This window comes from Homo sapiens, chromosome 18 (assembly GCF_000001405.40).
Source record: "Homo sapiens chromosome 18, GRCh38.p14 Primary Assembly".
Taxonomy (NCBI): domain Eukaryota; kingdom Metazoa; phylum Chordata; class Mammalia; order Primates; family Hominidae; genus Homo; species Homo sapiens.
The window spans coordinates 30,281,120-30,425,298 of NC_000018.10; the positions used below are offsets into that span (position 1 = coordinate 30,281,120).

Genomic DNA, 144,179 nt, shown 5'->3' on the forward strand with positions numbered 1-144,179 from the left:
TTGAGTCATTAAGCCGGTAATGGAAGATATATTTGTTAAGGTTTGAAATTGCATACATCTTACTCCTCCCATTATGACGTATAGAAAATATTATTTCCATATCTAAGTTCTGAAATGTCCCTATTCAACTTGCATTTTGTGTGTTCTCAACTGATTTTCTAATATCCTCCCTTTCACCCACAGGCCAGCTTACGTTATAAATCCAAAGCTAGTGAAAACACAATTAGAGAAGACCATGTGAAGTGTGAAGAGCTTAATGTTTTAGGGCAATTGAGCAAGATTTATTCAGTAAATCAGAAATGTGTTTTCACTGCAAGTGAGTGTTTTATGGTGTTTCGCTTTTGACAGTCCGTTGTGGAACAAGATTGAGAAAAATTTAAGCTGGGTTTTGTAATTTATATGAGGATTGATGGATATTTTGTTTCCTCAACACTGATTAATCTGTGAAATGGAACTTACTTCAAATACACTGCAGAGTTGCTATTAAAAAGAATATATTATCCAAATTCAGGCCACAAGACTATATTACAGGATGGAATGTGTTTCAACAAATTACTGCTGACACTTTGAATAACTAGAGCCCAGGAGAAAGCCATACAGAAAATGATATTTTAGTAAGGCTTCCAGGGAGTCAATCACCAGTTTTCAGTCAAGAACATAATCGCTTGTTCTCTCTTTATTCTGAATTGCTAACCGCAAGAACTGTGTCTCATTAATTGATGACGATCTTTGAGATTATCTATACTTGTAATGTCTCTAAGCTATTTCAGCTGGAAAACTTAGGAGACTATGTTGTTAAAAACATTAAAAGAAAACAAAATCTCAGCTAGAAAAAGGAAAATAATGTATCAATTGTTATTAGCTTGCAAATGAAGTAATTACTTTCAATTTCTTGTATTAATCAGTTGTTTTAAAAGAATACATACATTATAAATTATAAATGTTGATTACTGAGAAGTAATTTAAATATTAATTAATAAGTAAATGCTGCAAAATACAGTACATAAACTTAATTTTTTAAGAGAGGTAATTGGTATTTAATTATTATATATACAAGTAAAGGATTATCAGGGATTTTAGGTAAATATATAACAAAGAATTCGATCAATTCTTATTTTTAAACATATTATTATTATATACAAGTACTAGTTTATTTTTGTTTGAGTAAGACAATTATGTCAATAAACAGAAGATATCAGTCTACCAGAAGATAACTGCCTATCAGAGGCATGTATTTGAAAACTTCCAGATGATAAAGTACCCTTTATGATGGAAAAAATAATTCCATTTTTACTCATGAAATTAAAAGGAGTTATAGCACAAAATATTTCATACTCATGACTCAAGAATTCTGCCCAAATTTATAAATTATTCTTGTAATATCCAATCAGAAAAGAACAGGGAAGACTGTAGAAAGAAAAAATCTACAAAGCTACAGCACTTACTCCAGCATTCACTCTACAATGTGCTTTTTCTCTAGTGCCATCTATTAAGTTTATTCTCCCCAAATATTGATTAAATGATTGCATTGTGTGCACACATGTGTGTATGTACTGAACGTTTCCAGGATAATTAAATGGACTAGTCTATGCATTTTCTTTCTAGATTTTAAGTGTTACAAATTATTGTAGTATTTCCTTGAATGCAGAAAAAACATGTATGTTTACTCAACTGACCTTTTCTTCCTGAAGAAAACACTTGTGTTAAAACTATATACTGCAAGTAATTGTATACTTTCTTGGAATTAGTTTTAACCTTTTACTGAGTTTTCATAGTATAAAAATGGAACATAAAATACTCATAGACCTGGAAGTTTCCATGTATCTCTCAATAAAAGTGATGAGAATTCAGGAGTGGAAACTAAAGTGTCTTGCTAAAACACACAGTAGGGTAATTTATTTTCATCACAGTTAATGCTATTTTCCTAAGTTTAATTACCTAGCATATCTAAAGAAATGCATTCTAAGCACTGACTTAAAAATTAGGAATACCAGATTCTAATATGGCCATGGTTTCTAACAAGCTGTGTATATAACAGCTTGGTAAATCATCATACCTTATGATCTTTAGTTTCCTTATCTGTAAATGTTGAAAAGGACTAGATTATTTTGCAAGTCACTTCTAGTGATATATTTCATTGATGAACATCAACAAACTTCCCTACATGGTCCACTTCCCAACGTCCTCCATTCCCCTAATTTGGCATAATCTGAATAAACTCATTTACTCCTCAGAATAATTCTCTGAGAATGGCATTGCTATCCTCATTTCACCAGTGAGAAAACTGAAGTTCAGAAAGGATAATAGGCTTGTTGAAATTCAAACAGATGGTAAATGGTGGAACTATTCATAACAATGAAAAACAAGACTGTCAGTGGGAAAGTGGGTTTTTAAGAACACAAAAATGCACGGGTGAATCATTACTATTACCATTTTAATATTGTTTAGTGGTTATTTTCTATGTAAATTCCATAGATAGATAGGTAGATAGATAGATAGATAGATAGATGATAGATAGATGATAGATATATATATATAGATAGATGATAGATGATAGATAGATAGATAGATAGATAGATAGATAGATAGATGATAGATAATAGATAGATGATTAGCCAGGCCTCTCCAGGGAAACAGAACCAATAGAATATATATATATAATTAGCTAATTCAATTATGGTGGCTGAGAAGTTCTTCCATCTGCTGTCTGTAATCTGAAGAACCCGGAAAGGAGGTGGTAATATAATTATGTTTGTATCTGATTCTGAGGGTCTGACAACCAGAGTAGAAGACCAGGGTGGTTAGGGGTGGGCAGTGCTTGTGTAAGTCTCAGAGCTGGAATGCCCTAAAACTAGGAAGTCCAATATCTGAGGACAGGAGAAAATGGAAGTCCCAGTTTAAGAAAATAGAGCAAATTTGCCTTTCCTCTACCTAATTGTTATATTGATCCCTCAGTGGATTGGATGATGTTCACCCACATTGATGAGGTCAATATTCTTTATTCAGTTTACCAATTTTAATGTTAATTTCTTCCAGAAACACCCTCACAGACATACCAGAGATAATGTTTACCACCTATCTGGGCATCCCTTAGTCCAGTCATTGACACATAATATTAACTATCAGATAGGTAGATAGATAGATAGATAGATAGATAGATAGATAGATAGATAGATAGACAGATCAACTTATAGCATTATATACACAAATAAAAATGTACAAGATAAGCTTGAACAAACACACTGTGTAAGTTCAGGAAATTCATCACTGACAAACATTAAAATGATAAAATATACACCTGTGACAATAATAATTCAACAAAACATTAACAATAAATTCAGTGAAGTTAAATAAAATGTTCTTGGGTTATTTGACATATCGTTGGGTTATTGGATCATTGGTGAAATTGATCAAAATGGACTGTGGTTGAAATAGATTCATTGTGGGTTTTCAGGAACTGAAATCAGGATAGGCCAACTCTTCTGGATATATGGGCTTTGCTGTTTCATCTCAGAATTTCTCAGTATTTAAATTATTTCTGTCATTTAATGGATTTTTTCACTTAGCAGTAGAATCTCATTACACTTAATTGCAACTAACCTGAATTTTTACCTTTTAAAATAGACTTTTCTCTTTATCCCATATTAATCTTCTCTAAATTTCCATTTCATTTGCAATTCTCTTTTTGGTCACCAAGAATCTCCAAAATGAAGTCCAGTTCATTATATGCCTCATTATCAATATTACCATAGAGCTATTATTGTAATTTACTCCAATGACTTTTGATGCCTTCAATTCAATCTTATTCTGAAGAAGCCTGGAAGTGCTAAAGCCAGATGACTTGGATCATTTTCAAAGCACAGACTAATTTTATTCCGATAGACAGTAAATCTCAGGGCCCTCCAGGAAAAATAGCAATCAACCAGGAAAGTTTTTTTTTTTCCTCTTCCTCTTGTTTTCTCCTTAGAGATAGAAGAATTTGTTTAAATTTTATATTTGTTTGTTTATTTGATCAGTGTTTTTGTTTCTTTTGGTTTTGCTTTTGTTTTTGCATTGAACCTAATGGAGATTAAAGGTCAAGAGTGTCCTGAAGGTTTACTCCAAATTACTCAGCTGTGTACTTTTAGTGTAAGTTTCTATACAACCTTATTTATTTCTATTCTTAGTCTTTTTAAGTTTTAATAATTTTACAATAAATTATTAAAGACAAGCCAAATACTTTAAATACCTTCAATATAATTTGAAGAATACAGTAGAGTGATTTCACTGGCAGAAATTACAATAGTAAACTTCAATAGAAAGTTGAGTTCTTTTAACTACTCATATCAACATGTTGCTGATCTCAAGGGAATACAGAAAAAATCACTTTTATAAAACTATATTTTTGATGGTACTAAATATTGTGTTAATGCCTCTTTTTTAAAAAACTGAAAATGTAAATCATTGTTTCAATTACCCAGTTTTCATAGTTGTGCTACCTTATATAATATAAATTAGATTTTCAAACTGTTTAGAATTCAATACTGATGATATTAATTAAAATAAAAAATTATTATATTAAAAAATAAAAGAACATTCTTCTGCATAATTTTTCTCCAATTAGACTCAACATTTTCATAAGAGAATTATTTACTCATTGGCATTTTACACTTGTATGATTTTAAAAACGGAAAGCCCTAAAGTATTTTGTATTGTAAATTTTGAATCCTAAAGAAAACATTAAAATGCGTTCAAGACAACCTCAGTGTTTTATTTTATTTATTTATTTATTTATTTATTTATTTATTTATTTATTTATTTATTTTAACAGAGTCTTGCTTTGTCACGCAGGCTGGAGTCCAACGGCATGGTCTCTCACTGCATCCTCTTTCTCCCAGGTTCAAGCGATTTTCCTGCCTCATCCTCCGGAGCAGCTGGGACTACAGGTGTGTGCCACTTAATTTTAACTTAATTCCATTTTTTGCCTCCCCATCAGACTGCAATTTTTTTAATATTATAATGATAATTTATGTACTTCAAACTGTGCATTATATATACTAGCCAATAAGACCTTAACATTACCCTCAGGCTGACTAAACTTTAGACAGGCTTAATTCTGACTATGAGTTCCTGAATCTTATTTTCTTTAGAAAACTTTCAATTTAGGCAACGAAAGTCAAAATTGACAAATGGGATCTAATTAAACTGAAGAGCTTCTACACAGCAGAAGAAACTATCATCGGAGTGAACAGGCAACCTACAGAATGGGAGAAAGTTTTTGCAATCTATGCATCTGACAAAGGGATAATATCCAGAATCTATAAGGAACTTAAACAAATTTACAAGAAAAAAAAACAAACAGCCCCAACAAAAAGTGGGCGAAGGATAGGAACAGACACTTCTGAAAAGAAGACATTTGTGTGACCAACAAACATAAGAAAAAAAGCTCATCATAACTGGCCATTAGAGAAATGCAAAACAAAACCACAATGAGATACCATCTCACACCAGTTAGAATGGCAGTCATTAAAATGTCAGGAAACAACAGATGCTGGAGAGGATGTGGAAAAAAGGGAACACTCTTACACTGTTGGTTTGAGTGTAAATTAGTTCAACCATTGTGGAAGACAGTGTGGCAATTCCTCAAGGATCTAGAACCAGAAATACCATCTGACCTGGCAATGCCATTGCTAGGTATATACCCAAAGGACTATAAACCATTTTACTATAAAGACAAACGCACATATATGTTTATTGCAGCACTATTTACAACAGCAAAGTCTTGGAGCTAACCCAAATGCCCATCAATGATAGACTGGATAAAGAAAATGTGGCACATATACACCATGGAAATACTGTTCAGCCATAAAAAAGGATGAGTTCATGTCCTTTGCAGGGACATGGATGAACCTGGAAACCATCATTCTCAGCAAACTGACACAGGAACAGAAAACCAAACACAGTATGTTCTCATTTCATATGTGTGAGTGAACAATGAGAACACATGGTTACAGGGAGGGGAACATCACACACCGGGGCCTGTCAGGGAGTGAGGGGCTAGCGGAGGGATAGCATTAGGAGAAATACCTAATGTAGATGATGAGTTGATGGGTGCAGCAAACCACTATGGAACGTGTATACCTATGTAACAAACCTGCACATTCTGCACATGTATCCCAGAACTTAAAGTATAATAATAATTTAGAAAAGACAGCTAGCTGTAGGTTAAACACTGGCTGTGTGAGGCCAGGCAAATGTTTTTGAAATAAAACATTTTCCTAGGCCTTGAGAAAAAAATAAAAGAAAACTTCCTATTTAAATTCTTTCTCTGCCTCTTCGAGATATAAATATTCTACACCCAGAAATCTTTCTCAAGGACCTGGGAGTGATCCCTTTGAAATGTAATGATTGAAAAAGATAGGATCCATATCTCCCAGTTTCTGTGGGAAAGCAGGAGTTTAATTTTTGATAAGCACCAATTACCAAATACTGATAGCCTGCCTGCATTGACCTGGCCTCCCCTACTGTCCTCCAATACTTTTCCATTAGCTCACCCCATAGTTTTAAAATCCTTCTGCCTTTTGTTTCAGTAGAGTTCAATTTCTCCTCACTATTGCAATAGTCTTGACCCCTATTTTAATAGTCTTGAATAAAATCTTCCTTGCTGTTTTCATAAGTGTCCAGTGCAATTTTCATTTTACAGCCCAATGATAAATTGATTAAACTGAAAGTTTTACTCCATGTTCATGGTGTATTAAAAAGATACAGCATATCCTAAATCATATTTTCTCATTTATGTATATCAATGTATTCATGAATCATGTATATCCACGTATTCATAAACATGAATACATTCATATTCATTAGAAAAAGTAACATTTTGATTAAAAATCTTGGGAGCCAAAGCTCAAGAAATTTCTGATTAAATCAGAGCCCCAAGATGTGTACACAGCTTTCTTCACAGTTTTCCTCTGTTGCCTCTTATGTATTTGGTAAACCACATAAGGTTTTACCAGGAAAATATTTTTTGTATTAAAATCATATACAAAATGCTCTCTGTACTCCTACAATCTTGCTTTTTAAAAAAGATTCTGTTTATTTCAGATTTGCTGTTATAGCAGAACACGTTTCTGGTGTGTTTTACACTTTACATTTTTACTTCACAACAGGGAACAGCTTATTAGTGGGTGGCAGAACTGGGATCCAGACGTGACTGCGCCAATATGTATACACCCAAGTTAACTTCAGCTCTTTTTCAGGCTGGAATACGCTGGATAAAATAACTTGGAAGACACATACACTATGAAATAAATGAAGAAGCGTTTGAGAAAACAGTATACGTTGCCAGTTTACCTGGGCCTTGTTTTCATCTCTTTTGCTGTCTTGTTACATAACATGTTTCTTAGTCTTCCTTGTTGTAATAATAATGATGATTATTAGTATTCCTTCCATATTCTGAGAAATATGAATAGTAATATTTCCTCCTTCCTCAAATACTGTAGATTAATGTTACTTCAAAGCAATGTTTAGGAATTGCATATGAAAATAAATAATATCATAATATCTTTGTAGCTTGGGTTAAATCTATGCAACATCAAATCATCAAACAGATTGGTTAGGTATAAAGATAAACTTTTTTGTCTAAATAACGTAACTGGCCAATATTTCAAAATGTCCCTTTAAAAAGTGTACTAAAATATCCGTGGCCCATATTATGCAACAAATACTAAAAAATTCCAATTTACCATGACGTCATACCAGATATTAGAGTGAGAGTACCAAAACAAACCAAGAAAAAAACCAAAAACCCCTGAATGTTCCAATGATGCCTATATAATACAGGAGAAACAAACAAATACAAATGCTACGAAATAGTGAATTGTGAGAAAATGAGTAAGAGTCAGGTGAAGAATTGGGAGAAGAGCTTTCATATAGAACAAGCAGTATTTATAAAAAATCAGAAACAAAAATAGGTCATAGGACAGTTTAGTAGTTCCCAAAGACAGGGCTTTTCAAACTGGATCAGCAGGATGAACATTACCTGGGAACTTGTTAAAAATGCAAATTGTTGAGAACCCCCTACTGACCTACTGAATTAGAAACACTTGAAGTGGGGCCGGCACTCTGATTACCCTGGTGAGCATCATTCATGCAAACGTTTAAGAACCTCTAATATAGACTTTGCATGTGCTTGGACCAAAGTCATTTGGGTGAAAAGAAGGGGAATTGCTTCAAGTTTCTTAGATGCTGCTAGACACTGATAAAATTTCTCTGGCACTGGTGCATTTCCTCTCTTTTAACCCTTATAACTTCCCCTCAATTTGAATGCTTAGAGACTGAGGAGTGCAATTATATTTATATTAAGGTGAAGAGTTTATAGTGAGGTATTAAACTTTAAGTTATACATTTTAAATTATAAAACAAATAAGCAAACAAATTTAACCCAAAATGTACAAAGTTTTTGGATAGCAAATATTTCTAAAACACACTGAAAAAGGAAGTGCAGATTTGTTTCTAAAAGCATTTCAATGGAAAAAAGTACAAATGCTTGCAATGATTTTCAGTTTAGTACAATAAAAGTTAATTTTGATTGTTTTGAAATTGACTTGCATTAAAATCTTAAATCACTTGGAGCCCAGCCTTGCTGTGGAATTTACTCTTAATATGACATCCCAACAAAGAGAAAAATGGGTGTGGTAAAAAGAAGAAGAGCAGTATGCTTTTTACAGCTGTTGTATGTTAAGAGATGCTGTGCAGAAAGTATGGCTCTGGAGAAAGAGAATATATTTGAATAGAATTGTAGTTTTGTGCACGATGAGTTCATGTTAAAGCATTTATCTTTAGCTCTTGTCTGCAAATGTTCTCTTCACTGCATAGGTCTAAACACAAGGCTATCTTAACAGTAACTGCCTTTATTTCTTTCAAGGTTTTAATAGAAAATATTTCACTCTTTGCCTGCTTTAGCTTTTTCTAATTCTAATGTATGATATTCTATTTAAAATTATTCCTATCAGATTGCTTATTTATATGCACCAAAACTGCAATCCTTCTGGCTGTGAAACATACAGAAGAAACTTTAAATATAATTAAGATAGCAGCAGAGGAACATGGAAGAGAGGAACATAGGTTTATAAAATATATTGTGCAAAAGAGCTTACTGCACTTATAAGAAATGAGAGAGCTTTATAGGGGATGATCACACAGCCTTGAAGAATGCATTAGTAATAACAGATAACAAGGATGAGAAGATATTTGAGGAAATAACAGCAAGTGCAACATCATGGAGATGAGAGAGAAAATGGTATCAGGACAAAAAGCAGTTCGGTAAGTACAGCATAAAGTCAAGAAAGCAACTCTTGGGAAATGTTTGCAAAGTCAAACTAGGGAAATATTGAAGGAACATGTCTACAATGCTATCGAGCTTACATGTAGACTTCAAGTGAGGGAAATAATAGTGGAAATAGTGTGAAGGATAAATTAAAAGTAGGATTTGCAATCTGGGATATAGTTAACCACCTGAGAGATGCTTGCTATTTGTAGTAGGGATAGAGAATAGAGAATACCTTAAAAGAGTAATATTTTTAGAATATAAATTTTTAGAATATTTTTAGAATATAATTGTAACTTTAATTTGATTTGTTAGGTTGGCAGCATAAAGAATAACATACAGGATGATTGTCAGGTTTTTATCTTGGATGAGTGGTGGTTACACTTATTGATGGAAATACAGGTTTTTCCTATGGGTTAGTGTTAGGTTCTATTTGAGCTATAGCAAGAATGAGATTTTAGGAGAACTTTCAAGTGAAAATGTTGAGTTCTGCAGGTTTTATAAGTCTAAGCTGGTCATAATAATTCTGGAGTTATCAGTGTATAAGTTAAAATGATGCACGTGGAAACAATAGTCTAGGAAAACCATGTGCAACAGGAAGGTTAAAAACAGAATTTTGAAGACCACAATAGGGAATAGAAATTATTGGTATCATAGTGATTTTAGTTGCAGGAAAGCCACATTTCAAGAAAGACTATTCTGCTTTTATTCTTTTATTTTAAAACCATCGTATAAATGAATAAGTGACCTTCCAGAAGAATTAGGTAAACCAAATTTGCAAAGCTTTCTGAAATCTTCAGTCAGTTCAAATGTATGGAAATGGAGGACATCCAAATATTGCATGCAACTATAAAACTCACGTCTATCAAAAAGAAGACAAAGTTTTCCACTCTTACCTTTCAGCAATATGCCTGCTTGTCAGAATTCAGGACTAATCCTAATGCACCTAAGGTGCATTATCTGTGTTCACATTAAGTATCTAACTTAATTCTTTTTAATAAAATATAACTAAGATTATGTTTTCCTCAACAAACTTCCCTTTACATCTTATGTTTGTGTGTCACCCAAAATGCTGCTGATAGATGTGAATGAGGAACATTTTGCTATTTTATTCTTGATTATATTTTCTGGAAATCTATTTTATCAATTTGTGACTTAATAAATAAAAACATAGGTATATTAATGTCATTCTTTTCTATCCCATTGTTTAAAACTTTGTTTTATGTGTATAGTTCCCTTTCTACATCCTCTCTTGAATATTTAGTTTAAGCTTCTTTGTCAACACTAATAATAAAACTGTTGAAATGATGATTTTGCCATTGCCCATATGTTTTAATCTACATTGTTTAGTTTCCTTCCCCCTAAAATGTATTATTTACTGTTTTACTATAGTATTAAGAATATTCTACTTTGATTAATGCCAATAGTTTGCAATGCTGAATGGGAAGTTTATTATGAAAGATAATTATAGTTACTAACTTAAAATATTTTATATGTTTTAAATTATTGAGAATATCATTCTGGCTTTAAATATAAAGGGAAATTATATAAATAACCCATTGAAATTATAAGTGCAGATGTAAAAATGTGAGCGAAGTATAAAGATTTCTATATGAGTTGTTTCTATTATGTTGATAAGATTGACCAAATCCTCTGTGTTTTATAATTTATGTATTCTTGTATAGGGTGAACTAATGATAATTTGCTAAAATGTGCCAATAAGATTACAAATCTGTTTGTTCTGAAATAGCTAACAATTGTTTTAATTGCATATATATGTTAACTTGGTACATAAAGTTCAAAATCGTCTTGTATTCACAATTGAGTATTTTTTTCTTGCTATTATCTTTGCCTAATAATAATATTGCTATCTTTTTCTTAACTGGTTGCAGGTTTCCACAATATGTATCTAGATTTAAATTAGTCAGTCTCATTTTATTTTTGTCTAATTCTGTAGGAGCAGATAGTGACACAATTTTTATTTTGATACAGTCTCAAAAATTAGCTTTCTATAAACAGAATTCATATCATAACAAAAATGTTACTGCTATCTACATTTGGTCTCCATTTTGTGAACTTTTCTGTTGTAACATTAGTTCTGAGGTGATTTGGAATATAAGTATTCAGTTTTTAAACCAACAAGACTTTAGCTAAAAATGTATTCTACAAGTTATTTGTAGAAATATATTTATCTGGCCGGGCGCGGTGGCTCACGCCTGTAATCCCAGCACTTTGGGAGGCCGAGGCGGGCGGATCACGAGGTCAGGAGATCGAGACCATCCCGGCTAAAACGGTGAAACCCCGTCTCTACTAAAAATACAAAAAATTAGCCGGGCGTAGTGGGGGGCGCCTGTAGTCCCAGCTACTTGGGAGGCTGAGGCAGGAGAATGGCGTGAACCCGGGAGGCGGAGCTTGCAGTGAGCCGAGATTGCGCCACTGCACTCCAGCCTGGGCGACAGAGCGAGACTCCGTCTCAAAAAAAAAAAAAAAAAAAAAAAAAAAAAAAAAGAAATATATTTATCTAATTATAAATACGAAAAGAATAAAATTTGACTATTCTTTGTTGAAGACATAAAAATGTATTTTTATTTTATTTTTAAATTACTATATTTTCATTTTATTTTCCAATTTAAAATAATAATTAAATCTCTAGCAATTATTTAGTATCAGAAATTATCCTAAAAATAAAGTATATTTATTTACCTGTTTTTACCTTATTTTGTTGGCTTAGCTGTTCACTATCCCCTTTTGATGTGACTTTTCAAATCTTAAAAATTTACATTAATTTGTCAAACATTTTGTTGCATTTGAGTGAGTTTAAAAATATCTCGATAATATATTTTATCAAAATTTGAAAATTTGAGAATTACTTTGGTTATCTTAAAAAGTATGCTAAAACTGGCTACATTCTTAAATGATAATCTTGATATTATTCTAGGATTGTCTGCCTCTTTTTTCTCTTTGTGTTGTTTTTGCTGTTGTTTTAATGATTGATTTCATATTTTCTCCTCCTTTTTTCTCTGCTAAGTTTACTTATTTTTATCTAGACAATTGTCATTAATATATCTGAAATATGACTTGAAGGCAAAGATATTTGTTCAGCTCAGAACATTTCTTATATACATTTTATTTTGTATCTGTGCCACTGTTTTTTTCTGGTTGCAGGAATAAATAACTTCCATATGTTGAATCTCTGTAATCCTTCCTCCGTACATTTTTTGGTCTTTTCATCATATTCCGTACTTTATAGAATTTTGCTTATTCTCGTTTGTCATCTATATCACTAGGTTTATGTGCTGTGATGCCAACTCTTCCCTACTAGGATTTTGTTTTTTGTTGCTAAGAAAAACAACTTTAAAAAAACCCTAAATACAGAAAATATACTTACATCAAATATATAATTTAAGGAATTTTCACACTAAACACAAGGCACTTATGGGCAGATTTTAATTTTGCTATTTCCTTTTAAATTTCTTGCAGTGCTTTTTTGAATACCAGTCAGCAACTGATGTACTTTATTCTGTGCATTTTCCTATCTTCTCTCCCACCCACACCAATACACATTGGGGATTATATCTCTTAGTGCTAATTGTTTATTGCTTGTGTTATGTCCTATGAAATATAAGAATATTTTCTGAGTGGATCATCAAGGAAGGAAATTCGTGGCCTGGATCTCATATTTTCTTATCATCCTGAATTTTTATAATTTATAATACTCATCACATTTGTATTTATTCTTTTAATGTTTTCTCAAACAGATGCTCAGCTCCATAAAGATAAATAGGAACACTTTATAATTTACCACTGTATTTCCAGTGTCTTTCACAATGCCTTAAATATAGTAGGTACTCAACCAGTACTTGCTGAATATAAGAACAATTAAATAATTGGGGGAAAAAGTGAATCAATAAAAAAGTTAAAGGAGTACTTCCCTGATGACAATAAGTGTCAATCATTTTTCTGGAGGTTTCAGTGTCTAAATTACCCCCTTAGGACATAATAGTGTGTGAATAGAGTACTACTTACTTACATTCTGGCTAAGCATGCCTATCCATTTCAAAATGTAGAGCAAGTTGTATTTCTAGACAAGCTCCATTGTTACGGCACAAAGAAAAAGAATTTTGCCAAATCCTAGCATACATTTAACTACTATCATTTTAGTATGCTGCCTTTTTTACTTTACTCAAGTGTTTCCATAAGATTTGGCAAACACAGAGCAAAAAGACTTTAAGAATTTAGAGTCTGCAATCATATTAATAAAGAAGAATCACTTGCATTTCACAGGGAAAAGATATTTTATGAAAGTTGTTTTGTTTGCATGAAGTAGCCATTTAATGAAGAGAGTTTTCTTCTAATTTTGTAGAGTTTCTCTTTTCTCTACTAAGATATTTTCCCTGAGCCTTTAAACCATAAAAATAAATATTTCAGTCAAGTGTAGAACAATAAAAGAGATGGATTTTCTCATTCTTTCCAATGATATCTGAAGTTAAAAGACACAAAGAGATACGTGTGAAACACTTGGCTCAGTTACTGGTTACAGCAGTGAATCAGCAGCTCAGAAATGATGTGAGAATTTAAGGCTCATTGTTAGTGCAATTCAGATAGTTTCCCTCCACGTTGATTGCAGAAACATTTTTGGGATCAACCTGTCCCCTACTGACATATAACTTAACTTCCAATTTAGTTTTTATTTTTTCTAACTGAATGGATATATTCACAGATCTTACACTTAAATTTTAGCTGAACATAGCTTTAACTTTTGCTTTTGAATTATAACTACACTAACTAGGTTTGGATATTTTTTCTATGATCTATCATTAAAAATACTAAAATCTTTTAAAAGTGGTATATAAGCTTTATAAGTGGATTTAATTTTAAATATTTTCAAATCCTTTAACTACATGATATGCACATTTTGCATCCCCAACATTTGGTAATTTCTTTATTATTATTATACTTTAAGTTCTGAGATACATGTGCAGAACATGCAGGTTTGTTACATATGTATACACGTGCCATAGTGGTTTGCTGCACACATCAACCCGTCATCTACATTAGGTATTTCTCCTAATGCTATCCCTCCCTAGTCCCCACTCCCAGGCAGACCCCAGTGTGTGATGTTCCTCTCCCAGTGTCCATGTGTTCTCTTTGTTCAACTCCCACTTATGAGTGAGAACACGAAGTGTTTGGTTTCCTGTTCTTGTATTAGTTTGCTGAGAATGATAGCTTTCCACTTCATCCATGTCCCTATAATGGACATTAACTCATCCTTTTTATGGCTGCATAGTATTCCATGGTATATATGTGCCACATTTTCCTTATCCAGTCTATTATTGATGGGCATTTGGGTTAGTTTCAAGTCTTTGCTATTGTAAACAGTGCTGCAATAAACATATGTGTGCATGTGTCTTTAGAGTAGAATGATTTATAATCCTTTGGGTATATACCCAGTAATGGCATTGCTGGGTCAAATGGTATTTCTGGTTCTAGATCCTTGAAGAATTGCCACACTATTTTCCACAATGGTTAAACTAATTTACACTTTCACCAACAGTGTAAAAGTATTCCCATTTTTCCACATCCTCTCCAGCATTTGTTGTTTCCTGACTTTTTAATGATCACCATTCTAACTGCCATGAGATGGTATCTCATTGTGGTTTTGATTTGCATTTTTCTAATGGTGAGTGATGATGAGCCTTTTTTCTTATGTTAGCTGGCCACATAAATATCTTCTTCTGAGAAGTGTATGTTCATATCCTTCACCCACTTTATGATGGGGTTGTTTGTTTTGTTTTGTAAATGTGTTTAAGTTCTTTGTAGATTCTGGATATTAACCCTTTGTCAGATGGATAGCTTGCAAAATTTTTCTCCCATTCTGTAGGTTGCCTGTTCACTCTGATTTGATAGTTTTTTGTTGTTGTTGTTTTGTTTGTTTGTTTTTTTGCTGTGCAGAGGCTCTTTAGTTTAATAAGATCCCATTTGTCAATTTTGGCTTTTGTTGTCATGCTTTTGGTGTTTTAGTCATGAAGTCGTTGCCCATGCCTATGTCCTGAATGGTATTACGTAGGTTTACTTCCAGAGTTTTAATTGTTTTAGGTCTTACATTTAAGACTTTAATCCATCTTGAGTTAATTTTTATATAAGGTGTAAGGAAGGGATCCAGTTTTAGTTTTCTGCGTATGACTAGCCAGTTTTCCCAACACCATTTTAGTAAATAGGGAGTCCTTTCCCTATTGCTTGTTTTTGTTAGGTGTGTCAAAGACCACATGGTTGCAGATGTGTGGCGTTATTTCTGAGGCATCTGTTCTGTTCCATTGGTCTATGTATCTGTTTTGGTGCCAGTACCATGCTGTTTCGGTTACTGTAGCCTTGTAGTAGAGTTTGAAGTCAGGTAGCGTGATGACTTCAGCTTTGTTCTTTTTGCTTAGGATTACCTTGGCTCTACGGGCTCTTTTCTGGTTCCATATGAAATTTAAAGTAGTTTTTTCTAATTCTGTGAAGAAAGTCAGTGGTAACTTGATGGGGATAACATTGAATCTATAAATTACTTTGTGTAGTATGGCCATTTTCATGATATTGATTTTCCCTATCCATGAGCATGGAATGTTTATCCCTTTGTTTGTGTCCTCTCTTATTTCCTTGAGCAGTGGTTTGCAGTTGTCCTTGAATAGTTCCTTCACGTCCCTTGTAAATTGTATTCCTAGGTATTTTATTCTCTTTGTAGCAATTGTGAATGAGTCCCCTCATGGTTTGGCTCTCTGTTTGTCTATAATTAGTGTATAAGAATGCTTGTGATTTTTGCACATTGATTTTGAATCCTGAGACTTTGCTGAAGTTGCTTATGGAGGTTTTGGGCTGAGATAATGGAGTATTCTAAATACACAATAATGTCATCTGCAAACAGAGACAATTTGACTTCCTCTTTTCCTATTTGAATACCCTTTATTTCTTTCTCTTTACTGATTGTCCTGGCCAGAACTTCCAATACTATCTTGAATACGAATGGTGAGAGAGGGCATCCTTGTCTTGTGCCAGTTTTGAAAGCCCATTTTGCCCATTCAGTATGATATTGGCTGTGGGTTTGTCATAAATAGTTGTTATTATTTTGGGATATGTTCCATCAATGCCTAGTTTTTTGAGAGGTTTTAGCATGATGGGGTGTTGAATTTTATCGAAGGCCTTTTCTGCATCTATTGAGATAACCATTTGGTTTTTGTCATTGGTTCTGTTTATGTGATGGATTACATTTATTGATTTGCATATGTTGAACCAGCCTTGAATCCCACGGATAAAGCCTACTTGATTATGGTGGATAAGCTTTTTGATATGCTGGTGGATTTGGTTTGCCAGTATTTTATTGAGGATTTTTGCATCAATGTTCATCAGGGACATTGGCATGAATTTTTCATTTTTTTGTCTGCCAGGTTTTCATATCAAGATAATACTGGCTTCTAAATTCCCACAGGAGAAAGTGGGAAAGATCTAAAATCGACACTCTAACATCGCAATTAAAAGAACTAGAGAAGCAAGAGCAAACAAATTCAAAAGCTAGCAGAAGACAACAAATAACTAAGATTGGAGCTGAACTGAAGGAGATGGAGACATGAAAAACCCTTAAAAAAATCAATGAATCCAGGAGCTGTTTTTTTTTTAAAGATTAACAAACTAGATAGACCACTAGCCAGACCAATGAAGAAGAAAAGAGAGAATAATCAAATAGACACAATAAAAAATGATAAAGGGCATATCACCACTGATCCCACAGAAATACACACTACCATCAGAGAATACTGTAAACACTTCTATGCAAATAAACTAGAAAATCTATAAGAAATGGACACATTCCTGAACACATAAACCCTTCCAAGACTAAACCAGGAAGAAGTCAAATCCCTGAATAGACTAATAACAAGTTCTGTAATTGAGGCAGTAATTAATAGCCTACCAACCAAAAAAGCCCAGCACCAGAAGGATTCACAGCCAAATTCTACCAGAGGTACAAAGAGGAGCTGGTACCATTCCTTCTGAATCTATTTCAAACAATAGAAAAAGAGGGGATCCTCCCTAACTCATTTTATGAGGCCAGCATTATCCTGATATCAAAACCTGGCAGAGACACATTTGGTTCTTTTAAGCAATAGATTAGCCTCAGTTTTAGTATGGTACCTCTCTCAGAATCAAAAGACTGGACCATCATAAAAATCACACTCTCCCTTAACTCACTATTTTTAAGATTAATCACATTCACATGTATTTTTTTGACTATTTCTAAGGGAGACTGTGTTTTATTCACTGCTGTACTGCAAATGTTTTCTTTCCCTTCCCATGAATATTTCTGGAAATCTCCTGTGTTTATTTACTTAATTTGCTTTGTTTTATAGTTTACAAAAGGGCCATTGTAATATGGTATGAAGTTTGTATTCTTCAATAAAACTTAAATCACTAGTTATTCTCTAATACTATAATTGTCAATGATAATGTCTTCTGTGTAAACCTGGCAATTTTCACTTAATTGCTTCCATGTTTATAAAAGACATAAAAGATGATTAACATCTGGTCTACTGTGGAACAGGCCTTGGAAATTACTTAAATAACTTTCCGTTGATACCTTGGGCCATAATCACTAATGGCTTATATAACTTGCAAATGATTCAAATCATTTTATTCCACAAATATTTAGCAAAATAGTAGCAAAAATATGACTTGGCTTAAAACCGTCACTTATTTATTGAGGGCATTGCATAACTTAAGCTAATTATGATTGTTAGTTTTAGATAAATGCATTAGTAGGCTTCCCTTTGGCTCTTGAAATGAATGTTTCTCAAATCAACTTGCCATAGAAAACTTTAAATGATCCTATTTTAAAATACCAGATACAAAATATACTTTAATCAGATGCAAAGGTCATTTCTATTTTCTCTAGATTTATCTTATTTATACTGAAAGATGGAATGGTATGATGTAACATGGCCACCAATCATCAATGAGATAAAATTTAACTCAAAAACATTCACTTAATTTTAGAGGCATTTGTGAAAATACTGTAACAGTGAACTTTTGAAATTTAAAGGAATGATTCTAATTAAATCAGTGACTTTGCCACGTATCAGAAACACCTAGTTAAAGTTGCACTTTTTGCGTTGATAGGATGCTCAGCTATTAGGTGTCACAGTATTAATGCTAAAAGCTGATCTGAAGCAGGGAGATTAGGGATTGCCAAAGTGGTATAAATCAGTTAAGAGTGTTGCCTGCAGGTCGTATTTGTTTCTTTTTATTTTATATTACTTTTCTGTACAGTCAAAGGATAAGTAATTTTTGTTGATGTGAAAATACATTGTTTATTCCTAGTAGCCCCACTATATTTTATTTAATAGCCTTAAAAATTTTCGAAATCACTGCCTTACTTTGTTCCTACCAAAGAAAATGTAATTTAATAAACCAACTTTTGTTATATTTAAAGCATATAATGATGATTGTTCTAAGGGGAGTTGCATTTTAACTGTTGACGCCAAGGCCAAGATAATTATTTGCCTTAAATAATAACTACAATGGAAGAATTATAGGCATATTTAAAATAGAAAAGGTGTTTAATAATTGTGATTTTAAACATTTAAAAATTAGAAAAAGCATTTGGAAGAAAATTAAATATTCCTATAATTTCGTTAACCAGAGATATACCCTGGTGTTATTTTGGAATATTTTCTTGTATTTATATACTGATGATTCTTGAGCATACATAATTTTACTTTTTGTTATTTTATTGAGAAAAGAGTGAAAATTAATACATAAATGTTTTCCTTCTGTTAAGGGTTCCTGTCTAAGACTCCCTAAGCACTGATAGACTGCCACTAAACACTCATCCACCAGGAGGAATAGAAATTTTGAAGCAATTAAACCTTTAAGTTTCAAATTTCTGCCCAAGATATAAGACAGTGTATTAATCCCTCTTTTCCCGCAATATCTTCATCTTAACTTCTCTTTGCTTCCCCTTCCACAACCTTAACCTTCAATGCTCTCGAACCTTCAAAATCATTCCTTTGCATTGTGTTCTCTGTAACAACAGCAACAAAAACAGCAGCTCTGGCATCTTTCAGTTCTGAACAAGAGGTCGTAAATGGTAGGTGTTTCTTGCCTAGAACAATGCAACCTTGAAGGATTCAGAAATGCAAGTTGTATATTCTCTGGGTTGGGAATTGAGATGAAGAGTTTGCTAAATCTCAAATGCCACTTTTACTATCTTATGTTCCAGTGTGGCTCAGGCTTTCTGGATATTTATGAATTGGTGCCACTAAATATCCAGGTCTCCATTCTTACTGGGCCCTAAATTCTGCTCAGCAATCCATCTTCATTTTCCTGCACATTCTTCTGTCAGAAAGAAAATATTTCATTATTTTTCTACTTTCCTCAAACCTTAGATTTCATTTTCTCTCCTCTTGTGCTCATAAGATACCTTACTTCCATCCTTAGACAGTACCAAATAGAAATAACTTTTATGTTTTGATGTGAAACGTAGGAACTTAACATAAACAAAGTCTTTCTCCCTTCTCTCTTTTCTTAACCAGTGGAAAATGTTGGCTCTGTTTGCATTCAGATTTCCTTCACTTCCACTATTGTATACAGTATTGATTATTGTGTATGCTGTTGATTATTATCCTTTCTTCCTTTCTATTGGTGTGTTCTCATGACCTTCAAATACCTTCAAGTTATTTTTTAATTGAAAAAATATTGCTTTATTGTAATGTTTCTGTTACCATGTTCCCCATTTCTCTGTTAAAACAAGCACCACTGTCTCCATATCTTTACTTCACTAATTTCCTATTAATGCTTCAACTTGAAACAATCTGACTTCTGCCTGTAGTATTCCACTGAAACATCCGTAAGTTATCCAGTAACTTTCCTATTGAGGAGTCCCGTCATTTATTCTTAGCTTACTTGACTTCTCCATACTTTTTGGCACTTTTTTTTTTCTTGAATCCATCTGCTTGTCCTCTCTTACTCTGCAAACTCCTGACATTTTTTTTCTGTCCCTATAGTCACTACTTCTCAGATATTCTGTATGGATATCTTCTTATTTAACATATTTTCCAAGAACACATCTTCCACTAATTTTTTTCCTCAATACTCTTTGTCCCTCGGTGATATGCTAAGACTAACCAATATCAGCTAACATGCCAGATCTCCTAGAGACTCATACTCTTCCATGAGAATGGACAGGAGCTGAAGTCTACAACAGGAGCTAGATGTCTCAGAGGCTCTTCAAACTCAGCCTCTTTACAACTGGATTCCCTGTCTCTTACATAAAACCAATTTTTCTTTCTATGCTGCCTACTTAATCCTGAAAATTATTCTTGACTCCAGCACAACGAGTCAAGAAATCTTGTAGAGTCTAATTCTAACATGGCATGGCTGCATTCACTTGTCTCCACCTCTGTAGCTACTAGTATGGTTCAAGTATACGTTTTTTTCTTCCCTATACCAACAATCTGCTAACTCATAACTTTTGCCATCAGTCTTGCTTTCTTCCAAGCCATCTACCACACTCTAATAAGCCTGATACTTCAAAAACACTAATCTACTTGCCTGAGTAGCAAACTTAAATCCTTTCAAAAAATTTTACTCGCTCATAGAATAAATTCCTTAACATGCATGATCATGCTTTGTCTTACCTCTCCAACTTCATTTCTCACAAGCTCTTTTTGCACACAGAAACACAATGTGTGTACACACACACACACACCATAGATTTCCTTCAAATATTACTGAATTCCAATTTCCACTTAATCCTTGTTTAACTGGTGTCATCATTCTATTTACCTGTAGGATTTTGCATAATCTGTTCTCTCATATCAATACTATTCTCTACTTTAACCCCTCCCTTTCTAACTGTTGGTCATCATTCTTATCTGTGTCAGTCAGAACTAAAATATGTTGCAATAAATCTTAAAGTCCTATAGCAACAACAATTTATTTAGGTGATTTATATACAAACTATTTAAGACATCACTGTCACTCACTTTCAATGACTCAAGCAAGACATACAGCTATTTCTAAACTCAAGGGAGAGTAAGGATTGGAGTGAGGAAGTACAATACTACCAAATACAAAGAAGGAAGATAATTAGATTATTTGTGAAAAGTATCCAAAAAGAAAACACAGAAAACTTATGAGCAGTCCTAAGGATATGCATATAGTTTCAACTTCAATAGCATTTCATCAGAAAGTTGCCAACATAACCCCCCAGCAGGTCCTAGATAGGTGCCTGTCTGAGTACTTCCATATTAAAAGTTCTTCATCATGTAATTTATGGAAATGCATTGTATGCATTGTAGTTTTGTAGTTTTGAAAAATTGTTTTAGAGACAAGATCCCACTCTGTTATTCAGGCTGGAAAGCAGTGGAACAATCATAGCTTACTGTTGCCTCAAACTCCTCAGCTCAAGCAATTTACCCACCGCAACCTCCCCAAATAGCTGTGACTGCAGGCATGCACCACCACACCTGGCTAATTTTTTTTTTTTTTTTTTCTCAAACTCTTGGCCTCAAGCAGTCTTCCTACCGTGGCTTTCCAAAGTCCGGAAACACAGGTGTGAGTGATTCCTTCTGGCCTGAAATTTCTTCATTATTTATTTGCATCTACTACTAGACTATAAGTTTTGAAAGGCAAGCCCTTTGTCAGTCACATTATTTTAACACTTAGCAAAGGAGTTGGCACATGTAGGATACCCCAAAATATTTATTGCTGCAAAATAATTGCTAACATATACTATTTTAAATTATCACAAAAATGGGAAGTATAATATAAAAGTTTACATTGGTCTTTAACTCAATGGATTGTGATAAGCCATTAAACAAAACACAAAATACAGACTTGTAATGTGCAATTAAGACCATTAAAGACTTTTAAATTTTGTATTATAAAACTTTAGCTAAAAGTCAGATAGCTCTCAAACGAGCCATAAAAATAATTGAAGGACTGTAAGTTTGGGAAAATGTTTTCTAAACTATAACTAACAGAGTTGTATTTCTTGTTAATACCATTATAAAATAATACACTTTGGAGATTGCCTTATATTGCATTTTCACATCTATGTATCTGAATTGATATTTAATGGTAGAACTCATTAGGGATTTGGATGCATGACCTCAATAATACAAACAATAATGTTTGGCTCTTGTTCTATCTGGAAACACTTATACTGGCTAATTATTGCTGGAAAAAATAGCAACTTTGCATCAATTATATTTTATAAAGATAATTGAGTTTTGTAACTATTCTCTAAAATTTTAAATAACAATTTAAAATGGGTCCATTGGATAAATTTATTTAAAAACTGAGATGTATATCATATGGTTACCAACCTGCCAGACCATCAAGTGTCTAAAATTTAGCAATTTTCAAAGTGTCATTTGGGACATCTTAAGTTTGAGTGAGACAATTTAATGGGTGTGTCAACTACTGATGAATCTACATTATCTATACTTACATACGATAATATTAGCAAAAGCAATGTATCTGGACCACAAGCACTTGGTTCTCTAGAGAAATGCCTTTATCAACAAAAGGTAATGTTATGTACAATTCTATGTAGAACAATAGCAATTTTGAATCTTGATATTTTTTGCAGGCATTGGAAGTTTAGGAAATCAATTTATTCTTTTTAAGCTCTTTTTCCTGTAAAATTGATATTATAATAGTTAAAGTATTTTATATCATAAATAGAATTTATTTACAACATGTCTATCATTCATGTAATCACAATTTTTATTATTAGTCATAGATAATTAATACCCATATCACTAAACAGATTTTTGTCACACCTCCCTAAAGCAAAGATAATGCCCAAAATATCACTCCATTACTGAGAAAGGCATGGTTGGAGGACATGGCTAAGGAATACAGGAAGAATGTGTTTCCTAATAGTAAACCACCTAATTTCCTAGGCTGACTCATTGACAGTATGGATTGGGCAGTCCTCTACTCACCCCTCTCTGCATACTAGGGTGACTGAGGACCTGGAAGAACATTTGCATCCAGAGCCAATGCCCCGGAAGGCAAGAGCTCATGGTCTGAGCATAAGATGAAGTGCTGTTCTATTATACCTTCATGAACCCATTATATCTTGCAGAGCCCACACATAAATGGTGACCCAGTAACTGAAACAAAGACAGTTGAAATAATCAGAAATTACCTAAATGGTTTCATGAGAAGTGTCCATTATAGCCCAGATGAAAGTTGGTGTTAATTTTCTGTTTATGATTCAAAAATTACATTGAATCTCATTAACTGTTAAGATGCTTTTTGGCTTTATTGAATTTTATAGAGTATAAATTAAAAATTACTTGTTTATCTGTTGAAAAACACACAATGAAATGGCCCTATGTATGTTAGTTTCTGGAACTGATGGAGCTCTTTTCCTTTAAGAAACTAGAATATAATTGAGAAGACAATGCGTACCTATTTATGTATATTTTAATTTGGTAGTGTTATTTTTCCAAAATAAGAGCTTCGATATTTTTTCTTTAGTCATCAAGTTGACAAGATTCTTGACTTCTTGTGTCTAGTTCTTATATGTTAAGTTTTTCTTTCCTAAACCCAGAGCCATATGGAATTTTCCCCCTCCTGATTCAAAAAAGCAAACCTATTAACTCAGATAATTAAAATACAGTAAAAAAGTAATCAAGTCACATAAAACAGAGAGCTGAATATGAGGAGTGGGTTAAATCCCGCCAGAGTTCCACTGAAACCAGAAAAGGTCAGTGTCCCCTTCCACAACATATTTCAGTATAGAATTTTTGAAATTCTTATTTCTATTCCAGTTTGAGTAGTTTCTTCATTCTCCCTGAATCTCGCAATACAATTGAGTGAATGAAAACATTTTTAGTGGATGGGTTTTTTCACATGTCCAAGTCTTCAGTAGGGATTCTCTTCATAATTTCACAATATGCTCTGGGAAGCTAGTTCCTAGGAGTGAGAAGGTTTTTACTTTTCCACGGCGATCGTCAACAGCTTCACAGATGTGAGGACTCTGATTGACAGATGACTCTTCTTGTATTGACAGTGACTTCATGGCAGTAAATATGAGAGAAGAAGCCATAAATATGGACACCTGCATGGACAGCATTTACATTTCTTAGGTGACAGTGGACAAGCAGGCTTACAGACTATAGAACTAGCTGCTGGTCTTCTCTTTTGCCTCTTTTTCTAGGAAACAAAGAAAATTAAGATTCTCTCTCTCTCTCTCTCACCCACTCCATCTCTCCCATCTTACTCTGTTTTGTTCACCCTTCATGGATAGAAAAATATGTCAACATCTTCAAGCCTAGGAAACAGAACAACAACAACAAAAAAAAAAATGGACCGAACAAGGAAAGGAGAAGTAAAAGAAAAGAAAGAGTGGAAAGGCCTAAATGCATTATGGTGGGGTGACTGCTAGACGTTTTGATGAACTAGGTATTGTTGTCTTACCAAATTTTGCATTTCTTTGTATACTTGATTAAAGTCAAGATTGAACATGTCCATCCTAATTTAGACACATATTAATTTGGGAGAAAGTTTATTATATCTGGATTTTCATCTCTGCCATCCTCTCTGACAGGATGTGTGTAAAGTATATTTCCCAGCGTATTTCAGGAGTGGAATAACAATACGATCTCATCAGGTGTTTCTCACATTCCTAGAATATTTGAAAGCTGTAGCATGTAGCTAGTCCCCAAACTTTTACCCCTAAAATTAGTCGTTCTACCAGGTTTTAAAATATCCCACTTATGTGAATGTAAAGAAGATGTATGTTATTTAATCTGTTGGATGTTTTCTGCAATGTTAGATGACCGGTAAGCATATTTGTCAATCAAGACTGCACACTTAATCTTTTCCCTTGGCATATTAATATAATCTTCCTCTGAAACCAGAAAGTGTGAATGAAAAACAGTTTTGTTTGAGGGCCTTTTCTGCAATTTTCTCTCTAATACCTCAAAAACAAAAGCACAAGAAAAACACAAAAATGCTAATACTTTCTTACAAATATGTTGAAGATAGCATTTTTTGATAAAATTCACATTAGGACATATTATATTATTATTGAGAGTTTTATAAATTAACATGATTTTATGTATATACTTTGTGAAAAATTTACTACTAAATTATTTGTATGTATGTGTAGATGCATTTTTGGAAATCTGGTGCAAAATCAGAATAAAATATTTGCATAGAATGAATGTAAGTGTTTAGTATGCACTGTAAGCTTGCCTACCATGAATTACAGAGTAACTTGAAGGTAAAGTAATAAATATAGCTAGCTGTTGAATACTGAAAAAGACTTTCAACATGAATAGAGTCCATTTAAGCCAGGCATTACAAGTGAGAACGTTTGCATTAATTCACTTCTAGGATTATGAAATATAAGAACACAAGTCCAAATAGTTGAAAATGTCATAAACCAAAATGTGATGCTAAAACAGTAAGTTGTTTTAAGACTCAACTAGGAATGTCATTGACATTTTGTAGACAATCAATGATTTTTCCTTCCCAATTCAGACCCTCCTTTTTTATTGAAAAGATGAAAACAAATAGTCGAGCAGAAGATATAAGTAAAATCTTAATTTAACAAAGTAAAGATATCTTTGTATATAAATCTCCACTTTGGAAATAGAACATTTACAAATCTTTAAGAGCTTAAAACAAACCATACATCTTTATTTTAAGGAATATGATATGTAAAATCCTGGTCGATTACTTTAAAATATCGATAAATACCAAGTGTCTAAGCTATAGCTTAAGTAAACAAGGGAAGTAAGGACTTTGGCATTCTTAGCTCAAATACTTTTGACCTGTATGTACACATGATATCTTTTTAAAATTTTGTTTAGAAAATGCAATGTATGAAGAATCTATGTACTCTTTTCATACGATTGCATAGAGACTTCTAAATATTTCCCTCAGTTTTGCAAGTTAGCTATTATTATTATTCATTGTAACATATAAGAATATGAAACTAGTCTTTAAATAATTGACTTCTCTAAAAGAGGGAGTTGGCTTGCATCCAGATATCTATGATTGCAGGTCCTTATTTTTTTCCTTTTTTAAAAAAATTTATTTCTTCTTTTCTAAACTTGTTGGCACTGCTTATTTCCTCTCTCTCTCTCTCTCTCTCTTTTTTTTTTGGAGACAGTCTCACTTTGTGGCCCAGGCTGGAGTGCAGTGGTGTGATCTCTGCTAACCGTAACCTTCACCTCCCGGGTTAAAGCGATTCTCCTGCTTCAGAATCCAGAGTAGCCGGGATTAGAGGCACTCGCCACCATGCCCTGCTATTTTTTTTTTAAATATTTGTATTAGAGACGGGGTTTCACCAGGTTGACCAGGCTGGTTTCAAACTCCTGACCTCAAGTGATCCGCCCACTTTGGCCTCCCACAGTACTAGGATTACAGGCGTGAGCCACCGCGCCAGGCCAGGTCCTTATTATTTTTATTCTATCAACAGTGTGACTCTCTTTATTAAAAAGAGAACTAGCAAGAACATGAACAACAAAAGCAAAAACCCTGGAGAAAAAGGAAGAGGTGGGTAGAGTGGGTAAGGCAAAAATATCCAACTAGCAAAATAATGACTGAATGGAAAATATGAGTACAAGTTATGTAGATTGTAATGGTTCTATATTATTTTTATGTTTACAGTAATATCAAAGCAAGAATAATAAATGTGTAAAAATTTGATGTACATGTAATAAATGTTGATAGGACTTGCTATGTTAAAATAGTGAATATAACAAAAGATAATTTAATAGAAAGACCTAAATATTCTCGAAATGACCAAGCATTAAAAGTCTCAAAAATATCGGGAAATAGTTATATTTTGGAATAAAGTAAGGAATCTGTAAATTTTGCCCTTTGTAAAGATCTATCTATATATCATCTAACTATCTATCTATTTATCATCTATCTATCTGTCTATATCCCTGTTTGTTAAATGTCTAAGATAGAGTGAGGAAATGATAGAGCCAGGTTTAAATCTAAGAAGTCAGTTCTGAATCAGCTTCTTAAAGCAATCCATTGTACTACAGAGTGTAGGTATTTTCTGAAACTGCCAACAAGGTCCCTTCTCCACGCTCATAGGTCCCTTACTCCCAATATTCAGTTACTTTCTTATCTATGAAAATATAGGTACCTGCTTGTTTACATATAAACTATATCCCAGTTGTACACATTTTATACCCATGTTGCCTGTCAATGCACTTTGTTAAACAAACCATTACATATCTTCATAAAATAATTATGTAAATCTCTTAGAGGCAAAAGCAGAGGTCACTTTTTTTTCTCTCCTCCCCTCTGATGTTTAGAGAAACTCTGGCTTGTTCAGACATTCAAAATGTAGATTTAATTGTTAGACCTGTCCTGTCCTGCTGAAAGGTATAAAAGTTTAGTGATTGTCATGTAGATGGATCTACACACGTAAACTTTGACAAGAGCTGAGAGATGGCACAGCATAACAAATCATGTTTTGGCATTTTGCAGGCTAAATTGATGTTAACAACTACAGAAAAATAGTGTAGATGGCATGGCTTCAAAAAGCTGTTTTAAGATAGAATGGAGATAACATTCCAAATGGTTGCAATTTTTTAGACCTGATGTTAGAGTGAATAATACATTATTAACAGCAGTTAAATAATTTTCGAACACAGTAGAAAATTGTGGGGTTCTAAATTTGGAACAAGAGCCTACTAGTTCTAAATTGAACTTTTCTTTTTAAAAACATGAATTCAAAATAGTTCTTTGTTCTGTCATTCTAAATTATATCTGAAAAATTATATTTGAAAAAGTATTACTTTCAAAGGTAGAAATATGGCAGTTTTAATAAATGATTCCCATTCAGTTAGAATAACTAGTGTGTTTATTTGAAACTTTGAATATGTTAAACATTGAATGATTTGTAAAACTTGAAATTTTTAAATTAGCAATTCCAAGATTATTGTTAGAGAAGATTTAACATCTTAATGTGACAAGATAGGCACATTATATCCATTCAAGAAAATGAAACACAAGGTCTTGTAGACTATTACATCATGCATGTATATAATTCCAAGTTCCTGAAACTGAGGTTGCTGGTACTTTTTATTATTTTCTCCAATAGTAATTCATAAATTTCCTCTGGCTCAATCTAATTTACTAAGTGATAATAGTGACCTTGAATATTGCTTGAGATCTCTTGAGGCCTATTGTCCTCCTCTGCAAAATGGAATGCTGTTAAATTTAGTACCTACTTTTGAGAGTTGTTGTGGCTGAGATATTAAAAGTGTAAATGAAAATGTATCCTTCTTTACGTCGATTAAGATTCTTTGGTAAAAGATCAATCAACCCTCTCAAGAGGCCATTTTTCCTCCTAAAAGTGAAAACTGATTACAAGTTTTTGTTTATGACCCTTAACTTTTTCTTCTCCATTTATTACTGATTTTGCCCTCTTCTTGTGTGAGAAACCCAGAATTATTAGAGGAGGAAGTATCCTATATGTGACCACATGAAGTATATAAATTCCACATACAGTCCTGGCCTGATTTTCCTTAATTCCAGATCATTTTCTTTCATTAACAAGCTGCTAACTCAATTAGACTTTTCCTTACAATTAGGTAAGTAAATACAAATAAAGATATGTTTGTAAATTCTAAATCACTAGAAGTATTTTTAAAATCAACCAGTTCTCTATCAAAGCCTACCAAACATCTGTTAAATTCACCAACCACTAACTAAGCTCTTGTCTATAAAATAATATTTCTTTTGCCCATATCATGTGCCAGGTAAGTGCTTAAGTATATTTATCCCACTATTTCCTCACTTCTCAGAAAATGAAAACACAGAGAGGTAGGTCACATAAGTTTTAATAAAATAAGAAGCAGAGCCAATAATTGAACCCAGGCAATTTGTCTTTAAAATGCTATTGAGCACCCTTTTCTGTTATATATCTAATGATTTGTATCTCCATTTGAAATCAGCAGGAAACATCTAATGTTATTTCAAAAAAGACATAATTGTGAACCACAGAATGAATATTAACATGTTTATACATTTCTATATAATATTCTCATGTCTGAAAGACTTAAAGTTTTAGGAGTTTTCCAAACCTACGTAATGACATTTAACCAAAGAAAATGAGGATTTACCACAACTTCTTGGATCAACTTATACTATGAATCACATTTACTAAAGTGGAAAGCTTGAACATATTGGCATTTTTTTTCTCATTCAACAGATTTCTCTCAACCCCTTACATAAAAAACCATCTACCCACTAGATTAATTCTGTACATATCAATATTATAGAAATGTATCCTGTGGAATTTTCACAGACACCTACACATGCCAGGTTTAGAATTCCTCAAGGCTATATTTTTTATCTTCTGTATTTTCTATGAGAAAAATATGTTTCAACATCATAAAATATAATGTATTTGTTTATTTAACTGTATATATAATCAATGCATGTATTTATTATTCTCAAGAAAAGCAATTATTTTAATTATATAATATAGTCTTCAGATATTCAAAGTTGGTTTTAAAAAATATATTACTAAGATCCTTTTAACCAGTACACATAGGGGAAAATAAAAGTAATGTGAACACTCCAGAAGTTATTTCATTCCTGTGAAAAATTCTTCCGTATGTGCATGCGAAAGGATATTATAGATTTCTCCACAGAGTAACCACACAAGAAGAGAAAACAGAAGGGGCCAGTAAAAACAAACAAACAAAAAACTAAAATAATGATTAACAGAACAATTTATATAAAAAAGAACATATACCCATTAGTAGTTTAAATTTAAGTGAATTTAAGTTGTCCAGCATTTTCTAAAGGCCTCAAGATAACTTGATTAAAATTTACTCTTCTAGAATATATTCTAGAAGTTCAGGGATAATATAGCTTCAGGATTGGGATTTGTACCTCTTAAATTTTAAAACAAGCTGCTCCTAAAACAGCACACTGCCTACTTGAAATTATGCTAAACCATTAAGTTATTCTGGTACAAGAGAAAGAAGGTAACATGTTAAAATCTTGTCATTACTTCTTGTCACTTCTTGTCATTTTCTTAGGATGTATCCTATTCAAAACTAGTATGCTAAGTTTTAATTCTACCAACTCTTATATATGGAAAAAAATCAGCCTTGAATATATCTCAGCAATTGGTTCTCTCCAGTATTATATGTTTGTTTTCTTCTTTTCTTTTTCTTTTATTTTCCCTTATATGCTAAATAAAATTGTGCTACCTACAAAATTATATGTTTTATCTTGAAATACTAATATTTACCAAAAATGCCACTTGGCAGTTCGGTTTTAAACTTTTATTATTCCTAAAGATAAATATAATCATCCTAAGTATTGTAGTGTTAAGCTGCCTGGGTAGCTTCTAGATATAATTTTATACTTATTTAAAATTATAAGCTTCTGCATTTTCTCAATAGCAGGAGCAATGATACACCTGTAGATTTAGGTGAAACCCACCTGAATTAGTGATTGAAAATGCTTATTACTCTACTTTTCAGAAAGCTTTTTTAGAGTACTGAAGCCAAAACTAAAATTTTGTAGTTCAGCTCCCCAAACAATACAGTTATCTTACTCATTGTCCCTATATTTTATCACTTCTAAGCTGAAATGTTCTGAATTTGATATAAGAAAGTACTGCTAATTAGTATTTACAGAAACACTGAGGCAAAAAAAAGTATCATGTTTAATATATATGGTTGTCAATAAAAAATACGTTTTAAAAATAGTATTTTGTTTTAATAATATCTCATTTCCATCTAAGTAAAAACACATTGGATTTTTCCATAGGCACAGTTCTGAATCTAGTTACAAGAGGATCAAAAAAAATGGAAGCAACTAATTCAACCAATTTTAAAGCTTCCAAAATAAATACAAGAAATTCCAGTAGGATAATTTGCTTATTTCAGAAGGACCCCTATGATGAGGAACACTTGAACACCTGAATGAATAATAATAATAATAATAGTACATAAAATAAATGAGGTTTAGTTTGAGAAAAAAAGGAACAATTTTTACTATTGACAAGATTTGTGACTGAATCAATATAAGGAGGGAAGGAATAGCAAGTGGCAAGAATTACGTGCATACCTTTATCTTAGGTGACTTGGGATGTCACAGTAACACCAAATCAAAAATAAGAAAAATTATAGGGAAAAATTTATTAAGGGCAAAGATTACCAATACACTTTTTGCATGCTGTGTTTGATGTGCCAACATAAGACTATGATATAGCTACAAACATTTGGAAATGTAGTAGTTTAATTATTAGGAACATAGATATAATAGTAGAAGCAAACAAACAAACAAAAAAGATATGAGTAGAGTTTAATTCTTTTTTTTTTTTTTTTAGGAGATGGAATCTCACTCTGTCACCCAGGCTGGAGTGCAGTGGCTCAGTCTCAGCTCACTGCAACCTCCACCTCCTGGGTTCAAGCAATTCTCTTTTTTATTTTTATTTATTTATTTGAGACGGAGTCTCGCTGTATTGCCCAAGCTGGAGCGCAGTGGCGCGATCTAGGCTCACTGAGAGGTTCACGCCATTCTCCTGCCACAGCCTCTCGAGTATCTGGGACTACAGGCGCCCACCACCACACCCGGCTAATTTTCATATTTTTAGTAGAGACAGGGTTTCACCATATTGGTCAGGCTAGACTGGAACTCCTGACCTTATGTGATCCACCCACCTCAGCCTCCCAAAGTGCTGGGATTACAGGCTGAGCCACCGCATCCGGCCGAGTTTAATTCTTAACTCCCTTTGCAGTGTGTGACCTAGGGCAGATTCTTTAATCACTTTTGTCTGTAGTTTCCTCATCTGTAAAATATGAATACTGGCTGTAAAACCCTTAAGGAGTTGGTCTCTAACCTCAATGAGATAACCCACATCAAGTATATAAAGCACTTTGTACGATATTTGGAGATCGAACATAGTAAGTGTTTATTTAATAAGCTAACATGAGGAGTCTGAATTTGAAATATTCATTTCAGAAGCTTAGCATATAAATTGCAATCATAAGCATGAAGTTGGATAAAATGATCTAGGGAAAATGCATAGTATGAGAAGTAAAGGTTATTTTCCCCTTCATGGGTATTGTTTTCTTTTTTGTTCTTTCTTTTTTCAAAAAAATTGGTTTTTGCTTAATTCAGAAGTGAGTCAGTAAGACATTTAAAAGAATAGTTTTATGAATGTATATTGTGACTAACTTCCCCCAAATATTTGATACATTTAATTCACATCAAATATAATTTAAATCTTGGCCAAAAAACAGTTGAAATGTAAGTACATTTTGAACAATAAGAAAATTAGGAGTTACTGCATTATCAGGTGTTACTATAAAATGTAAAGTTTCAAAGAAATGAATTGATACTTACTTACAAAAGAATAGGCAGACCTATCAAAAGAAAGCCAGATATTCAGACCCTTTAATCAATGAGAAAGATGGTGCTAGGAAAATGAGTCAAACATTTGAATCAAAATCAAGTCCTTATAGCTATTTAAATACACATGTACACATACACTACTAACTTCTAGATGAGTTAAATAATATTTTAAGAATAAATAATAAAAGAATTAGAAGATGATACCAGTAGTCACCGTCTGTGTTGGCTTTGAGAGATCTCTTTTAATGAGAGATATTTCAAAGGAACTAACTATAAAGAAAGAGATTAGTAAGTATGACAACTTAAACATTTTAGAAACACCAATGACAAAATTGAAGTAGAAATATTATAAATGGATGACAGTATGTCAGTTTTATATATATATATATAACCTGTAACAGGCAATCAAAAATTTATGTACACAAATAACACAAACAGGCAATTTATGGAATAAAAACACTTTAGAAAAAATAGTAGAAAAAATGAAAACTTCATCAATATAATTTATTTCTCTTTGGCCAGAATATATGGTTTTTTAAAAGATGACCACATATATCCTTGTCAAAGGGTAGTGACAGTTGCACACTGCTACCCCAAAATGGTAAAAGACTTGATAGTCTTTGAGGGTCATTTGTGACACATTGTGTGAATTTTTAAAATGTCCTTCCAGCAATTAACATTTAAGAAATTCTCTTAAACAAATAATGCTTTATTCATATTCAAGTAATTATTTCACTCTAGTACGTTTGTGCGTGCATCCAATAGCAGGATTTGGTTATAGGTTTTATAGGGTAGGCTGTAGGTTATAGGTTAAGCTTTAGGTTTTTTTTGTTTGGTTTTTTTTTTTTTTTTTTTTTTTTTTTGAGACGGAGTCTCGCTCTGTCACCCAGGCTGGAGTGCAGTGGCGCGATCTCGGCTCACTACAAGCTCTGCCTCCCGCGTTCACGCTATTCTCCTACCTCAGCCTCCCGAGTAGCTGGGACTACAGGCGCCCGCCACCACGCCCGGCTAATGTTTTGCATTTTTAGTAGAGACAGGGTTTCACCGTGTTAGCCAGGATGGTCTGGATCTCCCGACCTCATGATCCACCCGCCTCGGCCTCCCAAAGTGCTGGGATTACAGGCGTGAGCCTCCGCGCCCGGCCAAGCTGTAGGTTTTATAAAGTATAATGGATGTCTAAATTGTCATTGTAATAATAAATTACCAGCCTAAATAAAGTTTTAGAAAAATTTAATAGCATTGAAAAATATTTATAATTGCTTAATGACAAAAGCAGTTGACAATATATTGTATATACTATTATGTTAATTTATAATGCATATTTTGAAAATGTGTGTATAAATTACACTTGTAGCTATTTCTTTATTTATAATTGTAAAAACTGCAGATATATATAGTTTTATATATATACACAAATGCATGTATGTATGTCTATGATGTATATATACACATTTTTCTATTATGATTTTCTTTGGGCAGTTAGATTATGGGTATAAAAAACTTATTTTTCTATTTTTTCAGAAAACCCATTCTTTCGGTAATCATGAAAATATAATAAAAACTTTAGACAAAAACCATACTTTAAAATCCTTTAACAGTTGTTATTTCTTGGCCACAGCCACTCTTCCAGAATTACATAGAAATTTAACACCTACTGGCCACGCACAGTGGCTCACATCTGTAATCCCAGCACTTTGCAAGGCCAAGGTGGGAGGATAGGTTGAGGCCACGCATTTGAAAGCAGCTTGGGCAGCATAGTGAGACTCTGTTTTTTTAAAAAATAATAAAGAAATATTAGCCCGGCATGGTGGTGACTGCCTGTAGTACCAGCTACTTGGTAGGCCAAGAAGGGAGGATCCATTGATTCCAGGACTTTGAGGCTGCAATGAGCTACGATCATGCTGCTACACTCCAGCCAGGATTACATAAAAAGATCCTGGATCAGGTTTTAAGTTTTGTTTATTGAGTAAAATCTGGATTATTAGAGACGGAAAAATTGATGTCAGTCCGATAATTATCTATAGGTTTTATATACATATTATATATATATATATATGATGAGAGGACATGTAAGGAGGAAAAAGATGATGGGGAAGGGTGATCTAGGAGAGCATTTTAGTGAGTTTGGCATGGAGTGAGATTTCTTGGGTCAACCATGTTGTTAATATTTTCAGTAAGAAAGATTGATGAAGAATGTTCTAAAAAAGGCTTTTAGAATGTACGTGAATACTACTCTTCTTTGGGATTTGACGGGAGTTCTAAGGAAGGTTAATAATTAGTTGGCTATTTAAATCATGTTTTAAAAATACAATCCTGGCTTTAGATAAGACTAGAAGAAAAATGAACACTGAACATTTTAGAAGTCTGGGGCATACTGTTGGCTGATGCTCCATACCTATTTTCCTTTCTTTCTTACAAAATTCTGCTATGGATCTAGTTAGTGTCCCACTCATCTGCTCCCCACCCAACCACCCCCAGCAAAATTGGGTGCATCTGAGGAAATTAACTTTACTGCCAGCTCTGCCAGCTCCATAGATGGAACCAATTGATTTAAAGATAAGCTCATTCCCAAGTGAATGACTTAGAAATGGATACGTAACCCATTCTCAGCCTAAAAGGTATCAATGAAAATGTACTGGATTTTCACGGAGAAAGTTTTATAGCTGCTAATAGAGACCAATGTAAAAAGTTGTGGTTCTTTCCTCTTCCTCTTTATTGTCAAGTCTTGTGAATTCTGAAATAAAGGTACTCATATGGCTACAAATCTGGGGATGAAGAGAGCACAGTAAATAACAGACAAGTAATTGAAAAGAATCAGGGATGTGGAGCACTCTCCTGGGTGCTCAATAACCAGCTTTAACATCAGTGGTACCTCTGCATTTCCTAAATATTTCTTTATTGTTAAATCAATATGAATGAAAGATTCTATTACTTGTAGCCAGAAGCTTCCTACTTGAATATAGTTTACATTTTGGAGGCTATAATTTGATGTCTTGAAGCTAAATTGCCACTGTTAGAATTAAAATCTAAAGGAATGTAATTTTACTGGACATGGTAAAATTTGGACTATTATTCAGCAACAATTCATTTTGCCCACCTCTCACCATAGAAGGGCTTGTTTGTTTGTTGTTGTTGTTGTGTGTGTGTGTGTGTTTAAGCTCATTGACTTGTTCTGCCACATAAGTGCTTGTTAAAGTCAAGGCCCCAGGAGACAGTGAACTTTTTTTTTATTTTAATTTTTATTTATTTATGTTTTTTGAGACGAAGTCTCGCTCTTGTGTCCCAGGCTGGACTGCAATGGCGGGATCCCGGCTCACTGCAACCTCCACCTCCCAGGTTCAGGCAATTCTCCTGCCTCAGCCTTCTGAGTAGCTGGGATTACAGGCCCCTGCCACCATGCCCTGCTAATTTTTGTATTTTTAGTAGAGACGGGGTTTCACCATGTTGGCCAGGCCGGTCTCAAACTCGTGACCTCAGGCGATCTGCCCACCTTGACCTCCCAAAGTGCTGGGATTACAGGCGTGAGCCACCACGCCCAAGACAGTGAACATTCTCTGTGCTTTCTAGGGCTTTTGCAATCACCATAGGAAGAAGATTCCACAGTAGCCTGTGATTCCAGAAGAATGAAAGACATGTGGAGCAGCTATGGACCAAGTTAACTAGAAGCCAACTTAGATTAGCCATTCTTCAGCCACAGACATGCAGGTGGGATATAAATGTGTATGCTGTGTGCTACTCAGTTTTGGAGTTGTTTGTTATAATGTATTAGTTTTTAGCTGACTGAGAGAACATCAATTATGTTGGTTTTAGAATAATACACAATTAAAAGACAATGACGGAAATCACTCTGAGATCAACACTATAATTGTGGAACTAGTGTGAAAAATGTGATTGGATGCATTTCTCTGAGAACCAAATATACCTCTTGGTTTCAGTTATTGAAAAAAGCCTAAAAAATCCATAGTGATATGAAGATTTAAAATAAATTTTAACATGTATACCTTGTTTCTTAAGAAACTAGTCTTTCTGGACAATGTGAACAATGATGTTAGACATTAAAATCTTGTAGGCTGGGCTCTTACTGTGCTATTTGAAATTTAAAATCTTTAGAATATGCTGTGGTTAAAAAGAACAAAAAATCCTGGAAAAATTTGGATATTTATTTTTCCATTGCCTGAAGAAATGGATGGAGAATCATGTTTAGAAATTGTTATGAAAATAAAATGATAACACACTTTGAAGGTAGAGAAAGGTCACCAGCTATGTGAGGCTCAATAGGCTGTGCCATTGATATTTTTTATGAACCCCAAACCACCAGAAATTCTAAATTCAGAGAGGATATACACACAGAGAGGATATACAGAAGGGCAAACTATTATTAAGTATATCAGTATGACTAAGATTCTTATGAAGGGTAGAAATACTCAGATTTAGTAACTCCTATAACCATTCCTCTTCCAGCACGTGGTTGGGTGCAGCTTGCAATCACAAATCAAAACGGAAGAGGAAGAGGACAACTGTATAAAGCAGCGTGATTTAAGTTGATCTGTGGGACAAAGAGTTAAGCCACAAATATTTGGGGAGAGAGGTAAGATAATTTTCTTGGTCAGATTTGTGAATGATTCGATAAGGATTGAAATGGAGATGAGGGGCCAGGCACAGTGACTCACACCTGTAACCCCAGCACTGTGGGAGGCTGAGGCAAGAGGATTATTTGAGCCCAGGAGTTCTAGACCAGCCTGAGCAGCATAGCAAGACCCTGTCTCTACAAAAAGTCTTTTTAAAAAATTTGGCCTGCCGGGGAGGCGCACTCCTGTAGTCCTACCTACACAAGATGCTAAGTAGGAGGGCTGCTTGAGCCCAGGGGTTTGAGGATGCATTGAGCTATGATACAGCACTGCACTCCAGCTTGTGTAACAGAGCTGGAATCTGTCATTAAAATTTTAAAAGTAATAAAAAATAAAAATTAAAAGAAACAGAAAGGAGCAGAAGACATTTTTCCTTAAATTCTAAGAACTATTACAAATTTACTCTCCTTGATATTTCAGTAAAATGTACATTGCTTTATATCATTTTTGATGCTGAACTGGTATTTTGGTGTTATTTTGATGAGTTAGATACACATAGATACGGGGCTTTATTGAAGTTACTTTTTTTGTTTGTTTGTTTTTTATTGAGATGGAGTCTCACTCTGTTGCCCAAGCTGGAGTGCAGTGGTGCAATCTCTACTCACTGCAACCTCCACCTCCCGGGTTCAAGCAATTCTCCTGCCTCAGCCTCCTGATTATGGTGTGCACCACCATGCCTGGCTAATTTTTGTATTTTTAATAAAGAATAGAGATTTCTAATGGGATTATAGGCGTGCACCACCACACCTGTCTATTTTTTGTATTTTTAATAGAGACGGGTTTCATCACATTGAAGTTACACATTTTTATATATGAAACTTTAATATTTTAAATAACAATATACAATTCAGTTAATAAAATGAGCTAAAATATTAGGGTGTTGAAGGCATAATTTCCTATATGTAACCAAGGTTATAATTAATTTGCAAAGGAGAAAACAGGAAATTTCCTTACTTTCCTTTCTAATCTAGTTCCTCTTCTGAACCAGATGCTGTCTTAAAACCTATACTTTTTCCTTTCTTCACTTATTTTACTCCTTATGTGTCCTCAACTTTCACATCCTTTAGACAGTAAAAATAGAAAGGTAAAATAGTTACAACTACAATTTATCTAAGATGTTTGTCATAGACATGTGGAGGAAAAGGCAAACTTAAAAATTATCATGTTGAAAATCTTGCAAGGAAAAAAATTAGAAATTAAATAACACATTGTACTTAATGGAAACCTTTCTCATAGTCATGACCTAGAAATGCTATAATGCCTGCTGTTTTTAAATGTTGAACTGGGAAGAAGTAAACAAAAAATATTCTCCTATAAACTGTTAAATTGTTTAAAAAATCTCTGAGATCCTCTGCTGTATATGTTAATATATAAAATGTATATAAATCACCATGTCAGAAATTAATGTTGCAAATAACAAGATAAAAGAGAATGATGTGGCACAGACAGAGCTCCGAAGCAAAAAGAGATTGTGAAGGAGAGGACAAAGATAATCAACAGAGAAAGCCAGCCATGCAGAGCAGTGAATCATCTTATCAGGATCCTCATCAATTCCTAGATCAAAAATACTGAACTTCTACTAGGTCTGATAAGAAAATGTGTATCAACCTGTTAAAACACACACACACAGGAACTAGGAATTTGAGAAACTCCATTTATTTATGGATGAAGCAAAAACACACTTACTTTGTTAATTAAACTAACTCGATTGCAGAATGGAATGAGAATCAACATCAGCATACTCTGTCGCATGCCTATTAGAGACAAAGATCTTTAGGTTTAAAAATGGGTTGGAAATATTTTTATTCCAGATCCCCCAAAAATGTTCTCTTTTTAAAAGCCATCTTCACTTGTTGTAAAATTCACAGAAACTCGTTTGATTTAGTTCTCACTCTACCTTAGGATCTTTTGTCCTCAATCCTAATAGTTTATCTCCTGAACTCTGGTCCATCTTACTTTTAAATGTTTGTAATGTTTGCTCCCAGGAATCTTAATCAGATTATCCAGAAATCCAGCCTAATCTCTTGCCCTGATCATTATCCATATGTGGCTTTTGTGGTAGAAATTCATCTAATCACTTTGACAAATAATTATCTTAGACATTAGCTTATTTAAAGTTTCCTTGCCATTATGTTAATCCATGCATAGTATTTCTAGGTAGAATTGGTGCTTATAAGAGAAAACAATTTTTAAAATGCCAGAGATGTCTTAACAGGTTATTGAAACTGAATTAGGTTGACACGGTGTGTTAGTCCATTTTGCATTGCTATAAAGAAATACTGAAAACTGGGTAATTTATTAAGAAAAGGGTTAGGTTCATGATTTTGCAGGCTATACAGGAAACATGGCACCAGAATCTGCTTCTGATGAGACTTCAGGAAGCTTCATCATGGTGGAAGGCAAAGGGGGAGCATGCATGTCACATGGGGAGAGAGAGAGAGAAAGAGAAGGGGGAGGTCCCAGACTCTTTTTATAAACAGATCTCCTCATAACTCATTACCATGGGGAGGGCACCAAGCCATTTATGAAGGATCTTCCCCGATGACCCAAACATTCCCCACCAGGCCCCACTTCCAACACTGGAAATCACCTTTCAACATGAAATATAGGGGACAATAATGATGTAGCATTTCATTCTATAAAAACACCAAGAATAATGAATTTTTTATTATTAAATTACAGAGTATCCTAAAATTGAAACTTAAGAAAAATTAAGGTGTAAAACACTGTAGATATCTTAGACATTGTTCTTCAAATTATATTTGTGTGTATTTACTTGGTATACATATGTAATGTTAATAGATTTTACACAAAGACACAAAACTAGATAAAGTATTCATTTGATTCTAATTATATATGGCTACTATAACAAAACAATAGCTATTTACAAAGCAGTGTTAACTATAACAATGTGTTGACTTGGATATCTCTCAGAGTCCATATAAAACTTGGCAATCAGCTTTGATTTGAATAGTCAATAGAATGTTGACATTTTAGAAATGTCTCATAAATCTATACTGTTTAACTTTTAGGTGCTCAGTTTCTTAAAGGTACCAATTGGTTGAAATGATAATTTCAATGACACATGCAATTAGTTTACTTTATTCTGTGTCCATACATTGAATTCTTAAGATTAGTCAAAGTTACGCACTAATCCATGACATAGCCATAAAGATAATAGGGCAAGACTGAAAACCCCTTGAGGGCAAGGACTATAATCTCATTCATGTATTTACTTCTCCATGTGCACGCAATGTCTAGAACAGGCAAATACTTGTTAAAGAGAGGTGAAGAAGTAAAATGTTCCTAACCATTCATGCATTTAACACATGTTTATATGACTAGAAACAAAAAAATCAAAGCTTGCTGATTTTGGTCAAGAAACCTTTTCTCATGAAGGAGTTCAAATATCCATGTCCATATTTAACCAATTTTTCAATTACCAGCTTGGTAATTTCAATAATGAATTGCAAAGCCAACATTATCAATAATGTAAAATATACACTTTTTAAAAATTAGTAAATTATACTACTTCTAAAGGCTATATTTTTAAACATTTTAAATAAAATTTGTTTTTAGGCCATAAATTGCAAAAGTATTCAATAGTATTCAATAATTTAAATTAAGAACCTAAAATTTTATATGCAGTGCATATTTTATTAGCAAATATTTAAAATGTAAACCTAAAAAAACCATTGCAAGGCATGTTGCAATATAAAATTTTAATAAATTCTCAGGGATACCAAGTTTTATTGAAACTTCTCCTATATGTGATGCATTTATTTGCTTAACTCAATAAGCATCACAATACCTAGGAATCTAATTCTTATTTTCATATGACACTATTCTTTCTGCAATGTAATTTGAGTTTTTTACTAAAACAGAAATATAGGTCAAAGTTTTAGGATATCTTCACATATTATGATTTTGAAAAAAGTATATTACAATATTACATTTTGAGGATAATAATTGGAAAAAAGTCTTAGAAACTAGCATACATGAAGGAAATTTACAGATAAAATTAATTTAATGCAATAAGGTATGTAAAAACTGTTTCATGACATTGATTCTTTCTGTAGCAATACAGAGGTCTTCGTGATCCAGGCTTGTTGGTGTCAGTTTGATCTTGGTTTTCCTGAGGCAATTTATGAGAGTGCTTCCACTTGCAAACTGTGAACAATTCATATTTCTGTCTCTATAAATCTTTGGAATAAGTTTCTCTATGTCTATTTTGGAGTTATCTTCTCTACTCATTCAATGATAATAGAAAATAATTAGCTTCCCTCAATACAATTATACCAAAGAACTAACACATTTTACACTTAGGAGGAAAAAATCAAAAGGAGTAAACTTTGAAAAAATGTAATAATTCACTAAAATTATATTTTTAGAAACATAAATAACACTCAGTTGTGGAAGTTGGTGATATAGTAAGATTTTTGCATATTACACAATCAGTTACTGCAGCTCAACATTTTCCAAGGCAATTCGATAAATTAAATGGTGTTGTTAGTCTGATGACCTGGGAACATTTAAAAATCTTTGCATACTACAGGTTTTGCTGTTACAGAGGGAAAATAATACCAGTAACAGAACTGATCACAGCAAAAGGCAATGGATGTTTTTAAATGTGCCACCAATTATTCAGAATATTTATATTTGCCACTTTTCAGTTTATAATGTCGTCTTTAAAAGGAAAAAAATATCCAAATCCATGATGTGTTTAGGTTAGTACAGCTCCACTGCTTATATGTATTAAAATGCTATCTAAAAAGGTTAGATACCAATCAGTATCCAACAGTACATATGATACAATTAAAGCATGTAAAACATTTAAGGAGCTATTATAGATTGCTTGGACAAATGTGTGCCTCCACAAATTCCAGACCATTAACAACTTGATCTGCCCTAGCTGCATCTGTAGCTACTTCTCCCCAAAGTGATGCTCTTAATTCTACCACCTTGAGTGACCAGTCACTTCCTAAGGAGACTAGGAACTCAACCTTGGTGGCTGCTGCTCTAGTCATATACCTTGACTTTCTGTCATCTCTTATCACTTCCAGATATTCAAACATCCCAACAACTTGGAGCAGCATGGGATTTCTAAAGAAGCTGACAAAGGAGAAAAGGCCCAAGAAAGCAACTCTGAATCAAAAAGCCATTAACTCTTTGAGAATGTCTTACTGGTCTTACTCTGACCAGTAAGAAAGAGTAGACAGAACAATAAAACTTTATCTTTTTTCCCTTATGTGCACTACTCTGGGACATTTTCTCTCAACTGCTTGTCCAGATATGTCCTGTGGCTCCCTATTAAGTGATGGCACCTGTTATACAGCTGCGTGTGAAGGAGTGGCCAGTAACACGTCACTTTGCATTACTTTCCATCCTCTGTTCTTCCTTTCCTTTTCCCTCACTTTTGCTGGCTGGGATTTTATCTCAAAATAAGATATTAGCTCTTAACCCTTGCCTAAGACTCTATTTTAGGATAGCATGGAATAAGATCGTGGATTATCTTTGAAATTATCCAGGCTATTTCTATTGAAAAAGACACTATTAAAATGACCATAGTAAGTAATGTATTAAGATGGGATTTTCTTTAGAAATGTTACCATAAATTCATATTTTGTTTTGATTTCCAAGTAGACTTACCAGTTTAACATAATGAAATTATCTAAATTAATTATGGCAAACACATTTTAAAAAGGTGAAATCTTGTGTGTGTGCATGCATGTGTATGCAAGTATACCATGTGTGTTAATTTGTTTTGTGTTACTACAAAGGAATACCTGAGACTGGGCAATTTACAAACAAATGAGGTTTATTTGGCTCATAGTTTTGCAGGCCATGTAGGCATGGTACCAGCATCTGCTTGGCTTCTGGTGAGGCCTCCAGTAGCTTATTCTCATGGTGGAGGGTAGACGGAGGTGGGGGGTCAGGGAGCAGGGCGGCAGCATGTCACATGGCATGAGAGAGCAAGAGAGAGTAGAGAGGTGCTACATACTTTTAAAAAACCAGGTTTCACGTGAACTCATTACCACTCATTCCTGTGGGGAGAGCACCAACCTATTCATGAGGGATCAGCCTGCATGACCCAATATTTCTCACTATAACTATGTAACATAATATCAATGAAAGAATATAAAAATATTTTATAAGCAGCAAAGAAAATAGTGGTTAAAAGTAGATTTTAATTTTAAGAATTCCCTGCATTACACACGTCGTACAACCAGAATGCAGTTCCACGCTATTTTAAATATGTGCCTAACTGAAAAAAATGTCTGCTAACTTCTAGTTTAGTCACAAAAATTTACTGTTCATCCATGTTTTCATTCATAATTTGACACTATACCATGCCATGAACTAATTTCCCAATATATATTCCAATCTTTGTTTTCAATTCATTGAGTTTTTGGTAGAATTGCAGACTTAATATTTGTATAAGTAAAATAACCAAATTTTGGAAAACATTTTTCTAGAGTTCTTAAGAGGATTTTTTTTCTTTTTAATAAACCCCAACAGAATATGACATTAAATTATTAGCCAAAAAATTCAGACATTTCAAATTTCAGAGGAAAACTAAATATAACTAATAAAAATACCAGATTTTAGGAAATTAAATTTAATTTAAAACTTTATTTTATAATTTGATTTGCAAAAATATATTGCTGATTCAAAGTTTTAATTGAGAATACTTGAAATATTGCTATTAACATGTATCATATAGGTAAATAAAATGCTTAATACGTTATCTTTTTATGTTAAGAAATATCTGGGGAAGAGATTTAAAATAAGTTGTTCATACAACACTGTCATTTGCCAACGTAAAGCTCTTTGTATTTTCTTTTATATATATTTTCTTACCTCCATTCCCCTCTGTTAAAGTTGAAAGGTACCACAGAGATCACGTATTTTAACAACCTCATTTTAAAGAAGAAGAATCAAAAGCATGAAGTCTAACTTGGTCAACATCACAGACCAGGTGACTGAATTTGGAAGTAAAACTCAGTCACCTGATCTGTGATCTGGTGCTCATTTCTTCCATAGGTGATGTTGAATAGTGTAGTGGTACAGTTTTCGAGCAGAAACATCTTTTTCTTGACATTTTACTGACAGTCATGTGTAGAAGAAGAATAATTTTTCTTCAAAACCCTGCCTCCCCAGTCATTGGTTCTTAGTTGGAAAGAACCCCGGTAACAAAAGACAGATTAAGAAGAGAAAAAAATTAGCATGTGTATTTTACATATACATGAATGACGTGCAGGAAATGAGTATTTCTCAAAGTAGTGGCTTTGAGTTCCAGTTTATATAGCATATTCAAGAAAGAACAGTAAATTTTTAGAGAATTGAGAAGACACAGTAAAAGAACTTTTAGTCTCTAGAGGATGCAACTTGTGGGAAGGCAAATAAATGGCAGGTAAAGACTATTAGGTGAAACTTGTTAAGGCAGGTGCCTCTGGTACCACCTCCAGAAGATATGTGTCTAAAGTTGTCTTTAGTGGTTAATCTCTGTTTTCCCTGTAAGTAGCAGGGAGGAGGGAATGCCAGGATCCCTTTTGTCTTTGAAAATCTACATTTTGCTTTTAGGCAAATAGAGGAGGTCAGAGAGCATTCCTGTATCTGCTGCTTTTTAATTGTCTTCAACTCAACAGTCCTTCATATCTTGAGGTGGCATATTCTGGTCTCTCACATATATAATTCTTTTGGCCCCAGATTTTTCATCTATAAAGTTAAGAAAGTTAAATTAGATAAAATACATTATCCTTTCAACTTTTTAAAGAGTGGCAAAAAAAATATCAAACTCTACTGTGTTTGCTTTTATTTATTTTTTATCTAAAATATTGAATCAATTCCAGTTTTGTGTAAAGGTAGTCCCCAAGTTATCCTATATAGTCACATTCTGTATTAACAAAATTTATTCCAATAGATCAGGCAAGAGTGGAACTATTTTCACTTTCCATGTCATAAGCACAAAATGTTCCTCAAAGTAAATTATCACTGATTTAGTGAATGATTAAAAAATATTTTTTATGAACCTCTTTATCTTCAGTCTCAGTCTGTGTATTAGGACACATTTGCATAAAAATCTGAAGAGTAAATCTTAATATTAACAGTTAATTGAATACTCATGATTAAAATTTTAATCCTAGAAAGTAATTAAATTTTCTTCTGTAATGATTTTTGATTGATTCTTTCTATAGCCACACTGAGAAAACGCTTAGATATTATTAAAGCTCTAAAAAAACAAGTGCATCTCCAGGAAGGCTGCCATTATTTTACTTATTGGCTATGCAGAGCCTAAAAACAATATATTGCCTTAATAACTTGTTTTGCTTTCCACATAACTGAAAAACATTTAAAATGTCTCTCCAACACTATGAAAAAAAAGAGATGGTATGATAGTTAATTTTATATGTCAAGTATTCTGGGATGTGGGTGCCCAGGTATTTGGTAAAACTCTATTCTGGGTATATCTGTGAGAATGCTTTGGACGAGATTAACATTTGAGTGGGTAGACTGAGTAAAGAAGATTGCCTTCCCTGAAGTGGGAGGTCTTCCTCCAATCAGTTCATGGCCTGAATAGAATAAAAAGGCTGGCCTTCCTTTGAGCAAGAAGGAACCCCTCCTGCCTAACTGCTTTGAGTTGGAACACTGGTATTTTCCTGCCTTTGGATTCCAGCTGAAATATTGGCTCTTCTTGGGTCCTGAGCCTCCAAACTTTCAGACTGGAACTTACACCACTCTCTCTCCTGGTTCTCAGGCCTTTGTTCTTGGTCTAGAACTACACCATTGGCTCTCTTGGGTCTCCAGCTTACCATCTGCAGATCTTGGGATTTCTCAGCCTCTGTAATCCAGCAAGCCAATGCTTTAAAGTAAATTTAGATAGATAGATAGATAGATGATAGAGATATATCCCACTGCTTTTAATTCTCTGAAGAATTCTGACTAGTACAGATGGTATGACTACCTCTTCCTGTGCTTATAAATCATGCTTATCTTTCCATAATGAGGAAAGCAAAAGAAGGCTTAATAAAACAACTGAAATATTTAAGGAAGAATGCTGATCACAATATTAGAAAAATCTGAAAAGTAAATGGAAAATTGAAAAGCAGAGTATTATTTAAAGAACAAAAGATTTAATGTCTGTATTGAGAGAACTAAAAATAATAATGCAAATAAAAACAATTAAGGAACAAGAAATGAAGGGAACATAAAGACCTCTCTACCTTTTCTATATGCACTGTGGAATGAGTACACATATAAGTCAAAGGACAGAGTAGTAGGAAGAGATTATTTAAAAGATGCTAACTGTATCTTCATCAGGAACATGTGTAAGATTTGCTTACTCCGAGATTTGGATATTGACAGGGACCTTGTAAATTTATAAAAATTTAAATTGTGGCTAACTGTAAATCAATTATGAATTGTTTTGTTTCAACGTATTGTTATTTGAAATAGCATATTTAGCATTACTTGTGGCTAGTGAATGACTATAAATGGACTCTTTATGGGAGCCTACATCTTCCCTGTTATTGTAACTTTATGACATCTCTTATGTCCTTATCTCCACATATATCAAAGAAACTGGAAATAAAATACCTTCTTTAATGAATTAGCCCAATAATTCTAAAAGGCATTAAAAATTATGAAGAAACAAAGCTGTATCCAAAGTCAAATAGTGAATTTTCCACAAATAGAAATCATGCCTGTTATTAAATGGTAATGATCAAAGAAATAACAATGACAGTATGGAATAATATAGCTTTTTAAAAAATAAGATTTGCCAGCAATAAAAACAAATTGGGAAGAAAATACCATCTTAAATGTTCAACATAAGAAGTGAATGTAGGAAAATATTTATTATTTTATGTAGAAAAAGATAATAGAAAATATGTAAAAACGCATTGCTCATCTTATCTAACGTCCCATTCATCACATAAGAGAGCATGAAGTAAAACTATGGGATTAGAAGAAAATGTGATGAAAATTAACATTTATTGAGCACATTTTCTGTAACAAGTGTTAATATATTTTACTCTTTTTAATCCTCCTGGCCATCACATAAGATATCCATATTTTTTAGATAAGCAAAGTTAGGCTGTATAGCTTCTCTCATCTCAATTCTTAAAAAAAGGGGGGGGGGTGTGTGCAGAGATGTATAAAAGTCAAGGTACTCCTTAACTTTAAATGTTAGTTTTTACCATGATGTCTATGAAAGCAAAATTGAATATTGTTTAGAAAAGTAACAAAAACTTTCCATTCATCAGAAAAATAAGCAAAATATCCATGAATTAAAGACTATTATTGATAACAAAACAAAAAATATTATTTAATCAAAATGCTTACAGGCGCGCGCACACACACACACACAAACAAGTCCTATAAAGATTGATAAATGAATTTTTCCAGTAAAGAACTGTAAATAGTGACATGTATTCAGGAAGCAGTCAATGTAATGAAAGATCTGAGAAAGTTGGTGTGGAATCATCAGGTTTACAAAATGTATGAGGTGAAGGTAGTGATATAGTTCAGGAGATGTATTTAGCAGTAAGTGGAATAGAGTCGTAAGGTCTATGACTTTGCAGTTTGGAATTTTGCTAAAGCACCTATTTGAATTACTCACACTGATGTGTTGAATGAGTCGCTTTGCCTTCTAAATTATTTCAGTAATGCATTTATAAAATCATTAAGAATCCAAAGGGGTCGCTCAGGAGCTTCATGTTTTACTGAATTTTATGAGAGAAATTACATTCTATAATGGTATCAGGGGTTTTAAAGATTCATGAAATTATCACTACAGGTCTCTTGAGGAGAATGTAAGTGGTCCAGTGTAAATGAAATGACACATCTTTGAACTGGGGCTCTGAACTCTTAGTTGACAGCAAGGAAATCAGGCCAGATTGGTTTCTCAAGATAGTGGCCTAACATTATACTTCAACAAAAAAGATCACTTAAGTGATGAACAATGAAAAACTATCAGGTAGGAGAAACAGGACCCATTATTTTAGCCTTCTAGAATATTGATATCTTTGCACTTTATACTGGGTACAATTTTGAATACTCCTCCTCACTAGAGAAACAGGAATTTCTGATATTCAGCAGAAACTTTCCTTACATTATCATCACTTAGCATTATGAGTTAGTATAGGTAATCTCATTGCTTACATTAATGTAAATAATTATACATTAATCCTCATGTCAATTCTATCCGGCAAGTATTCATTTTATTTATTTATTTACTTAACTTCTTAATAATTTAAAGGTAAAAAACCTGAGACTAAGAAAAGTGAAGTAAGTCAGACGTAGTGGCTCACGCCTGTAATCCCAGCACTCTGGTAAGCCGAGGTGGATGGATCGCTTGGGCTCAGGAGTTTGAGGCCAGCCTGGGCAACAAGGTGAAATCTTATCGGTATGAAAACAATAAATAAATAAATAAATAAATAAATAAATACATATTACAAAAATTAGCCAGGCATGGTGGCAGGCACCTGTAATCCCAGCTACTCTGGGGGCTGAGGTAGGAGGATCACTTAAGCCCAGGAGGTTGAGGCTACAGTGAGCCGTGTTTATACCACCACAGTCCAGCCTCGGTGATAGAGTGAGATAAAGAAAAAAAAAAGAAAGAAAGAGAAAGAAAGAAAGAAAAGTGAAATAATTTACTGAAAACTTACTTTGTTATGCAGTCAGCATATTATAATGGGCCATATCCAACAAAAAGGGGCCTCTTAAAGTATTGAAGGAGGATTGGTAACATGAATGATGTTATAAATCATGAAAGTTGAGGATAATTATAAACATAAAATCATTAAAAGCCATTGACTACTGATAGAGATAAATTTATTGTAAAATCATGTGTTTAAAAAAATATTCTAGAAAGTCAGGATGATCTATTAACTCCCAATGTGATACATAACTACATTAGAGATATTATTAGACAAAATTGTGGATAACAGTTATTTACAGGACAAGCCTCCTATTTTTTTGAAAGTGACACAAATAAAAACATGTATTTGAAGACAGGTTTTATTATCATTCGGAGATAGAATGTCACGTGCATGTGAAGGATTGGCAAACACTATTATGATAATCAGGAAATTTGATGACCTTAGTAGGTATAGAATAAAGAGATCCACTTTACATTGCAAAGTTTGTAAAAATACATTTCTTTCACCCCATAACCATTTGTTAGATTTCCTACTAAATGCTAAGTACCTGGCTAGGTGCTTAGACAAAAATGTTGAAGAAGATGCAGTACCTTCTCTCAGTTTCTTAATGTCTGTTGGGGAGTTAGACAAGTTGTAATGTGCTTTTAGTAGCATGGACCACATTCAGAAAAGGTAAGAAGGGCACAGAAATCAGTTTTGGATGGGCAATAATAATAATAATAATAATAATAATAATAATAATAATAAAAACTTCATAAAGAAGCTAATGTGTAAATTTTTACCTTCATCCATTAGTTAAACAAATATTGGTTGGGAGCCTAATATTCACCAGGGATGAGTCTAAGAACTGGAGATAAAACAGTGAACAACTGTTTTACACTGTTCATTTTTATTGCAAAATGCATATAAAGAGGAATAAGGTAATTAAAACTCTAAAATAGAAATTAGCAAAATGGATTTAAAAACATTGATAAAAAGTATAATAGACCAAATAGCTGGTTCTATGAGAAGACTGATTAGTTTGAAAAAGACTCCAGCAAGACTGACCAAAGGCTAAAAGGCGAGAAAGTAGAAAAATACAGAATCAATAAAAAAGGAGAAATATTTATAAAGACAGTATTACCAAAATAATACAAAAATATTAAGAATGTATAAATGCTGAAATTGTGAAAACCTAGGTAAAGTGGATACATTTCCACAAAAAATACTGCAATGAATCCTTGTTAATTTTGGCTATATAGCATGTGAACCTCCTTCCCTATGTTCAGTATAGCCCCTACCTGATTGCTCTAAAGACAAAAGTGCATGGAGAAATATTCTACTGATAAGGAAAGTCCAAAGGCAGGAAAGAATGAGCAGGAATATGTGGAGGCATAAATAGCATGACTGAGAATTGAATGAAAGTATAGCAGTGACAAATTATGAAGGGTATTATAAACTATTTTAATTTTTTTTATTTTTTTTCTGGCATCAACAGTCTTTAAAAGGTTTTCAGGAAAATTGGATCATCATGTTGATAATGATGATATTGATAATTTCTAACTTTTAAAAGTCATTTTTATGTACCAGAAATTGGGTATTAAGTGTCTTTTATTTATTTATTTATTTATTTATTTGAGAACAGGGTCTTGTTCTGTTGCCCAGGCTGTAGTATAGTGGTGTGATCACAGCTCACTGCAGCCAGGAACTCCAGGGCTCAAGTGATCCTCCTACCACAGCCTCCCAAGTAGCTGGGAGTACAGGCATGAGCCACTGTGCTTGGCCTGGTACTAAGTGCTTTGTGTGAACTATCTCAATTAACCCTCACAAGAACTCAATAAAATTGATAGAACAAGTATCTGAATTTTAAAGGTAAGGGAACACATGATCAAACTTGACAAGTTCATGCATTTAGATAATTTCAGAAAAGCATACCTTATAGAAAGATAATTTGAGCTTCACTGTGGAGAATAGCTTAGATTGGGACTGGATTGATGACACATAGTCAAGTTATGAGATATATTATAGTCAGAAGATGAAGGTGACCTTGAATAAGGTAACCACAGCATATATAAAAATAAAAAAGTAGATATCAACATATTTATACTTCAGAGGTGATAAGACTAAAAATTAAATTGGATAAATGTAAGGCAGAGAAAGAAATCAAGGGGAATTTCCAAGTATTGGCTTGCACAGAGTTGTATGCCTCTGATATTAAGAGTGCTGTGGAGGAACATAGTTAAGGTACTTATCACAAATTTGTTTATTATTTATATACTATTGTTATTATTTTTTGTAGAGACAGGGTCTAGCTCTTTCCCAGGCTGCAGTGCAGTGGCACAATTATATCTCTCTGCAACCTTGAACTCCTAGGCTCAAGTGATCCTACCACCTCAGTCTCCTGAGTAGCTGGGACAACAGGCATGTGCCACCATGCCTGGCTAATTTAATTTTTTATAGAAACCGTGTCTCACTATGTTGTCCAGGCTAGTCTTGAACTCCTGGCCTCTGGCCATCCTCCCACTTTGGCCTTAAAAGTGTTGGAATTACAGGCATGAGCCACCACATTTGGCCTCAAATTTGAAGTACGACTATGGCATTTATTACATGTATTCAGTAAGTATCTGGATTAAGCCCAGTTTAAGATATGTTTCGTTTTAATTGAAATTCTTGTTAAGAAGTTGAAAGTAACAAATCTGAACTTCAAAGAAAAGAATCAGAGATATCTGTGAGTCATCACTATTTTAATAAGTAATTGCTATGAGGAGAATAACTGACATTATTAAAGCAGAATGCATAACAAACAAGAGACCTTATATCGAACATCAGAGGAACTTAAACATTTACCTGTTATATGGAAGAAAAAAAAATAATACAATTGGTGATGGAGCACAAAGAAGAAAATCCAAACTGGATGATGCCATGGAAACCAAATAAGGGTAATTTTGGAGAGAAAGGCATTATGGGTAAATGTTATAGAGACTTGTATGGTGAGGAACTTTTAAAAATTGTCCATTGGATTTGACAAAAAGGTGACCTGTTTGTGATGTTCTTTAGAGTAATTGCTATGGAAAATGTCATGAGGAAACCTAAATTGTTATAGCTTGAAAGTGAAGGAGCAATGTGAATTTGGACACATCATGTAGAGATGATTCTTTCAAGAGGATTCAACATAAAAAAGAGAATAAGACAAGAGGAAAATAAGTGTTTTTGTTTGGAGATGTACTATCTTAAAGAAAGGACTTGACGATTAAATGCTGTTTGAAATGAACCAGTAGAAAGGGGATAGTCGAAGATACAAGATAATGGTGCAATTTGTCTGTGGCTCTCAAAGCATTAGAAATCAATGGAGTCCTGAGAAAAATTTAAAGTGTTCATCTTTGACAGAATGCAAGACATCTCTTTTATTGTGAGGCAAGATTATATGTGACACTGTGTGAAAATGTAAAGGCAGAGTGGCAGGTCACGTGCGAGTGTTCATTTGAAGGCTTGTGGTCTCTGTGAGCTATAAGGGAGGCTGGATTATTGCATGGAAAGAGGTAGGAGAGGTTAAAAGAATGTTGAAAATGTCTGAACTGGCTTTCTTGGTAATGATAATCTTTACTGGGGGAGACAGAATTGTAACAGGCTACCAATTTACAGATAAATCAATTTCTGATATGCCAGAGAATGTCTGGGAAACAGGTGGGAGAAGTCTGCTATAAGACTATTTTTAATAGGGGAAATCACCTTCTGAGACAAAAGTTATCCCAAGGGGGAAAAAGGGTTAATCATGATTATCTCACCTCAATAAAAGTAATTCAATACATTCCAGGAGAAAAGAGTAGTAATGCTGGGTAAAGCTTGGTTCATACATAATCTTACTGTTTTTGTTTGTTTTCTTGCTCAGTTTCTGTGGAACATACAGTTAAAACCTGCATGAAACAAATAACATATAAGTAAAAACTGAAAAAATAGTTTCATTTAAAATATTTGAAAGATATCTGGACACCAAAATCACAGAACTGATATCTCCCAATGAACATATAACACATACAAAGAAAAGAAAATTACTTCATCCACTGCCTATAAGAAGCTTCTGCACTTCAACCCTCCTAATTCTCAGTTGTAACAGGTATCCAATGGATACTCACTGAGTAGTGCACAGTAAGACTAGATTTAATAATAGGACAGGCTGAAAGATCAATAGATATTTGGGGAATGAACACTACAGGAGATGGCAAAATCTTTTGCTTGAAGGTGAGGTCAAAAGTCATGACACTGGAATTAGCACTTTTCCGTAACATTGTATTCACAGGAAAATTTGGAGAATACACATTTCCTAAAAATATATAGATGAATTAATTGAGATTCTGGACCATGAATTTTCAATCACCTTATCCACACTGTTTCTGTTTTGTTATGAGCAAGAAAGGCAACACAGATAGATGAATTCAGACATAGGTTTTCTGCTTGGGTAAGTTTTCAGGAAAATGAGATACCTCTGTAAAGTAGTTGGCTTTCTTTATTTCTTAGATACTGCCCAAGATCAAATTGTTAATGGTAAGGAGGCACCAGTGTTACCAGTGATGGGTCGGAACTGGCAGTCAGTCGCAGTGATCCATAGCAACTTTGCTTCTTGCCTCGTCAGAGGAAAGAACTCAGCCCAGGCAGAAGTAGATTTAAGGCAAAGGTAAAGGTTTATTGGAAAAACAAACAAACAAAAACAGCAGAGTACACTTGGAAGAGGGCCAAGCAGGAGACTAGAGAGGTCAAGTGCTCCATCCAGCCTTTAACTTGGGATTTTTATACATTGGCTGGTTTCGGGTTTTACCTTTCTCTTCCTTTGATCCCTATCTTGGGATGGGCTGTCTGAGTGTGCAGGGGCCGGCTAGCGCTCGGGAGGGGCTGCACGCCAGTGTGCTTACTGAACTTATGCACACGCTCTCTTGAGCATTTCCAGAGAAAGATTACATACTAGTCAAACTCGGCCATTTTCTCTTTTAGTGCACATTCTTGAGTGTTCTTGCCTGACTTTTAAGATTTTATCAGGGAGCTTTTACCTCCAAACCTCAGATGTTCCCTGTTGATCAGGCAGCTATCCTTCCTTGAGGATGGTTGTGACCACTTAGCAGGCCACCTGACAATGGCTTCTCACTGACAGTAGCCTGACATTCCTGGGGACTTACCCTGCCTGGCTCATTTCTATCTACCTACCCTAACATCAGGAGGTGGCTACAAATATGTCAGTGTAAATTTTTATCCCTGACAGGAAAATAAATGAGGTATCAATCCTACAGATGGTGGATCAGTATTATTTGGGTAAATAAGGCAGAGTTCATGAGAGTTATACCTGAACATTTCTCGCTTACCCCTAGCATATCTTAAAATCCTTGAACATACTCCAGACTGGGCGACAAGAGCAAGGCTCCATCTCAAAAAAAAGAAAAAATCCTTCAACATTAATTTTTTGAGTTAGGATTTTTGGTAAAAGAGAATTTATTTTATTCATCCCTTCATCACCTACATACCTACCATATTAATCAATGTATGATTTAAATTCAATGCTCTAAAAATAAATTATTAATTTAGACTAAAAAACATATTTATGAGTGATACCATACTTTACTTGTATAGCAAAATGGTTACTTTCAGGACACTTCTGAACCTCTTAACTCTAGAATAGACTTTGAGGTAGATAAAAAGAGCATTATGAATCACAAATGCTTGATAGTGTTAAACATATGAATATATGAAAATATTGTTTGCAAAGTTAAGAAATATAATGAATACATTATTATAGTCTATACTGTTTTATAAGCTATTTTATGTGTTTCTTCTGAGCTTTCAAACATTCAAGTACACATTTAAAATACAAATTCTTTTATATCCAATTCATTCTTTGGTAGTCACCAATGTGAAAATTGAAAAGAAGTCTTATTTTTAAAGGCATTTCAATAATGATTATATGCAAATAATGTGTATATGTTAACAACATTTACATATGTAAAATGTAATTATTTCCTTGTGTTAGATAATAATATGAGTTTTTTTTGCAAATTTATATATTTGGTTTGCTGCATTACCAAATAACTCATTGAATGCTTACTCTATTAGGGAATAAAGCAGAAAATAAAATCATAAGACTAAACTACCAATTTTCATTTTGAAAAATGAGCTAAGTCACATAAAACTGCCTTCCTCAAATTTTCTGTAAAATACAGAATGATCATTTAGTTTAAACAATACTAAATTACATAAGCATTCAAGTCATTTAAAAATAGTTCTACAATCTTTAAAATTCTAGAATAGCTGTTATCTGTGGATCCAAGATATGTGGTTCAGTGCTTCTTTTCAACCTGAGTGAAGAGAAAAAAATAAAAGATCTTGTGTGTATTACAAATATTGAAAAAACTATTAGTGATATCAACTTTTCTTATTCTTTGTCTATATACTAATCTTTATGAAGCATGTATATGTATATATATGCTACATGTGCTAATTTCTATTAATACATTCGAACCGTCACATAGTTCAATACTTCTGTGTGTTTTAAAAATACATATAAATTTCCATATTACCTTTCAGAAGGAGGACCATTTTTGTCTGCCTTCATCTGTATGATGGCATATATTTGCAGACCTGGTATTGATTTATATACTGAAAGTTTTATTTCTGTAAGATCTATATTTTTTGAAACTCCAAAATTGACACAGAGATAGTGTGGGCAGGGCAGTCAGTCTATACCCATTCTACCCATGTACTTGGGCTACTTTTGCTATACATTCTTTTCTTTTAACTAAGGATATTAACAGGGAACATTGACCTATAAATTTCTAACTCTCTTGGAGTTTCCTTTAGTATTTGATTCCTCTAGTATTTCTTCAAAACTAAGAAAGATAGATAAGAAGATGAGAGAGAGAGAGAGAGAGAATATTGCAAATAGACTCAGGAATTTCTCGGTTGTACAGAATTATTGGATCATAATAAGTAGTGACAGGGAGAAATGGAAAATGGGAATGGAAAGGAAGATTGGTTTAGAATAGATTATTTTAAGGAATTTTAAATAATAATAACCATCATCATCCTTAAAAATTTATCAAGTACATACTAAACACTCTTTAAAATACTGTAAATATAATCTCTCTATTATTACTCTAGCAAATTAAACATAAACTTTGGTTTTAATTGGATATTATCTTCCAAATTAAAAATTAAAAGACTTATATAATGTACTAAAGTTATACTTCCTGTAAACTGTGAATTTAGGGTCTGAATCTTAAATTCTAGTTACTAAGGTGATGTCTTAAGCATTCTGATATACTGCTTCTCTTGGTCCAAATAACCGTAATATTATCTTGCACTGTCTTTACTACTATTCCTTTTCTTTTATCCTCTTTCTACTCCCACTCCTCTTTCCTCTTTGAACACCTAAGTCCTGAAAACTTAAACTGAGAGCCAAAAGACAGTCCTTGAAATGTGATTATCAGAGGACTGAAGCTATCAGACCAAAGCTAATATTTAGCACAATATATGAAAAGGTATTTGTAACCTATTTATGTGTATCTATATCATATTTGAAACCTATCTCTAGACACCACCAAAGCACAATCTTGGATACATAGTTGTGTGAGTGATATGTACTTAGAAACAGATGCTCTATTAATACTGTGGTTTTCCTGATTTTAACCTAAAAGCCATATCCACTGCTATTTTTCTTTTTAAACTTTTTCATTTAGATAATATACAGAATCTATTTTCTATGTCTTTGTTCAGAGGCCATGCTTATTATTACCCCTAATTATTTCCCTGTGTGGCTTTAAATTGAAATTGCTTCTATAATTACTTTCCCCTGAAATTTCTATGGTAAGGTTTAGCAACTAAATGTGAATGCCTTCTAAATGAAGACATTTGATCAGGGCTGTAAGTTGATTTATTTATATCTAATCACCAAGCAGGTAAAAAGATTTCAGTTTTGCAAAGTTTAAACATTTCAAATAGCCCTGTCATCTCTTTTTATTCATTTATTCATGATTCAAAGAATCCTAACAAAGTCATTTGGGAATGTTTGATTCTGTGTGGTATGTTGTTACCATAGCGATTCTGTTGGTTTTAATAATTGATATAAAGTTTTAAATGAAGTGTTTAATTGTGTTTGCAGATAGTTTCCTGAGCCATAAATAGCTAACACTCAAAATCCTCTTTCATTATAATTGACATTAGGTAATCAACTTGTACATTTTCATTGAAATGAGGCACAGGCAGCACGGTGCCAGGAAGGTCATAACAACTCAAAAAAAACAAGAGAACATTTCAGGTCAATACAATTCACAGAGGGCAAATAGAAACTCTGCTTACTGCCTTACCATGGCTATGTATCTAATAATTATTTCCTTGAATTAGATTCAATTCAAAAGACAGCATGGATGTCTGCATACAATTCTAAGTATTCTTCCTACTTATAAAAGCAGGCTACGCTTACTGTTTCAATTGTTACTTTCAGGTCATAGATATGAAAATAAGGGTTGAAGGAACTCCAGTGCCATTTGTCAAATGGTATCCGAAAGAACGACTATTTCTTAAATAAATGAATACTGTACTTATGAAGTTCACTGTTCTCATTGTATTTACCCATGAAAGTTATTTGTCATGTACTGAATAATCTGAGATTTATAAAATATGTAATATTTTAACTTTAGCCTTTATTGCATGACTCAGTTTTCATAGAAGTCTGCCTATAGTTTTGGCAGACTGAAAAAGCTATGTACTTGAAAATGACCGGATTTTTATATTTAGGATTTTAATCATTTTACTAAAAACGAGTATATTACTTATCAAAATAGATGATATACGGAGGTAGTGCATTATCAGTCAATTTTAGAAACACTGATTATTTGATTTCATAATTGGAAATAAGAGAGAATTAAAATAATATGTTTGAGTAGGGAGAAACGGGTGACAACATGGGGCCAATGGTAAAATCAGGATGGTTTCCTCTTAAATTGTCAGTATTAATAAATGCAAATCTTTAAAATTCTATGTGTTTATGTAAAAGGCAAAGGCTGTGTTTCTAAAATACAACAAATATAACATTTTTATGTAAAATGATTATCTCTAATTTTATGAAAACTGTCTCCTAGAAAATGGGCTCAACTTGTAATAAGATGCTTTACTCTTTGAGGACAAACCCGTGAATACTCTAGAATGTCTGACTCTGGGACCATTGAAGCAATATGGATTCCTCATTTGTCTTGAATATGTATTTGGAGTATTCACCAATTACTATAGATATTGATGCTCCAAAGTATGTAAATATAACTAAGCAACTTATTTCCATATGGACATTTTTCAGAAATATATCTAACGTTATCACAAATTAAGATCCTTTAATCCATTTCCCATGTAGAAAAAAAAGTGCAGCTTGCTGCAAGTGGTTATTTAATTTGCGTAAACATGCTCTTTGAGGATGAAGCAAATGTGACTGATATTCAATATGAAAATAAAATAGTAAAATTGTTCTTGGAGTTATTTCTAGACAGAACTAACATCAAAATCGTCTGAATCATAAGAATTACCTATTTTGGAAAATTCAGATCCATCAAATGAAGTTTCGACCAACAACTGTTGTAGAATGATGTTAACATCATGCATAAGAAAGCTGTTTTCTAGGATTTGACATTTTCAGCCATCAAGAATCACTATATTTTATAAACGGTAACACCACTACTAAAAACAGAATGCTATAAATTGAATGATGTCTTTTGTTTCCAAAGTTGATATACTCGAGCAATGTGAAAATAATAATAAAATGAGATATTGTGTGGCAAAGTTATCTCAGGGTAAATGCTGCAGCCGCAAGTGCCGCCGGTGAGTATTCTCCGGGAAAAAGAGAAAACGGTTAAAAATCATTTGTGAATAGTAAATAGTAAGTCCTTTTTATTAGATATTAGAGAAAATGGTGAAGTTGTATATAACACACCCTTAATATTACTATGGCAGTCATTGCAGGTAGACTCATCAAATGCAGTCATAAAAGATGCGCAAATCCAAATTTACCAAATGCACGTCTGATCGGTTTTGAAATAGTATTCCTACATGGAAAATGATGTGTATTCCTAACATAATGAAACTAATTTTAGTAAACATAATAGAAAGCATAATAGAAAATAACAATAGGTTAGTCTTATATTTATTAAAATGCACGACTTTATGGTACACTACTATAAATAAAACTAAATTATAAACATGTCAGCAAGTTAGATGATTTATCTACTTAGAAAATGACCTTAGTTTCAATATTTAATTTTCAAAGGTATAGTTTGTACAAATCTGCCCAATTTATTTAAAAAGATTAGACATATTGAATATTCATGGTACATTACTAAATGGAGAAAGTAATTGATATTAGTTTGAGTAAAGTAAACTTTATATAGATAAACATCTTTATACAGTTTGTAATTAATCCATCTCTGGGAGTCACAATGAAATTCAGTTATTTATAATTCATTAATGGAAATGCATACTAGGAATATGTTTTTGTCATGGACTGTGGGCAAGATAAAAATTCTCTACAATAATCCAATAACTCTTAATGAATTGATTAAAAATGGTCTTATTAACATCTGATATATTGTATAATTTTGTAACAATTCTTAGTCTTCCTTTCTGTAAGAACTGAAGGTTACCATCATTTGCTATGAAAATTACCCTTTCCTTTGGGAAATACTTTAGCATTTGCATTGTTATCTAGGGCTGGACCACTTCTAAGACAAGTAAACAGAAAGGAGGTGATCAACCAATCAGAATATAAGTTGCAGTTACTGAAGTCACCCATTAAAACGTTTCTTCTTTGAAATTTATCCCTAGCAATTCAAATATTTTAACAATATTTATTGAGCAAAAGTGATTTTCAGGGAATTGAGATTCTAATGAGTCACAACCAATGACCATGGACCTCTTTTCATATGGTCCTTAATAGTGGGGATTTTTGCCTTTGAGAAGGCTGGTGCACAATTTATTTAGTCAAAATAGCAAATTAAGAATAGTTCCAGGCTCAATATAAGGTAACCTCTCCTTTCATGTAGAAAGAAGAATGTTAAACCTATTGAGTTCTTAACTGAGACCATTTCAACAATGTGGAGGTGGCATCATTTTGTGCATGTTTTTACTGTGATATACTAAGTAAAATAACACAAATAAATAAATGAAGTTGAATAGCAAATCTTAATTTTTCAACCACATATATATTTCTTCACTAGCTAAAAGTTTATTAGAATACTGAAGAGAAAATAACAAGCAATATTGCCATCCAATGGTGAAACTGTAACATTTAAGGCATATTAAATATAAAGATGGAGATATATGACAATATTTCAAAATAAGTAGAAATATTTATTTTGATTGCATTTTCTGGGAAATACAAAGGCAATGTTTAGAGTTATAAATACAGTAACTACTAATCTAAAGAAAGAAAGACACGAAGTTTGAGTTTTTACCTTTTTGAAGCACAAAACAGTAGAAGCTTTAGTTCATATTATTTAATTTTTAAAGTGTAACATAATGAAGGCTTCAAACTTATTTATATCATTATGTTGGTTCTTTGTTTTACATGATGGTTTGCAGATATTTTTCTTTCTTTGCCAATTAAGGATCTCTTTGAATATCATTTCCTCCTAAAAGACTTCGGAACTGATCTTTCTCTCTCCAAAGCCTCAAAACATTTTATGCCTGTATTGTTCTTCATTTCATTGTTTGATTTACCTTAGAATCATTGACATATTCATTGGTACACATCCTCAATTGGGAAAAGAAGTATTATGTTTTATTTATTTGTACAATATGTAACGATTAGTGCCTATCAGGTAAACAATAAATAATTGTTGAATACAGTGGAACTGCCTTAAACTCATGTCTGTGGATGTTTTAGTCTGTATATGCTACATAAATGATTTACTTTACTTGTGAGGTGGATTTCTCTCATTTGTGAAATTCAGAAAATTACCTCGAAATTTTTAAAATGTGGGCATCATTCCATGTTTGAGAGTGAGAGTAGCTAAAATAGCTAAATATCAGGTCGTTATAATGGAAAATCATAAAGTATTTGTATTTATAATGTATCCATTATAAATGCCTATTATATGTAACGTACTCAATAAATAGTATTTGGCAAAGTTGTACTGGTATCCATAATGGTAGTGATTATTTAGGTTGCTATTAGCCTGACACCCCAGACTTTTACATTTAGAATAAGAAATATATTTTTGATGATCCAGAATTTAACATATGCAGTAATTTGTATATATATTATTTGTTTTCATATTATTCATTTAACTATTCAAGAAATACATAAAGACCATCTAAAATAGATGTGCAAAACTTAGCTTCTCACTCTATTAGGTACTGGGAGTCAGGAATAAACAATATAGATTTACTCTCTGCCTCAATGAAATTAGCCTAGTGAGTAAATGGATATTGAATATACATAATTACAATTACAATAAGTGTTATAAACATGGTAGTTGTCTTAGAGTAGGCAGAGAGCTAGACATGAACAGGAGGAGGAGCCCCTAAGAAAAGACAGGTCTGGAAAATCTCACATCCCAGAGACCACCCAAAACATGGATGCAAGTTATGAGCAGAGAGGAAAGGAAATACCTATGCAGAGAGAAATGATTCCTAACATGCTCAGTCATTGTTCACTCTGCAGTTAATCTGTCAGAATGTAGTGAGCTACATGCTTATAAGGAGGGAAAGAGGGCAAAGGAGAAACTCCTAAGAGCCACGCAGGTGCAATAAATATAGATTTGACCACTATAGGACCTTCCTGGCATGGTGGTAATGAGTCATGCAGCCATTAGGTAGAATTTGTGTCCAACATTGGGCCCACGCATGCACACCAACCAATTCAGCATCATTATATATTTGAGAGCAAGAGGAAGTAAAATAGCTAAATATCAGGTTGTTATAGTGGAAAATTGTTAAGTGTTTGTACAGCACCTATTATTAATGTAAGAGAGGGTGTAATAAGCCCAGGGGGGAACTAGGTGGGGAAAAAGGCAGGGACTTAAGGCAGACGTGGTAAAACTAGACAAATGAAAAAGGTGGAGACTTATGACACAGGCAGCAGCTTCATGAAAAAAAAAATCCAACATCATAAAAACCCAGTGCAGAACTCTTGGGGCTGCTTCTGGCTCATTCTTTCAGCAGCCCACTGTCCCTTACCTTCCAGAGTGTACTGTCTCTTTAAATAAATATGGCTACTGCTCCGGCTACTGCTCCCAGTGGGGTCAGCCCTCTCTTGGAGTGTACCATTATCTTCTTATTAAACCTTTTGCTTACAGTACTAATTATTCTCTTGGCTGAATTCTTTCTGCAAGTATGACTAAGAACCAAGGACTCTGCATTTCCTCATAACAGTTGGATGGCAATAATGACAAGGTTTATCTAGGAGTGAGAAAGTCAGGGGATGCCATCTTGAAGAAGTGAAGCCCAAGGTTTAGTAGTAGTTAACTAGGTGACTGTGTTAGAGGGATGACAGAAAAGTTTCAGGGAGAAGTAACTACAGATAAAACCATTTGGAGGAGAAACAGAGAGCCTGGAACATTTGTGGGCTGAAAGAATTATTTGCTTAAGAGAGAGAATACAAAATTATTTGTAGAGCTTGGCTAAACCTTTTAAACTACGGTAAAGATTTTAGATTTAACTAAAAGTATAAAATTAATACATAAGTTTAGCTGAGTAGGAAGATTCAATAGCAGTTTACAAAATTTTTCAATATTCCTATATACAAAATTTGTATTTAGGTTAAGGAACCAAGGAGCCAAAACAATTATGAATCAGAGCAAAGGTGGAGAATTCACAAGACTCAATTTCAAAGCTTACTATAAAGCTATGACAGAGCAGGAGCACCAGTATTTCAGACAAACACCAGCTTTCGGACAAGTTCCAGCTTCTATCCTAGCCTCATGCATTTCAAGAAAATTACTTCTCTTTTAACAACAAGGAGCCAGAAAGAGCAGACAGTAGAACACAGATCAGACAGTTTGGACATGGGGAGCCGGCGGGGGAGTCTCTTGGGTAACTTCCACACTTCACCCTCATACATGGGCCCCAGTAAAAGTGGGCCTTAATAAGCACATTCCTTTATTAGGAAGGTGCACTTATATTCAGGTGCACTAAGTTAGGGAAACTAAAAGCAGACTCGGTGGGTATGCCTGCAGCTGTAGAAAGATGTATGGGAACAGACATACAACTCTCACTCCCAAATAAGCACAACAAAGAAACACAGAAGCAGTCCAAGCCTCTGATAAATTCTCCCACCCTAAATCCTTAAAAACTCTTAGTCCATAGGAGAGAGTGCCCCTGACCTAACTTGGCCAGAAGCCCCTCTCATGTTTATTCTCTAAAATAAACCTGTCTTTAACTGTCAAGCCACTTTTTCTGTCTCTTTCCTCTCTCTTTAATTCTTACAAGCTACAAAAATCTGGTAAAACAAGACTCCAAGTTTTGCTTGAGAGAAAACCCTATGCATACTCCACCATGGGGTTTAGGTCTACTGACCTCACTCTTGCTCCAGATACAAGGCTTTATAATTGTGTGTAAATTAATACACCCTGTCTCAAGTATGGTTATCCAAAAGCCAACCTTGAGCCAAGGTTTTATGTGTAAGTTATTTATGATGGTGCATGAACTGTCATGGGAGACTGTTAACAGAGTGAAGAAAGCAGCACTTCAAGAACTAGCTTAGGCAAAGTCTTGAAAATAGTAGCTTCAGCCTTTCCCTGTAGTTAGGCCTTACTGACGCAGGCTAGCTGGGCTTTCCTGTCCCCAACCCTAGTTATAGTTAGTTCATTCCTGTAAGAATTTTGCTGTGCATCTGACAGCTCCCTTGCTCTTTCTTTTGTGACTGAAGCTTAGAAGATATCAGGTTAATTCAAACATTTATGATGTTAAGTGGAGACATTTAAAAATTAAGTCAATAGAGTGAAAAGTAAAGCAAAGAAATAGAAAGAAACAGTCCTATAACCTTACTCTAACTCTGAATGCAGATTTGCCTGAGGCTAGATTCAACCTGGATGCTCCAGTTACTCAGTTTTATGAACCAATATATTCTTCTCCCACCTTCTGCTTTCTTTGTTTAAGGCATTTGAATTGGGTTTTTGGCTGTTTCACAAAAAAGTGAAAAGTAATACAGGGCCTCAGAAATTCATCCTAAAACAAACGATTCCAGAGAAGCATTTTGAAGGATATACAGGAGTGAATTGAGTAAATAGATCACTCTGACTTCCACTGGTTCCTGAGGTTATATTAAGGCACTGCAGAGAGTGAGGGGACATAAGAGGATCAGCCTCATCATGAAGTAGGGTATGAATTTTTGTTTATTTTATTTTGATAAGTTGGAAACAGAAATTTACTCAGAATAGCTTGCATATAACCATTTACCAATCTGCCAAAACTAATAGATATAAGTAATTTGTCAACGTAATTTATCAGAATTAAAATTCCTGGTATTTCTCCTTTGCAGTTCAATCCCCAACTCTCCTTCCTCAGAGACAAGCACTATCATAATTTGATGCCTATCTTTCCCATTCATGTTTTATAGATATCACACATTCACAAGGTAGGTGTGTGTATGTTAAAACCACATACATATACAGGAAATAAATTTGTTTTATATACCATATTTCAATCAATATTATATTTTAATAGATATAATTTAATTTAAATGCTATCAAATTCCATCAGCTGGCTACCCTCCAATTTCTTCACATTTAACAAATGTATCTTTTAAAATTTATTTTTTAAACTTTCTGTGTTTACTTAACTAGTTTTATTACTTGTATTCAGCATAATAGCTGAATTTAAAGTCTTTTTTCCTAATTAGAGAGGTATATCACACACACAAACACACACACACATACACACACACACATATATATAAACCATGTATATATACACATATATTTTATATATGTGTATATATACATATAAAACCATATATATTTTTTAAATATACATATAAAACCATGTATATATATATTTTATATATATATATACATGGTTTTATTTTTTTTTTTCTAGACTGGGTTTTGCTCTGTCACCCAGGCTGGAGTGCAGTGGTGTGATCATGGCTCACTGCAGGCTCGACCTCCCAGGCTCAAGCTATCCACTATCCTCTCACCTAAGCCTCCTGAGTAGCTAGGACTACAGGCAGATGCCTCCACATCTAGCTAATTTTTAAAAATTTTCTAGAGTCAAGATCTCACTTTGTTGTCCAGACTGGTCTAGAATATTAATTTTAGGAGTTATGTTAGGAGTTATTATTGACATTTTATTTTGGAATTTATATTTACTACACTCTACTTTTTTTTCTTTTTTCCTGACTTCTTTTTGAATGAGCAATTTTTCTTTTTCTTCATTTTCTTCTACCCAGTAACTTCCTATTTTCTATTTCTATCATTTTAGTAAATTATACATGTTTTAACATTTATATCTTATTGCTCCTCACTAAAAGATACATACTCTAGAACACAAACTATGATATGCATCTGTATTAGTCTTTGTTCATGCTGCTGATAAAGACATACTCAAGACTGGGAAGAAAAGAGGTTTAATAGACTTACAGTTCCAGATTGTCGGGGAGGCCTCACAACCATGGTGGAAGGCAAGGAGGAGCAAGTTGTATCTTACATGGATGGCGGCAGGCAAGAGAGAGCTTGTGCAAGGAAATTCCCATTTTAAAACCATCAGCTCTCATGAAACTAAGTCACTATCATGAAAACAGCTCAAGGAAAGACCCACCCCATAATTCAATCACCTCCTATGAGTTTCCTCCCATGACATGTGGGAATTGTGGGAGTTACAATTTAAGATGAGATTTGGGTGGGGACAAATCCAAACCATATCAACCACACTTTGACCCATCCCAAATTTCATGTCCTCACATATCAAAACTAATCATGTCTTCCCAACAGTCCCCCAGGGTCTTAACTCATTTCAGCATTAACTCAAAGGTCCACAGTCCAATGTATCATCTGAAATAAGGCAAGTCCCTTTCAGCTATGAGCCTGTAAAATCAAAAGCAAGTTAGTTACTTCCATGATACAACTTGGGTACAGGCATTAGGTAAATACAACGATTCTAAATGGGAGAAATTGGCCCCGACAAAGGGACTACAGGTCCCATGCAAGTCCAAAATCCAGCAGAGCAGTCAAATCTTAAAGCTCAAAAGTGATCTCCTTTGACTCCATGTCTCACATCCAGGTCATGCTGATGCAAGAGGTGGATTCCCATGGTCTTGGGAAACTCCACCCCTGTGGCTTTGCAGAATACAACCTTCCTCCAGGCTCCTTTCATGAGCTGGCATTGAGCGCCTGCTGCTTTTCCAGGCCCACAGTGCAAGATGTGGGCGGATCTACCTTTCTGGGGTCTGGGGGATGGTGGCCCTCTTCTCAAAGCTCCACTAGGTGGTGCCCCAGTGGGAATTTTGTGTGGGGGCACTGACCCCACATTTCCCTTCTGCACTGCCCTAGCAGAGGCTCTCTATGAGGACCCCACCCCTTCAGCAAACTTCTGCCTGAACATCTAGGCATTCCATACATCCTCTGAAATCTAGGCTGAGGTGCCCAAACCTCGATTCTTGACTTCTGTACACCTGCAGGCTCAACACCATGTGGAAGCTACTAAGGTCTGGGGCTTGCGCCTTCTGAAGCCACTGCCTGACCTGTACCTTGGCCCCTTTTAGTCATGGCTAGAGAAGCTGGGATGCAGGGCAGCAAGTTCCTAGACTGCACACAGCATGGGGACCCTGGGCCTGGCCCACAAAACCATTTTTTCCTCCTAGGCCTCTGGGTCTGTGATTGGAGGGGCTGCCATGAAGACCTCTGAATTGCCCTGAAGACATTTTTTCAATTGTCTTGGGGATTAACATCCAGCTCATCATTACTTATGCAAATTTCTGCAGCCAGTTTGAATTTCTTCAGAAAATGGGATTTTCTTTTCTATTGCATTGTCAGGCTGCAAATTTTCTTAACTTTTATGCTCTGCTTCCCTTATAAAACTGAATGTTTTTAACAGTACCCAAGTCACATCTTGAATGCTTTGCTACTTAGAAATTTCTTCTACCAGATATCCTAAATTATCTCTCTCAAGTTAAAGAATCCACAAATCTCTAGGGCAGGGGCAAAATGTCACCAATCTCTTTGTTAAAGCATAACAAGGGTCACCTTTGCTCCAGTTCCCAACAACTTTCTCATCTCCATCTGAGACCACCTTAACCTGGATGTCATTGTCCATATCATTGTCAGCATTTTGGTCAAAGCCATTCAAAAAGTCTCTAGGGAGTTCCAAACTCTCCCACATCTTCCTGTCTTCTTCTGAGCCCTCCAAACTATTCAAACTTCTGCCTATTACCCAGTTCCAAAGTCGCTTCCACATTTCTGGGTATCTTTTCAGCAAAGCCTCACTCTACTGGTACCAATTTACTGTATTAGTCTGTTTTCATGCTGCTGATAAAGATGTACTTCAGACTGGGAAGAACTTGATGTTTAATGGACTTACAGTTCCCCGTAGCTGAGGAAGCCTCACAATCATGGCAGAAGGCAAGGAGGAGCAAGTCACATCTTTCATGGATGGTGGTAGGCAAGAGAGAGCTTGTGCAGGGAAAGTCCCATTTTTAAAACCATCAGTTCTCATGAGAATCATTCACTATCACAAGAACAGTGCAGGAAAGTCCCACCCCCATAATCCAATCCCCTCCCATCGGGTTCCTTCCACTACACGTGAGAATTGTGGGAGTTACTATTCAAGATGAGATTTGGGTGGGGACACTGCAAAGCCATATCAGCATCTCAGGAGATTTCTTATTCTCTGAGGGCTAGAGGCATATTAAATATCCCTACCTACCAGAGCAGCACAGTGAGTATGTTTACATTTGGTTCAGAGAATGCATCAGAAACTCCTCTCTCTTATATTGACTTTTACATGAGGAACAGAGAACTAAATAGAAAAACTAATAGAAAAGCTAATACCTAATGAATATGTGTGTGTGTGTGTGTGTCTGTTTTTGTGTGTATGTCTATGTGTTCCATAAATGGATTTAGAATAGATTCTTACATATGGAGCTGCAGCGTCAAAGGAAATGTTTTAAAAGTGATAGAATGTCTAAAAGACCATTTATGCTTGAAAAACTGGACACGTTAGGAATACTCTGCCATATCATTCCTATCAACTCAGATTATTCTTACTACTAACTACACTCTGAAGCTCCACAAGGAGAAAAAATCCACCATTTGCTGCCTTATTTTCTATTCATACTTTCTTGTAATACAAGCAGACAGAATTGGATCCATAAATGAAGTTTATAGTGCCTGTGTGGGTACGACAAGGTAAAGGGAACATATCACAGACTTTAAAAACAGATCTTGTTTCAAGGATGATTATCACTCTCTTTCTCTACTTTTGGAAAAAGAAAAGTTCCCACTTGTTTGTTTTGTCTGAAATAATAAACTTATACGAAAACACATGTGTAAATGTTGAACTGTAAAATAAAAATGTAAGGTATAAAGGGGCTCTTTACCAGTGAAACAGCTGGTAGATTTCTAATATTGCTTGTAAGCTCTTTTCAACTTGTTCTTCCATTGAATGTTTGTGTGTGGAACAGTTACACATTCAATTATTAAGTATATGTGCGCAAAATAGTTACCATACATTAACTTGGCATCAATAAATGTGTGCTTTGATAAAAAAAATTAGGTTTTTCATTTCAGTCTCTCCTGCAACTGATGTTTATTGCTTAGTGGAAAAGCTGTGTCTCAGAAATGTATGGATTTCTTGGCTTTCCCAAGAGAAAAGAGAGGAGAAAGTCAGCAGGACATGAAAGTGTACTCTGGGATCAGATTTTCTTTGTGTGTCCACTAATTTATTTGTTTTTTAGGCATTTTATAAAACACTGAGAAGGCAATAGAGATTCTACTTCATCCAGGACAGAGAGAATAGGCCATAATTCTGGTGAAAGAAAATATTGAAAACTCCATCTTGGCCTGAAGTGTTAAATCAAGGAGTCTGGACCTGACTTGAAATAAGGTCAGAATGACAAGTTCAAAGGTATCTTAAGTGGGTGGATTAAGCTTTGCCTTTTAGTGAACATTCTTGGGGTGTTCAGTAACTAGGCGAGGCAGAAGTAGAGGTCATCATGAAAGTCCATAGGAAGATCACTCTATTCACTGCCTTTTTTGTGGTGTGCCAAAGTGTGAAGGAGGACAGAATTATCAGTTCTCCTAAGGAAGGACAAAACCACTCCATTGGAATCAGAAGACTGCTAAACCTTCATTTGAAATCATTGTGAGACTCTCTTTTAAATACATACTTTGTGTTATAATTTACTCAGTCAGCAAATATCTATGAAGTACCTACTATGTGCTGGGCACTGCTTTAAGTGCTTGGGATATAGCAGTTAAAAATGATAAAAGGCAGGCCAGGCACAGTGGCACATGGCTGTAATCTCTACACTTTGAGAGGATCACTTGACCCCAGGAGTTCAAGAACAGCCTGGGCAACAGAGTGAGGCCTCGTCTCTACAAAAAATTTTAAAAAAATAAATATTAAACATTTTAAAAATTTAAAAATAGTTGGATGTGGTGGCACACATTTGTAGTCCTACTTTGGAGGCCTGGGTGGGAAGATTACTTGAGCCCAGGAGTTCGAGGCTGCAGTGAGCTACGATCATGCCACTGTGCCAGAGTGCCAGGGTGACAGAGCAACACCTTATCTCTAAATAATAATAATAAATAATAACATTATTATTATTAACATAAAGGCACAAAGCCCTGCCTTCATAGAGCTGACACATAATCAGATAAGTCAGATAGTAAACAATGCTTTAACACAGCAGAGTATAACACAAAAACATAATGAATATGAAGTGCACATTATATGTTATAAGATGGCGCATGTAGTAAAGAAATACAGACTCCTATGAAGGTGAGGGGATGGATTGTGTCAGGGCAGGCCTCAGTGATTTGTGCAAAGACTTAAAGGATATAGGGAATGAGCCAAGGGAATGGTTGTAGAAAAAATATTTAAGGCAGTCTGAATGAACAAAATAAAAGGCCTACACAGCAGCAGGTTGGGTATATTCAATAACAAGAAGACCATGTGGGCTTGAAGTCACATGACTTGAAGGGACAAATCCTAGAAGATGTAGTCTTAGAAGTGACAGGGCCCAAATTGTATAAGGCTCCGTAGGCCTTTGGATGTACTTTGGCATTTGCTCTGAGTAAAATGGGGATTGTTGAAAGGTTTCAAGCATGTCTTTTAAATAATTAAAACTTCTTGCTATAAAATTACTAGGACATCTCCATTCCATTAATGCTTCAATAAGATCTTTAAAATTTACTTTGTCTTTTTAGGAATAGAATACACTCTAAGAGGCTTAAATCATTTTCTATTCTATGTCAGTTACTTCATCAGAAAAATTAAGTTATCCAGAGTTTCTGTCTTCTGAATGGTGGACTCTATTTCTACTTTTTAAAAATACTCCTCCCAACTTCTGTCTAAGAAAAATTTACATTTGAGGAGGGATTCTCTACTCTTAAATGAAGGGTCTATTAGAGGATTCTCAATAACACTAAATGGGTCTTTTTATAACTGAAATGGATTTATTTCTTTTAAACAATATAATGTTTAAGTCATTTTTTAAACAGATGCAAATTTATTTTCTATTAGTGTGCCATTTAGAATTTTATTGACAATAAGATACGAGGAAATATCACTGATAATCTTATTTATGACTTGGTAAAATCTCTAAGATTTTTTTATTCTCTCAATCTCCCAGCTCTGTTCTCAATTACTTTCTTTAGCTCATTATATAAAAACAAACAAACGAACAGAGGCAATGAGAATAAGTAAAAATCCATTGGCTATTTTTCTGTCACCCATTTTTTTTTTGGCATTTTCTTTATCTGCAAGTTTTTCATTAAAAATTATCAACCCAGTGATGGTAGGTAGATCCCCACTTTTGAATTAGGCATAGACACTGATACAACTTTACCCAAATATTACTCTAGTGTATTCAATATATTGAAACATGCTATTAATAATTATTGCCAACTTTTATGTAAATACTTTTTATGAACCCCCAAATTTGGCCTATCTTGCTTTCTATTTCAGATTAGCATAAGATACTCTTAACTAAGAACGTGTGAGGGCACATAGTCTCCTAGGAAAAACCAAAACGAACACATTGTGGACTCTTGGAAAGTGTTCATATCAATGATTTGTTTCTAACTTAATGTTAATGGCCGCAGCAGCCTGTCTGCAGTGGCCACTGCGAAGATGCTGCAGTAGGGAAGGTGTAGCCAGGACAGGTTCCTTGGAGACTGTGGGAGCCGGGAACAGGTGGGAACCCCGCCTCTTATCGAGTTGGTGAGGCAGGAGCCCCACACTCCTGGGCGCAGCTGTAGCTGACCAGCTGAGGCTCCAGACCCAGGCATTCCTGTGCTCTTGGGAGCCCGGGAAGCCCCTCTTCCCCCGCAGGCTTGGAAATGCCTGCTCTAGTTCCCTGGCCTCTGCCTGCTCTAGGGCAGAGCAAAGTTGTGTCCACGGCCGGGTGCTCTTGCAACCCAGTCGGGTGTGCGCGGCCTCGGGGCGACACTGACATGCCAGCCCCCGGTCACCATGGCCCCCTCCAGACTTTGGGTACTGACGAGCATGGGAGGGAGGCCAAGGCGAGGCTTAGGGAGGCTCAGTGCAGGCGCCCCTTGACACAAACAACCTGGGCCTGCGATGGATGGCATGTTGATGGCGGCAGGAGGCAGACAGGCTCCTGGGTGGAAATGGGCGGGTCCCCGGTGAAACCCCATCTTCAAGCCAGGGATGGCCTGAAGCCTGGGGTTCAAGCTGCCAGTTCTTGGTGGAGTCTGCGGCTCACAGTGAGAAGGTATGATGCTTCTTCTGGGCCTGCCCACAGTTGCCCACAAACCGATCAGCACGCACTTCTTTCCTTCTGAGCCCATAATAACCCAGAACTGATGTCAGGACTGACATCAGGACTACCAGCTGCAGGAAGGAGCTACCCACTGCAGGGGTCCTGAAAGCTGTTGTCACTCGACGAAGCTCCTCTCCTCCTTGTTTACCCTCCAGTTGTCCACATAGGAGATTCTTCCTGGATGTAGGACAAGATCTCGGGACCTGTCAAATGGTGGGACTGAAAGAGCTGTAACACAAACAGGGCTGAAACACATGCCCTGCCTTCGACCCTGCTCGCCACCTAGCAGTCAACCAGAAGAGAAGAGCTGTGGCCCCTCTGGGAGCCCAGAGAAGAAGAGAATTGTTGTGGCCCTTCCGGGATCCCAGACCTAGGGACTCCTTGAGTCAGGGCTGTGACAACCTCTTTGGGGCTCTGCAGTTCCTGGCATCTCCAAGCTTCCAGGCACCACTGTGTTCACTCATCCACAGGCGGATGCCCACAGTGGAAGCCATGTGCGCTATATCTGATTTAGCCACAGCTTCACAGGGAGTCAGCACCTGTGCCAGTGCCTGAAGCTGCCCACCCTGTCACAGCCAGCGTGTCTGGCTGTAAGCAGTGGCTGGACCCCACTCTTGCTCGCCCACACACCCTTCACCACTTCGCACCTGGCTCACCTTTGACAGGTGTGGGATCCAGGCCAGTAGTGTGAGCTGAGTGCAGCCTTCCTGGCCAAGTGTGTGGAATGAGTCCAGTGGACACGAGCAATACTCAGGCAGAAGGTGCCACCAGACACAGAAGTTTCTGGCTGGTGAAGCAACACCCTAAGCATCCTGTGACAATGCCACTGAGAAGACTTATGTATAAGCTGATCATGTCTCACATAAACCATGTAAATATGGTTCATGCTTATCAAAATAGAAGATGTAATTATGATTAATGATAGGAAAATACACATCTAAATAATTCTTACAGATTATATTTAGAAGCCTAGTTAAGGCATGCAAATTTGAAGTAAAATGTATTGATGAAATAATTGTTAAGTCTACCAACAACTTCCTAATAGACAGATTTCGGTTTAATCTAATAGCTAATGAAATAATATTTAAAATAGTTTGATCCTAGGTAATAACAACATAATGCTAATTTACTCCTATCTAAAAGTAGAACACATAGGTAATGAGATAGCTATATTACATGATAAAAAGGAGACTAGATTAATCTAGAAAAACCCAGTGTCCTGACTGCAGTTTAATGAGAGTTTAACTGATTGAATTTTCTTTAAGGATTATCAAATACATATGCCCCTTTTACACATACTCGTTTTTTCCTTTATAAAGTTATCTATATCTTTGTGTCATAATAAAATAATGTAAGGTGTTTTATTTTTATAGGATATTTTTTCTAACATGTCAGGAAAGTAGTTGTACAGTACAAAGAAAGGGTTAAGTTCCTAATAACATCAGAAAAAAATTACTTTGTAGCTTGATACCCAGGATTTCAGAGTCAATAAATTAAAATGTCACTCCAGCATTTGAAAAAATATATATGAATAATAAATACAATCTTCAAGAGTATCTCCTCCTGAAAAAACGAATAATGGTCATAACTTGTCAGTGTGTTAGAGAATAAAAGATTGCTACTAAAAGTGAACTCATTTTTCTTGCTTCTAAAAGAAATTATTTCTTAATGTTAGGGGGAAAAAACACTTCAAGCCTAAAGACAAGCCGTTTGAAACTACCCCATGGGAAGAAGAGAACTGCAAAGGTGTTCTCTGGATAGATTTTGATCTCTGCAAGGATATGAACTATAATGATCAGAGGGCATTCTAAAATGCTACAGAAATTGTTAAACCAAGGAATAACTCAACTGGACACCCTTTATCTTTTCAAGATTGAATGCCAGTGAGTAAGAGCTTCAGGCTACTAGAGCAATGATGGTTTTTTGAATTATAAAGATTTGATATTAAATAATTGGAGATTCTTGTCAGCATGTTGTTAAGCTAATTTTAAGTCCTTCAAGGCTTAGGAAATAGCCCATGTCTACATACAGCTCTACATGTTATGTTCTAATTAGCTAAGATCACATTTTTATCAATTGAATAAAGTCTATAATTCCATATTAAATAAAAACTATAATTCTTTAAAAAAGACAGCATGGTTTGTTTCCTAAATAAAATTCCGAATCTTGATGTAAATGTATACTTTTGTTGAATTTTTACAATTATTTATGTGTAAGTAACAGATACAATGTATTTTGTACAATTTAACTTTTTAAAATACTCTACACAGGAAATGCCAAAGATTTAATAAAACAGTTACGAATAATGTACAATACACTGAATGGTTAAGAAAATTAGATTTAATCGTCCTTTGTTTTTGTTTTCCATAGTATAAAATATACCATATATGGCCAGGTACGGTGGCTCACACCTGTAATCCCAGCACTTTGGGAGGCTGAGCTAGGCAGATCAGGAGATCAGGAATTCGAGTCCAGCCTGGCCAACATAATGAAACCCCGTCTCTACTAAAAATACAAAAATTAGTTGGATGTGATGGCAGGTGCCTGTAGTCTCAGGTACAGGCTGAGGCGGGAGAATCGCTTGAACTCGGGAGGCGGAGGTTGCAGTAAGCCGAGACCATGCCGCTGCACTCCAGCCAGGATAATAGAGTGATACTCCTTCTCAAAAAAAAAAAACCCACAAATTTTGCAAGTCTATGTTTTGTATTAATTCTCTTCACGTACCAAGATACTAAAGACATTCTAATAGCTACAGTTTTTTTTAGTTTTCTGTTCAAGGATTTAATATTTACTCATCATTATAATCTTTGTGATATTACATTTTTAGGAGGAATTATTGTTTCGAATAGGAATTATATAAATTGGCTTCCTACATTTTTAGTACAGCTAGTTAGATTTAGGATTATGGTTTATTTCTAACTTTCCCCACAAGTGATTGGAGCATCGTCACATAAGAATAGAAGTTAAAATTACACCACAATAAGTTCTATTTTAAAATTCAAATTTTAACTTTGTATTACTTAGATACCGTCATGTGTTGTTTAACAACAGGGATATGTTCTGAGAAATGTGTTGTTAGGCAATTTCATCATTGTGCAAACATCATAGGGTGTACTTACACCAACCTAGATGGTATAGGCTTCTACCCACCTGTAGGCTGTATGGTATAGCCTATTACCCTAGGCTATAAACCTGTATAGCATGTTACTGGGCTAAATACTCTAGGCAATTGTAACACAATTGTAAGTATTTGTGTATCGAAACATGTCTAAACATAGATAAGGTACAGTAACAACACAATATTATAATCTTATGGGACCACCATCATAAATAGTAGTCACTATTGATCAAAACATCATTACGTGGCGCATGAGTGTGTTTATGAACTCTCTAGCCTAATCATTACATTTTATTTTGATAATAATGAAGCTCTGCATAGTAAATGTAGTATATTTTTTTATTTATGGGTTGATAAGCATAGCCTTTTAGGCTTTGTGACTTTTCAACAGTACTTAAAAGTTTTACAAATAAATGTATCTGTAGAGGCAATTGGTAAAGATTAAGAATGTAGGCAAATTTGTGAAATATTATAAAGTCATACTTTGTAGTAAGTTTTGAAATTACCCTTCACTTTCCTTTCCTATTGCTGTCAACATAGTACAAATCTGTGTTATTCTTTCTACTACATTTCATTCTGTAAATTTTCACAGACTGATTTTCTTAACGCATTTTCTTGATGACTGTTCACTTATAAAACTTAACATAATTCCGCAATAGTAATGAAGCTAGGTTTGTATTCCTACCCCTAAATTTAAGAGTTTTTTTACTAGTCTATGCCAGCTCATTCTTTGATTGAAGCAACCTGACTTTCCATAAATGTCTCAGCAAAAATAATCTTTGAGTAAAGGTTGTTGTCTGTCCTGAGTGGAAGGCCCTGTCTTACCCTCCTCTGTTCAACAATTGATTATTCACAAAGAAATCTATCTCAAGCCCCACTTTTTGCCTAAAACCCTTTCTTCTAGTCCCAGCTGAAATTGAAGGTGCCAATTGCTAATCTCTAGTGCTGGCTAAAAACGTATATAATATTTCCAATAATAAATTTCAGTAAGCCTTTCCTAGTTGTCTATTTGCAATTCCAATATGCTGATTGACATATTAATTTTAAGATCTTGATTATAAATATCCCTAGGATAAAGGTTTCTATCTTCAAGACCTTGCAGGATAAAGGATTTACGGATATTGGCCAAAATCCTACAATGCCATATAGGCAGACTTCTGCATACTTCCCAGCTTCACCACTCATCATGTCTCTCCATCCCCTACATGCTGTTACGTCTGCCTGATATGCTCTTGTTCCTCATTGGGCTTGTTAAATTCTATTCAATGTATAGCTGTCAATCTAGGACCCTTTTAAAGGAAAGTCTTTTCTGAACAATTTGGCTATTTTGAATATCCTTCTACACTCTCATAAAACCTGGCATGTGAGGTTTGTGACTCTCAAAACACTAGGGATTTTACACATATATATGTAATTTATTGAATTTATATGTAATTATATAAATTTATATGCAATTATTGAAATTATATGTAATTTAGTATATGTATTTTACATATATATGTAAAATTGCATATAATGTATGTGTGGGTATGTGTGTGTATATATGTACATATACACACACATATGATTATATATAATATGATTATATATAATTATATATTATATATAAGGTTATATATGTGTATATAACCTTATGTACACTATATATATAATTGTGTGTTTGTCTTCCTTTTCCACTTAACGAGAAAACTTCAATAATCTGACATCTCAAAGTAAGAATAGTGCTTGGCACAGAGTAGACACTCAATAAATATTTTCACATTAAGTCTGGTTCAGATCACAGTACATAGAAGTGTGATAGTTACAATATCCTAAATAAAAAACTCCCACATAAGAGACATACATAGCTACTTGGTAGGTCACCAATTCTTTAGTTTTTTACTTCAATCCTCTTAAATGAAAGCATCACTAATAAAGGAGTAATCTGAAAAAGCCAACAACGGGAACAAAAGGTACTAGGTATAAATTCTAATTATATATCCAACATTATTTCCATTACACAGTAACATAGTTCTACCATGAGCTTAGATTTTCTCAACATAAAACTACTATAGCATCAACTATTTTGCTGTGAGAATAAAGTGTCTATGTTTGTATATATTATATACTTTTAACATATAGAGCATTATATAAAGCATATACTTGTAAACGTGTTTTTAAATGTAAAATGCTATTTAAATACATTAAAATTATTATTATATAGCATTATCCTCAATATCCATGAAAGTTTTAAGAACATCTTTCGGACTCAATAACCAAGAATGATGCCAAAAATTGACCTTCTTTAAAGCAAATTTTACTCTGTAGTAAAATGTGTTTTAGTGATTTTCTGATATGTTTGATATAAAATAGAAACTGATATGGCACCAGGCTGAACACTAGACACTAGAGATTTTTAAACCCCATTAGATTGCAATGTCATTGACAGCAGAGAGCAAGTATTTTATTCTCTTGTAATCCTCTACTGTTCATTGTATAGGACATGGTTTTGCATAGAGTGAATGTTCAATAACTCTTATTGTTGTGGTGACTGCTAGATAATGAGTCATGAAGAACAGCAAAATTAGAGTCAGAAAAAAACCCAGAGAGCTGTGGCAATCATGTGTGTTGCAATGAACATCAAGAGTCTAGCCAAAGAATAACAATGAGAGAATAAGGTTTGTGTACCTAGTAAAATGTTGCCATGTGGCTATTCAGGAAGACACAAACTGACCTAATCTGATGTAAATGTGAATTCAGGAATATAAAGTGGGAAATTCATGATCTGTTATTTTAAATTTCAAAGCAATAATCACAGCTAGAAGAAATAAAATTTCACTGGGTACCTTTGAAATTATACCTTCAAAAGACGTTGCTATCTTCTCCTTTGTGTTCACATGTTTCAAATAATATTTTTAGTGAGTTAAACAGAAATGCTTCTTGTAGGGAGGCTGATGCAGAAAGTATTTATACAGCCAAGTGAAAGCAGAATCCAGATGTATTAGGCTGGTGCAAACGTTAACTGCACCATGGCAAAAACCATTACATTTGCATCAACCAAATATTTTCCTTCAAGATCAAGCACAGCACTAGAGGTTTTGTATCTTCCAAATGCAAACAGTATTATTCATTTTAGTCTCATAGGCACTTCATGTTTATGCTTAATAGTAATGTCAACACTACTTGTGAAATGGGGTGATATATTGGAAAATATTAACGTGTTCTGAATAACACATCAATGAAGATGATCTTTAAAAACATTCATATATGTTTAAGCATTCCAGGGGCAGACAGCACTAAAGGAAGATCTAATTTTAAGCCATCCTTCCATCAGCCGAGGATTCAAGCAAGCAGCCATTTCCCACACAACCTGGTGGAGCAGCATGGTTGCAAAAAAGGAAGCCGTACACTTGAGATTCTCCCACTAGCCGGTCAGAGGAAACAAGATTAGATCTTAAATTCTACCATGAGGTAACTTGGACATAAAGGCCAAAGAGGAAAGCAGTGACCAAAGAACAGATATATGGGTGAAAAGGGTAGAAGAGACCAAGGAGCCACATGATCTCATAGCCCCACCTCAACCTGGTTCAGCAGAATGACATGTGGGGAGTGGATGTGAAAGAGCCCGGGGGGTGGGGAGTTACCAATTCTCTTATCTGACTCACCCTGGAAAAAACAGAGTAACTTAAAGAGAACATAATGATTGAAGCATTTTAAAGTGAACAGAAGAGAATAAAGTTATATTTTCCCACTACACAAAAGGTAGGGGCTCACAAGCATGACCCGAAAATTATGCCACAGCTTAAAGCTATTATAGTACTATTCACATCTGAATATCAGTTGCATTTGAATTCTTACTCTCGCTTTAAGCCTAAAATTAAATTGTTCCCCACAAAATAGAAAACACATCACTGTTCTGCACAAAGTAGAGAACGATTACTATACATGTGTTTCCTAGTTGACTGGCCTATGAAATAATAAAAAAGTTACCAGAAATATCTACATATTGTCTTGACATTTCAGAAAAAGGAAACAAAAGCAGAATAAGCAAAGCCAGAAAATTTCCACAACATTGATGACTGAATCACTTTTACAGATTCCTCTTACATATTGTTCGCTTTCTTCATATTGTAAAAGGGATGCATAATTATTATTTAAAAATTTGAAAAATAAAGAAAGCAGTACAAGTGAAATAAAAATTTCCAATTGCCACCTTAAATATATTTGTGTATTACTTTATAGTATTTATAATAAATATTTAGGATCTTATTGAATATGTAGTGTTATTAATTTTATGAACACATTTTATTTTAATTTTATTATTTTTATTATCTAAAATAATTGTAATTATTAAAAAGATCAATTAATATTTTAATCCTGTCTTTTTGTGCAGCAGAACTTATCTACTTTCATAATTTCAGCAGAATACATCTACTATTATATTCAGTGAGGACATTAGCTCCCAATAAAATAATTGCCCTAATTTAAATACTTTATTTTCATCCATACTTTCCTAAACAAGAAAATTGAGAAAGCATTAAGGTGCAAAATTCTGTGTGGTTCAACATTTTCATTTTGTTTTTCATCTTGTTTACCACCTATCCTACTCCTTCAATCCATTAACCACATCCTATTCAATTCTACACTTGACCACTTATTTTTGAATTAGAGGGTTAGTCAGCAGTATTCTCTATGTCATCACCTTTGACTCAAAATGTTTTTTTCCCTAAAATAGCAGTAAAATATTCTCTGTCCTACTGCTCAACCTAATGAAATAGACAAAACTGGACTCCTCAGTTTCCCAAGACTTATAAAAATATAAGGAGTCAGTTGAATCAGCGGTATTTTAGCATGGAAAGAGTTATCGATAATTATGACATTTGTTTAGGTATTCAGAGTCCCTTCTCATGCTTGTTAATGCTTCATTATATGTTCACTCATAATCTACCTTTGCATCAATTAATAATGTGTATCCTTTTCTACTTAATCATATTTCACACATTATACTGCATTAGAATCACATAACTTTGGAGCATTGCTTTTCATTTTTAATTAACTTAATCACTTATAATATCAAAATTCCCCACTGTTAAACTGAAAACTTTCCTGTAGTCCTTTCTCACATCATGACTGGTAATGTAACTAAGTGAGGGCATTTGAGCGTATTTGACAGGGAGAGATTTCTAGTTTACCATTATTTCTGATCCAGGATACCAAAAATATAACTGCTCTGTTTTAGCAGGCCTTAATATTTCTGTGTGAGGATTGTAAGACAGAACAAGCAGCTAATCTTGATAGTGGCAGAAGGCAGGCAGATCCTAGGCAGACAGGGGCCGGGTCCCCAGTGAAACCCTACCTTGAAGCCAAAGACAGTTGAAAGCCTGAAAGCCAACTGCAAGTCAAATCCACAGAGCAGACTGAGAACCTGTCTTCCCGTTTGGCACACTTTCCTCTGATTAATCCCCACCCTTCACCTATTTTACATATAGCCTATTCTTCCCTAGTTGGTTTTTCACACTGTTGTGCCCACCTTTGAGAGGTGCCTTTGTTCTAGTCTTTTCCCTATACTCACAAACCAATCAGCAAGCACTCCCCCATTCTGAGCCCTTACAATCCCTGGACCCAGCCACACTGGGAGAGAATCCACCCTGCGAGACCACCTTCACGTCTCCTCTCTGCTGAGAGCTGTTTTGTTGCCCAATAAAATTATTCTCCACCCTCCTCACTCTTCAATTGTCAGTGCGATCTCATTCTTCTTGGATGTGGAATGAGAACTTGGGACCAACTGAATGTGGGTACACCAAAAGCTGTAACAACTGTGGCCCTCTGCCTGCCACCAGTGGAGGGCAGCCACCCCATGCAATGAGAAGCAGCGGTGGGGTCCAGCCAGCCCTGGAGCCATGGGCCAGAATGAGGCAGAGGCTGGCAGAGCTGTTAACTTGTCACCGAAGGCAGGACTAAAAGAGCTAATTAGCACACTGTAATATCCCCTCTGGGGCTTCGGGATCATGGGGACCCCTGTCTGGGTGCCACCATGTTGCCTTGTCTAGAGGCTGGAGTCCACCACGGGAGTGGCTTGTGATATGCCTTGTCCAGCTGCAAGCCCCGTATAGAGCCTGATTCTGTGCCAATGCCTGAATGGCTGGCTGGACCCTGCACCTGCTCACTCACACACCCCCATCCACCAGGGGCTGAGTGCACAGTTGCTGCGGCCACAGCATCTGGGCCAGTGTGAAAGCCAGATATGGCTTAGTGAGCTGAGTGGACGGGACGCCTCCTGCAGCAGGCCCAGGACCAAGCAAGGGTCTAGGCAGGAACGTCACCAGCCGCAGAGGTCCTCAGGTGGCAAAGTGACTGAGAAAAATCCTGTGTCAATCTCTTGGCATTAAAATGAATTGTTGAGAGCTAATTCTGTGTTGTTTTATGCTACACATCTGCTGTGGTGTGGTCATATATGCCAAACTTTTAACTGTGCTTAATATACTTAGTGCCATTGTTTTTACATGCTTCTGCTTGGGCATGTGTTACCATCGTTAAAGTGTAACAACACTTTGTGGAATGTGGTTTCTAGTACAACACAGTTAGCAATCCCACTTGTAAAAAAAGCTGCAGAAAGATGTGGAAAATAAATATTAAAATTTCTGGTTATCATTCATTCACATTTTCCACTATGATTAATTCAAAAATGAATAAAGTAAACAAATATTGTTTAGAATCATTCAAGTTTACCTATTTTTCTCTATTTACAGAAATTCATTTTGTAGTTAGTAAACCAAAAATTTTAAAAACAATAATTTAGGCCAGGCACAGTGGCTCATGCCTGTAATCCCAGTACTTTGAGAGCTAAGGTGAGTGAATCACTTGAGGTCAGGAGTTTGAGACCAGCCTGGCCAACATGATGAAACCCCGTCTCTACTAAAAATACAAAAATTAGATGGAAGTGGTGGCGCTTGCCTGTACTCCCAGCTACTCAGAAGGCTGAGGCAGGAGAATCACTTGAACCCAGGAGGTGGAGGTTGCAGTGAACAGAGATCATGCCACTGCACTCCAGCCTGGGCTACAGAGCGAGACTCTGTCTCAAAAAAAAAAAAAAAAGAAAAAAGAAAAAAGAAAAAAAAATAGGCCGGGCGCGGTGGCTCATGCCTGCAATCCCAACACTTTGGGAGGCTGAGGAAGGTGGATCACCTGAGGTCAGGAGTTAGAGAACAGCCTCGTCGACATGGCGAAACCCTGTCTCTAATAAAAAAGTACAAAACTTAGCTGGGCGTCATGGCGCATGCCTGTAATCCCAGCTACTCAGGAGGCTGAGGCAGGAGAATCACTTGAACCCGGGAAGCGGAGGTTGCGGTGAGCCGAGATCACGCCACTGTACTCCAGCCTGGGTGACAGAGCAAGACTCCGTCTCAAATAAATAAATGAATAAACAAATAAATAATAAAGTAAAAATAATAAAAAAATTTAATATGGAATGTTGCAGGAAAGCCAGGATAATCAGTTAGTTTTCCACCTGATGACACAATGGGACACAGAAAACACATTATAATCACAACAACCTAAGAATCAAAAGCCCTCTGCCATGTTTTTTATTTCCACACACATTGTTCATTTAGAAAGTTAGAAATATTCAAGTAGTTCAAGGTAGTAGACTTTTTGAGCACTGCAAATTCTATCGAGATACGGCATTTATTGAATATTTACTATGGGCTAGGCACAGACCAACAATAAAATGACATGGAACTCTTAAGTTTCATTGCTATATAAAAGGAAAATTCCTACAGATTCTCATTCTTGTATTTGGGCAAGTGTTTATTTCTGTGATTGATCCTCAATTCAAAAAAATCTGGCATCTCTATTCAATTCGACTTCAATGAATTTAGTGTATTGAGCAAAAACTGTAAGAAAGTAATTATGCTGGCACTGCAAGAAATACAAAACAATTTACCTCTTCCCTATAAAAACACATTTTGAAGAATGTTACTAAAGTAATTATGTAATTAAGATAAATGGGAGCTCTTACTTTGGATAAAAACTGTATTTCTTAAAGAAATGGCTTTGAACTATATCCTGCAAAATGAAGAACCTTTTGACAGAGGACATATGGAAAATAGTATTCTTCATAAAGATTAAGCATGAAGCAACATGTGGTTTGATTAGATAGATATGAGCGAGAAAGAGAGAGAGAACGTGAGGAGAAAAATATATCTAAGGTTACAGGTCAATAAGGAGTTTACTTCAAGTCAGTGACAGGAATTGATATTTAATTAAGCAGAAAATATGTTACAGTGTGCTTTTGAGGATATTGATAATATTGTTAACATGGTAAGCATTATAATTTAGGAGTGTAGTGTGGCTTTCATACATCGTGACCATGATCTTCAGTAACAAATACATTTTACATTAAACTCTATTCACTTATATATTCCTATGAAAAACTATTTTGGGAAATATTGTCACTAGCACTCTGGTGTTTTCTCTTCTGTTCTTTTCCCTTTCTCTCCCATTTCATTACAAAAATGTTGGTTTGCCTTCACTACATTTATTTCATGCTGTATGTCTGTAGTGTGAAAAATACTGCTGTAGAAATATCAGTTACCAGTGGTACCTGCAAAAGATTAATTTACAAGGGTGTCAATAGGTAGGAGGACTGGTTATGAAATAACAAAGGTATGAATTAGATTGTGATGAGCTTTAATGCAATAAAGGAATTCATGAAATACAAGACAAAATACATTTAGCGGATATTTTTGACTAAGACACTAGTGATTATTGCTAATGAAAAGAAATAAAATTAGTTTGCCTATCTATTCTTTCAAGAAAACTCTGAAACCATGTTTTTTCTCTATCCTCACACAAATGTAACAATAATCACCAACACAGAAGATTCCCATGACCAAAAGTTTGGGGTTGTTTCCCCACAACGAGCAGCACACACTAACTGGGTGTCCTCCAATTCTGACAGTATCTATCCAAAGACAGTGTCAGATCTCACAAATTGAGGACTCTGTCCCCAGGACTGACTCCTTCTTCCCCTAAGTCACAAGTCCAGGCCTGTGGAAGTTCTGACTGACAAGAGTCAAGTTAGGGTTCCTATGATTTCCTTTTTGGGTTCAATTAATTTTCTAGAGTGGCTCACAGGACTCTGGGAAACATTTATTTACATTTATCCACTTATTATAAAGGATATGTTAAAGGATAAAAATAAGCAGCCAGATGGAAAGATACATAGGGCTATCTTTCCGGAACACAGGAGCTTCTGTTCATGTGGAGTTAGCATGTGCCATCCTCCTGGCATATGGATGAGCTCTTGTTCACTGTCCTGTTGACCTCCATGTGTTCAGCTCTCTGAAAGCTCCTCAAACTCAGTCCTCTTGGGTTTTTATGGAAGCTTCATGATGTCAGCATTCCTTTCCCCAGGGTACAGGGCAGAATGTTCTCTGGGGAGGGTCCTAACTTCCACAATCAGAAAGATAGAAGAAGATCACCTGTGCCTTGGGACAGGTGAAAGAGGGGAAGAGGGCAGAGAGACTCTGTTTCCTGAGGCCTGCTCCTGAGGCCTAACATACCCAAAGTTACAAGAAAAGATTGTAACAAGAGCTATGGGAGTCATAAGCCAGGAACTGTAGGAGAAACCCCACGTATATGCTATATTGTAATTGTATATCTCAGATACATACATATATATGTGTATATATATAAACATAAATATATGTATAGATACATATATGTGTATATATAAATATATAAATTTTACTTATATTAATTTGCTTACCTGTTATTTCATATATATGTGTATATATATATATATACGCACACACACATATATGTATGTATCAGATATGTGTATATATACATATGGGATATGTGCATATATATATGTGGGTATATGTATGTGTATATATACACATATATATGTATATATATCTCATAACACCACACCTGTGTATGTGTATGTCTGCCTTCCCTTCTCAATCTGTCCCCTCTCATCAGAACAGAAGTTTCACGGTGGCAGACACTTTACCATTATTCGAAGCTCTATCCCCATCACTAAAAATGTATCAGGGACATAATAACTGCTGAATTAGTATTTGTTGAACGAAGGAGACAACCAAGTAGGAAAACTAAAATCTTAAAATAGCAAACATTAACGGTCTAAAACTTCAAAGGCTTTCCATTCAACCAGCAAAGTATGTTATGTGTTTTGTCTCCTTTTTTGGTGCCTAAGTACAGTTCAAATATCTTTAATATTGCAGCAACTTAATTAAGGAGATTAAAGATGAAATTGAAATTGTATATCTCAGCAAGGATTTTAAGTTAACCCTGCAAATTTGTTTATGAGTTGCTTTACAAAAAACTCTGCATCCTATTTATTTCTTCATACTAAATAAAAGTTTACTAGCTTCCAGCTGTCATGAAAATATACTATGATATTTGAAAATTATAAACTGTCATATAATGAGATCATCAACCTCAGAACTCCACATGATAGTGCAGGTAATCAATAAATTGTTTTTAAAAAATTATATTTTATAAATTTTATTTATAAAGGGGCAGAAACAGTATTGTAATATTTTTCCCCCAAACCAAGCACAGTATCTGGCCCACAACAGTGGCTTAATAAATATTTTATGTTTGAAAAAAATCTTTTACTTGATTTTTTCTTATCAAACATATCATATATTTTGTAGAAGATTAAAAAATACAAATCAACAAGAAGAATAAAATGACTATCACTCTTCAATCAGAGATAACCACTAATACCTGTGTCTGTGTGTACACACAAACATACACACATATGCTTGTATATTTTAATTTCATTGATTTTTAAAAGCACAGAAGCATTATGACACATACTTTATACCCTTGTTTAAAGCCTCTTAACTTTATTAGCATTTTTTATTTCATGGGGCTATTATGGAGAACAAATGAGAAAAATCCATGTGTAGCATATAATACAGTGCCTTACACATAAAAAGAAATAGTGGAAGTAGTCAACAAATGTTAACTACTACTATTGAAATCATGCTGTTTTACAGTCTCTTTTATAGTCACTTAACAATGTATAATAAACATTTTTATGACATTAAACTTTATTCTACAATGTTATTTTAATAATTTTAGCATATTCCATTATATATAATTATATTTTCATGGGTCAATCCTGTTGAGATTTACATTATTTCCTATTCACTGTTAAATCCATGCTTCAATAAAGATTCTTATAAATATATCTTTGCATACATGTATGTTTGCTTATTTCCTTAAGATAGATTTTTAGAATTGTTTTATTTAAAAGATAATATGTACTATTTTAAAAAGCAAGTAGTATTATAAGGTTTTCACTACTACTGCTAATGATATATGGTAATAATAATTAGCATAATAATTGTGTCTGGTAATAATCAGTAATAGTATTAATATTAGTAATACATTTGTATTGTTATAAAATAATAAGCTTATATCCTTTCCTCCAATTCTCAGATGTTGTCCATAGGCAGTTATGTTCATATCCATCAGTAATATAATCTAAAGACATTTAAAAACATTTTTTACCAGAAATAAAATGACTTCCTAATTGGAAACTAAGAAATCTGTTCTTTTAACCACTTTTTATGTTGCCATTTTTAATAAAGCAATATTAGTGTTTACAATGTAATTTTTGTTCACAGTAAATCCATGTACTATATAAAGATGTATTTCTATCATAAATATCTTTTAATATTCTTTGGGGTTTAGTTGTACCTAATTACATTATTTTAGCTATCCATGGATGGATTGCCCACTACTTCCAAAGTCTTCAGCAGAACTGAAAACTTCCCTGAAAGCCTTTTGAATACTTCAGATATTTTCCATTTTAGTTTCTCCTCAGAAAAATATTTTCTGGAGTCTTTGTTCCTTGGTAATTCCCTTGTGCAGAGTTACATTTTGGAATTTATTTGCCTTTTTGGTGTGCTCCAAATTCCTAAATGCCATGTCTTACTCTTTTTCTGTTTTCTTTTTTTTTCTTTTCTTATTTTTTTACTTGTGGCTCATATTACCTAGTTGATTCCTATAGATGGTAAGCTTTTTTGAGACACTGCATGTCTGATTTTTGTATTCTTTATCACACTTTATTGATACTGTGGCTTGATACGTAATCAAACGTTAAAAATAAATTTGTTCTGAGAATGAAGGTGTTGCTTTATTGTCTTCTAGCTGTCACTAAAAATCACCATTCATTTTGATCTCTAGACATGAGTTCCCAATTTATCTTTCACTTTGAAAGCTGACCAAGAAGGCTTTAATGTTCCAGTCAGCTTGACTCAATTTTAGGCAGGTTTATTCCTGATTATAGACCTCTAATCTTCTTTTTCTTAGAGTATTTACTTCAGAAAAATTGCAATTTGCCTGGGCGCGATGGCTTACACCTGTAATCCCAGCACTTTGGGAGGCGGAAAGTGGGCAGATCACCTAAGGTCAGGAGTTTGAGACCAGCCTGATCAATACGGTGAAACCCCATCTCTACTAAAAATACAAAATTAGCCGTGCGTGGTGGTGCATGCCTGTAATCCCAGCTACTTGGGAGGCTGAGGCAGGAGAATCGCTTGAACCCGGGAGGCGGAGGTTGTGGTGAGTGAAAATCGCACCATTGCACTCCAGCCTGGGCAACAAGAGCAAAACTCTGTCTTAAAAAAAAAAATTGCAATTGTAAATTATTTCTCTGTTCATTTGTGATATAAATCTTCTAAAACTCAGAAATACCTTTTTCAAGAACATAGGTAGGAGCCATCCCTTTGACATTTAATTATGAAGGAGATAGCCCCTCTATCTTCCAGTCACAGTGGGAAGACAGGAGTTTAACTCATGAGTGTCAATTTACAAACAGAGATAGCCTAATCACAACCTAAACCCACTCCCACTAAGTCCTTCAGTTCATTTCCATTAGCTCATCCCATAATTAGAAATCCTTAGAGGCTGGGCATGGTGGCTCACGCCTGTAATCCCAGTACTTTGGGAGGCCGAGGCAGGAGGATTGCTTGAGCCCAGGAGTTTCAAACCAGCCTAGGTAACATGCTGAGACACCATCTCTACAAAAAAAAAAAAAAAAAAAAAAAAAAAAAAAAAAGCTGGGCATGGTGGCACACTGGCATACGCCTGTAGTCCTAGCTACCTGAAAGGCTGAGGTGAGAGGATCACTTGAACCCAGGAGGTCAAGGCTGCAGTGAACCATGATGGCACTCCTGCACCCCAGCCTGGGTGACAGAGCAAGACTCTGCTTCAAAAAAACTGAATGAATAAATGAATAAATAAAAGAAAAGAAAAAAAGCCTCTTTACATTTTGTTTCAGTGGAATTGAGGTCAGTCTCTCCCCTCCAGTTGCAATAGTCTTGACTCCTACTACAACTATCTTGAATAAAGTCTTTCTCGCAGATTTTAACAGGCGTCCAGTGCAACATTTCTTTGATAAAGCTTCCTAATATCCATTTTGTCCCTGGTGTTCCGAAATTTATTATAATGTGCCCGGGTGTAATCTCCGGGACCTTTCAATAGAAATTTTTATTTCCTCCAATTGTAGGAATTTTGATTTTTAAAGTCATTTATTTGAGAATCTGTTTCCCTCTGTTTTCTGTTGTTGTCTCTTTCTAAAGTTTGTATTATTAGCTCTTGAGTCTTCTAGCACAATTGTTTTTATTTTTTTTGTAGTTTTTGAAGTATTTTCATGGATTTGGCTTTTAGTTTTACTTTTTGGGAAAATCCCTCAATTTAAATTTCCAAATCTTTTAATGAATTTATTGAATGTATTGTTTCTATTGTTTTTCTTTCTTTCTTTTTTTTTTTTTTTTGAAAGGGAGTTTTGCTCTGTCACCCAGGCTGAAGTGCAGTAGCACAATCTCAGCTCACTGCAACCTCCGCCTCCCAGATTCAAGCTATTCTCCTGTCTCAGCCTCCTGAGTAGCTGGGATTACAGGGGCCCTCCACCATGCTGGGCTAACTTTTGCATTTTCAGTAGAGACGGGGTGTCACTGTGTTGGCCAGGCTGGTCTTGGACTCCTGACACCAAGTGATCCACCTGCCTCGGCCTCCCAAAGTGCCGGGATTACAGGCGTGAGCTACCCCTCCCGGCTTTTCTGTTAGTTTCCAAGATCACCTTCTTTTTCCTTGATTTTAATGTTTTAGACAACATTTTCTTTTCCTTTCAAGGCTGCAATATCTGATTCTCCTATTTGATTAACACTATCATAGTAGGTTAATATTGTGTTGCTGGTTGTAATCAGTTTTTCTTCTGAATCCTGCATTCTATATTTGATTTTCCCCTATATATTTATTAGTATCTATTTTTCCTAATAGAAGACTTCCTCAAATGTCTGATGGTCATTAAAAGTCACTTTTGTTTAAGAGTAAGACAAGTTGATTTGAAGGGCTATATGCATGTAATGGGGGGAGTATCAATTTTGCTGAACTTAATTGTAGTATAACTAGGTAGAAAATCCAGGAATTTAGCTGGAGGAGGCATTTAGTTCTGGTGGCCAGTCTCCCTAGTGAGAGGGGTAGGGGAAAGCTTTAATTATCTTCCCAGGGAACAATAGAATAACTATGCCTATATGTTACTCTGAGAAAAAAGTTGAAGGGTTGAACAAAGAGTGATGGGCCTTATTTTTAAAATACGTAAGCTATTAGTTAATTTGTCTGGTTTTAGTAGTAAAGTACCCCTCCATTGCCCTCATCTGCGAATTATGTCTCCTGGTGCTCAGATTTTGTATTTTAATCGCTTTATGTAACTGAATGCTGGTCCAGATGCTCACCACTTGCAGAGTTCAATTAACAAGAGTGAAGTCTGGGAGAAAGAAAGTGAATTTATTAACCAAAACTGGTAAAGGGGAAGCAGCCGATTCCTCTCCAAAGTAAGTGGTTGAAGTCCACTTTGTCTTCAGGCTCATGCCATTGCAATAATGGCCAGGTTAATTAGCCTCCTTGAAGTAATCTCTGGAACTTTGCAGCTGGGTCTCTAGACTTGGTCTGTCTGTCTAAAGAGTAGCCCCTGGAACTTCTAAGAGTACCCAGACTAGCATACGGTTAGATAAATGTGAAGGGAGTATACACAGTGAGAAAGGGAGAGATGTAGAGTCTATTTTAAGGCTAAGGGAAAACGCTTCTGCAGTTTGCCTCAAGGTTATATCTTGACACCCAAGAGAAACGAAAAAAAAAGTTTAAAATGCATTTTGAAGTTAAGCTGCTCTGTTACATTTAGAATAAACCTCCCAACTTCTGTTAGAATAAAAGAGAACAAGTGACCTAGATTTAAGTTGAGAGAAGATATCTTGTTATCTAATGTAAAGCTTTTAACCAGCTACTAGTTATTAACTCAGTTCCCCTCTTTTAGGGGTACATGTTACCTCAAATTCATGAAACTGCTCATAACTGGCAGAAATGAGGTTGGTTCTCACTGCCTTACTCCTCCACAGGCTTCTGCTTCCTTTAGTATTCTAGGCTTCTTTCCACTTGCCTACTTTTTGTTTTCTAAGATATTGACTGCTCTTCCAGATTTTCCCAGCTTCCCCTAATTTCTGTCTCACACAGACACTTCTCCTAATAAAATCCCTACAATGGAATCCCATCTTAGTGTCTGCCTCTTCAAGGAGGAAAAGTAACAATTTTATTGAGATATAATTTATACACCATACAATTCATCCATTTAAAGAGTGCGATTCAGTGGTACTTAGTATATTGACAGTTATGCAATCATCACCATTATCAGTTTTAGATCATTATAATCCCAAAAAGAAACCTGATACAATTTAGCTATCTTCTACCTTCATTCACTCAAGTAGAGGAAACCACTAATCTCTTTCTGTTTCTACAGATTTGCCAATATATAACTGGCTTCTGTTGCTTAAAATAGTTTTCCAAGTTCATCTATGTAGTAGTATCAGTACTCATTTCTTTTTTTTACTGAATAATATTCCATTGTATGAAATATATCTATTCATCAGTTTATCCATTCATCAGTTGATGGACATCTGGGGTGTTTCTAGCTTTTGGTTATTATGGTGTACAAGTTATTTTGTAGATATACGTTTCATTTCTTTATATAGATATATCTATGTATGTATTTATATACACACTACACACACACACACACACACATACACACACACACACACGTAAACATATGCCCCTAAGAGTAGAATTGCAGGGTCCAATAGTCCTTGTATGTTTAACTTTTCTCAGTAACTGTCAGACTGTTTTCCAAAGTGATTATACATCACATTACATTCCCACTAGCAGCATGTGGGGATATTTATTCTTCCATATCCGCTCCAACATTATTTATTATCTGTCTTTTTACTTATAGCCATACAAGTGGGTATAAAGTGCTATCTGATTGTGGTTTTCATTTGCCTTTTGCTAGTACCTAATGATGAGCGTTTTTATGTACTTATTAGATATTTGCATATTTTCTTGAGAGAAATGTCACTTAGATCTTTTGGTGATTTTTAAAAAGATCATTTTATTGGCTTTCTGAATTATTGAATTGTGAGAATCCTTCATATATTTGAGATACAACTCCCTTTTCAAATGTATGATTTGCAAAGATATTCTCTTATTGTGTGGGCTTTGGTCACGTTCTTAAGTGTCCATTGAAACACAATGTTTTAAATTTTGAATACATACCATTTATTTATTCTGCTTCTTTTGTTGCTTGTTCTTCTGGTATCATGCTTAAGAAACTATGGCCACATATAAGGTCATAAGGTTTTGCCTTTATAAGATGTTTTCTTCTAATAAATTGTATATTTTCACTCTTACATCTAGTTCTCTGAGTCATTTTGTGTTAACTTTTGTATACGGTAGAAGATATGGGTACAACTTCCTTTTTTTGCTGGCAGGTATATAGTTGTCTCAGCATCTTTGTTGAAAAGACTATTCTTTCTTCATCCAAATATATTGGCAATCTTGTTGAAAATCAATTTCCCATAAATGTGAGGGATAGTTTTGAACTCACAATTCTATTCCTTTGATTTGTGTCTACCTTTATGCCAGTGCCATGTCATATTGATTGCACTGGCTGTATAATAAGTTTGAAATCAGGAAGTGTGATTCCTATGACTTTGTTCTTTACAAAATTGTTTTGATTATTCAGTGTCCCATAAGTTTACATTTAAATTTTAGAATCAGCTTGTCATGTCTACAAAGAAGCCAGCTGGGATTTTCAGAATGATTTGTTTAATATATAGAACAATTCAAAGACTATTGTCATATTTACAGTAGTAAGTCTTTCAGCTCATAGAGAATGGTTTTTTATTTCTTTATATCCTTTTTAATTGCTTTCAACAATATATTGTTGTTTTCAGAGTATAAGTTTTGTACCTGTCTTGTGAATTTTATTCCTAAGTGTTTATTATTTTTGGTGCAATTGTAAGTGGAAAAAGTTTTTCTTATTTCATTTTTAGATTCTTCATTGAAAACGCATAGGAAAATAATTGATTACTATAAATTAAACATATCCTTCACTAATTCTGAACTTGTTTATTTTATTTTTTATTTTTAATTTTTTTTTTGAGATGGAGTCTTGCTCTGTCGCCCAGGCTGGAGTGCAGTGGCACAATCTCGGCTTACTGCAACCTCTGCCTCCTGGGTTCAAGCAATTATCCTGTCTCAGCCTCCCAAGTAGCTGGGATTACAGGCATGTGCCACCACACCCGGCTATTTTTTTGTATTTTTAGTTGAGACGGGGTTTCACCATGTTGGCCAGGGTGGTCTCAAACTCCTGATCATATGATCTACCCACCTTGGCCTCCAAAAGTGTTGGGATTACAGGCATGAGCCACCATACCCAGCCTGAACTTAATAGCTTTGATTTTTTAGTGGATTAAGATTTTCCATACATAAATTCATGTAGTCTGTAAATACAGATATTTTTACTTTTTAATTTCCAGTCCTGATAGCTTGTATTTCATTTGCTTGCCTAATTGTTCTGGCTAGAACCTAAGTATAGAATAGATGTGGTGAAAATATTCTTTTCTTATTCCTAATCTTAGGGGATATTAGAGTAAAACTAGCCTAATAGAATGAGTTGAGAAGCACTATCTTCTATTTTGTGGAAGACCATATGAAGAATTGCTATTAATTTTTGTTAAATGTTGGTAGAATCCACCAGTGAGATCATGAATGCCTGAGGAGTTTTTGTTTGTTTTCTACTAATTCAATCTCCTTACTGGATTTTCCATTTCTTCTTTAGTCAGTTTTAGTAGTTTTTGTCTTTACAGGAGTTTGTTCATTTTGGCTAAGTTGACTAATGTATTGGCACATAATTGTCATAGCATTACTTTATAATCTTTTTTAAACCTTTTCTGTAGGGCTGGTAGTGATGTCCTATCTTTCATTTCTAATTTTAGTAATTTGAATCCTTCTTTTTGTATTTTTTTGCTCAGTCTAGCTAAAGCTTTGTCGATTTTGTTGATCTTTACAAAGAATCTATTTTTGGTTTCATTTATATCTCTAATATTTTTCTATTTTACTAATTTTTGCCATATTTTAAGTTTTTTCTTTCTGTATTATGTTGGAATTCATTTGATCTCTTTTCTCACTGTCTTAAGGTGAAAAGATATTAATTTGAAATGTATATTTTTAATATAGTTATTTATAGACCTAAATTTTCCTCTAAGCATTGCTCTATTGTTATAAGTTTTACTATATTGTGCATTTATTCCCTTTTATCTCATTTTTTTCTAACTACTTGCATATTATTTCCTTTGATCTATTTTTCATTTAGGATTTTTTAACATTTCTACATATTTTTAAGTGTTCCAAAATTATTTCTGTTATTGCTTTCTGATTTCATTACATGTTAGTTAGAGAACAGACTATGTGATGTTTACGTATTTTAAACTTTCTGAGACTGTAGTATAGTATATAGTCTATCTAGGAGAATGTTTCATGTAATCTTGAGAAGATGTCTAGTCTGCTGTTGTTAGGTAGACTGTTCTATAGATACCTGTTGGGTCTAAATTGGTCTATAGTACTGTCCAAATCTTTTTTCCCTCCTTGTTCTTCTGTCTAATCATTCCACAAATATATGAGGTCTTCAGTCTTCTAACTATCATTATTGAATTATACAGTTTTCCTCTTACTTCTCCAAGTTTTGCTTCATGGATTTGGTCCTTACTTGTTGGATGCATATGTTTAAGCTTGTCATATTTTCCTGATGGGCTGACACTTTTATTATTATAAAATGTCCCTCTTTACTTCCAGTAACATTCTTTGTTCTAAAGTCTATTTTGTCTGATATGAGTATAACCACTTCAGTCTTATATTTTCTCTGTGACAACTTTTTTCTATCCTTTTAATTTTAATCTATTTATATATTTGAATCTAAAATATGTCTCCTGTAGAAAAATATATAACTGGGTTTTGTTTTTATATCCAGTCTAAAAATGCATACGTTTTTAATGGACTACTTAATCTATTCATATTTATTATTATTATTAACATAGTGGAGTCAGCACCTGCCATATTACATGGGTATTATTTATGTCTCATTTTTATTTGTTCTTCTATAACTTTTACACTGTTTCTTGTGAATTGTCACTGTTAATCTTATTGGTGTTTTAAGTAATGAGTCACTTTTATCTTAAGGCTCTCAAGATTTGTCTTTGGTTTTACACATTTTCACTATGGTATGTCTTTGTGTACATCTATTTATGTTATCCAGCGTGGAGTGTGATAAGACTCTTGGATGTGTAGATTAATGTTTTTTATTATATATGAGAAGTTTTCAGCCATTGTTTTTTCAAAAATCTTTTTGCTTCTTTATCTCTTTCCCATCTTTCTGTACTCCAGTTATGCATTTCTTTATGCACTTAAACTTGTCCCACATTTCTCTTAGGCACTGTTCATTTTTCTTCATCGTTTTTATTTTCTATTCTTTTGATTGCATGATCTCTATAAATGTTCAATTTACTAATATGTCCTCTTTCAATTCAGCTCCTCTAGTGTATTTTTTATTTCACTTGTTATACATTTAAACTTCAGAAATTCAATTTGATTCTTTTCAATAACTCCTATTGTTTAATGCTTTCCTGATGTGACATTGTCATCATAGTTTTGTCTTTTAGAATATTTTATTTTAGTATTTTGAGCATATTTAGTATTTAGTCACTCTCATAAGCAGCTTCCTTTACCTTTTATTTTTTTTCCTTATGTATAGGTCATATTTTTCTGTTTCTTTGCATTTCTTACAAATTTTTGTTGAAAACTAGAAATTTTAGATAATATAGTGTAGTAATTCCAGGTACTTCCTCCACCCTAAGCTTGTTATTGTTATGTGCATGTTTATATGTTTCGTGAAAGGCTAGATTATTTTAGTTAAGTCTATTTCTCCTCAGTGTGAAGACTCTGACGAATAGGACTCTACCTCTTTCCTTGACAACACATACAATTAAGCTCCATTAATTGCTGGCCCATTTAATTTTTTTTTCAAGTGTGCCCTCAGGCACAATTTACTCCACAGCCTGCTCTAATTAAATGTGGGCTCCTTTGTATAGATAGCATTTGAGATTTGAGTTTCCGGTTTGCTTTGACACCAGGAGGGCGCTCTTGAGCTGTCTCTTTCCTGATTCACTTAGGTAAACTAGCTGCCCGTGGTTTGGTATATCACAATAAAACTACCAGTCTCCTCTCATTTCTTTCCACCAAATTCTCTATTGTTATTGACAGTTGCCTTAATCTTGAACTTACTCCACACTGTATAATGAAGTGAATTTCTTTGAGAAGGGCTTCAGAGATCTTTGTTTTATTATATCTCTTTCCATTTGCACACACGAAGAAATCTGAATCAAGAGTCTGCAGCGGGGGCAGAGATAATAGCATGCTTCTCTCCGAGTGACACCCTTGTCATAGGAGTGACTGCTGAGACGGGTTCTGTAGCCTCTAGCCTTCTCAACTTGCCTCTCCCAGGATAGAACCTTCACACTACAAATGTGTCAGGATGATGGCAGTGAGTCTCTAGTATTAGTGCACTACACCAGAAATACAGCCCTCACTCCATCAGAGCGCAGAGCAATCCAATCCTTAATAAAGAAGTGAGGTAGGGAAGATTAGGCGTACGAATCCCAGCTAAAGAAGTTCAGTGAAGATAGAGTCTTGGAGCCAAAACTGGTTGTCAGAGAAGTTCCACGTCCCCTGATAAGGAGTCTGTCTTAGCATCCTGGGCATTCTAAGTCATTGACTAGGATTATGCCACGGGAAGCATGTTAGGTAAAATTAAAAGATTGTTTTCAGAGGGCAGTAACTGAGGTCCTTAGCATTATAGTTATTTGGAGTTCTATGAGGTACATTCTTTTAAATTCACGCACACATACAATCACACACAAAAACAATAACTTATAATCTTTTAAAGTTATGAAGATAATACATTCACACTTAAGTGTGATTATACCCCAAGGAGGCAATAAGAAATATAGAGGGAGATTTTGATGTTTTCTCTACTTTTGACATTTTATTTTGTGCATATATTTGAATTATATTTATATATTTTAAAAAAATCTCTGCATACACAACATCACTTATTAGACATAATTTGTTCACAAGAAAACATACACAAAAATTAACAATTACCATTGTTCTATTGTTTGTGACTTACTTAAAAATGTATTTAATCACTAATTTTCTATAAAGAACATATGTAATTTTTCTCATAATAAAATTAAATGTTTTAAATGATATATATTAATAAAGGTAATAATTGCCACTATAAATAAATCTTTTTTTCATTATGACTTTCTGGTGATCTATTCTCCTTGACAGATTTTCTTTCCTGTTTGGATGTATATCCCAAGCCATCCATTTTCAAGTATAACTATCTGTATAGCAGGACATGTAAAGTAACCAATAGTTAGCCAAATTAAGTGCTGCCTCTACACATGCCAGTGAGAATGTGAACCCTTGGAAGGATGAAACATGATTCCAATCATTTCCATAATTACTGCAGTACCTCATGCAATGCTTTGGTCATCTGTAGACACCAAATGTCTATATCATAAATACACTACTTAGAGAAATACATGGCCAACATTAAATTCAGAGCAGGAGCATAAATGAAATCATTGTACATTATGTGTTTCTTCCTTGTAGTGTACTTTTCTGCACATAACTTTGCAACCACATTCAAAAGAATGTCCAGAGAAGACATGCTTTGCTTGCAATTCTAAAACGCATAATAGCTCTGGGGCTGCTTAGAATTGAATTGCAGTGGAATGAACTGAAGAGAAACTTACAAAGTTTCCACTTCATATCCTGCTTAACTTCAGTTATTTTTCCCAAATGGTGGAGCAACTGTTTTGAAGAACTTCCAAATATTTTCTCCTGAGAGTGAGAAGTTCTTACACTTATAGTTAAAAGAAAATTGACTCAAATACTATCTTGAAAGGAAACAGATAAAAATAAACACCCACAGAGAAATGCACCAAGATGCTGAAGTAGCCTAAAGAGAGTTTATTAGTTTACATATTTAATCACATCATTCAACAGAAAAGAATGCTATTTAACTTGTATCACCAGTGGGCTTGGTATCTGAACCATGACAGCTCATATTCTTAATACCAAAATATTTATTAATTTACTATCATGCATTAAAGCTATTCTTTTATGAGTTAAAAATGATCTCATAAATCTTACAGTCTAAATAAATACAAACAAAACAGTTTCAAATTCTAATAAGTCCAGTGGAGAAAATAAAATATGATAATGTAGTAGAGATCTGGAGAGCTAATGTAGATTGGACAGTCAAAGAAAGTCACTTTGAGGAAGTGACGTTTAAGCTGAGATTGGAATAAAAGGGAGAAGCCTAGCTGGTAGTCTTTTTATGGTCTGAAAATGCAAAAGGGACCCAACAGCATGAGAGGTGTGTGTTTCTTGGGGGAGGGGTAAAGGAAAGGAGTATAAATAGATGGAGAGTATTAGAGTGGAAAAATGAAGAGCAACTGTGGAAAAAATAGGACTGCGTAATGGGATGGAATAGGGCAATAACCAAAAAGAATCAGTAAAAATCTGTGGACGAAGAGAGTCTAAGATACATATGCTTTTTTTCAGAGTTGCTTTTAAAATAATCATTTCAGTTGAAAACAAAGATCATAAAAAACAATAAAGTTTGAAAAACACAAAATATAAGTAACACTTCATAAGTAAACTGTGTATCTTTTTTTCATTTACCTATTTATGTTGAACATCTATGTGCTAAAAGTATTTAATTTTTCTCAAAACTTCAATAAAATGTTAAATTATAATAAAATTATAAAATTATAATTATCTACTCTAAAATGCTATATTTTAGAATTAGATGTCTACTTCCTTCAACAGACACAAATGTAGTTTTTTATAGTAAACTCAACGTAACTTATAACTGTTTATTTTTATTAGGTATACCCTAAACTTTCTGTAACAAAAAAATTTTGAAAAGATTATACTGATAATATTTATATTATCATTTGATGTCAAACTTATTTTCCAAAGTTAAAATTATGTCAACTTCTAGACCGTAAATGTATAGTACCACCAACTTCCCCCAAAAAAGACATAAGATGAAATAAAATAACAGCAGGGACTGAAAATCTCCTTTCTTTCCTTCCACTACTTTTACCCCTATTTATGTAAGTAGATGGTGTATTTTCCATACAACCAATCCACCATAGCACATTGCAAATCATCTTGTGAATTTTTAATAATATAATTTAAGTTTTCTAAGAGAAAATAATATTTTATTATTTCATTTGCCAATACATGATAATTACAATTGCTCATATTTAAGTATCGTCATAACAAGTAAAGCAGAATATGTAAATATGCCAATAAAACAATTTACTTTTTAATAAAATTCAGGTGTTTCACAAATATCCAAAGTTCATCAATTTTCTGAAAGTAAAGAGAAATTTTCTTCAATGGTACATTAATACCTGCTGGCACCACCATAGCATGAGTTTTTTCTTTCTTATGGAGAGTAGATGGGGTTAGTAAATTGGGATTATTCTTAGGCTAGTTATGCAAAGGTCTATCTGCCTTTTGTAAGGAATCCTTTTCCTATTATCAGTGAATTAGTTTATTCTCATGCTGCTATAAATAACTGCCTGAAACTAGGTAATTTACAGAGGAAAGAGGTTTAATTGACTCATAGTTCCACAGCACTGGGGAGGACTCAGGAAACTTACAATCACGGCAGAAGGGAAACAAATACGTCCTTCTCTTCTTTTCTATTGCATCATCAGGCTGCAAATTTTCCAAACTTTTGTGCTTTGCTTCCCTTTTAAACATAAGTTCCAATTCCAAACCATATATTTGTGAAAACAGAAAACTGGATGCTTTTAAGAGCACCCAAGTCACCTCTTGAGTGCTATGCTGCTTAGAAATTTCTTCCAACAGATACTCTAAATCATCTCTCAAGTTCAAACTTCCACAGATCTCTAGGGCAGGGACAAATTGCCACCAGTCTCTTTGGAAAAACATAGCAAGAGTCACTTTTATTCCAATTCCCAAAAAGTTCCTCATCTCCATCTGAGACCACCTCAGCCCGGACTTCACTGTCTATATCACTATGTTGGTCAAAGCCATTCAACAAGTCTCTAGGAAGTTCCAAACTTTCCCACATCTTCCTGTCTTTTGAGCCCTCCAAGTCTCTAGGAAGTTGAAAATATTCCCACATTTTCCTGTCTTCTTCTAAGCCCTTCAGACTGTTCCAATCCCCTCCCTGTTACCCAGTTCTAAAATCTCTTCCACATCCTTTGGTATCCTTATAGCAGCACACCACTCTCTGCAGTACCAATTTACTGTATTAGTTCATTCTCACTCTGCTAATAATGATTTACCTGAGACTGAGCAATTTTTAAAAGAAAGAGGTTTAATGGACCCACATTTGTGTATGGCTGGCGAGGCCTCAGGAAACTTACAATCGTGGTGGAAGGGGAAGCAAATATGTCCTTCTTCACATGATGGCAGGAAGGAGAAGTGCCAAGCAAAAGGGGAAAACCCTGATAAAGCCATCAGATCTCATGAGAATTCACTCACTATCACGAGAACCTCATGGAGGTAACCATCCCCATGATTCAATTACCTCCCACCGGGTCCTTCCCACAACACATGGGGATTATGGGAACTACAATTCAAGATGAGATTTGGATGGTGACACAGCCAAACCATATCAATCAGCATGAAGACTATATTATACAATGGCTAAGGTAACTTTGTTTAGGTTCTCTGCTTGATACCATATGTTGTACCTAAAGAGTCTATGCCACAATTAACTCTTTGAGAATTACTATTGATACATTATTCATGAATATCATTAATTTGTTAGATTAATTTTCCAAATTAAAGAGAATCTTGTTAATCAATGTTAGGACTGAGGAAGAAAAGAATTGTGACTGGATGTCAGAGGGACCATAGGATAGTAAAGTGCCTCTTAGAATGTATTATGGGAGCTTTGTTTTATTGTGTGCATGAAACCATCTGCCACCTTTATCTTTTTCCAAGTGTCATTATTTCACAGCATCTCAGGGCTCAGTTTGCCAAAATATTTGAAAACTCTCAATTTTAAGCAGAAGAACAAGTAATGAACGGTTTGAGAGAAACTAACACTTGGAAATGAAATAAGATAAAATAAATTTCATATTGTGATGTTTTATTGTTAGCAGAAGCTAAAAAATGGTTTTGCCTGGGAGTGATGAAGGGACCCTTTGGTTTTTGTTTGTTTGTCTTTTTGGTTTTTGGTTTTCTGTTTTTTCTTGGCAGCTAAGAGAGCAAATTATGCAATTAACTGAAAAGATAACAAACATCAAAGCATCTTTCATTTTTTTCTGCTAGAGATTGGTATAGTCAAGGTTTTCTCAAGCCACCAGTGAAATATTTGCTGCTCCAGTCAGATGTGAATCATTGCATTTTCTTACAGAAAAGCAGGGAGAATGAGGAAAAGAGTAAAACAAAAGTGAAAACAAAACAAAACAGAGTTCTGACAGATGCAACCTGCCAGTTCAACTCTGTAGAATCTAGTTCCAATCCTGGCTCATCATTTCTCTCGCCAAGGATCTCCAGCTCGGTAAACTGTAATTTATCTAATGCTTTGGGAATTTATAAATTGCTGTGATGCATATTATCTCAGATATAGCTTCTCACAAAATTAATTTTATGATGTGCTAGTATTAATTAGATTCCTCTATTTCTTCAAAATGGCAAATGTTACTACCTACTAAGGTGATATCCAAAGTATATCGACGTCCTAATCAAAATATAATATCTGCATTATGAACCCTAAACAGAGAATTCAACTTTAAACCATTTGCAGTCAATCTTTTTATACGTAATAGAAGGAAGGTAGGAAGGATACTGACAGATTAACTGTCCCTCAATTTATCATCATAGTAGAGTATTAAAACAGAGATCCAATAATAGTAAAAACAGTGATTCAAACTGGATCCAATCTGAGGGTTCAATCCTGGTACTGTGGTTGTTATATATTAGTGGATGCACACATAACACACAATAATGCAGCAGTTAGAAGCAACAGAGTAGCTGTTCACTTGGCAACATGGATAATATTGACAGTGATACTTCAAAATATATATGAAATCTTACCACCTACTAGATTCAAGCAGGCATCATTCCTGTGATGAGCTTTTAACTATGTTAACAAAACACCAGGGGTTTGGTCTAAGGTCCTGCTGCTTTCCACACAGAAAGCCAGTCACTGAGACAACAAGTAATGCCAAGGAAGAAGGCTTTAATTCGGTGCTGCAGCCAAGGAGATGGGAGCTCAGTTTCAAATACATCTCCCTGACTGACTAACACCAGGGATTTATATAGCAGGTTAGAAATGTAAGAATGTATTAAAAAACAGGACTTGCCGGGGGAAAGGAAGCAATCACGGTGAATGAGGGGTCCAGCATCTGATGTGGTGATCTGGTTTCAGTTCTTTGACACTTTTTTGTTCGTTTGTTTGTTGAGGCAGAGTCGTGCTCTGTCACCCAGGCTGGAGTGCAGGGGCCTGATCTCGGCTCACTTCAACCTCCGGTCACTCTGAATTCAAGCTGCAACCTCAATCACTCTGGGTTCAAGCGATTCTCATGCCTCAGCCTCCTGAGTAGCTGGGATTACAGGCATGCATCACCACACCCGGCTAATTTTTGTATTTTTAGTAGTGATGGGGTTTCACCATTTTGGCCAGGCTTGTCTTGAAATCCTAGCCTCAAGTGATCTCCCTACCTTGGCCTCCCAAAATGCTGGGATTACAGGCATGAGCCACCGTGCCCAACTGATACTTTTTGTGAGCGGCCTGAAGGTAATTTCCTGAGGAAGCAACTCAGTTAAAACAAATGTAAGGTTCAAACTTTAACAGCAGAAGGGTTCATTTCTATGTTCATCCCCAAACAATTGTCTATGGGACTCTTGAGTCAGTTTCAACTAGCCTTCTTCATTCTACCTTGCTCCTAAGAGTCTACTGTCACCACACCAGCCACCAGTGATCTTTATAAAAATGATAATGCTGAACTTCACCTGAGCCCTGCAGCACAGAAACACAGAGAGGTCTTAACTAATCACCCACATTTTTGTGTTCCAGGAAATAGCATACTGCAGAGCACCACCCTTCTTCACAGGACTCCACATAAGACTCATAGATGCCCTCCTTGTTACTCTTTGACAAAGACAGACACAGATCCCCTAAATTTTTATTCTTTGCTTCATTAATGATTATCTGAACTGTTTGTAAATCATGACCAATCTGGATAAAATATGTGTCTTGGCCAATTGGGGGACAATGGATAAGTTATATGTGGTGGATACACATATAACACGCAATGATGCAGCAGCTGGAAGCAACAGAGTAGCTGTTCACATGGCAAGAAAGGAAAATTCCCTTCTCCCAGACCTTTGGCTTTTTCTCCTCCTAATTCAATATTCTCCTTTCCCTTATTATGCTAATCTTTTCCAATAAAGTCTCTCCTATCTAAGTTGAGGTTTGTTTTAACTTGACAAATCATGCCTCAGATCACATTACTCCTCTCTTCAAATTCAACCATAGCTTTCATTCATTCAGAGTCAAACCAAAAGACATTATTATAGTCAACATATATACATTTTAAGCAGCGTGTATAGAAGGCTTCAGATTATCCAACTAGAAAAAGCGTAGATGTTTTCTTATTTATTTATTTTTTTTTTGTTTTCCATCTGAAATCCTATAACATGTTTGTGAATCCCTTATTTTGCTTATATTTCCTGGATCTTTTGAAATACTTCTATTTGTTCCTTATAACAGATTTCAACATTAAAGATTTAGTTAAATTTTTTTTTCTGATTTATTTATTTTTCTTCAAGGAAGACTCTGTGTACATTTTGATCAACTTTTCAAATGTTCACACATTCCTTGAACTTAAAGGCTTAAAGATTTCTAACTCATGATGTTTGTTTCTGAAGGTGTGATTTTAAACTTTACAAGTTGGTGTTTTTCATTATGTTGAAATAAATATTAATGGTAAGAACTAATTTTGTCAAGAAAAAAGAATGTCTTTGTTATCAAAGGCATTAATTAAAAAGTTTATTTTTTCAGAAAATTTTCCTGAAATTCACCCCAAAGAAGGGAGAAGGAAGAGTGCTTAAGGTCACGTGGGCCTTCAGATTTTTGTTAATAGTTTTCAGAGATAACATACTCCTATCAGTCTACGTGGAGAAACAGTTTGTTACTTTATCTTTTTTTCAATCAGGGAAATAGAGTAAAATTTTCAAAAAAAAATAGGACCTAAACTTTTTTTCAATCTAACAGTCACAAATTAGAAAAAAAAAAATCTTTTTGATGTCTGTGATCACAAGTAATCTAGATTTTACACATATGCTAATATTTAATGTAATGCACTATGCTCTTCCATTCACATAACTTTTATTCACATAATTAAGTTTATAGAAACTCTTGATGAAAAACAAAGCTGTAGTGGTGGAAATTGAGTATGGTGAATTCTTTGCTTTTTTTTTTTTCTTAGCCTGGCATAGGGGACAAAAAAATGCTACCAACATAAGTAGGTTATGTGTGGCAGCCCTCAGAAATAAATATATGCACGAGATGAGGTCTCTAGGTCACGGGATACTAGAATGGCTCAACTGGTAAAAGCATAGTACCACTTTCTTAAATATATTTTTTACCCGATTATTTCACTCACTTGCTTTTACAAAGTATTTTTTTCAGCTAAGGGAGTAGTAATTTTACAAACTGATCTGAATGGACATTCCATTTCAGACATGAGAAAGAAAAATGAATAATAAAAATCCAATAAATAGGACATATAGATAAAACAATATATGAAACTGGATCAGAAATTATTCTATCTATAATAGCAGATTAAATGTAGTGGAAGGCATTTAAAGGCATTAAAGGGGCATAGTCTAATGCCTAAACCTAAATAATTGAAAGGGCAATTTTTGAAAAAAGAGGATTACGCCATAAACCCCAGCCGCAACTCACACAGAAGCTGTTCAAATTACTCAGTAACATCTGAAATTCTTCTCCTAATTTCTCCTAATGTAAGCATACAAATGGGTAACCTTATGTTTTCCATTTAGGAATGAAAATAGTGGATATTTCATTTTTGGAGAAACAGATAACATTAGGGGAAAGAAACAACTTTACTAACGTTAGTAGGAAAGCAGTAAGGTTACCAGGAACACAGGTTACCTTGGAGGAATTCTCTTAAACCCAAGAGTCTCCTATGCTAGCATAAGATACACCCCCCCAAAAAAGTAAACTTGAGCTCACTGCATTTGACAGACTATGACAGGGGCCCAAGTCAAACAACTAAGATACCAATGCAGAAAGCTGATATTTCCCTCCCAAAATAGTAGGCAAAGGTGGTCAGAGGGAAAGAAATTGATTCCTAAATATGAAAAGAGTCAGGGAGTATTTATTTACCTGTACTTGTGATCTTTGAACCAGTCTGCATATTCCTAAGGATGTTCCAACAATTTTCAACAGACATACACCCACAGTTTTGAAGGAAGACTCAAATTCCCCAGGCACTCATTCATAATATAGTAATTCATAAAATGTACTGCCTTAGAAGAAGGCCTCCCACCAACAAAACATTATTACTTACCTTATGAAGCATTGTCCTGTGACATAAAATTATCCAGAGTATCAAAGTGATCATTGTAATTATGAATGCCAATCAAAAATTCATAAACTTAAATCTTCAAAATCTTCCCAAGCTCTTCCCAAGCTTTTGAAGATTTATACAAAAAATATAGTAAGATTAAAATGTATTATCAAAAATTATTTTATTGAGTTAAAGATGTTGGCTTTAAGTGAAAGAATAACATACAAAATTAAAAATCATTTAAGAAGGCTTGTTAAACAATTTTAAATGCACTTTCCTAGAATTGAGAAGCTGAATCTAATAGCTGGATAACATAATTCTGGCAAATTAAGTGGTTTCCAGTTTCTTGCTTTCCAAAAATTGAAGGAAGGAGACTTCTGAATTCACCAAGATGGAGTAGCCCCCGTCCTTCCAGGACCTCACAATTATAACTAAAAAATCTCTGGAAATAATACAACAAACAGGCCTAGGAAGACTCGGGAAGGTGGAAAGAAGGGGGCTGTCCAGAGTGCTTGGGATCTGTGTGTCTACACTGTGGAGAGGTCTGTGGGTTTCCGTATTGCCTCCCATATACTCTGGACAGAGCTCCACAGAAGCTTCCAGCCTGGAGCAACAAACAGGCACAGTCAATAAAACCTCTCAGGAAAGCTTGTTTCTCTAGCCAGGAAAAAGGAAAAGGAAAAGGAAAAGGATGGCCTAACAATAGAAAAACGTTTTAGTAATACTCAACTTACTCCATAAATGGAAAAAAAAATCACCACCGCAACTGCTATTACAGCAGGGCAGTGCAGAGAGTTGATTTTCCACCCCCACTGCATCCCACCCTACTGAGGGCAGAGGGGCTGAGCAGGGAACTGACCTTCCATCCTTCATCAAACAGAAGAAGCTGCTGCTCAGATTCTCATGCCAGGATAGTATCAGTGGAGTCCAGCAGCAGAGGCAACAAAATTTGATGAAATGGTACAAGGTGGAGCTAGTCACCAATATTCTTTACCCTTTTCCCTATGTCAGCCAGGGGCTGTGAGGATTTCAGCCTCCAGCTCCATTTGGCGTTAATAAGACTGAACAAAGAAGTATAAGTCAGGGCTAACATGTGCTGTGCTCCATGCTCTGCCACTTATGATGTCCATAAGGGCCAATAGGGAGCTCCACTTCCACCTCCACCTGGCATCAAACAGGCAGAGGTGGTGGTGGGAGGTCAAACTGGTTGGCACTTTGATTCTTCTTTCCCCTTCCCTGCTGTCAGCAGAACCCAGCAGGGAGCTGAGCTTCCTCCCGACCCTGCTGCAACAAATGACAATAAAACAACAAGATCCCCTCGTGCTAACCTTTGCTTGTTGTCAAGTGGGACCTTATCTTACACCCACCCTTGCAAGGAATTAGTTGCTGCAAATCTATTTCCAGCCTCTTCTGGGAAAGAGGGAGTGGCTGAATTTCCAGGACACTCTTTTGCAACAAGGCACTGTGAGTCAGTGATGTGAACATATATGCTCACCTAATTCTCATGCTATACTTCAAATTAGGAACTTTTTGCAAAAGAAAAGAATGGTAGAACACAGTCTCATAGTATGATATTCAAAATGTCCAGGATTAATGGAAAAAAATCACTGTTCATACCATAAAACAAGAACATTAGAACATAAATGAGAAAAGATGGTTGGCAAGCCAACACTCATACAGATAAGATATTGGAATTATCCCAGAAGGATATTAAAGGAGCCAAAGCAAAAATACTTCAAAAAGCAATTAAAAATTACCTGGAAACAAAGAAATTGAAGTAAAATCTAATCTGGCTGTCAGGTGATAAATCATTAAAGGCAATTCTTGATGATACATTATTATGATTTTTGGCACATAACTTGGCTTGAATTCAAATAATTAAGTTATACTTCTATAATAAAATTCCATCCAATCCTATCTATTTGTTAATGTGAACAAATTTTCTCAGTGCTTACACATTCAAAAGGAAAAAACAAGAATAGAATTGATGCTGAATCATTTCTCATTCATGCATTGAAAAATGTTCATCTTCAAATAATTCAACTAGTTAGGAGAAAAATACACCTCTTACATCTTATTAGGAGGTCTAATTCTGAAATTTTACGTTTAGTTATTACTCATAAAATTTTGTAACATATCCTATTGTTTTGATCGGTTGTATACTAATAAACACTATAATGAAAACTCAATTCAGAACAAATTTTAGGACATAGACCATGAAATGATTTCAATGTATAAACATATTGTTATAAAGAAGTTTGGTAGAGTAAAAAATAAACAAATTCAAGCATAAAATATATTACATTATAATAAAATTGTGTGGAAGAATTGAAATGGAAATTGGAGTTTAAAGAAACACTTTTCTAAAAGTTCTAATTGATAAAGATGAGTTATTTTTCTATTCTTAAATAATGTTGAATATCAAGAATGCTCAAACTCTTCAAAAAACTGAAGTACAAGGAATACTTCCAAATTCATTTTTTAAGGCCGGTATTACACTGATGTCAAAGCCAAACAAGGACATTACAAGAAAAGAAAATTACAGGCTAATATTCTTGATGAACATAGATGACAAAATGCTGTGATATCTAGATTCCAATGGATACATCTAAAGTGTACTGAAACAACTTTGTGTTAAAATTTCAAGATTTTATAATATTCCATGAACAATATTATTTAAACAACTTGTGGAAAATTTTAAAAATCAGAGAATGGATTTTAGGAGTATGTGGCGGTTGGTTTAATGATCACTGACTTTTACTTCATAAGGAAAGGTGAAGCTTAGAAATCCTTGCCGATAGGAAACATGGGCCCAATGGGAAAATAAAAGCAGAACATATGTAAATCTGTTTTATGGAAGAAATGAAGGGACAAGAGACACAGGAAGGGGAAAGAGGAAAAAAGGAGGAGGAAGAAAGATGGAAGAGAGGGAAATAAGGAGGAAATAAAATAATTGCAAACCATTTAAATAGTGCTAAAAAAGTGCCAAGTACTATTTCAGGATGTCACGTAGTCATCAACATAAGCCTGTGAGACATGGGCATTATAATCTTCATTTTAAAAATTAGAAACTGGGGCATCGAATGTATTTGCATGGCTTTAAGTTGTGGCACTTGTTTCAAACCCAGGCTATTTGACTCTAAAATCTGTGCTCTCAATCACTATTGGATGCACAGGGAATTCAGAAATGAAGAAAAAAAATAATAGAGATTATACACTAGCAGGTGAAATACTGAATGAACAAGTGAATGCAATGTATGGTTTTAGATAATGAAAAGTACAAGAAAGAAATATAAATTAGGATAATGTGTTAGAGAATGAATGACTGATGGAAGGAGTTATTTTTGATGGTGGAACAAAAAAAAACCTTATGATTTTGAACCTGAAGGAAGGAAGATAGCAAGCCTTGTGACAGTCTGCAGAATAACAAGAAAAACAGCGATTCTGAATATTTATAACCATTTCAAAACTTTAATGCACAGTACAGGAAAAGAAATCATATGATAGTTGTTCCATTTTTGGCTTCTACCTTGAGATCTTACCTTTCATTCCAAGCCTCTTACCAAGCTATTGCTTTTGAGAGAATACAACAATATCTCTAACATTTGGTGAACTCAATAGTCTCCATCTTATTATATTGATATTTACATGTCAGCAAAATATAAATATTGTAATATCTCTCATTTAACAGAAAAAGAAAGTAGAAATAAGAGAAACAGCTTCTCACTGAGGAATATTTAGAAAATTCCACCCTAAATTTAGAATTTCTGGTTTTATATTATTTTAAACATCTTAGTAATTAAACTTTGTGAAAATGAACAGCACAATATATCTAAAAGATAAAATAATTGAATTATGAGTCAGATTTAACATGTGATTATATGCTGTTTACTTTGGAAATTTTGTTTTTCTTGAGTTTCTATAATATTAAGCTATGTTTTAAAGACTAATTTATAAGTTTTGCTTGTAAAATAACCTTTGAACTCCAGGTCTTTTGGAAGCATATTTATTAATTTTCTTTGTAACAAAAACAGGAAAAACAAGTCAAAACACATTTATAGATATAACATCAATTTCTGTGAGCATACTGTTGATTAATAGAATAATTACATACAATTCATTCTTGGTTATCACTGAGACATAAATGATAATATAGCCTAATTAAAACTGACTTCACTATGTTTTATTAGAAAGAATTGAAGGGGTGGCATGTAAAATACCAATATTGAAAGCTTCCAAAAAATTAAGCAATTCACACTTATAAATTTATTTTTGCTTATCTGTCTTGTTTTCTTAGACATCTTTCCATCATCAATATGAATATTAACAACTAATACTTATTTACCTCTCAAATACCAATCTATACACTCATTACTTGTTAAATTATGTAATCCTCACATATGATTTGTTCAACATATAGGTTCATCAGAAATGAATAGCTTTTTTTGTCTACCCATGTTTGGAGAGTTGAAATATCCTATATGTTCCAGCAATATGGACAAGAGATAGAAATACTGGATAGAAGAGGGTGGTTCCCAGTAAAGGCCCCACCCTGGACCTGTGGTCCTAAATTGGGACAGGCATTCTTGTTTTCACACCTCAAATGTTGCCTTTTGGCCCACCACGCCCCATCTTGTACCCATATAAACCCGAAACTCCAGGCTCCAAAGGCAGACAAGGAGAGGAGGAGACAAGGAGACAAGCAGATGAACAGTGGAAGAGGGTAGCTCGAGAGAAAGAAAGAAGAGAGGGAACAACTGAATGCCAGAAGGGTTCAGTTGGGGGTGGGCGGAGGGGAGTTCAGCCTTTGGATGGCCTAACTCCAGGGGAAGATCATCTTCCCACTCCATCCGCCTTCTAGTTCCCCATCCGTCTGGCTGAGAGCCACCATCACCACTCAGTTAAAACCCCACATTCATCCTTCAAGCCCGTGTGTGACCAGATTCTTCTTCCAGTACTCTGGGAAAGAGCTTGAGGTACAGAAAGTTGTCACACTGGCACTCTGCCCTTATGAAAAGGTAGAGAGTCCATTGAGCTGGTTAACACTCAAACCATCTGTGGACAGCAAGGCTAAAAGAGCATTGTAGCACTGGGGCCACAGGTACCCACCCCTAGACACTAACGCAGGGCCAGAGCCCAAATCACCTGCCCTGGCTTGTGCACCTGCCCGTCTACAGGTGCCCCCCCCTCCCATCAGGGGTTGAGCAGTGGCAGCAACTGAACAGGTGAGCCACACCCCTGTTTCATGTCCTGCAAGGGGGGTCAGGGAACTCTCTCATTTCGTCAGGTTTGAGGCTCTCAAGGGAATAGGAAACATGCTATTCTCAAAGATCTGGACTCTTTGAGGGCAATATATCAAGCCTTCTCAAAGGAGCAGGGAATAGAAGTACATGATTAGCATAAGAGAGGGAGTATGCTATTTGTGAGGTAACTTGTCAGAGATTCAGAAAAGATGGGCATAGGTTTCCCAGGTGAGAAAACCTGGAAACACTTGCATGCTTTGCAATGGAGGAGGTCAACCCCAAGTTTGGAAAGGCCATCAACTATAGCAGTCTTAGCATTTCCTCCCCACTGCACCATTCCTCAAAGTTTCACATAGCTAGGCATACTTGTCCCTGTGAGTAATTTTGGAATTATTTTGATAAGAGTAGCCAATCGATATTTCTTTTCAGTGAGTTTCACGATTTTTAAACCTTAATTCTTTAGATGTTACTTCTTTTTCTTTAATCTTGTTTTTTTTCTTTCATGCCTTTATTTTTAAACATGTCTTTTAACTGCAATTACTTTTGCACCCATCTAATATATAGCCTAGAGCAAATCTGGCTGTGTTGACTTCATGACGTGACATAATTTTTTAATTTTGTTTTTGGTTTTTGTCCTATAGATTCATGTTAGATGTTGTCTTTCATTTAGAACATGGTGGTGAAGGGTTTTGATTTATTTATTATTTTTTCATGAGTTCTGATGTCATCAAAGTTACAGTTTATTTGGGACTTGGAAAAATGTCTTCAGAGTTACGAAGTCAATACTGACTCAGCTCTTTAGTTTGTAAAGGTGTGTCATCAAAGACCCTAGAAAGTATCTGGTCTTGGATTTGTTTGTTTAAAAAATCTTGTCTAACGAATCTTGATTTTTGCTTTCTTGAGGACACTTTTGGGTTTTGCCCAAATTCTTGTGGATGAATAGATTATCAGAAGGACAATTTCTGTGGAGAAAACATAGCATATTAAGCAATTGGGATTTATTTTCAAGTGCATCGGTCTTAAAATTTATCCAAAGTTTGCAGGAGAAAGGAAGAGATCGTGGTCTTTGAAAGGAAACTCAATATTGTAAAGATACAAATCCTTCTAAAATAACCCTACGAAACCATGAATCCAATTTGAGAAAATTATTAGTAAAAAATACAATTAAAATCAAGGAAAAGAAGAATGGAATGCCAAACTTGCCGTCATAGATTTGACTGCATCAAGATAGAAAAATTAAAGAAATGTGGCACGGAGACAAGACCAGATGAATGATGAGGTAATAATAGGAAGCCCTAATATACTATGTGTGTGTATGTGTGTAAAAGTGTATTATATGATACAGGTGGGAAAGTATAGACTACACAATAAAATCGTGTTGGAAAAATGTAATTCCTAAGGAGTATTTTTGTATTATATACCTACAGCACAGCAGAAACATAAATCCCAGAAATACTTTTAAGGTACAGACAAAATTAAAAGTTAATATTCATCTAACTTAGTGTGGAAGGAGGGAAGTTAGAAAATAAGAACTTCTAATAATATTATTAAAGATTAAAATTTTAAGAGAAAAAATAGATGGTTTTAAACACAAAGTTTATAATATGGAAAAACATTATCACACATACATTTCAAATATATATATACTAAACAGTAAATATTTTATTATGCTTACAAATATATTTATGTATCAGAATATAAGTATTTACATTTATCATTTAGTGAATTCTCATAACTCAATAACAAACCTTCTAAAATTAAAAAAGAGAAAGGAAGAAGTAATTTACAAAGAAATAATTCTGACAGTACATATTTTAAAGATTTACAACCTTATGATAATTTAAAAATTACAACAAAAGTAAAATACATTTTTTCATCCATCAGATTGACTGATTGTGTATATCTTTATATCTTTTTCTCCTTAGTGTCTCCTCAAAAGAATCCCCTGAATAGCTAGGCATTTAAAATACAAATGAAAAAAAATATATTATAAAATACAGATGGAGAGGTTTCACACAAAACTATTAATGAGAAATTCTGGAAAAAGGTCTGGAAATATGAATTTTAAATGAACATATTAATTACTTCTTATGATCAGGCAAGCTTGGAACTCGTGGCTTATATCCAAGGCAGTAAAGCACTAAACTGTTAGCAATCTTATTCTCTTTGTATTAAGATTGAATAAACTTATTTTTACTTATTATACTCGAGTTTTTTTTCCTCAAGGCTTTCCAATGAACATTTATTACTTTTAGAGTAAAAAATATAATAAGGCTACAATAAGCATAGGAGATAAAAATATAAATAAAAACAAAATGGAGTAAACAACAAATAAAATTTAAATAAGAAGAACTAGAAAATGGTTATATCAAATATTATATTCACAGTGATATTTTTAATATATTTTTAAAATCCCTTATAAACCAATAATGAAACAAACCAGTAAGCAATCGTACAAAGTAAACAGACCATTTATACGCATGCATTTAAAAGGGACCATATATATATATATATATACACACACACATATATAACATATATATATATATAACTTATATATAATGCAAACTGACTAATAACATAAAAAATAATGATTACAACAATGTGGTAACATTTTAAAACCATCAATTAGCAAATATCTGGAAAAATAATAATGCCCAGCACTGGCAAATATACTTTGGGACTGGTGTTGTTGTATACTCTGAAAAGCATGTGAATTTATCTAAACTTTATGAACTCTAGTAATATATATCAAAAGCTTTAACGATATGTTCCATCTGAATAACACCATTCTAAAGAAATAACCAGCCATGTAAACAAAAATTTATATATTCATTCGAAGGTGTATTACTTCAAATAAGGATGTCATCTAGGCTTCCCATAACAGGCTACTAAATATTCATAAATTAAAATGTTTGTAATGCAATTTTTAACACCATAGTGGGAGCTCCTTGAGAGTATCCTGCCTAGGAAAGATGAGTGGAGTTGGGAGCTGCCAGGGAAGTGAGGGCAGGAGAGGTTCTGGTACAAATATTTAAATAATTTTTTTCAAGAATGTTTAATGACCTAGAGAGATGCTGAGATTATAATGTTAATGGATAGAAATAGTCTACAAAATTGCACAAGGTAAGTCCCCATTTTTGAAATATATTTATGAAAATATTTCAGTAGTGATTTTTCTGCTGGAAGACAAAGTAATTTTAATACCTCTCTTTATAACTTCCTGAAATGCCTGAATTTTTAAATAATTAGGCATATGTTACTTATTTTTAAAAATATGCAATAATGAAACAGGAAAAAGTAGAAAGAGTAGAGTAATGACATTATAATTTTACCCTGACATAAAATATTACAATGCATTTTAGTATGTTTGTTACTGATGAAGCAATTTGTCAATGGAAATTCAACCTCAGAATTTTAATACCGATGTTATCACACTTGCTTAGGATGATTTGAATTCTGTAGTAAATCCAACTCCATTATGATAACTGCTCCAGCAAATTTCCATGTTGAGAGGTGGATTTCCTGTTGTGAAAAACAGGTGAATCCCAAATGTCTGATAAATGGTGACTTTCAAGAAGAGTTGAAGAAATAAAGTGGGGAAAAATAACTCTACAATGAAAAATGGCACCTATAATAGGAAAGTCACTATGGAAACAGATCACTGTTGGCAGCAACTTGAGTTTTCAATCATTCCAGATGTAGAAATTTTCTGTTAAATACTACTTTAATCACCATCACTTTTTCTGTGGTGATGGGTTTTATCAGGTTAAAATAAAGTGTTTTTATTCATTCACTCTTTTATCTTAATTTGCTAAGCATTATATATATGTAATGCAGTAAAATATTAGGAAATGAATATGATACAGGTCTTGTCCTATAGAAGATGCTGTAGAAGACGGTCATGACACATTATAAATATTATACAAATATCCCTGTAGTTCCTTACTCCAATATTTTCTCTATATTGTGTCCTTCACTGGACAGTAACAATTTTTAGAGATTTTGTTGTTGCTTGTCTTTGTAAGTCTATGACCAATATAAAAATATAGTAGGTTGTCAATACATTTTCAATGAATGAATAAAGATAGGAGAAAACACCTAACCATTTAAAGGGGTTCTAGGAAGCAGGCTACAATAGAAATACTTTCAATGATATTTGGGTTGAGGTCTTAATGCTAAATAACGGCATTAAGAAAGAACATTCTAGAAAAGTAGCAAGTGACAAGAAAGCTTCAAAATGTCCACAGCCAGGCTGAATCATGGTGAGGAACCTCTAAATGTCAGCTTAAATTAAAAACTCTGTAAGTATTTACAGTAGAACTAAACATTTTACAGTTTTTAAAAATTTACAGGTTACTACTCACCTGGTTGTGTTTGCTTTACTACTACTTTCATTTATATTACCATTTTACTGACTATATTATGTATAGGGAATATGAATGGTTTATATGTAAATGGCACTTTTATTAGCCATAGATATAATTTGCATTAACAAGTATCACTTTACTGATTTTAAAAAACCCATGCTATTGCATGACTTGAGTGATTTAAAAGTTAAATAAGTATGGCTTCTCTTCCTCCTTGTTTTGTCTAAAAAGGATAAACAATTCCATTTCACTTGGATGAATGAATGGTTAATATTCTTTTCTTTTTCCTTAAATTAAATCTGAGTTAGCCCTTATTTGCCTACATAAGTTAATATCTAATTTTAGTTATTTGAGAAGGTATCTCTTTATTAGAGGGCAGAGGTGAAAAGATGAGATGAGGCATTGCTTAGGAAGGTTTTTCTGTGCCTGTCAATTGTGATTTTCATTAGAATGTTCTTGTTGGTTCACTCTCAGAAACATGGTGGCAGCATGTTCACTCTTCCCCAAACTAAGCCATTGGAACTTTTCTAGTATTTCCAAGGGAGAGTTAACAGTTCATTTATGGTTATCAGCAAAACCATCATCTTTAGTGTCCCATCTATCTCCAGGGAGCTACAAATAAATGAGATATCAATGTCTGCCCTCATCCATTCTTCCAGTTACAGAGAAGCCTTGGAAAGTAGTCATTCTTCTATTATTATATATTTGCCAAATAAATAGCCACATTCCAAATACCAGGGGATGTGTTAATTTGCTCAAGCAATAAAACCACACCTGGTACAGCAGCTGCAGTTAAAGTCCCACCTAGTTAAGCTTACAATAACCCACTGACATTCTCCAAAATTAATCTGTCTTCTACACAGGCCAAATAGGAGAATTGAATGGGGATGTGGAAGGAATCACTACCCCTTTATCTTTTAAGTCCTTGATGTTGGCACTTATCTCCACAATTCTTCCAGAAACGTGGTATTGCTGTTGGTTGATTATTTTCCTAGGTAGAGGCAGTTCTAGTGGCTTACACTTGGCCTTTCTCACAATAATAACCTTACTCCAAGTATCAAAGAATTAATATGAGGATTCTGCCAGGTGCTGAATATTGTCTATTCTAATTGTGCATTGGAACTGGGGAAATAAGCACAAAATGGGTTCTGCGATCCACTGGGACCACTGTAAGAGGCTGACCTAAAACTCCATTGACCAGCTGACCCCCACAAGTCCCTACTCTGACTGGTAGATCACAGTGATATTTTGAGTCTTGCGGAATTAACATCAATACAGAGCCAATATCCAGCAGTCCCCAAGAGGTCCAACCGTTTCCTTTTCCTCAGTGCACCATTACCCTGGTAAAATACTGTAGGTCCCTCTGAGGAAGGTTAGGAAATGATTATCAGTATAAATGTTGGACAGCATAACAGGATCCTCCTTAAAAGAGACCCAGCCTTCCTTTCATTCAAGAAGTATTAGATCTATAAACCGGCTCAAGTTTGGGAATTGATTAAATGGCTATGACTATTTTATGATTCAGATTAGTCTTTTGTTCACTTTATCTATATTTCTGCTTGTACAAATCAAGTAGAGTGTGATAGACTTTGTATCTATTTCAGTTCTAGAAACACCATGATCAACTAGCCAATACTGGGGGTCTGTATAGGTCAGGCTATTCTTATTGCTGCTTTGAATCTACTGTCCATTATGGAATCCATGCCCACCTTGCCATTGGTAGTTGAGAACCACCACTTGGCCCCTCCCCATTGCTTTTAGGTTTTCCTATTCAGCAGCCACAGTACCCCACTGCAAGGTCTGGTCTCCACAGAATAGTGATGCCAGAGCTCACAAAAGATGCTGGGGCTCCCCTTACAAACTTATTTTCCACAGTTGTGGTGAAAGGTGTGTCTTCTAGACCTTCCCCAAATGTACGTAGGTCTCAAATGCAAAGCCACTCTAAGTCAAGTCCCCCTAAGGCTTCAAATCTTTCCTCTACGATAAACTAATACAGGCCTGGCATTTCTAATTCACTCACTGTGGGTTAGCTTTTGGTCCATGTTTTAGTTAACCAAACAAACTGTTAGAGCCCCTGCTAACTCCCTGAGCTGCCACATTAAATGCAGAATCCCTGCTTAGTAAGCCCATGTCAGTATATTCAGCCTGATCCAACTTTACATTTTTTCCACAATTATACCACATCCTTTATATTTATTCTCACATATATTGCCTAGAATTCTGTGGGTATAAATTAGAAAACTCAAGTAGGTCTTTTGAGGCATAGTGCATCACCTCATGGATCATACTTTGTACCTCATCTGTATGGGCCTATTGGAACATGAGCCTAGTTATAAGATTAGGAGCAAAGAAGGGAGGTGGGAGTTGGGTCTTGAGGAAACTCAGCATTGCCTTCAAATAAAACTTGCCAGCATGGAGGCCATTTCAGTTCCCTTAGGCAATGCAAAGTTAATTCTCTTAGACTGGGGTGGAAAGACCATTTTTACTAGGGATCATGAGGGTTCTTTTGCAAGGGGAAGAAAGCCCACTTCTACTAGCAAAGGAGATTCATTAGAATGTGGGAGCTCAATGTCCCCAGCTCCATCAGGGTCATTCGCCATTCCCCATTTCAACTTTTAGGATTCAATTTCTTTCCAATCAATGCCTTCACTTTAACAATAGATATCTTACAAGGCTGGAGATTCCATTTTCACTGCAATTCAACCAGTTGCTAGATGAGATCCTGAATTTAGTTTTCAGCAATCTCAGGCCTGTGGCTAAAGAGGATAAAGGTCTTTCACAGACAGACATGAAAGCTTTCAGGTCATTTATGTGGTACTTGAGCTAAGAATTTCAATCCCTGAGTTTATCTTTTTACCCCACGTTGTCCAAACATATTGAGAGCACCAAGCCAATCTCATTATACTCAGTTTGAAAAAAATGTTAGAAAGTATCATACACATGGTCACCTACATCTTTGCTTCTTATAAGTGTTTCATTAAGAGTATCCAATGGTGACATTCTGTGTATCTCTATTGCCAGGTCATTTTGTGGACTGTCAGTGCTTGCTTTCCTACTAGAAATAAGAGTTGTTAGTGGAAATAAAAGTCATTAGTGTCTTTAAATCTCATCCAGAAAACTCAAAACCAATGTTTAAAAATTGTCTTTTGTATTTTCCTATAGAGCCACTGCTGATATCACAATATTTATTAGTCAAGGTTTTCCAGAGCAACATAACCATTAATATATATGTATGTACTTGGAAAGAGAGAGAGAGAGAGAAAGATTGATTTAGTATAAGAAATTGGCTCATGTGATTATGGAAGCTGGCAAGACCAAAATCTGCAGGATGGGCTAGGGGTGTGAGAGGCCCAGGGAGAGAGCTCATACCCCAGTTCGAAGGCCCTCAGGCATAAGAGCTAGTGTTGCAGATGAAGTCTGAAGGCAGTCACCTGGGAAATATTCTCTCTTCCCAGAGGACAATGTTTTTTTCTTTTTGTCTATTACAGCCTTTTCAGCAGAATGGATGAGTCCCATCCACATTGTGGAAGGAAGTCTGCTTTACACTACTGATTAAAATGCTAATGTTAAAATCTACCAATTTAAGAGTTAGTCTAATCTGAAAACACTCTAGCAGAAGCACCTTTAACCAAATATCTGGACAGCCTGTGTCTGAGTCACATATGTCAATGTGAATGGGACACAGGGTGCCCAGATATTTTAAGGAAAACATTTTTTTTTTGTTTTTACTTAAAGGTTTACACATCTTTTTAAAAGAGGGTGTCCACATCTTTCAATTAAAAAAAAAAAAGAAATTATTCACTGAAGAGCTGTTACCTGTCCTGATAATCATTATTTTGAGCAAGTGGTTTAAACTCTTCTGTTGCAAAGAATCCCACAACTGAAGAAAACTTGAATCTTGGCTATTTTTCACAGAGGATACAAAAGGAGGGAAGGAACTGGTTGTGAATAGAAAAGGACTGAGATAACAATAATGCTGATAATAATTTCTTTGCTTTGAAAAATTTTTTACTTAATGGAATTCAACCATCTATAATTTAGTTTAACTTTATATGAATGAAACACACTTAATATACTTTTTAAATTTTGTTTCCTTCACTCCATATTATGTTTGTAAAAATCATCTTTTTTTGTTTGTTTTGTTCATTTTTTTTTTTATGAGACAGGGTCTCATTCTATTGCCTGGGCTGGAGTTCACTGGCATGATCACTGAGGCTCACTGCAGCTTCAACCTTCTGGCCTCAAGTGATTCTCCCACCTTGGGCTCCCAAAGTGCTGAGCTTACAAGTGTGAGCCATCACACCTGGCCCTATTCTTTTATTGTTCAGCCATAATCCATTGATTTTTATAGCATTCTTAATTTGCATTATTGGAACACAATCTTTATCCCTTCTACAGTTGATGGACCCTTGGATATTTCTAGTTTGAGATCTTGAGAACAATGCTGCTATGAACATTCTTTCCTATTTATCCTGGTGTTCTTGTGCACACATTCCATTACCGTCTACACTCACGTGCCACGTAATGATGTTTCAGTCAGTGATGAACCACATAGATGACAATGGTTTCATAAGATTTTAATGGAGCTAAAAACTCCTATTGCCTAATGGCATTGTAGTCATCATAACATTTTAGCATAACACATTACTTAAGTGCTTGTAAAATTTCTGTATGGCACATATAATTATGTACAATACATCATGCTTGATAATAATAACAAATGACTACTTTTCTGGTTTATGTGTTTATTATATCTTATCGTTACATTAGAGTGTACCCCTTCTACTTATTAAAAGAATTAACTGTAAAACAGCCTTAGGCAGGTCTTTCAGGAGGTATTCCAGACGACATTGCTATCGTTGAAGACGAGAGCTCCATGTGTGTTATTGCCCCTGAAAACCTTCCAGTGGGACAAGATGTGGAGGTGGAAGACAGGGATACTGATGATCCTGACCATATGTGCATCTATACTAAAGGGTATATTTGTGTCTTTGTTTAAAAAAATTAAAAAGTAAAACATAAAATTAAAAATTAAATAAATAATAAAGAAAATGTTATAGAGTAAGAATAAAAACCTACCTATTTTTGTACAGCTGTACAATTTGTTTTAAGCTAAGTATTACTTAAAAGAATCAAAAAGCTTAAAAAATTAAAAAGTTTATAAAGTAAAAAAGTTAAACTGTTAATTAATTATCAAAGAAAGAAAACTTTTATAAATGTAGTGGATGGAGCCTAAGCGTACAGTGTTTATAAAATCTACTGTAGAGTACGCTAATGTCTTAGGCCTTCCCATTCACTCACCATTCACTCATTGAGTCCCCTAGAGCAGCTTCTAGCCCTGCAAGCTTCATTTGTAAAGCTGTGCCATTTTTACCTTTTATACAGTGTTTTTACTGTATCTTTTATATGTTTAGATACATTAGATGAGCAACTACTTACCATTGTGTTACAATTGCCTCCGATATTCAGTACAGTCAAATGCAGCACAGGTTTATAACCTGGGAGCAGTAGGCTACACCATGAATACTAGGTATGTCGTGGGCTATACCGCCTAGGTTTGTGTAAGTACACTCTGATGTTTGCACAACCACAAAATTGCCTAATGACACATTTCTCAAAATCTGTCTTCATCATTCAGCAACACAGTCCTAATTAGGATTGAAATGGATGTTCCTGAGGTACCTGTATATCCAATTTTAGTAGATAATGATAAACTATTTTATAATGATATAGTATCCAATTATATTCTCACCAGCCCTGAGAGTTCCAGTTGCCAAAAATAGTGTAAAATATTACGTTTTGTCGCTTTGTTAGTATCCCCATCAGGCTTTATTTGTTCTCCCTTACTCCTAATGTGATTTGTCACTTGGCTTGTCTCTTTAGAGGTGTGTCTGGGCAAATTTTGCAAGTCTTTACCATTTTCTATTAGTCTGTTTTTTAATTCAGTTTAAGGAGTTCTTTGCATGTTCTAGAGTTAGCCCTTTAACTTTTTTCTCTGTCTTCCTTTTAAAAAAAATACTTTCTCTTAAGCTCTCTGCAGTTTCACTGACCTCTCTTTCGATATAAGACATTTTTATTTATTCTAGGAAGCTATTCTTACTTAAGCCATTCTTTAAATAGCATCTGTGATCTGTTTTGGAACCAGCTTTTATCTTTCAAATATTTTCTTTGTTCCATTCTTCTCCCTTCTCTTGATGAAATTCTATATTAAGCTTGTATTTGAGAATGTTTGCTTCCAGAAAAGACAGCAGACTAGGTTGAACCCATTAGCAAGTATCTCTTGCTTCTGCTCCATTTCACTAGTGGGTTTTCTACAGAATGCTGGTGTGAGTCACTAACCTTAAAGCTTATTTGCAGGAATTCCCTGGGCCTAGGATAAAAAACCTTCATCTGGTGGGGCGTGGTGTTTCACACCTATAATCCCAGCCTTTTGGGAGGTCAAGGCAGACGGATCACTTGAGGTCGAAAGTTTGAGACCAGCCTGACCAACATAGAGAAACCCCGTCTCTACTAAAAGTACAAAATTAGCCAGGCGTGGTGGCTCATGCCTACAGTCCCAGTTATGTGGGAGGCTGAGGCAGGAGAATCGCTTGAACCCGGGAGGTGGAGGTTGCAGTGAGCTGAGATCGCACCATTGCATTCCAGCATGGGCAACAAGAGTGAAACTCCATCTCAAAAAAAAAAAACAAAAAACAAAAACAACAACAACAACAACAACAAACTTTCATCTGAGGGAGATTTATGTTTGATTCTTCCATGCAACTATGCACCAAATCTATTGAGGGCAACCTGAAACCAAGTCTGGCCACAAACATCACAGGGTTGCAACATCGCTGGGACTTTGTTTTTATCTTTACTATTACATCTCTGGTCCATTTAATGCCAAAAGAAAAACAATTACACAAAACAAAACAATGCAAAACAAAATGAACAAACAACATACATGACTGGAAGCCCTTCTGCATAGACTGTTGCAGTCAAGGTGCATGTCGTCAGATGTATATCAGGTTCATACTTCTTATGAGTCTATAGGCCTTTGAGATCTTAACTCAATACAGAAAATATTTTTGTCAAACTCCCTCCTTGTGTTAGCATTTAACCTTCATTTCTCACCTTCTCAACCTGTGAAATACACACATATGCACCCAGACACACTGACATTTCCCTTTACCTGTAAATGGCCTCAGGCCAAAAGTGACATAGGTGCCTGGCGCTGTATTTACTTGACTAGATTTAGACCTATTCCAACACTGGGTCCCAGAGTTCTCCACAATCTTGTCAGCTCTTCGTTGTGATTAATTTGATATTTAATGAAAATATGTTTTTCTCAGCATTTGGTTTTCAGGGAAGGGATTAGTCTAAGTAACTCAACCTACCATTATTAAAAATATAATTCCATCATTTGTTTTTATATTTCATTTGGTGATACTAGGGCTATTTAATATATCTTTATAAAATAAATAATATCATTCAAATCAATGAATAAATAAGAGAGTGCATAGATATATAAGCCTTTAAAGTTAACTTTTCCCTAAATCTTGCCATTTCAATTATAGTTAAGAAATGGTATTTTAACAATATCAGTAAATACTTCCTACCCAAAGAGACGCTAGCGCTGAGTCATCTATCTGTTTTTTATTGAAACTCTTATTTGAGCAGAGCACTTTTGTTGAATTTCCAGTTTTTTCTTGTGCTTTTCCCCATTATCCACGTCTTCCACCAAGCCAATGTTAATGCTGGCTATTAAAGAGGTTCTTTCCCTCCTAAAGAATGTTCTGAATATTATCTGTGACCAAGGAATAACACAGTTGTTGGTCATTAGTGAAATAGAAGCAATAGGCTGGCTTGGCTTTTAGTGACAAATGAAGAATATTTTGTAGTTTGAATGATAAATGTTTTCTCAGCACTATTCCCCAAAAGGCAATTATTTTGTGATCATTACATGTGCAATACCTTTACCTGTTCTTCTATACCTTAACACAAGGTTCCCCTTCCTGTCACTATTTCATAAATTGGACTCCATACACCAATATTGGCATATAATACCATCACCATTATCATTGCATGCATATTTAAATGTTAAAGACTTATTGATTGGTTTTATGACTATCTGAAGGTTAAGAAAAGTTAGAGAAGCTCATTCCTACTAGAGTTTAATGTGACATATCTTCAAATATAATTAGTCTATATATTTATTTTGAGTAAAAAGCTGAATTTCTCAACTCATCTACAACCCGATAACATCCACAGATGCCCTTTGGGGACCATTAGCCACACTCAGTATATTTATGTTAATTGAATGAAGTGGATGTGTTTCAGAGTCTTCTACCAGTCATTTTGTTCTACTAGTGTATCACTTATTATAAGAAACAATCTCCGTATTGATCTCTTTAATGGAGATGTTTTATTGTTCAGGAGAAGGATGACTCTATAATTGAACCAGGGATGTGTCAATGATCTCTTTTTGTTTTCTCCTTCTGATGTGGCAATACTTTATTCCTCACTCTTTTTTTCAACAATATTTATTAGAAACAAGCATTCACATCCACATACAAACACATCCTTTGTTCAATGTTTAATGTCCCTCTGACATAGGGAGAGAAGCAAACCACTTAGCAATGTCCCCAAGTGATACACTGGTCTCAGGAAAACTCCCCTTGATTAAGGCATGGCAGTTTTTCTGTCCCATAATGGCTGGTGGCTATAAAGGAGACACACTGTATATGGAGCAGGGCAATAGAAAATAATTGGCTCTGGGCCAGCCAAAGCTGCTTCATGCCATCAGCCTCTTCACATTTAGATCCAAATTAAAATCTAATTTAGACGGAGTTTAAATTTAAAAAGCACACTTAATTCCTTCAATTTGCAGAACTATTCCATTCCATTAGGCAACTAATTTCTACCTGTCAGATTTGGAATGAAAGTGGTCTCTCTCAGGAGGAAACTTTTCACTTGTAGTAATTAGGTATGGGGAGTTTGTGATGATGCCTGTGCTTTGATAGCTGCTTGCGTTTAACTCTCCAAGCTTATGAACCCTTGGGTAAACTCAATTGAAGTGTCAGCTTCAATACTTGCCTGATACAGAAAGCTAAAATGAGGTTACATATTTCATAATTAAATAACACAACTACTTTAATTTTTATTAGAAAATCATAAAAGGTTACCTTATATAAAATCTAAGAGCATAAATTCCTTTGTTGACCTATTATTCTAAAAAGCTCCTGAAAAAAATTTTAAGAGGTCTTGATTACAATTAGATAAAAGCTGGGAGGGTGCAGGTATTCAACCTTATCAAAGTAATGACTAAAATTAGCAAGTGAGATGAACTGTAAGTGCTGTGTCAAGCTCCTCTTTTGATACTGTTCTTGACTTGTGCGAGGTGGGATGTTAATAGTGCAGAAGCCCTAGGCTGGTAGACAGAAGACTTGAGTCCCAAGCTCTGTGATTTACTTGCAGTGAAACCTTGGCTAAAATGTCTGACCTCACTTAGCTTCCTTATTCTATCAACAAACTTATTTTTCCTTCAAATTCAGCAGACAGAAAGTTAACATTTCATAAATATATATGGTTGAATGCTTCTTTCCTAAAAGCATTTACCATATTCAGTGATGAATATTAAAGTTCTCATTACTTTAAAGACACATTTTACCATAGGCAATTTTTATCCAAACCAAATTAACAACAAAATAAAAATTGTTCTCATCATTACTTAATCTTTATTAGAAAACATTTTCTTTTTTTCTTTATTTATTTAGTTATCCTGATGTAGGTGCAGGCATGATGTGAGAGATGTTAGAAATAGTCTGACGCCCTGGGGAATATTTTGAGGAGTTTAAATATCCACTTTTTCATTTACACAAAATATTATTTCAGAATGAAATTATGTTGAGTGATGTTCAAATTCAAGCTGGTCACAGTTTTAGATTAAATGTTTATTAAAATACAATTGGATGTGGGTTAAATTAACTTAAATAATTCATAATTTTTAAGACCAACACACTTAAATGATTTGGGGCAGGAGATAAAATTGTGAATTTAAGGGCCAGAAATATTTTCATATGATGCCTAAATGTTTATGTATTCCTAAAATCTAAATTAAATAGGTCTGACTGACCACAACAGAGTAGAAATAGGCTTTTCAAAATTTAAAATACAAAGGATTTTTCACACATAAACTGTGGTAGATTTTGTTTTCAGCAGCTTCATATCCTATTTCTCCCAAGGAAAATGAATAGTGAGTGTTTCATGATGTTTATGCAGAACTCTTTCATTTCCAAGTTAATTTTGCCTAATTAATTCAGAAATAAATGATTATATTAAGAATACAGACAACCTGGAAAATCAATGGCAATGTTTAAATAATAACCTACAAAGATTATGCAGGAAGTAAAAGATGTTTTGGGGGTTTTTAGATCATTAGTGTATTTCTACTCTAAATTTTTTTCTGATTTTATATATAATTAATATTAATGAGATAAACATACTAGAGTCATTTTGAAAGGTAGATCCTTTAAAATTTTTAAAAATTAATTGTCATTATTAATAAATAAGATAGATTCTTCTGGGTTAAAATAATGCTTTAGGTTCAAGTTCTAATATCTCAATACACTCAGCGTTTTGTTAAAATGTCCATACAAAAGTATATGTAATATGTATACATCCTTGGCAGAAGAAACTAAGGATAAGAATTGCCCACATATCCAAAAACAATTTCTGCCAAATAAAACTGACAGAATTCAATGGATTCTTTATTCAGCTCTCTGCTCAAATATCTATTTCTTAGAAAAGCTATTCTTGATCCCTGAGTGGAAAATAACACATATCTTCTTATTCTCGTTTCACTCCTAGCCCTTATTTTTATCTAACATTCTATTATATTTATTTGCATAGTGCCTGGTTCTTTAAGAAAAATGTAAACTTTATTTTACTGTTTTGGTCACTGTGGGTACCACACACAGCACACATATAGAATGCACTCCGTATATTTATTGACTGAAAAAAGAATGCTGCATGCACCAAGAAATGATTCACCCAGGCAGGAAGTAGAAAAAATATAGTTAACTCTGAACTTAGAAATGCATAAGTTATGCAACATAGGAAACGGACAGCGAAGATGAACTGGCTAGCCTGCCATAGAAACCACCACTTTTGTTTCCTATGTACAGGAGTAACAAGTTTCTCATATTAGAAAGAGATGTTTTAAGCATGTTATAATCCAATGTGATGGTTGCTACATTTATACAGTATCTTCCTGTGTTTAAGTTGCATTCCAGAAGTTGATTGGGAAATTTGGTTTCACATAATACAGTTAAAATTTATAAGACAATATATCAAGGATCCAATGATCTTGCACAATATTGGAAAAAATTGCATTTACCTTCTATACTAAAAGAATATATAAATAAGCAATAAAATAGTATGTTAAGGAAACACAACTGAATAAGCAAAGGGTTAATTTAAAGCTTGTCCATAGTAGCTTAGAACTGGGATACTGACTTTTAAACCTAAAGATAAAATATATGTTCTTGACTATAACTTTGCGTTTAAAGTCTGAAATTCCTCAGCAGGTTTCCTTTATCAGCTGGCCTTTATTGGTTATTGATAAAGTATAGATTGATGTCTGCACCCAATTTACCTCATCATACAACTTTGTTTTAGGCTTCACGATAAATGTGGTAAGAAGAGCCCTTAGTAAACTCATATCCAGGGACCAAGGTATTGATATTTTATATGTATCTTAGTGGTCATGATTTGAAGATGAAACAAAACTTGAGAGACAGAATGAAGTCTGGTTGCTGTGCCTGGAAATTTTAGCCCTCTATGAAGTTTGCATGTCATTTCATTCTCTTGTTCTCTGTATCATCCACCTCCCTTAGTGCATTACGTGAGTATATCCCATGGAGTATCATCAGCCCATTTAATTCCTGACCACAGTAAATAATGTAATATGTCAAGTAAATAATACTTACAAAGCAAAATAAACATCCAAACAAATTGAAATTGCTAATAATATTTAGGAAGGTGAGGAAGATGATAGTGATAAACCTGCCTAAATGATTGATCAAAGGACTTCCTGGCCAGGCTCACAGGACTTTAAAGACTTTAAATAATCTATATGTATATACAAATTTATTAAACCAGCTTTTCAGTTTGAAAAGTGAGTTTTTGATAACAACATTTTCAAGTCATCATAAGATATATTTAGATAATTAGAGTGAAGCCAGACATGGTGGCTCATACCTATTATCCCAGCACTATGGGACTCTGAGGCAGGCAGATCTCAGGATTTTGATACCACCCTTGGCAACATGGTGAAACCCCATTTCTACAAAAAATATTAAAAAATTAGCCCGGTGTGGTGGTGCGTGGTTATGGTCCCAGCTACTTGGGAGGCTGAGGTGGGAGGATCCCTTGATCCTGGGAGGTAGAATTTGCAGTGAGCAGAGATGGTGCCTCCACACTCTGGGTGACAGAGTGACATCCTGTCTGAAAGAAAAAAAAATAGTAAGGGAAAAACAGAAACCCAAGGTTTGAGATCAGGACTGGCCTGGCACTCTCAAGTAGGTCTCCATGTAGCTGGAAGCTGCTCTGGCAATCAGAGTTAGGCCTTGGTGTCTTGTTGAATATAAAAAATCCCACATAACCCCACTACCTAGAAAGGTCACTCTTGGATGATTATGATAAGGTGGGAAATTAAAGAAAGAAAGAAAAAATTTTTAAAAAAAAGACAGAAATAAGCTTTCCTGTATTAACCTGACTTTTTCCAGAGACAGCAACAGGCACAGCCCAGACCCAGGGAAAGTCTTGATAAACTATCTCTGATATGCCCTGAAGACTCTCCCAGCACTTCCTAAACATAGGGAGGAGAAAAACTAATTTTCCTCTCTCTTATGGTATGAGGTTAGAGATTCATGTTCTCTCTAACTAGTAACTTCATGTATTCTGTTTTATCTAAGCAGTGGAGTGAAGGTCATAAGCCATCTGAGCAGGCCTGAACTACAGCCACCTGGGGGCCATAGTGAAGGTCATGGCCTTCAAATTACAGTTACCTAAGGCTTCCAAGCTTTCATTGAACTAATCTCTGTTTTACCTGCTACTATTTTCAATATTTTTAATCGTTATGCCTAGTTATTCTTCAAATCTTGAAGACATTAAGATGATATCTTGTTGGGATGAATGATCTTTAAGTTTTCTGTGCAGCTTTTCGGACATAAGCTGTGCTAGGCACTAGGGCAAACCTAGATAACAGCCATCTGGGCTACATAGCAACGGTCATGTGTAATCCTGAGTTATGCACCTGTCACATTTTGATTAACTGTCTTTGTTCTGCCTTTGTATCCTCACTTTCGTGCCACTGTAAACTTGTTTCAGGCTAGCCCACCCCCTTTTTGAAGTGTGTATAAAAGTCAAGTGCTGTCTTTGTTCTGGGCCCAGTCTTTGGATGTTAAGTGTGCTGGGTCTGAGTGCACTCAATAAAGCTCCTCCTATATACACCCCAAGGTCTCTCTGGCCCTCCTGATTCCCACAACAATGACGGTAGATGAAAACAAAACTACTTCCTAATTTTGTCAAAACATAAACAAAACTGAAGTCACCACATAAAGTGCACAAACCCCTTATTCTGACTAACATGAGTCTCACCTTTGCCAATCACAACCATTAGTCTTACTCTATTCTTTTTGCCTTTTAGACAAGAATAATTTAGATACCCAATCATAAAATTACCCACACTGCTTGACAATTCAGAGCAAACTTCAACTTCCTTGAATCCTCCCACAATCACCTAACATAAGCCCAGATACTACATAAGTCCTTTCTAAAGCCTTGTTACTTGAGACAACCCATGATTCCCCTTGTGTGAGGCCTACTTTGTTGCACTGAGTGAATAAACCCAAATACTTTCCACTGCAGGTGCATTTCTGGTGGTCTTTATGTGAAGACTATTGTTGAAACAAGGAATACCGATACATACATTTCATCTGGGTTCAAATTACACAGTTACCTAAGGCTTCCAAGCTTTCATTGAACTAATCTCTGTTTTACCTGCTACTATTTTCAATATTTTTAATCGTTATGCCTAGTTATTCTTCAAATCTTGAAGACATTAAGATGATATCTTGTTGGCATGAATGATCTTTAAGTTTTCTGTGCAGCTTTTCGGACATAAAATCATGCTAATGACAAGAAAGGAATAAACAGGGGGAAAGACACCAATTATTTTCCTGAGAATGCATGGAAATAAAAATTATCCTCTACAACCCACCTACAAACCACTGTAGTTATTTAGGATAATCCCAACATTCATTTGGGTGCTTTTTGGCATTCTGGCTTTGATGACCATTAAGTGGAAAATGGGTATGTTGGATATGTTAGAACAGGATTAAATAGGAAAAATAACAAAGTAACTCAAATCATCAAGAGAAAAACTGGAGGAATGTTTCAAAATAATGCATCATTCTACCAGTTTCCATGTGCCCATAGTGTTTTATGTTACCTATACAAAAACTTCTTGTTTTGACATTCTTTGAAATAGTAACATAAAGAGAAAAAGAAAACAAAATTAGCATAGCAAAAAGTATTTTAATCTAATTAGGAATCATTTAAAAATCAAGTTATTTTTAATAGAATTATTGACTATTACCTTGAAAAGTAACAATTGTGTAAAGCAGATTCACTTTTACAGCTGATCATCAGTCAAATATACAGCAATAGCTTAGTTTAAAAATGAATAATTAATGACCTTAATAAAGAGAACATATACATATATTCTGTGATCATAGTTACCATTCCTGTCTTTGTATTTGTAAAATTTTTGCCAATACCAAACATAGAAAACATAGAAGCAATGCTCGTAAAAGAAAAAAAAAGTTATTGCGATAAATTTGTACTATTTCATAAAAATGTAATGCACAAATGAAAGTAATCTGTAGTTCTATTTCTAACCTGATGAATTTCTCAAATAGATTTGTCAATTGTCTTTATTATAAATATATTTCTGGAAGCATCTTATCTTTAAAGTCAGGTATATATTTCTTCTAAATTTGGTAACATAGCATAACTAACACCAAAATTCAATTCAACCATTCAAATTTAAAAATCTAAATATTTTAATTTATTTTGACAGATTTAAGGACAAATATTGAAATAAAAGTAAGTTTTAAAACAACTTAAATAAGTATTATGACTTGCTTCTAATATATACTCATAAGCTTATATAAAATAAAGCAAACTTGAGAAAGCATTTTATTGAGTGCTTTGATTTTCCTAGATCAGTTTTGCCTTCCTCTTGAATAGTTTCAAATCCAGGTCACTTTTCTTTAGGAGAGGAAATTGTAAGAATTACTTTATTAAAAACATGTTTACATAGCATAATATGGCTTATAATTCTGGGAAATTTTTAAAAGAAAGAACATTGTTTCTAATTCTATATTTCAAGAATTAATTTCTTTTGCAATTTTTAGCAATAATGTAAATCACTGACTTTAAAAATGTATCTTCTCTTAATAGTTTTCTTTTTCTTTGCTGTGCAAAGAGCTTTTTAGTTTGATGTAATCCCATTTGTCTATTGCTGCATTTGTTGTCTGTGTTTTGAGGTATTTATAAAATCGTTGCTCAGCCAATATGGTGAAGCATTAAACTATGAGTTCTTCAGTAGTTTCATAGTTTGAGATTTTATATTTAGGTCAAAATGAGTTGATTTTTATGTATGGTGAGAGATAGGGGTCTGGTCTCATTCTTCTGCATGTGGATATTCAATTTTCCTAGCCCCATTTATTGAAGAGATTGTCTTTTTTTTTTTTTTTTTTTTTGAGATGGAGTCTCGCTCTTTCACCCGGGCCTGAGTGCAATGGCGCTATCTCGACTCACTGAAAGCTCCGCCTCCCGGGTTCACGCCATTCTCCTGCCTCAGTCTCCCAAGTAGCTGGGACTACAGGCACCCACCACAACACCCGGCTAATTTTTTGTATTTTTAGTAGAGACGGGGCTTCACTGTGTTAGCCAGGATGGTCTCGATCTCCTGACCTTGTGATCCACCCGCCTCGGCCTCCCAAAGTGATGGGATTACAGGCGTGAGCCACCGCGCCTGGCCAGAGATTGTCTTTTTATCAACATGTATCTTAGCACCTTTGACCAAAATCAGATAGCTGAAAGTGCATGAATTTATTTTGGTGCTCTCTATTCTGTTCCATTGGTCTATTTGTCTGTTTTTATGCTAGTATCATGCTGTTCTGTTTACTATTTCTTTGTTATATAGTTTGAAGTCAGGTAGTGTGATATCTCTACCTGTGTTCTTTCTGCTCAGGATTGCTTTAGCTGTTTAGGGTCTTTTTGTGGTTACATATACATTTTAGGTTTTTTTTCTCTATTTCTATAAATAATGATCTTGGTATTTTGATATTAATTTCATTAAATCTTTAGATCACTTTGTATATTATGGATATTTTGACAATATTAAGTCTTCCATTCTATGAACACAGGATATCTTTCTATTCTTTCCATTTATTTGCATCATCTTCAATTTCCTTCATCAATGTTTTATAGTTTTCAGCATAGAAATCTTTCACCTACTTGGGTAAGTTTATTCTTAAGTATTTTATTTATTTTGTAGCTATTATACATTAAATTATTTAATTGATTTCTTTTTCAGAAATTCACTATTGACATATAGAAAAACTATTATTTTTGTATATGATTTTGTATCCTACAACTTTACCAAATTTGCTTATTAAATTAACAGTTTGTTTGGTGGTGTCTTCAGGGTTTTCAACGTATAAGATCATGATATCTGCAAACAGAGACAAATTGACTTCCTCCTTCCAAATTTGGATGAGTAAAGAGACAACCTACAGAATGAGAAGAAATATTTGCAAATGATATATCTGACAATTGGTTAATATTCAGACTATATAAGGAATTTAAACAATTCAGTGGAAACAAAAGCCAAATAATATGATTTTAAAGTGAGCAAAAGGCCTTGATGGACATTTCTCAAAAGAAGACATACAAATGGACATGAGTATATGAACAAATGTACAACATCACTAATCATCAGGAAATTGCAAATTAAACCATAATGAAAAACCACCTCACTCCAATTACAATGGCTATTATTAAAAAGACAAAAGAAAACAAGTGTTGACGATATGAAGAAAAGACAACTCCTGTATACTATTGGTGGGAATGTAAATTAGTATACCAATTATAGAAAATAGCATGGAGATTTCTCAAAAGATTAAAAACAGAACTAATACATGAACCAGGAATTCCACTGCTGGATATATATATACAAAGGAAATGAAATTAGTATATTGGAGCAATGTCTGTATTCCCATGTTTATTGCAGCACTGTTTACAATAGCCAAGATGTTGAATCAGCCTAAGTGTCCAACAGCAGATGAGTGGATAAAGAAAATGTAGTATATATACACAATTGAAAACTATTCAGCCATTAAAAGAATAAAATCCCATCTTTGTGACAGCAAAGATGAACCTGGAGGACATCGTGTTAAGTCAAACAAGCCAGAGACAGAAAGACAAATACTGCATGATCTCATTTATGTGTGAAACTTTTTTTAAAAGTTGATATCATGTAAGCAGAGACTAGAAAATGATTACCAGAGACTGGGGAGGGAGGAGAAAGGGAGGATGGAAAAAGGTTGGTCATTGGGTACAAAACTAAAATTAGATATGAAGAATACATTCTTGTGTTCTATTGCTCAGTAGGATGACTATAGTTAACAGAAAAATATTGTATATTACAAACAGAAGAGAGGATTTTGAATGTTCTCACCAGAAAGAAATGATACATGCATGAAGTGATGAATATTCTAAAAATGCAGATTGAACCAGCATGCAATATATATGCACTAAAACATCAAATTGTACCCCATAACATGCACACTTACAATGTGTCAATTCTTTAAAAAGTGTATTTTCTAATGTAAATATTAGCCATAGGAATTACTCAAACCTCCTTGAGTTTGTGACAAATATATAAATCTTTATTAATGTAAATTATTAAAACTAAACATTCTTGTTTTCTCATGCATGTCATTTTATATTTCAGTAACTTACAATAATGCTGTCTATCTGACAGTTTATGTTTTAAAGCTGTGATAAATGTAAAGGCTAAGTACAAAAAATTATGCAACGTTGTAACAAAGTTTTTATGTGGTGCTTTACTGGTACCAAAAATTGGTAATAAAGCCAGTTTAATGGTTCAGTTACAAAAGAAATTTCAACTAAGTAACATTTATTATATCAATTCTGGTGTGACCACTTGACTAATGTGACTTTGGAAATGGTTAATAGTAAAAATCAAATGGGAGGTTCAGTATCATGTTTTCTTTTATACTTTTTAACTATTTCCTTGCTCCTCATTTCATCCTGTATCTCTGATCTTCCATATAAAATTATTTTACTTATGACTAAAGAAAACCTCTACATATTTCCTTTAGGAATATTCATCTGTTGTCAAATTATCTTAGGTTTTTATTTCTGAAGGGAAAGAATGCTTTCATCTTCACATTTGAATAATATTTTTCTAATGTACATGATTCTAAATTGACAATTTTTCTTTCAGAACTTTAAATTTCACTGCTTTCTGGCTTGCATGTTTGTGTTGGAAAGGTAATAATCTAGTCATTGCTCCTTGACAGTAATCTCTTTTTTTATTTTCTTGTTTTTAATATTTTTTTTCTTTATCTCTGGTTTTTCAGCTGTTTTGCTATCATGTTTCATGTGCCGATTACTTTTTATTCATCCTGATTGTATACTTAAATAAGTGATGCTCTTTCATCAGTTTGGTATAGTTCTTAGCCATTATACCTAAAAATGTTGCTTCTATCCTATTGTCTCTGTCATTGCCTTTTGAGATTCCAATAAAATGTATGATAAAGCTTTTCCCTGTATGTTTAATATTTCTTATTTTTTTTTTTTTGAGACGGAGTTTTGCTCCTGTTGCCCAGGCTGGAGTGCAATGGCATGATCTCGGCTCACTGCAACCTCTGTCTCCCAGGTTCAAGCAATTCTCCTGCCTCAGACTCCGAAGTAGCTGGAATTACAGGCATTTGCCACTATGCCTGGCTAATTTTGTACTTTTAGTAGAGACGGGATTTCTCTATGTTGGTCAGGCTGGTCTCGAAATCCCGACCTCAGGTGATCCGCCTGCCTCAGACTCCCAATATGTTTAATATTTCTAATCCTCTTTCCTCTGTATTTTCAATCTCTCTGCTACTCCATGATTCATTCTGAATATTTATGTGTACTCTATCTTCCAATTTGTTAATTCCCGTTTCAACCACAACTAATCTGCTATTAAGACCATCTACTTATATCTTAATTTCTGTTATTGAAATTGTAAGTTACAGAATTTCTACATGGTCCTTTAACAAATACAGGTTGACTACCCCTTATTTGAAATGCTCAAGACCAGAAGTGTTTCTGATTTTTTTTTTTTTCAAATTTTTGGATATTTGCAAATACATACTGTGATATCTTGAGGAAGGAAACCAAGTCTAAACATAACATTTATTTATGATTCATATACACTTTATATGCAAGGTCTGAAGGTAATTTTATACAATATTTTAAATAATTTTGTGTACGAAACAATGTTTGTGTTGTAGGAGCCAGGGGAAAATTTCCCCTTTACCTTCTGAAGTTTCGTTGAAAAATTAACTTACAAAAGGCAGATTAATAGGGGAAATGGCATGCAAATGTATTAGTGTGTAAAGGGGAAAGTCATGAAGTGATTGCTCCAGCACACAATGAGGTACAGATGGTTATATGCCCTTCTTCTTAGGGGAAAGGGAGATGAGGAAGTGTGGGTGATTTTAGGGGGGCAGTAAATTATTTTTAGGGAAATTCAATTGCCTTGAGGAACATACAAAGTTCCTCAAGGAACATGACAAAGTCTGTTTGGCCTGTAAAGCAGATGATGGTTTGTGACAAAAATCTGTCCGGGTGTGTTGACAGACGTCCATCTTTCTTTCTGTGATATTAGTTCAGTTAATGAAAACTCAGTAGAGGGATTAGAGGTAATTGTTTTGTTCTTTGGTTGGTCCAGACTTTAGGTTGATAAGGGAACTTCAGAGAACGACTTCATCCTGTGCTTTGGGAGAGAGAGGATTGAGAAATGTGGAATTGGGGAGAGGTCAGAGAGACCTTGAGGCTTTTTCTTCAGTTCAGCATGTCAAAGTACCATTTACAAAGGCATCACAGTGTTGAGTCACAATGTGGTTTTAGAGACTGATATATGGTTTTATTATCGTATTATTAGAGAAATTTCATCAGAGAACATGCCCATAGTTTACAATGACTAATTTTTATGTGTTTATACTTATAAATCAAACTCTCTGCATCACTTTTATATGAAATTGTTTCATAAGTGAACAAGTAACAAATAAGCTTAATTCTAGTTATATTGAATAGTAAATTTGTCCCAGCATATAAAGAATTTTCCTAGAATAAATGAACAATTGGTTGAAGAGCACTGTGTTACATGTTCCATTCAATTAATGTATTAAAAGAAAAACAATCCTATATTTATTGACTATGACTTCTTCACATTTTTTAAACTATACCATCTATTACTTACCCTGTATCTATAGTATGTGGGTACATGATATTTTAGAGTCTCTATGACCAGGTCAATTACATCAACTAGGAAACTGATAACAATAACAAAGGTAGTCCAAATATGGGGGTCTCAACTTTCACTCTGCCTCCAATCATCTATTTCTATTAAATATTTATCAGGAGTTTATGTGTATATTATGATTGCTTATGTTTGATAAGGAAAGTTTTATGTGAGAATAAAGGAGGTACTTTTAAATACAGAAAACTTAGTGGTATAGAATAATGCTGAGATTATAATACTGAATCACACTACAGATTTCATGGATATTTGCTTGGATTCTCAGACTAGGGGCTATGTATTCATATTCACTTTTCTCCTCCTATCTAGTTTCTTAAGAACTGCACCACATGGCCAATCCATGCTGTTGACTAGCCATGAGGGCTTAACTCCTCATGATACAGAATGAAAATGGTAACCCTCTAGTGAGTTCTAATGGCAATTTGACCCATGGAAAGCAAAGCCTACGTATCTATGGGTCACTCCAGGAAAAACCCAAATAAATTATAAAAAGAAAGAAACAATTATGAACAACAATGAGATAGTGGACCTTTGCAGTAAAATAGTTTATTTTTACACTGAATCCCTGTGAATATTAAGCATCACAAACTGTTAGACAAATGAGATAAACAACATGAGAAGATGAGCCAAGTGAAATCTCCTCCCGTCAGAGGCAAAATCCACAGGTCAGATTGAAATATTCACTCAGTTCATTTGTTAAACATCCCCATATTAATGTGATTTGAAAGTTAAAATGACCCATTTCCAAAGCCATCATTCACCCCATGTTTGGCCCTGTACTGTTGGAGACATAGCTATCAGAAAATGAAAACGGTCAGTTTTGCCTTTTCACACTGTTGATTTGTAATAGTTTTGTTGAATATTTGTAACTATGTAGCTTTTACAATGGCAAGTTGGCAAATTTGTGTTGCTACAGCTAACATAATTCCTTAATTTAAAATTATGTGTTAAAGAAATACATCTGTCACTTTATTAAAAAGATTATTAGTTGATTATTTTGATATTTTCTTGCCACTTTCCTAGGTGAGGTATAAATTTGATTGTCATAACTCAAATTGATTTAGAATTTAGTTGATTTCCATTAACAGGTTAATTAAAAGAAAAAGCTTAGTCAAACCAAAAAGCATATAAATAAGTCCTCAGGATTTTTAAATAATCTGACAGCTGAAGTTTTGTTATTAATTAAATTTGAATGGTTTTGCAGAAAATTAACCCTCACTCCTCCATCCATCCAAAGTGGAAAGTGATACACACTTGCTAAGGGAAAGGGTCCCAGAATTACTCCTGATCTGATGTTACATTACGATGAATCATTGGTATACACTTTAAAAGAACTCTTAAGATGAAACCATTTGGTAAGCACTTCGTAGCAAATGCTGAGGAATCATTTGATAAGCATTTTTACGTTTGCACTGTAAATGACCATTTGGATTTCGTCTCCTCTGGTCATCCCTCTCTCCTTTCCTTACCTATTCCTCTTGTTTTAGAAGTATTGATAGTCTTGCAGAAGGTAATTCTTTTGAACTCTGCTCAGGATCCCTTAGGTAGTAGTTTTGACCCACAGGGAACTTTAAAAATTCTGAACACTCGTCTTGCTACCCAGACCTATTAAAAACCTCTTGGTGTGGACATAGGTATCTGTGAGTTTTTAAAGCTCTCCAGGTAATTCTAGTGTACAACCAAGTTCAAAAATCTGCAATAGCTCATAAAAATAAAGTGAGCGAATTCATAAACTCCCTATTTTCAACCCCATCTCCAGAGAGTCTTTACCTGAAGAGTGGGATAATCACATAGGAATCAAAATTTTTAAAAATAATCCCCAGGTAATTTTAATACAGATTGTATGTGTCCCACATTTTGAGACACACTGCCATTTGGGAATTGGAATTCCTCTGCATTTCACTTTATCAATTACCCCTTTCTCACTTGTCACTCTATACTCTAATGGTTTTTTAATGTATAAAATCTTCTTTGTTTCTACTACATAAACATAATCGCTTCCTCCACAGCTCTATCTTTGTAATATACTGTTCTATCTCTTTCTGTTTTTAAAAAAAGTTTCTCAACACAAGTCTTAAGCTTTTCACTTTATCAATTACCCCTTTCTCACTTGTCACTCTATACTCTAATGTTTTTTTAATGTATAAAATCTTCTTTGTTTCTACTACATAAACAAAATCCCTTCCTCCACAGCTCTATCTTTGTAATATACTGTTCTATCTCTTTCTTTTTTTTAAAAAAGTTTCTCAACAAAAGTCTTAAGCTTGCATCTGTTCTTCCATACCCTATTCATTCTTTCGCCCTGGGCCAGCTTCATGGGCATGCAGAGTCACACACAGGTGAAAGCTCAGAGGGCCTTTCTTGAATTTGGTTTAGTGCTTTATTGTCTTAAAATTCTTATTTCACTATCTCACCATTGTAAACTTCTCTGATTCTCAAATCCAATGGGCATTTTACAGTTTTTATTTCTTTTGACTGTTTGTAGCTTTGAATGCTGTTGATTGTTATGTCTTTGAAATGCTTTCGTATCTACTTTTACTCCATTTTCTTCTCATTCTCCTATATCTCAGGCTACCTCAGTCTCCTTCACAGGCGTTTCTGCCTCGAGACACCTTCTACACACTGCTTTTCCTCTGCATTCCATTCTTGATTCTCTTTTCCAGTAAATTTTCAGTGGTCACACTCTGACTAACGGATTGCACTCACAAGTATATACCCCAAATTTCTAAAACAATGTCTTTGATGCAGGGTTATCTATCTAAACTTTACAAAGAAACCAAAAACCAAGCTTATTTTTTCTAAATTATTCTGATCCTATAATTTCAGAATTATGCCCTCATTTGTCCTCCTTGTGAGAGGTGAAGCCAGCTGGGCTTCTGGATGGGGTGGGGACTTGGAGAACTTTCGTGTCTAGCTAAAGGATTGTAAATTCACCAATCAGCACTCTGTAAAAATGCACCAATCAGCACTCTGTAAAATGGACCAATCAGCACTCTGTAAAATGGACCAATCAGCAGGAGGTGGGTGGGGACAAATAAGGAAATAAAAGCTGGCCACCCCCCGCTGGCAGCCGCAACCCGTTGGGGTCGGCTTCCACACTGTGGGAGCTTAATTCTTTTGCTCTTCTTCACAATGACTCTTGCTGCTAGTCACTCTTTGGGTCTGCAGTACCTTTATCAGCCGTAATACTCACCGCGAGAGTCTGTGGCTTCATTCCTGAAGTCAGCGAGACCACGAACCCCCCAGGAGGAACAAACAACTCCAGACGCACCACCTTTAAGAACTGTAACACTCACTGCAAAGGTCTGCAGCTTCACTCCTGAAGTCAGCGAGACCACGAACCCACCGGAAGGAAGAAACTCTGGACACAGCTAAACATCTGAAGGAATAAATTCAGACACATTACCCGTAAAAACTGTAACACTCACCGCGAGGGTCAGTGGCTTCGTTATTGAAGTCAGTGAGACCAAGAACCCACCGGAAGGAACCAATTCCAGACACACTTGTTATCTAAATAAAAACTTGAGGCTGGGCATGGTGGCTGACACCTGTAATCCCAACATTTTGGGAGGCTGAGGCAGGTGGATCACTTGAGCCTCGGAGTTTCAGACCAGCCTGGGCAACATGGCAAAACCCCGTCTCTACTAAAAATACAAACATTAGTCGGGTGTGGTCCATGCACCTATAGTCCCAGTACTTGGGAGGCTGAGGCAGGAGAATCACTTGAATCCTGGAGGCAAAGATTGCAGTGAGAAGAGATCAACACCACTGCACTCCACCCTAGGCAACAGAACAAGAGTTTGTCTCAAATAAACAAACAAGTAAAAACTTGAGAATCAGCCTCAATCCTCTAAGTCAATTCTATTCTATAGTCTTCTTATCTCCAGAAAGTCTTTTATGTTATTCTTTCTCACCGTCATTATTTTACTTCAGGTCTTTTTCACCTCTCATCCACAAAAGCAATAGGGTTATAAGTGTTCTCTTTGCTTTACATTCTTTAATAGTTTATTCTCAATGCTGGAAGAGAGATCTTTCAATTATGCAAATCTGACCACAGAAGTTTTATAATTTAAATGCTGAAATAGCCTGTGATGGTTGTTCTCAACCTGTGAAATAAAATAGCTTCTTTTCACAGTAAATAGCATGTAAAAACTCAGTTATTAACATGAAAGAAAATACATAGAAGATATATATATATACCTACTCCAACAATTTTTAAAAAATAATGTAATGTCCTTAAGCTATATAAAAGAGAAATAAAATTACTGAAATAAGATTGTGCATATTTTAATATTTAAATATTTGAGAATGACTGCTCTGGAAAACATGTTAAAAAATAAAACTCATTTATCCATGAAACCATAATGAATATTGGTAATTAATGTGTAATGTGTCAAGCTCAATGTTCATGACACCAATGGGATTTTCTAAAATAGGCAATTCTCGATAAAATTCTAAACAAAAGAAAGTACAATCTTCCTTTATTTTGCATGAAAGCAGTAAAACTGAAAAATTATATAGTAGAAATCACTCAATTTTTTTATGACAAATGAAGTTGGGTCTAGATGCATTGTAAGATGGCAAACATCACTGGATCTAGTCCACTAAACACCATCTCATCAATTTCTCTTGAGAATATGAGGCTTGAGGTTCCATTGTAAATCTAATGCCGTCAGCATGTGCTAATCCCTCTCCTTCCCACAAATGTTCCATAAACTGCAGTGTGCAGAACTACTTTGCTCCAAGTGTTTTGTCAATAATTTAAACATGAAACCCTATAGGAAAATGTGTTTTTTTCTGAATTCCAAACGAAAACTTTGAAAGAATCTTATAGGTCATCAATTTGAATTGTGTATTATCATTTAATTTCTGATTTTCAGTTGAATCTGTCTTCTTTACAGAACTTCTTTCTTGGATAAGTCCTAGACATTCATACCTCAGAGAATACATACTTCCGCCAATACCTCTTAGCAAAAGTCAATTGAAAGATAAGAGAGACTGGTAAGTTTTCATGCTGCATCTATACCATGGAGTTGGTTGTCTCTTGGAGAAAATCTTCCCTTCCTTAGCTGTTAAAATTGTTAAAGATAGTGGAAAAAAAACTCTCTCTTTATAAATGTGTAATGTATTTTTGTTTCAATAACACTGTATGATTAGAAGCAAAATGAAAAATGAGTACAGATACAATTGAGCAATCAAGAATCAGTGTTACAATAAGGAAATTGTCAAACCAACATGGCATTTTCTTTCCCCATCTGTATTTCTTAGTTTAACATGAAAACATGTAATTTATACATCAATCTTATTTAGAGTATTTATGTTACCACACTCAAATCCATGCTTCTGAAAATGACTATATAACAAAGACGTCTATGCTCACCCTCTTCTATATTTCCTCCTATATCTCAGTGTCTAGATACTGAAGAACCACATTTTCCAGATTTCCTTGTAGCAATAACTGTGAAGTAAAGTAGCTCCTGCTTGAGAGTGTCACTTATATATGATATGATTAGAAAGGAGGCCAGCACTTTGGGAGGCCGAGGTGGGCAGGTCACGAGGTCAAGAGATAGAGACCATCGTGGCCAACATGGTGAAACCCTGTCTCTACTAAAAATACAAAAATTAGCTGGGCATGGTGGCATGTGCCTGTAGTCTCAGCTACTCAGGAGGCTGAGATAGGAGAATTGCTTGAACCTAGGAAGCAGAGGTTGCAGTGAACCGAGATCGCACCACTGCACTCCACCGTGGCAACAAAGCCAGACTCTGTCAAAAAAAAAAAAAAAAGAAGAAGAAAGGAGGAAGGGAAGGGATATTCCCTTGCTTGTGGCACTGTTAGACAAGTGCTGACAAATAGGAGAGTTTTTGTTGACCACTTCCCATAGTCTGATGATCCGTCACCAGTCTTCTGGGTGTGAGAAAGCTGTGATGTTGGCACCAGTGATAGCCACAGAAGTAGGAGCTTGCTGACCTCAGGATCACAGAGATGGTAGTTTAACCCCAAAATGAATAGAGGTTTAGAACCCTGATTTTCACCCCTCTAGTCCTTCCAACGTTTTTGTAACCTGTTGTTTCTCACATGAAATTTTATATGATGGAAATAAACTATAGCTAAAAGCACTTGGCACATGTCAGAACTTAACATTTAAAGGGCCAGTAAGAGAATGAATCATTTACTTTCCTGGCATCCTGCAAAGAGGTATGTTTGGACCAAGGTACGGATGAACACATCTACAGACTAGGATCCATGAGAGAAACTCTGCATGAGAGAAACTCTGTCTGCTTGTTCTTACTCCATATGGAAGAAAAGAGGGAGTAACCACATAAATTAGCATTTTGGGGTTTAGGAAATCATGCATTCAGACCATACGTGCCTGCTTTACAGGAGAATGCTGGGAGATTCTAACTGCGTAGAAATGGAGATTTTCATCATCCTTAGACCTGTGGAACATTCTGAGCAGTAGGGACAAGTGATCTCAACTCCAGAAGTTGCAGCCCCTTCAGCTGGAAATGAGGGTATTAGGCTCAGCTATCTCAATGCCAGGCAACTTAAAGCAATGATGAAGTTATAATTGTCTTCATAAACATCTAGAATGGTTTCTCTTTCTTACAATATTTGATTCAGCCACAGGTTTTAATAAGTATATAAATAAATATGTTATGTTATAGAAAAATAATTTAAAAGTAACTTCAAGCTAAATTATTAGGAAATTCACATGATATGGAAGTTGCACTATCTAAGCGTTATAATTAAAACTCTTTAGCATGTGAGAGGCTTAAATTAGAACAAAAGTGGAATGTCTATTGCTGATTTTCATTCCTCAAATAAAGCTTTTTATCATTTAGATATTATTAGTCAAGGCTAAATTAGAAATCCACACATAGACCTATAATTATCATCTCCTTCAGAAAAGTTATTTGAATTTTTCAGTGATGTAAGTTTATGGCCATTTTGATTTCATAAATTAGTTTTTCACAAAGAAATTGCATGAAAAAAACTATCTTAAAAAGGAGGATTTTAACCAAGATTTCTTTCCACATATATAAGTATGAATGATGTAAACATTCATTATATAAGAAATTAAAAAGTGAAATTTCAATAATTAAAACTTAAGACCTGGATCAGTAGAAGTGGCCACAAAACTGGAGATGGAAAGATGAGAAGAAGTTTGTCAAATCTAATAAACAATGGTAAAGTAAAAACAGAAACAGGAGATGTGGAAACCAGTGTATGTCTACGTTGTTTAGGCAAGGAATCTCTCAAACTGGTAGTAATTAAATATTTTATCATTCAATGCCTCTGCTTATTTCCCATTTTGATTCTTCCATTTTCCTCACAAGCCGCATTAGGCTGTTTCAGAATGGTTGAAATTTCCAACACCTCCATGTTCCTCATTCTACTTTTGGCATACAATGTGTAGAAAGTATGCAGGTATATGTTATTTTATTGAGCTTTGCTTTATTGCACTTTGTAGATAATGAATTTTTACAGTTGAAAGGCTGGTGACAACACTGCATCTAGAAAGTCGATGAGAGCCGTTTTTCCAAGAGCATGTGCTCATTTTGTGTCTCTGGGTGACATTTTGGTAATTCTTGCAATACTTTAAACTTTTTAATTATTAATAGGTCTGTTATAATGATTTGATGTTACTATTGTAATGGTTTTGGGGTGCTACAAACTGCACTCATGTAAGATGGCTAACTTAATACAAAAATATTCTATGTGCTCTGATTGCTCCACCAACCAGCCTTTCCCCATCTCTCTCCCTTTCCTTGGGCCTTCTTATTTCCTGAGACGCAATAATATTAAAATTGGGCTAATGAATAACCCTATAATGGTCTCTAAGTGTTCAAATGGAAGGAACAGTAACATTTCTGTCACTTTAAATTAAAAGCTAGAAATGATTAAGCTTAGCGAGGGAAGATATGTTGAAATTCAATACAGGATGAAAGCTAGGATTCTTGTGCCATATAATTTGTGAAGTGAGTTGAAAGGAAAAGTTTTTGAAAAAAATGAAAAATTCAACTTCAATAAACACATAAATTATTGGAGATGGAAACATCCTTATTGCCAATATAGAGAAAGTTTTATTAGTCTGGATAGATCAAACCAGCCACAATATTCCCTTAAACCTTAGCCTAATCCAGAACAAGGATCTGATTCTCTTTAATTCTATGAAGGCTAAGAGAGATGAGGAAGCACAGAAAAACACTCTGAAGATTTTTTTTATATAGCTTACTAGCAGAAGCTGGTTCATGTGGTTTAAAGAAAGAACAGATATAACATAAATGTACAAGGTGAAGTAGCAAGTGCTGATATAGAAGATGCAGTAAGTTATCGAGAAGATCCAGTTGACTGATGAAGGTAGCTACACTAAACAACAGACTTCCAATGTAGACAAACAGTCCTTTATTGAAAAAACAAAAAATCCTGTCTAGGAACTTTTATAGCTCTACAGGAGAAGTCAATGCCTGGCTTCAAAGGACATGACTCTCTTGTTAGGGGCTAATACAGCTGATGACTTTAAGTTAAATCCAGTGTTCACTTACCATTTCTAAAATTCTGGGGCCCTTAAGAATTACATTAAATATACTCTGCCTGTGCTCCATGGAAAAATAAAGCCTGGATTTCAGCATATCTGTTTACAGCACGGTTTACTAAATATTTTCAGCCCACTGTCAAGGACTACTACTCTGAAAAACAAAAAAAAAAAAGATTTCTTTCAAAGTATTACTGCCCATTGACAATGCATCTAGTCACCCAAGAGCTCTGAT

At 34.7% G+C, this 144,179-nt stretch overlaps 2 long non-coding RNA genes and 1 other non-coding gene across 4 annotated transcripts, besides 1 other annotated feature; 2 read left to right on the forward strand and 1 right to left on the reverse strand.

Annotated features, from left to right (window-relative positions):
* Positions 7,802–8,387: an enhancer, noted in NCBI's record as "OCT4-NANOG hESC enhancer chr18:27868886-27869471 (GRCh37/hg19 assembly coordinates)". NCBI's record gives its function as "activates a minimal SCP1, AML or CMV promoter by ChIP-STARR-seq in primed H9 embryonic stem cells {active_cell/tissue: H9 hESC(primed)}" and the evidence as "EXISTENCE:reporter gene assay evidence [ECO:0000049][PMID:30033119]".
* On the forward strand, positions 17,791–17,841 carry MIR302F (microRNA 302f). Its single transcript, NR_031684.1, has one exon. It is a non-coding gene; the product is annotated as a microRNA 302f (primary transcript).
* An 18,433-nt stretch (positions 17,842–36,274) lies between these two features.
* LOC105372046 (uncharacterized) lies at positions 36,275–68,954 on the forward strand. Of its 2 annotated transcripts, none has more exons than XR_001753387.2 (3): positions 36,275–36,412; positions 37,169–37,295; positions 68,890–68,954. It is a non-coding gene; the product is annotated as an uncharacterized LOC105372046 (long non-coding RNA). The 2 variants fall into 2 exon arrangements; XR_935331.3 differs by lacking the exon at positions 68,890–68,954 and adding an exon at positions 42,399–42,533.
* On the reverse strand, positions 44,620–105,740 carry LOC105372047 (uncharacterized). Its single transcript, XR_935332.2, has 3 exons — positions 105,136–105,740; positions 52,763–52,891; positions 44,620–45,054 (listed from the first exon to the last, which is right to left on the reverse strand). It is a non-coding gene; the product is annotated as an uncharacterized LOC105372047 (long non-coding RNA).
* Positions 105,741–144,179: the final 38,439 nt, after the last annotated feature.